At 42.2% G+C, this 144,179-nt stretch overlaps 1 protein-coding gene across 7 annotated transcripts; it reads right to left on the minus strand.

Moving 5' to 3' along the window:
* Positions 755-90,132, minus strand: SYBU (syntabulin). 7 transcript variants are annotated; one of them, XM_018058358.1, is made up of 9 exons: positions 89,996-90,132; positions 85,839-85,919; positions 83,898-84,099; positions 58,152-58,349; positions 55,600-55,659; positions 15,508-15,610; positions 7,395-7,598; positions 4,943-5,092; positions 755-2,629 (listed from the first exon to the last, which is right to left on the minus strand). In XM_018058358.1, the coding sequence occupies exons 2-9, from the start codon at positions 85,860-85,862 to the stop codon at positions 1,513-1,515; spliced, it is 2,058 nt and encodes a 685-aa protein (XP_017913847.1). In that variant the 5' UTR covers positions 85,863-85,919; positions 89,996-90,132; the 3' UTR covers positions 755-1,512. The 7 variants fall into 7 exon arrangements, with proteins under 7 accessions (XP_017913847.1, XP_013824721.2, XP_017913844.1 ...); XM_013969267.2 differs by having other exon boundaries at positions 83,898-84,102; XM_018058355.1 differs by lacking the exon at positions 89,996-90,132 and adding an exon at positions 86,442-86,665.

Below are 144,179 nucleotides of genomic sequence, written 5' to 3' on the forward strand. Positions count from 1 at the left end.
CCTAGCATGCTTTCAAACAAAATCAACCCAAATTCCTGAAAACACTCAGTATATCTGAATAAGTACAGGGTTGGCCAAAAGTTTGACTGGTTTCTTCTGTTATATCTTATGAAAAAACATGAACAACCTTGTGGCCAACCCAACATGGGGACAAACAAGTGTACGGATAACTGCAGAGCAAACAATCAAAGCTACTTTTACTCAGAAATAATGCTTCGTAAACACTTCTTCAATTTCAGTTTTTATTTATATTTTGGGCTGTGCTGGCTCTTCATTGCTTTATACACTTTCCCCCGGTGCGGCAAGCAGGGGCTGCTCTACAGTTGCACTGCAGTACTTGGGGTTCTTGCAGTGGCTTCTCTTGTTGCAGAGCATGGGACTCCAGGGCTCTCGAGCTTCGGTAGTTACGGGGCTTGGGCTCAGTAGTTGCAGTTTCCAGGCTCTAGTACAGGCTCAATAGTTGTGGCACAGGGACTTAGCTGCTTCACAGCATGTAGGATCTTTCCAGATCAGGGATCGAACCTGTGTCTCCTGCATTGGCAGGTAGATTCTTTACCACTGAGCCACCAGGGAAGCCCAGAAAATAATGCATTTTAAAAGATAGAGTGGGAAGTCCTCACATTTATTAAACAATTATTTTTCCCTTTTTATCATTTAATTCCATTTTTACAGCTCCTACTGTTAACGATGGAAGGGTGTGCCATCCATATAGTCTTTCTTATCATATGCAGAAGTAAAATCACAGAGATAGTTATTTTATAGGAGGATAGAACATTTATTTCAATGGAAACACTAATCTCTATTTTCATCATGCTGAAGTGTGTGGTTACAAATGATTTTCAACAAAACACTATATATAATAAGCAAAAAATAAGTTAATACAATGTAAACCTTACATACAGTTTCATCAATTACCAGGTTTAGGAACACACAAGCCATTTCAGACTCTGGAGCTACATTTAGTTAAAAAAAACTGCAAACACTCAAACCTTATCAACCCCAAGTAAGACACTAAAGAGCTATTCAAGACTTCTTCCAACCCATTACACAAATACATTTTTATTTTTGGTTACAGTCCCCTGCTATGCACAAGACCATTGGAATGCTGTTAACAATTACACATTTTTGAAAAACGGGACAAAGCAAAGCAAGGAGATAACATGCCAGCCTTACAGAAGCTGTCTTGAAAGTGCAAACTCTGCATTTTCTCTTCCTGAACCACTAGGATAATAAGCAGGGGTACCTCGGACGACAAGGGCAGGGTCACAAACATGCTTTCTCTATCACACCGGTGGGACATTGACTGGAACCAGGTCTCCATGCCTTTGAAGATACCTCCGGTTTTCAACAGGGAACAGGCTTTCAACTAAATATAGTGCAAATCAAATACCGAGGAGCAAAGAACGACAGAACCAGGCCCGCCACCGGTCGACCCTGCGGCTTCTCCACCGGGCACCGTGCCACACGGGGTGGGGGCAGGCGGGCCCACCCCACCGAAGCCACATCGTCTGTTTAGGTTTTGATGTGCTCGGTGGTGCGGCGGAGTGAGTGCAGGGCCACCAGGCAGCAGCCCCGTAGCAGGGCCCCGATGTTGTACAGGGGATCCGTGCCCCCCCTCTGAGTACTGAACGCCCACAGCACGGTGGGGACCACGGGGGCCCCCACGGCCAGCAGATCCACCAGGAAGCTGCGGCTCCAGTAGCGCCCGGCGATGCCCCCTGCGCGGGCCAGGGGGCCCGGGCCGTCCAGCCTCACCTCCTCCTCCTCCGCCGCCGCCTCCCAGCCGGCAAAGTCCAGCTCTCTCATGAGGCGGTTCCCACGCGCCACGGGACCCGCCGCGGGGGACGGGGTCTCCACGGGAGACAAAAGGATGGCCGAGTTTGGATTCCGGGGAGTTAAATCGACCACGAAGGCGGAGATGGGTTCCGGGAAGCTTTCGGTCGAGTCGTCCCCGGACTCCTCGTCGGGGGTCGCGGCGCTGGAGGAGGGCCAGGGATCCTGCAGCCGGAGCACGTGCCGGAGAAGCTCGGAGAAGGCCGGGCTGTAGGGCACCACGTCGGTCTGCACCGCCCGCTCCGCCACCGCGCGGCGCCCTCGGCGGCCCACCGCCGCCGCCTCGCCGCCCAGCGCCAGGACCTCGGCGCCCGGCAGCTCCGGCTCCGGGATGGCGCCTGTCACCAGCTCCTCCAACACATCCTCGCCGGGGGCCGCGCCGTCTGCCCCCAGCAACTCGCTGTCGGCCCCTTCTTCCGTGGCCGGCTCCTCTGGGGACAGAGCATCCTCCGACGGCCCCAAGGCCGCGCCGAGGACTAAGCCCTTCTCCGGGGACTCACAGGGGAAGTCGAGGCACAGCTCATCCCTCAGCGAGCCGCTGTGCGCCATCTCCATGCTCTGGAGGAGCGACTCCAGCTTCTTGTTCTGAATGTTGATGTCCACAAAATATTTCTGAATGCCTTTGTCTTTATCGGCCAGGCTGCTCCGCATCGTTTCGATGACCTGTTTGAGTTGCTTGATCTCCTTCCGGGCCTCCTTGAGGGCCAGCTGGGCCTCCACCCGATGGCACTCTTCCTCAATCCAGTCCTCACGCATTCGGGCCAGCTGGGACTTCAGCTCCACGATCTCACTCTCCCTAGAGCCAGAAAACAAGCGCCGCTCAGGAAAAAAAAAAAATGTCAATTCTGACACCCCGTCTGGAGCCCATGCTCTCCCACCGAAACATACAGGTTATGTAAGTTTCTGTTTTTTTTCTTTCTTTTGAAGGTATTAGCCCTGAACTGCCCCCACCTTTTAATTGTAAAATAGCTAAAATAAGAACAGTAACTAGAAGTAGAATAAAAATTTTGCTATGATTGTTTTTCTCTCCTTTTTCATAGTGTCCACTCTATGTCTGACATGACACTAAGTACTTTTCAAGCATCCTGCTTAGTCGCTCAGTTGTGTCGGACTCTTTGTGACCCCCACAGACTGTAGCTCACCAGGCTCCTCTATCCATGGGGATTCTCCAGGCAAGAATATTGGAGTGGGTTGCCATGCCCTCCTCCAGGAGAACTTACCAATCCAGGGATCAAACCCAGGTCTCCGGCATTGCAGGCATATTCTTTACGGTCTGAGCCATCTTTCAAGCATTATTCTCTGTTTAATACAGACTAGTTTTTATTGCACTTTGCCTTATCATGCTTTGTAGATACTATGTCTTTTACAAATTGAAGGTTTGTGGTAACCCTGCTTTGTCAGACACTGGTTAGCATTTTTTAGCAATTAGGATATTTTTAAATTAAGGTTTATACATTTTTTTAGGTATAATGCTGCTGCTGCTGCTGCTGCTAAGTCGCTTCAGTCGTGTCTGACTCTTTGCGACCCCAGAGACGGCAGCCCACCAGGTTCCCCCGTCCCTGGGATTCTCCAAGCAAGAACACTGGAGTGGGCTGCCATTTCCTTCTCCAATGCATGAAAGTGAAAAGTGAAAGGGAAGTCGCTCAGTCGTGTCCGACTCTTAGTGACCCCATGGACTGCAGCCTACCAGGCTCCTCCGTCCATAGGATTTTCCAGGCAAGAGTACTGGAGTGGGGTGCCATTGTCTTCTCCAGTAGGTATTTGCACACTTAATAGACTCCAGTGTAATAAAACAACTTTTATATGTGCTAAGAAGCGAAAAATTTCATATAACTCACTTTATTACAATTTGCTTTATTGCAGTGGTCTGGAACCAAACCTGCAATATCTCCGAGGCAGTCCTGTATTTAATATTGGAAATTATTTTATTAGAACACGTTAGAGTCTCTTAACCTGCTTTAATCTCCATAGCCTACTCTTTCATATGTCCACAAAACAATCTGTGGAAGGAAAGTCCATATCACTTTTAATTATGTGTCAAAGGCAGAAGACAGACTGATAAACTTTAGCACTGCAAAACAGTTCTGAGCATATTCCAATGATAACTTAAAAAATTTTTTTAAATCATAGAAAGTTACATGTTTCAAGGACTTTATGAAATGTTGATAATTCTATCTCTTCTCAGGCAAGATGATATTAGATCCATCCTACACTGAAGGGAATGGTTAGCTTCTTCACAGGACAGTATTTCTAGATATTTGTCAAAAATTTTTTTTTCTTACATATAATTTCTTCCTAGTCAATGTAAATGTATGTCCTCATTCTCAGTGAATATGACAGGACCACATAGTCAGGATTCTGACATATTTGAAGAGATGTTGTACATATTGCTTCAAGTTTAGGCTTGACTATTCTCTAGTTTCACTGCCTTTCCACACCTCCCTCCCAGAGATTCAAACTGTCCCAGAGAATCCTCAAAACATAAAACAAGACTTCCAGAAAGTATGATCTGACTCATGTCACCGTCAACCCTGGTCAGAGCTCTCAGAAAAACTACCAAGCAAAAATCTGGCCTGTCCCAAGACGTCAAAGGTCTTTTCTTTCTGAGATAAGATCTCTTAAGCTTGGGCTGTTGCTTTTCTTTTTTTTCAATTACCGTAACACTCTGCCAAGAATAATGAACCTTTTCCTTCAGCACAGAAATAGCTTGCAGGAATCACAATGCACACGGCCATCCACTCTCTGACCCAGATAAACAGGGCTTCATAGGGGCCGACTGTGTGTGACCCCTTCTACTGGAAGTACGGCATTGTTCCTGCAAGTGTTCTGTCCTTTAAAAATAGCTCTGCACACACCCAGCTCTTCACGTCAAAGCTAGACACACCCAGGAAAAGCAGAGGGTCCCTTCCAATCCAGGAGGGTTCTCTGAACTCCTGAAAGAGTCAAATCACTCAGGATTATCAAATGACTCTTCTGAGAGACTGATTTAAGAAATCCGACAAAAATTAAATGAAGTCATTTTTCTTCTTTTCTACAGCGTGGATTCACATTTCACTTTATGGAAAAAGAAAGCATTCTAAGCCACAGCGTGCAGGGAACGCGAATTCACCTCTCATGCAGACGGCGCTCAGACTCCTTGAGCTTGGTCTTCAGGTGTCTCACCGTAACCTCCTTCTGCTGCAGAGGAGTCAAGTACTGCTCAGGATTTGGGGGTTTGACACCATGGTTTTCACCACAGGACATGTACCTTCCAGACCGCCTGAAACAATCCAAGTAAATGAAATATTACTTTTTCTATTAAAAGGAAAGTTAAGGCACAGCTATAACAGCTTGAGAAGAAATGGCAGCTGTGTGCTGGGATCTTAAAGCCCAACAGTGAGTGGCCTAACTTTGATCCCTGGGTTGGGAACATCCCCTGGAGAAGGGATAGGCTACCCACTGGAGTCTTCTTGGGCTTCCCTGCTGGTTTAGACGATAAAGAATCCGCCTGCAATGCGGGAGAGACCTGGGTTCAATCCCTGGGTTGGGAAAATCCCCTGGAGAAGGGAACAGTATTCTTGCCTGGAAAATTCCATGGACAGAGGAGCCTGGCAGGCTACAGTCCTTGGGGTCGCAGAGTCAAACATGACTGAGCAACTTTCACTTCTCTTCACTTCAGAAGGGGGACAATCATCCACCTGCCACTCTTAGGACTGCGCATAACTGGGAAGATTGAGGGCGGGGCTTTGTCAAGGGGGTAGGGCCAGGAGAGGGAGATTTTCTGTGGCTTAGGGACGATCTCCTGTAAAATAATGCACAATTGTCCAGAGACCCGCCTGTCAGTTCAGAGTAGGAGGCTGTTATGTTAAAGGACAATGATCGGGGGCAGGAAGGGAGCGAGATGACCTCGCTTCCACACAATGTGCCAGTTGCCTAAAGATCTTGATTGTTGTTGGTTGAATTCAGATTGTTCTGATATCAGTCCCTGACGTGAGTGTGCTGATTTGGTGTAAAGTTTCCTTCTTTTGAAGGGAAAAGGACTGGTCTACTCGAACCAAATAGGGTTTGTAAGAGAGGCGTCCGGCACTATGAAGCTTCCTTCACTGGAGTCCTGGCCCCTGTCAGGCCTGGCTGAGAGCGGGGCATCCCTCCTGCTCTAAGAAAGCTGACTATGAGACCCGGATGCCTCGGAGGAGGAAGATGGAAGGAGGGCTGACAGCTTCTTCCCCAATTTAGGACCCGGGCCAAGCCACCGCATCCACCCTGCTGGCCCTGAGCCTGTGCTCCATCCAAGATGGCCCGTGCCCAGCATCCAGTTCCCAACTGGCCTGCTAGGGCCCATCTGGATGTGCAGTTCCTTTTTTCTGCAACCTTGTGCCTTCCAGGGACTAATTCATTCCTTGCTTGACCTTCAGATCTCATTTCAATTTCGCTTTTTCAGAAAGGCCTCCTTTGACCCCTCCAAATGGATCCCGTGTCCACCTTTTTTAAAGTTTTTTTTATGCATATCATTTTAAAAGTCGCTATTGAATTTATTACAGTATTGCTCTGTTTTTATATCTTGCCTGTGAGGCATGTGGGATCCTAGGTCCCTGACCAGGGACTGACCCTGCACTCCCGTGCACTGGAAGGCAAAGTCTTTAACCACTGGACCGCCAGGGAATTCCCCGTTCCCAGCTTTTACACAGAATGAGAGGCACTTGCAGAATAATCCTAACGCATTTCTGTCATTAGACGGCTACTGTTTTTCTTCTCCTCTGGGCATCAGCACGGGGACCTCTGTTGTTTATGTCTCTGTTCCCAGTGCTTCACACGGCACTGGACACAGTGTGGTACTCAGTAAACATCTGGTGTTTGAATGAACCGGCAAACACACGAACGACTCTTCCCCATTCGAAGGGAAATGCGTAGGACCGTCCTACTGCTGCTGTGCCATTTCTCCTGCCTAGCCAGTAATTCCTGGGACTGCTGAGCCTTGTTAGAAATTGTGGCTCCTGTCCTTTCTGCAGCAGCCCTTGAAGGATTGTTACTGAGTGCAGGAAAGTAAAGAGATGTGTCATGTTGCAGAACAAGGCAGGGGATTGAGAGTTGGATGCATGCTGGCTCAGGCTCTCAGTCGTGTCCGACTCTTTACGACCCCATGGACTGTAGTCCGCCAGGCTCCTCTGTCCTGGTGGATTCGCCAGGCAAGGTTACTGGAGTGCCATGCCATGCCTTCCTCCAGGGGATCTTCCCGACCCAGGAATCGAACCTGACTCTCCTACTTGGCAGGCAGAATTCTTTACCACTGAGCCACCAGGGAAGCCACCGCGAGTTTTATATGATGGACAGGGAGGCCTGGCGTGCTGCGATTCATGAGGTCGCAGAGTCGGACACGACTGAGCAACTGAACTAAACTGAACTGATATATATGTGTATATATATATTATATTTTAATATATATAATTAATATATTATAATAATAATATAATATAATATATATAATTATTTATTATATAATATACATATATTTTTTTTCTTAAAGAGAAGCTTACAAGTAGGACAAACTAAGAACCATGAGTCGGGAGACAGATGGCACTCACCTCATGACAGGGCTACAGTCGCTTCCTTTGTACGAGCCCGAGTTGCTGCTGCTCGGGGAAGAAGGCGCATAACTGGGGTGGATGTTAACCGGGCTCAGCTGGTTCCTGCAGAGCATGGCCAGAAGGTCTTTCTCCCGTGGGGAGGGTGGGCTGTTGCCAGACTTGTAGGACGAAGCTCCATTGCTCCGCCCATGGGGACCTCGACTGGGAGAGAAGCATGAAGCATGTTAGAGTGCCTGGGGCCGGGGATACCAAGTGTGAACGTTCTATTCCTTGTTAAACCTAGTCACCACCGAGGAAATCCAACCTATAGGGGTCAACCCTATAATGGTTAGAGCAATGTGGCTTTATGAGCGCCTTCTTCCCACCTGCCTGATATTTTCTTTCCTGTGTTAGCACAGGGCTCCCTCCCTCTGCTGTTCTTTCAAATAGTTTCTGACCATAAAGCTTGTTTTGGATTAAACCCAGCTGCCTGCTAAGAACACAAACCATGTAAAAGGTTGCTTTGGTTTAGTTTTGTTCCTGAGGCTGTTTTAAAGATGTGGCGTCTATTTCAGTATACCTGTTTCTTCTTTAAAATATTCGGGTTTTGTTCATGTTGGGTCAGAAAACTGGGGTGGATCATTTGGAGGAACAGGGAGAAGGAGTTTGCCCATAAGGAAGAAGGAAAAAACAGGACAGATAAATATAACCCACATAAATGCATCGTCTATAATTTTAACCACCTATATGTTTTCTTTTTCTTTCTACTCCCAATGACTTGTGGTTCTTTTAGTTGCTGAGTTGTGTCCAACCATTTTGGATGGTGTGGACTGAAGCCCACCAGGCTTCTCTGTCCATGGGATTTCCCAGCAAGAATACTAGAGTGGGTTGCTATTTCCTCCTCCAGGGGATCTTCCCAACCCAGGGATGGCACTGACATCTCCTGCATTGGCAGGTGGGTTCTTTACCACTGAGCCACCTGGGAAGCCCCCATTGACTTCACAAAACCTTTATCATTTGACTGCTGAAATATTGCCCCTTTTCTTTCCCTGCCTCTTGTCTTGCCCTCTCAGCAAGGAGGCTGTCCCTGTGGTGAAAGCAGCTTTTCCAACGCGCAATTTGAGTGTCATTGGCCTCCTCAAAGCCATTCAGCTTCCAGAATAAAATCCAGACTCCTTAATACAGTGCCCAAGGTCTGATCCCATCCCCACACCACCGCATTCAACCCATCCTCTCTCTGCCCCTCCTCCCCCCTTCCCCTGCATTCCAGACAATTTAATTTCCTGATGGTCCATGCTCTCCATCATCCTTTTAATTCTGAACTTATTTTCTCTGTCTAGAATGTTCTGCTCCCTACCCTGAGCCTCTGGATACCTCCTACTTTGAGACAGATGGGAACCTTCTCCAAGCAGCCTCCTCTTGACTCTTCCTTCTCTAGGCTGGTGTAGGTGCCGTCCCCTAGGGCTTCCCAACCTGCTGTGCAGACTTCACCATGGAACTTATCACACTGCGTCACCATGGCAGGCTTGTCTGTCTTTCCCACCAGACTAGGGCATCCTGAGGGCAGAAAGACAGCTTGTGCTCTTACATCCCCACTGCCCCCTAGCACAGGTAGGTTCTCCCTAAATGACTGCTAAGTGAATAAACTGGGTTGAAGTCCTGGCACTGCCACTTACTAGGAACTTAGCAAGTAAGCCACTTACTATTGGGGATATATGAAAACTTTCACAGAGGTGAGGGAAATAAAGAATGCATGTTGAATACAATGGATAAGCTGTTAAGGCCAATTCAACTGCAAGGTACTATTTTTGGATAATCTTGTTTGAACTTCTCTGTTAATCTAGTTCCACAGATTTGACACTCCCTAGTGTAAGGAATGGGGCTTCCCAGGTGGCACAGCGGTAAAGAATCTGCCTGCCAATGCAGGAGATGCAAGAGGTGCCGGTCCGATCCCTGGGTCGGGAAGATCCCCTGAAGGAGGAAGTGGCAACACACTCCAGTATTCATGCCTGGAGAATTCCATGGACAGAGGAGCCCAGTGGGCTACAGTCCATGGGGCTGCAAAGAGGTGGACACGACTGAGCACACATACACACAAAACAGTGTAAGGAATGGGCTTTCTTGGTGGCTCAGAAAAGTGGTAAAGAATCTGCCTGCCAATGCAGAAAACATGAGTTTGATCCCTGGGTCAGGAAGATCCCTTGGAGAAGGAAATGGCAACCCACTCCAGTATTCTTGCCTGGGAAATCCCATAGACAGAGGGGCCTGGTGGACTAGAGTCCATGGGGTCGCCAAGAGTTGGACACAATGACTAAACAGCAATGCAATGTAAGGAAGCATCTTAAGAATGTAGAAATTACTTAAATAGGATAGCACATCTATGTCAGGAATATATCATGATGACATTACAAGGAAGTAAAAGGGAAAACGATACTTTTCATACAGTAGGGCTGCTTTTTGACAGTCTCTGTTTGCAATTTTGATTGCAAGTGTATCCAACAGACACATCTCACTGAGAAACACCAGTGAATGTCAGTTTAAGTGTGTGTGCTTGGGTCTACTTGGCTCCAAAATTGCAATTACTTAAAATCTGATACAATTTGAACCAGCACTCAACCCAGTAAATCACATATAAATGAAACATCATGAAATTCTAAAGTTAAAAAGTTCTTTCCTTTTGAAATCATCCAAATGGACTCTGCCTTTTTTTTGTGAAAGGGGACACTTTATTTGGAACAGATGGGCTGATGGCTTTGTGACAAACCAACTTCAGCAACTCTGTGGTAGGGGCAGGGCAGGAAAGAACATGTTCTCTGGCTTGGGAGGTGCTTCTCTCTGCTTCACTTCTAAGTCTGGCACCAACTGGCCTGACTATTTCTTCATGTGGCTATGAGACATGTGGAGGGTTAACCATTACAAGTTAGGAGAAAAAGTAAAGCGCTACCCCTCATGTTGATCCAGGGAATTCTTCACCAAGAACCTTCTGCAACCCAGGCTCTGTTGTAAGGGCTTTACGAACATTGTTTCAGTTAACTTTGACCATCATGGCAATAAGATTTATGACAGTAAGGCTGGTCAGATGATCACTTTCCTTTTACATTACATGAAGTATGAGAAGTACTCAAGTTATGAGCAATAAATGAAGCTCAGTGGGGAGGAAAGGGCTTTCCAGGTGGTGCTAGTGGTAAAGAACCCACCTGCCAATGCATAAGATGAAAGAGACTCATGTGCTATCCCTAGGTTGACAGGATTCCCTGGGGAGGGCATAGCAACTCACTCCAGTATGCTTGCCTGGAGAATCCTATGGACAGAAGAGCCTGGCGGGCTACACTCTAAGGGGTCACAAAGAGTTGGACTCAGCTGAAGCAACTTAGCATGCACTCAGGCAGGGGAAAAAAGAAAAAAAAAAAAAAAAACTGGTCCAAGAGCTCACAACTCAACTGGGATTTAAATCCAGGTCTCTTAACTCTACAGATATGTCTCCATCTTTCCACAAATGGAATATATTGTTTGGGGCTTGTAAACAGGTATACTAGCTACTGGCGGGGTATGTGGTTATTAACCTGAAGAATTCACCACCAACTTTTTTAGTTTGGTGCTTGCACTAAGATGTATGATTAGTGACATACAAATTAAATGAGATGAGGATTTTGTAAGAATTCCTCTGCTATACAAAATAAAGCAAAAACTCTTCAAGCTATCAAACACTACTCAAGTACAATCGAGCCTTGAAATATATTTCAGGAAATGAGTTACTAGGCTGTTTGTAAGAGCTAACTTTTAAAAAAGAAACTGCATGCTTTAAATGATCAATTCTGTCCCTTACATTTAGTTTAGTTCAAACGCTAACTTATGTGGGTACAAACATGGGTACAAACATCGTGGATGATGATTAAAAAAAAAAAATTTCAATGGAGAAACAGGATTCCAGGCTTGTCAAGGCCATGCAAAGGCAAATTTGACACTGCCTTCCTAGTCCTCCCCAAGTCCATTGGACTGGTGGCTAAGACAAATGCAGTCCACACAGAGAGAGAATTCTGCTACGCTGTGCCCCTTCCTGCAAACCTGAACCAGTAACTGGAAATGAGAGAAACAGGGAGGTGAAGAAGGGATCCTCAGAAGCCACCCAGGGGAATCTCCCTTCAACAGCCCTTGCCCTTTCCTTCAGGCAACATCCTCACCCTTGCCCTCAGCATCTTCATCATCATCGTCACAGGCTGAACAATGTCCCCCTCCAATTCACAGGTGGAAGCTTTGACTCCCAGCACCTAGGAATGTGACTGTTTTTGCAAATAGGGCTTTAAAAGGGGTATTTCTGTTAAAACAATGTGCTAGGGTGGGCCTCAATCCAATATGACTAGTGTGCTTATAGGAAGAGAGAATTTGGACACAGACACAGAGGAAAGACCACGTGAGGGGAGAAGGACGAGATGGGCAAGGAGAGGGGCTGCCGCAGGAAGCCAGTCCTGCCAACGCCTTGGATTTCCAGCCTCCACAATGGTGGAAAGTGAATTTCTGCTGTTTAGAGCTCCCCAGTCTGTGTTTTTTTTTTGTTATAACAGCCGGAGCAAACTGATATGAAAATCACCATCGCCGCCGCCACCACCACCACCATTGGCCGCAGCAGCACCAGCATCTTGCCCATTCATTAGTATTATTTTTATCACTATTGACTAAAAATAACCATCTAATGACTCTTTTCCTGACTTCTGGGCACTGTGTTAAGGGGCTTCCCAGGTGGCGCTGGTGGTAAAGAACCTGCCTGCCAATACGGAAGACGTAAGAGACACAGGTTCAACCCCTGTGTCATGAAGATCCCTTAGAGAAGGGCATGGCATCCCAGTCCAGTATTCTTGCCTGGAGAATTCCCATGGACAGAGGAGCCTGGCGGGCTAGTCCATAGGGTAGCAAAGATTTCTCAGTTCATTTAAATCAGGAAGGTGAATGCCATTATTACCCCATTTTCCAGAACAGGAAACTGAGGCTGGGTACTCTGGGTCTTCCTTATACCTAATAAATGATAGATGCTCAAGTCAAACCCAGGTCCATCTGACTCCAAATCCTGAGGTTTTTTTTTTTTTTTTTTTTTCCTTTTCACTTCTAGCTGCCTCTAGTCAGATTAGAGTTTGGGTTTAAGAAAGAGAATTTCTCAGAAAGACCAGCGAGTTGGCCTTTTCTAAGAGGAGGTCTTTGGAAATCTTCCAAGTGTTGTTTGTGAAGTGAGAAAGTGTTAGTCCTTCAGTTGTGTGGCGACCCCATGGACTGCAGCCTGCCAGACTCCTCTGTGGGCTGCCATTTCCTTTGTTTGTGAAATCACCTGTCAAAAATACTCTCTTTAGGACTTCCCTGGTGGTTGAGATGCCACGATTCTAACGCAGGGGTGTGCTGTGTGCTAAGTCACTCTAGTTGTATCTGAATTTTTGCCACCCCATGGACTGTAGTCTACCAGGCTCCTCTGTCCATGGCATTCTCCAGGCAAGAATATGGAGTGGGTTGCCATGCTCTCCTCCAGGGGATCCTCACCCAGTGATGGCACCTGCTTCTCTTGGCAGGCGGGTTCTTTACCACTAGTGCCACCTGGGAAGCCCAAAAGGATCATAAGTTTAGTGTGGATACCAGGAAAGATTGAAGGTGGGTGGAGAAGGGGACGACAGAGGAGGAGATGGTTGGATGGCATCACCGACTCAATGGACATGAGTTTGAGTAAGCTCCGGGAGTTGGTGATGGACAGGAAGGCCTGGCGTGCTGCAGTCCATGGGGTCGCAAAGAGTCGGACACGACTGAGCAACTGAACTGAACCAGCCCATCCAGAGAAGCTGTCCTCAACATGTGGTCCTGCAGAACACACAGATTACGTGAAACACCCGCACCATTCCATCCCAGAAATCCACTGATGGTGCTCTGTCTGTGCCTGGGTCAGATTTTTAAAAAGTGAGCGTAATGGATAGAACACTTGCCTATTTCAATTTCCTGTCTATTAAGCATATATCTGATTTGCACATAATTATATTAAGCTATTTTATGTTTAAAACATCAACTTTCCATCACTGAGGGAATTCATGGGTTCCAGACTGCAATATTTTCTCTAAGTCAGTCAGTATACCTGACATAACCTTGGGATTTAACAACAGACTCAAATCCCTTTGAAATGCTTATTAAAATTGGTTTGCTCTTCAGGCCATTTCTTTTTTCTTTTGCTTCTCTGTTCTTTGATGCCTTGCACCACGGGTATGTGCTAATTCCTTGAATGGGTGAGGTAAATGGCTTATTCTTGGAGCAAGCCGTATCTGGTATGTACAGAGAATGTTTATAGTCTCATCCTGTGATCCCAGAGGCACTTTATTTCCAAAATACACGGTATTTGGAGATAGAACAATTGTTCTTCACTGCAGACTTCACTCTTTAGTTACAAGTTTGTCTGGCTTCAGCTTTGTTTTTAACAATAAAACTCTGCACTGTGGGCCTCAGATCCCTTTATAAATGTTAGCCACATCTTCTGCTCACCCAAGAGAAGTGGGAAACATTTGCTTGCTCAGTCCTGGAAATGCAAGCAGTTAGAAACTAAATAGTTTTTCTCCAGAAAAGGGACCTTCAGAATCATGTGGTCTAACCTCCTTTTTATACATTCAGACACTGTGGTCCAGGACAGTCAAGGAACCAATCACCCCCAGTGTCATGTGACTCACTCCATCGCTTTGTTCAGGTCCCTGCCCAGGGCTAACCTCATCACACAGTCTCCCAGAACCAGCCTATCCAGAATATACCACACACTGTGGGTCTCTGTATCCTTTTTCTGTACATTAAAAAATATACATTTATATTATTTACATGCATTCATGATCTTTCTCTCCTAGAACAAATATAGTTTTCCTAAGTTTTGTTTACTGCCATATCTCTAGAAACTGCTTCATAATAGATGCTCAATAAATTCTAACTGAATAAATGAAGCTACAGATGGCAGCAGAGTATCCTGGGGCTGACAACGTGTCCCACCAAATGTGAACGGTGGCCCCCTTTTTTCTCTTGGTCCTTCTCTCCCCCAATCCAAACAGCACCAATCATGTGCTGATGTTTACTGTGCTTCAAACACAGTAAACACACTTTACTCAATTAACTAATTTAACCCTAACTATAAACCCTACAGGGCTTCCCAGGTGGCTCAGCAGTAAAGAACCTGCTTGCTAAAGCAGGAGACGTGGGTTCAACACATATGTTCAATCCCTAGGATCAGAAAGATCCCTTGGAGAAGGAAATGGCAACCCACTCCAGTATTCAGAGACATGGATTCAATCCCTAGGGTCAAGAAAATCCCCTGGAGAAGGAAATGGCAACCCATTCCAATATTTTTGCCTGGGAAATCTCATGGACAGAGGATCCTGGCAGGCTCCAGTCCATGGGGTCACAAAAGAGTCAGACACAACTCAGCAACTAAACAACAACAAATAAACCCTATAAAGTGGGAATGACTATTACCCTACTTTTCCGATGAGGACGCTCAGGCATAGAGAAGCTGAACAACTTGCCAGGGGGCCCTGGGGTTGGTGGTGCTGGCATTCCAACCCAGAGCCCACAGAGGTCACTATTCTGTTAGACTTCTTTTGGGGGGTGGGGGGCACCCCGACCTATGAACTTTATACTTTCTTCACCTCTTCCCCAAGTGAATATTGGGGGTGGCCCAGAGGGTAACCATGCTTCTTTTATGCTTCTTTCACAAAAAGGAAGCTCAGCTAGAGGCAAGAAAAGGGTGAAGTCTGAGGCTTTACGGCCAAGAGGACAGATTCAAGAAGGTGGAGGCTGGGTGGGAAGTGGGGACGGGAAGACCTGATCCACAGGTGAGCACACAGGTGGGGGCCGGAGGAGCAGGGCTCCCCGAGCCGGGGACGGGATGAGGGGGGAGCCCCGCATGAGCACACACGGGGCCAACCACGTGACCACGGCAGGTAAGGCTGGGCAAAGTACCAATCGTGAATCACTGTAAAACGCCTCCAACCCCAAACCCATTCACTGGAGAATCACAAAATGGAAATGGACAGCAGTAAAGCTAGGTGTCTAGGAAAACAGGTTAAGGACAGGTAAGACACCCGTGCATCGCGTCTAACGAGGAAAGAGCCGGAGCTGGAGGCGGGCCTACTTGCGTGAGAAAGAGGACCGCTTGCTCCCGGTGGCAGACATGGGGACCTCAGGAGCCGAGATGCTGCCGGTGCTGCTCGAGGAGCTAAAATCGGCTTCACTACCTGAAAAAACAAAGGCGGGGGAGAAGCATGAAGGACGGGAGCCCGCTGGCCGATGCCCTGCCCTCTGAGGTCCCCGGCTCCCGCGTTTGCACACGGACGCAGCACGTGGCGGGGTTCCAGCGGTCGCAGGCTCCCAGCGTTTTCCTCAAAGCCGACGAGAGGAGGCGCAGGCAAGAGGACGGCGTCGCCTAAACACAGCCTGGAAGCACCGGGAGGCTGGTTTCCTAGATGCCGGGCTTCCCGCGGACGAGCCGCGGTCACCCAGTCCGGAGCCTCTCCCTCCCGGTTCCCCAGAACATGAACACGCCGACCCCAACGTTCGGCAGCATGAAAAGCATGCTTGTCAGCCCAGAGCGGTTTTTCCAAGAGAGTTTATCTTTCGGCTTTGCAGTCGGCTAGCCATACTTGAATTTGGCACGTTAGGGTCTGGAGATAATCAACCGGCTCGAAATAGGAGGAAAGCCTGCGCTCCAGATAACAGCTCCAAGCCCCGCTATCTGATCCTCCACTTCTCTGACCACAGCTGCAGCTTTTCTATGAAGAACACAACCTTAACAGAACAGCAGGAACTTAACATTTCCAGAGGGTTGTGAAAAAAGTTCCCAGTGGCCAGTGATGGAACTTGGGAATGATCATTGAAATTTGAAACCGCAGTTTTTGGGAGTGGGTAGAGGGGTTGTTTATTAGTTTACAAAGATCACAGTACATTTTAAGCACGGACTAGGGTTCAGTGTACAATTGAAAACATGCTGTGTTGTAGAATAATTAACATAAATTCATTTTTAACAAAACAAAGTTTTGAAATAGTAATAATGGAAACATTCCATGGATTGCCTGGAAGTTCAGGGGCGTGGAAGAGGTAACAGGACAACAGGAAGAAAGAGGATTTTTTTTTTTAAGATGAAATTCCAAATGCTTTTGCAAAAATCAATCGAGACACACGATTTTATTTGATCTTGTTTCTCAACTCCTGTGCCACAATTTGTGACTCTTCTGGCCTAGAACTCAGAACCAGATCACATTTCTGACTGAGGAAACTACGAATAATCTAAATCCCTTGAGTTTCTGATATGCAGTGACTAGTAATCATTATTATTTTGAATTTAATTTTTTTTTTTTTTTTTAGGCTGCGTTGTGTGCATGTAGGAGCTTAGTTCCCCTACCAGGGGTCAAACCCATGCCCCCTGCTTTGGATGCAGAGAACTTTAACCACTGAAGTCCTGATGATCGTGACTCTTTAATGAGAACCTACTAGGTTCCAGGCCCTTGTTCAAGATTCTTTCTATTCCTTGACCTATTAATCTTGACATCTTTGTAAGGCAGATATTAATCTTGTCTTCTACTGTTGAGGAAGCAAAAGCTGATTTATTTGCCTAAGGCTTGTGGGGGATGAATTCTGTCCAGGACCAAATCCCCATACTATCCCTGTGATAATATGTCCCAAGAAGACCGTAAAAGAAGCAGGAGCTGGGGAGGTTCCTGAGTCAACTACCATCTCCCCGACAGCCAAGATGAGCCACAAGGGCAAGAGGCGGCTAGATCGGCCCACTGGTGAACAGATGCTCTTACTGATGGCGTGTTTTGGTTTTGCTGAAGGGGGAAGCAAGCAAGGCAAAGAGAAAGATCCCTTGTCTGGTTTCTAGGACCTCTCGGGAAGGTCAGCTTCTTCCGGAAAAGAGATCAGGAAGGACCCCTTAGGGCAGATGACAGCTGTGAATCCCAGCTCCCAGCAGAATTATGGGAGGATTAAGGTAGCAATTTATCAGAACCGGACTGACTATTCCTTCTGGATTTGAGACTTTGTCTAAGGATGTAATGAGCTCCCAGAAGCTCCTTGAACTTAATTAGTTGCCTCTGAGTAATGTGTTGGCTAAACTATAGTATTTCGCAGTTTCAAGGACTCATGATTGGTAATGCTACCCAGGAACACAGTAGTCCTGACAGTCTACTCCAACTCTGTCTGCTAGCAAATTACCAGGTTGGTTATAAAATGATAAAGGTGAATGATTTTCAAAAATAGGTCCTGTGGTTGCAGCCATCAGGGTAAGATATTATTTTCTGATGTAAAATTATTACTCTGAGACACCCAATTTTCATTCTTTAAAAGGTATGCAAAGACCCATCAATATAATTTAACTGCCTGCATAAAAATGGAAATTCTAGAACAGAAACAGACGTTTGCTGAAAATCCATTGTTATTTAACGATGCCTCTGACCTGCAGTTATTGTGTGTGTGTGTGTGTGTGTGTGTGCATCCGCTAAGTTGCTTCAGTCGTGTCTGGTTCTTTGTAACCCTGGCCCCATGGACTGTAGTCTACCAGGCTCCTCCGTCCATGGGATCTCCGGGCAATAAAACTAGAGTGGGTTGTCATGCCCTCCTCCAGGGCATCTTCTCACCCCAGGATCGAACCCGCATCTCTTATGTCTCCTGCACTGCCAGGTGGGTTCTTCACCACTAGCACCACCGGGGAAGCTCCTCTGCAGTTATTACATACCCTGAACTGAAGGGACCACGTTGCTCTAAATTTATTGCTTCTGGCACTCAATATATTGACTTGTTAGTGTTTGCAGGGCCTAAGGGCACTTTGTTCCTGTGCTTTTCTAACTTACCTTGTGCATATCAGAAAGAGACTGATAAGACCCATCCAGGGTACAGCTATATTTAGGACTATCTGAGTAATATTATAGTGAAGAATGTAAATGCTACTTACCTATTTCTGTTGATGACTTTTAAAAATATAAACTATTTAGTTTGCTTATTGTTATGTAAAGTCAATGCACTCTTTAAAAAAGGGATATACAGAAAAGTCAATTTTACTATGGCATCTGAATATATTCTCCCCATTTACTAAACAGGGTAACTAAGAGGACAGCTGGAGACCTGAAAACCTCTTATATACCTATTAGCTGCAGCAAAGATACCAAGAAGGAGAGGCACTCTATGTATTCGCTTTAAAGAGTACATACAACTAGGTGATTGCAGTGGGTACTATATGTAGTTCAATGCTCTTGTGGGTTACTGCTACTGCTAAGTCGCTTCAGTCGTGTCCGACCCCATAGACTGCAGCCCACCAGGCTCCCCTGTCCCTGGGATTCTCCAGGCAAGAACACTGGAGTGGGTTGCCATTGCCTTCTCCAATGCATCAAGGTGAAAAGTGAAAGTGAAGTCTCTCAGTCATGTCCGACTCTTAGCGACCCCATGGACTGCAGCCTACCAGGCTCCTCTGTCCATGGGATTTTCCAGGCAAGAGTACTGGAGTGGGGTGCCACTGCCATACGAAGAGAGCCCAGGTTCAAATCCCACCTCTACTACTTATGAGATGGAAGACATAGTAGGCACATTACTTCAACTCACTCTGTCTTGATTTCTTAATCTGTACATGGAGATTGATAGTCATAGCACCCAACTCATGGGGTTATTGTAAGCACTGAGTATCTATCTCCTGTCTCAGAAAAACACCTGATCAGTTGTAAGCTCTCAAAATATGTTAGCTGTTATTATTACTCTGCAGGACTTGAAAAGGCAATTTTTATTATACTATGCATTTCTTTTGTGGAAGACTTAGAAAACAGCAATGATTCAGAGGGGAAAATAGAGCCTATAATTCCATCACCAAAAAATAACCTTTTGGTATATAGCTATTCAGCATTCATACTTAATACATTATTATGTAACCTAATTGTCTTTCTTTTAATAAATGAATAACTTTAAAACATTGCATATTTTGTTTTATTAAATCAATGAACATGTAGGCCACGTTCATTTTTCTATGATTAATAGCAAACATTATGTACCAGAAATCATTGTGAGCATCTTTTACATGTTAAGTCACTTATTTTTCATGACAGGACAGACTCTATGTGGTAGGGACAGCTATCAGACCATTTTAAAGATACGGAAGAGAAATTGAGTGACACACACCAGGTAACACAATAAGAAGTGGAGCCAAGAGGGAAACCAAGCCGTCTAACCCCAAAGTGCCTGCTCTTAAACCCACATGGGCTTAATGGATACCCTTGAGCATACAGATTTACATTCTTGTTTGATTATTTCCTCAGAATAAATTCCCAAAAGTAGAACATTTAAACCACAGTATATACTCATTTTAAGACTTTTAATATATATTCCATAGGGATTTTTTGGATGACACGAGCCTAAAGCAGTTTAGGGGGACAAGGAAGTATTTGCCCCCATCTGCCGGTATGTAGACACCTATTGGTAAATCTCTGATGTCACAGGGACTGCTTCAGCAAAGCACAGGGAAAAATATTTGGTCACTGAAGAGCTGTGCTTGAAAGGCTGAAGGGAATATTAAAATGTGCATATCCAAATCAATATCCTCATCAAACAGGTACTGGGGTAGGTGGAGCAGGATGACCTGTGAGATACCTTGCAATGCTGATGTCTGGTGATTACACACTCGGCAGCAGATAGCACCTTCCAGCCATAAAGGAGCTGTGCTTGCCGGCCTCCAGAAGCTCTGTGGGCTTTTGTTCAGTAGTGCTGCTGGATTCTCTTGAGAGGCCTTACTTTTATTCATAACCTTAGGGTAATGAGCATTCTGTGCATGTGATGGTAAGGCTGGGAATTAGAGAAGTAACGGAAAATGGAAACAAAAAACATGGGCAAAATTTACTGATAACTAGATGCATTTTTTTTAAAAACACTGTCTGCGATCCAGTCTCTTAGGACATTATTATTTTTGCCTGCTTTCAGGACACTGTGGATTCCTCATTCATCAGAATATCACACAGGCCTCTGAGAACAGAGAACTCCTAACGTCTACGAGGTCGTAATAAGCCATCCTAAACCACTGCTTCAAGCAACCCCAAACCTTCCTTTATCCTTTGTTACCACAAAACAATCAGATTAATTCAGATTGGCCATCTATATCTCCACCTCAAACAGAATCAGCAAATTAAAACACACACACACACACACAAAAAAAAACCCAGACCCCCATCAATTCATCTTCCCATCCCCCGTCCCCACACACAGTTACACAGATCTTCTATTTAAAGATCTCTAGGGAAGGGAGAGGAGCAGTTTTCACTAAGGCCAAGCAGCACTGTTAAGAAGCAGCTGGAGCAGTGGACATGTGTAATTACAGATGAAGCTACTCCAAGTCTACTCAGTAGCACTGTCTCTTAGCTGCAGAGCTTAGCAACGGGGGCCCAGCCAAGGAATCCAAAAAATGCTTCACAGCCGAAAGAGGATTTTTGTTTTACTTATTGTAAACTAATCCCAAAACTTCCATAGGTATTTTTGTCAGAAAGGGAATATCTGATCTAAAGATCAACAAATTGATTGAAATATATCTCTAAATATGTTATAAATATTTTCTTTCAGTTTATTATTTGCCTTTGAGTCTACTGTATTGTTATGTACTTACATTTTATGTTTATAGTTATGTATTTAGATTTATCAATACAAAATTATTCACTTCTACATACTTTAAATTTGAACTTCTATTTATAAATGTTTATATACGCTTTTAAATGTATGGCACTTCCATACGAACATCAATCAGAATGAAGATAAATCTTTTCTGAGATTATGATAAAATGGAAATGGTATTTACAACCTTTCAGGAAGACATGATCTGATATGTCTTGTATATATGTCTTGTATATCAGATCATGTCTGATGTAGAAGTGAATAATTTTGTATTGATAAATCTAAATACATAACTATAAACATAAATCTAATTACATAAAAATGAAATAGCAGAGTCAATGACAATAAACTGAACGAAAATATTTATAACATATTTATAGATAAAGGGCTAATTTCCTTAATTTACCAAAAGCTCAAACAAATTAGAAAAAAAAAAGAGAGAAAAAAAGAACAGGAAAATGGGCAAAGGACATGAACAGACAGATGGCAGACAAAGAGAGAAAAATAAACAACCTATATATCTGAAATGCCATACAATCTCACTTATAAAATTAAAAATGGAAATGAAAAAAGATTTTTTTCAACAGATCAGCAAAAAAAAAAAAGTCAGAGTTTGCTAACACTGGTTCTGTTAAGGGTTTTGGGGAAAAACACTAGTGTGACTTGGTGCAATGTGTATAAAAAAGAAAACTGTACTGCTGGGAACTTATCCTGCCCAGAAGCATCCAAAAAGACAAGTGAATTGTCCATCAGTATTGACAGCTTCGGGTGGTACAGCGAAATAAATGGATACTCTACAATCATGAAAAGGGGTGCCATGCACCTGTGTGTGCTGAGATGAAAAGACCTATTACTCCACCAGGAAAGCAAGTTACAGAAGAGCAGGTGTGGCATGCTTGCTTCTCTGTAAATAAATCTTTAAATCATAAACTGCTACATGTACAGAACATTTTTCTTGGGAACAAAAAGAGATCTGGTAATAATGGTTTCCCTTGAAAATAGGACAGTGAGGATTTAAAGAGACTCTTATTTTCATTTTATAACTTCCTGAGCCATCCAGCTTTTCTAACCAAGTGCATGTATTACCCTTGCTATAAAAATTATAAGTAGGGGAATAGTACAATTATGGAAAATTGATTTTTTCCTTGAAAGTCTAAGACTTTAAAGGAAAATCATCATATAATAAAAGTAATCACACCATATAATGCAGTATTATGAGGGTTTGGAAGTCAAGCCACTTGGGTTTGAATTATGGCTCTTCTGTTAACTCTGTGGAGCCTCGAGCGAGTAGTTTACTCTCTCTCTGCCTCAGTTTCCTCATCTGTAAAACAGGGATGAAAATATTAAGAGTAGGTAGTGCTAAGGGACTGTGGGGGTTAGGTGAAACTTGAAAAGAAATGAAGACAGTGCCTGGCACAAGCTATTATTATTTCTAAGTAGAATTATTATTTCTAGCTAGAAGTATTTCTAACTAGAATTACTGATACAGTGGCTTGAGGGCTGGAAGAGGGCTTTTTCAGGCATCGTTCCCTTAAAAAGCCCCACAACAGGAAATGCTTTATCTCACTTGAGTCAGGCATTTTTATAGTCACTCTTTACAAATGGTGGTCTTCCCTCAGTGGAGAGCATGTTTCTATTTTTAACTGTATGTGTGTGTACGTGTGTGTGTACACAATAGAGTATGTAATAAAGATCACAGTCCTGAGCTTCCCTGGTGGGCCAGTGGTTAAGAATCTGCCTCGAAATGCAAGGGACACTGGTTCGATCCCTGGTCCAGGAAGATCCCACATGTTGAGAAGAGAAGCAACTAAGTCGGTGCGTCACAACCATTGAGCCTGTGCTCCAGAGCCCATGTGCCACAGCAGCTGAAGCCCGGACCCCTGGAGCCTGTGCTCTGTAACAAAAGAAGCCACACAATGAGAACCCTGCGCCCAGCAACGAGGAGCAGCTCCCGCTCATTGCAACTAGAGAAAAGGCCCACACAGCAACGAAGACCCAGCACAGCCAAAAATAAATAAATAAATAAATCAGATTGTATTAAGAAAATATCCACGGTCCTAAAACAAACTCCACATGGACGGCCTCCAAAAATCTCTAGAGTTGCTCCTGCATTAGAAGCCTACTTTCAGAAAAGCCCAGGGAAAATGCCCACACCTTTACAACAGCTCAAGTCTTGGCAAGGGCCAGTCCCCTGAGAAAGGGAGGGAGGGAGAATGGGAGAGGAGGCATAGAGGGCCAACAGGTCAAGGATAACACCCTCAGGTTCGCTCCTTTATCTTGGCCTGGCTCAGCTACCTGTATTTGGCAGAAATACAATCTACCTGCCAACCAAGAAAAGTGGATGGAAGAAATGATAAGCAAAGAGCAGAGTATAAATAAACTACCTGAAGGGAAGAGAAAGTGAACATTTCTGACCAGGGCAAAAAGCTTATTAATCTCCCACAGGGCCTGAGGATATAACTAGCATCCTCTGCCTCACCCCCAAGGAAAATTAAGACTCTGCATTGGTTAACCTCAGCAGAGTACAGGGCAGGAGCATGGGTCCGTTTGGCTTCCTGAACAATCCTCCAAGTTCCCTGGGCCTGTTATCTTCATTACTAATAAATAAATGTGGTCCTGCCGATTTATCAGCGATGGCCAAGAGGTGAATGATAGAGATCAATCAGTTCAACCTAAGGCCAATCAGATGCCTCTGGGGTCCTCTGATACCATTGCCATGCGCAACTCAGCATCTCCAGAAGGGGGCGCCAGCCTGAAAGTTCACACACCAACAAGCTCTACCCAAAGGAGGCCCTACAAAGCCTGGCTCCACCTCTCACTAGCCATGTGTTCTTGGCCAAGCGTTTTTAACCTCTGTAAACCTTAGTTTCCTTATTTATGGAGTAAATCTGTGTGTCTGTGTGTATGCATATGGGCTTCATAGGTAGCTCTAGTGGTAAAGAACCTAAATGTAGGGTGTGACGTAACAGACTAGGGCTCGATGCCTGGGTTGGAAAGATCCCCTGGCGGAGGTATGGCTACCCACTCCAGTATTCTTGCCCGGAGAATCCCATGAACAGAGGAGCCTGGCAAGCTACAAGCCATATTGCAAAGACTCTGACATGATTGAAGTGACTTAGCAGGTAGGAAGCATATATATATATATATATATATATATATATGTAAAACATCTGTTGGCTCATCGAAAAAGCAAAAGAGTGCCAGAAACACATCTACTTCTGCTTTATTGACTATGCCAAAGCCTTTGACTGTGTGGATCACAACAAACTGTGGAAAATTCTTAAAGAGATGGGAATACCAGACCGCCTGACCTGCCTCCTGAGAAATCTACATGCAGGTCAAGAAGCAACAGTTAGAACTGGGCATGGAACGATGGACTGGTTTCAAATAGGGAAAGGAGTATGTCAAGGCTATATATCGTCACCCTGCTTATTTAACTTATATGCAGAGTACATCATGCAAAACGCGGGGCTGAATGAAGCACAAACTGGAAATCAAAACTGCCAGAAGAAATATCAATAACCTCAGATATGCAGATATGCCACCCTTATGGCAGAAAGTGAAGAAGAACTAAAGAGCCTCTTGATGAAACTGAAAGAGGAGAGTGAAAAAGTTGGCTTAGAACTCAACATTCAGAGAACTAAGATCATGGCATCTGGTCCCATCACTTCATGGCAAATAGATGGGGAAACAATGGAAACAGGTGAGAGACTTTATTTTATTGGGCTTCAAAATCACTGCAGATGGTGACTGCAGCCATGAAATTAAAAGACGATTGCTCCTTGGAAAAAAAGTTATGACCAACCTAGAGAGCATATTCAAAAGCAGAGACATTACTTTACCAACAAAGGTCCATCTAGTCAAAGCTATGGTTTTTTCAGTAGTCATGTATGGATGTGAAAGTTGGACTATAAAGTTGAGTGCTGAAAAATTGATGCTTTTGAACTGTGGTGTTGGAGAAGACTCTTGAGAGTCCCTTAGACTGCAGGAGATCCAACCAGTCCATCTTAAAGGAAATCAGTCCTGAATATTCATTGGAAGGACTGATGCTGAAGCTGAAACTCTAATACTTTGGCCCCCTGATGGGAAGAACTGACTCATTTGAAAAGACACTGACTCTGGGAAAGACTGAAGCCAGGAGAAGGGGACTACAGAGGATGAGATGGTTGGATGGCATCACTGACGAGATGGATGTGAGTTTGAGTAAGCTCCAGGAGCTGGTGATGGACAGGGAAGTCTGGCAAGCTGCAGTCCATGGGGTCGTGAAGAGTTGAGCATGACTGAGTGACTGAACTGAACTGAACTGATATATATATACACACGCACACATATATTTAAGGTTAACTTATTGTTTAATAAAAATGTATTGAGCATCTGCTGTGTGCCATGTGTCAGGCCCTGCTCTAGGTGGGTGATTTCTACCTTGTAGAGCTGTGGTGAAGTTGAAATGAATGGGAAGTGAAATGCATGGTAAGTGCTTGGCATGCTCATAAATATTAATCTGATAATAATGATTAATAATGCAATGGTTTCTAAAACTTACTGTGTATAAGTGTCACCTGGGAAGTGGAGATTTCTGGGCAACACTCATAGACATTCCTTTAGAAGGTTGGGAAGGGGGGGGGTGACCCAGGAATCAGCATTTTAAGTAATTACCATAGATGATTGTGCAGCAGATGGTTATGGACCACACTGTGAGGAGGAGAGCTCCAAAGATACGGAATGCAGGGAATCTCTCTCCAGTCCGGTCAAACTCAAGAGCTTTCTTCCATGGCAAGTGGAAGGCGAGTGAGCAGAAGTTAAGAGGGCTTCACTCGACGACAAGGCACACAGGAGAGAGGATTGTAACTTACAGAGTGATCTCTGCTCTCGCAGCCCTCCAGAAGCACGTTCCTGGGCTAGGTGCCTTCTCAGAGGATTGGAAGGAAAGGGAGAACATATAGAAGGTACCAGTTCCAGCCAAGCTCATGTGCACACATGTCAGTTTATAAAGCCAGTAGTACACTTAGCAGTTTATTCATGGTTTGAAGTCCTCATAATCCAGTTTTAAAGAGGAAGGGCTGAGCACTTTGGACTTGGGGGTATCAGCAATCATCCAACATTGATACAGCTCACAGCCCAGCCAGCTCTCCACTGGGTCATCCCATCAGCCCCAACCCTCTGGTAGGCTCGAGTTGTCCCTGGCTGACATGCCAAGTGAAACCAAGCAACCACACATGTGTGCAGAGCCTCCCACATTGAACCAGCATCTGGCACAGGCCCTTAAGAAGAGGGGCTTGAAGGGCAACCCTCAGCCACACGGTCTTCCGCGAAACAGATCTGGGAAGGGTGGCCTCCACAGTGGCCGTGAACTTCATCCACACTGATTATCTTGTGGGCCTGGTAATAACACAAGCCCATCCTCCTTGCAGAATTTTTTCACCCTTACATGTTCCTCATCTTTGACTTGTCAAGTTTATTCAACTGAGTTGCTGCCACTTAGGGAAAAAAAGCCAGCTGGTGAGCCGGCTGCTATTTAAGGAGACATGTTTATCCAGCGTTTACCAAAATGAGGTGCCTGCCCTCCGTGTCTGGCAGGAAAACCTAAATCAGAGAAAAAGCAGTACTCAAGGTGGGTTCGGAGCAGGGGTGTCACTGTGGGGACAGCTGACGGGGAGGAAGGGGGTGGTGAAGGGGTGGGGGGAGAACTGGGGACTGACGTGTCACTAAGACTACAGAGGCAGAGCAGGGCTCCGATTCTTGTCTGGGACTGCAGGATATAAGGGGGAAGGATTAGGGATGGGTCTTGTTCAAAGTCCCCTGACTTTCCATGCTTAGTGAGGCCCTGCTCTCTGCAAGCAGTTTGAGACCATGAATGGAACAAAATCACCCACTTGCTAAGGAAGAAGATGACATAATTTATAATTTGTTGCAGAGACACACAGCTGGGTTCTAAAACAACATTTCTTTCTTTCTTTCTTTCTAAACCTCTTTAAGCACAGTTTCTAAAATAGACTCCAAGACCGAACAGTCTCGACTGCCTCCCGGCATCTTCCTCACGGTCACCGCCTCGTGACCCGGGGCTCGCTCTCGGCTCCCAGGCTCCTGGAGGGCCGCCGCCCAGCACCCGCAGGGAAGCCGCGCCTCACCCTGCTGCGCTCTCCTGACTTTCGCAGCAGCCCCGACCTTCCTCTTCACTGCACTGAACCCATCTGCCTCCAACTACATCACTGGATCTTGTCAGCACTTGGCCTTGCTCCACTTCAATTATTTCGACATCCTCTCACCTGGATGTCTTCAGGATAAATTCCTGAAGAATCTATCCTCTCTCTCTCTCTAGCATTTCAATCCCCATGAAGTTGTTTCTCTTCACTTTTTATGTGGTAGTACATTTCAGTAGCCTCTGTTACTAGCTGTGTGACCCTAGGAATGGCACTCAGCCTCTCTGCGCCTTCTATGGACAGAGAATGCTAACAGCTGCTCTCTTACAGAGTTGTTCTAAGGGTTATGTAAACTAGTATAGGTAAAGCCTGTAGAAAGTAGGACCTGGCGCTTGGTAAGAACTTCAAAATACTGCTATTATTTTTATTTTTCTTCTCACGATCTCCCTCTCTGAATCATATCTGAGTCCCAATACACGATGGGCCCAGTCGGAGAGGACTTGGAGCAGGGAGCAGGAGTGAGGTGGGGAGCACGAAGCAGGAGAGAGGTGAGGAGCACAGAGCAGGAGTGGGGTGAGGAGCACAGAGCGGGAGCGGGGTGGGGAGCACAGAGCAGGAGAGAGGTGAGGAGCACTGAGCAGGAGTGGGGTGGGGAGCACAAATCGGGAGCAGGGTGGGGAGCACAGAGCGGGGGTGGGGAGCACAGAGCAGGAGTAAGGTAAGGCTGTAGTGTAGGGTGTAGTCATGAGCAAGGATTCAAAACAAGCAAGAAAATAAACAGAAGATTCTCCCAGAGGATGGTAAAGATTTTGCCTCCTCCCTTTAGATTCTAAATTGAGTAAATCCTCAGACCTGGAATGTATTGACTGAATCTTCCAATTTCACAGGAAAGCCTCAAGCACACTAAACAATAGAGAGCTAACCATCGAGGCTTCTCGCAGGGTCGGGGGTCACAAACACACACTCAGGATACAGCATCTCCACGCGGGGGAGATTTGGTCAGTTCCTTTGCGCACCTAGCAAACGTCATGTTGAGATGCTGAACCTGTTTCTTTAGAAAGAAGCAAACTTCCCAGGACGGAGATACATTAGGTGCTAAGAGAGGTCAACAAAGGAGAACACTGTTCCCTACTGGAAGGATTACGATTCCAGGAGATGCTCAGTGAACCAGCGAGCCCTGGAAACTATTCCCGACTATCCGAGATCGCGCCAGGAGGAGTGTACAGATGGGCGTCCAGGGTGAAGGGGCGGCAGGAGGAGACAGCAGCGCTGCGGTGGGAGCGGAAGCAGCATCGGAACGAGGACAGCAAGGTGGTTTAGACCCAGGTGAGTTCAAAAACCCTTCTAAGACACAGCCCCGAAGTTTGGTTGGATGCAGATCTTTCCATTTCTAGAACTCTGACCCTTGTTTCTCTGAGAAAACACAGAAATGTGACCTTTCTCAGGCAGGTGGATAGGAAAGAAAAGGAAACATCTATGTTTTTCCTACTCCAGGGACACCGTAGCCTTTAGTTTTGTCTGAAGTGACTCTACTGACAATCTTCGATGATCTGATCTCACTCCTCCTTAGTGATCCCCGTTGATAAGCTGCACCGACTGAGACAAGGTGAGAGGCAGTGGCCAAGACTTGAGGTTACAGTGCTGCGTGGACCCAAGCCTGGACCTTCAGAGTGGGGCTGCTTCATTTTCTCTGAAACCCAGAAAGCTATTTTCCCACCTGCTGTCCGCATTGAAATACGAGTCTCAGAGGCACAGAACTGGATTAATCAAATTCCTTGGTTCTTGACACATGCTCCTCTTTGACTCAGGCAAGACTACCTTTATTTTTATTTTCTAACTGGTTTCTTTATGTTTTTATTTCTTCACAGTTAATATTATAGTAAATGAAGAAACCACCCTCATCACAAACACTAGATGGTCGACACCAACTTACATCTACTTCTTCTTCCTATCGCCTGTTCACCATTTCCTGGTTTTCATTTTTACAAACAGCGATCACATCTATTTGAATTTCCAAATGGCAATTTTTTTCTTGTTTCATCTTTCACTTTTTAATAAACAGGTTATCATGATATGTATAGTATTTGGGAAAATTTTCACTCAAAATTATGTTGCTAAAATACTCCATATAGTTATAGTACATTCATTTGACAACTGTATAATAGTCCGCTGTATGACTTATTCCATCATTTAGGTCTTAATTCTTCTGATGATGAGAAAATTAGTTCGGTTAATTCCAGCTACTCATCTAGCTAGGTTTTCCATTCTGATAAAACATCCACTTGCATTTCCAGAGGCTCAAATCCTCCAAAGAAAACTATCAACTCAGTAAATCTACTTCTATGTTATATATTCCACGGACAAAAGAAAATGCTCTGTGGGTCACTTGTGCTTACACGTTTGTCATTATACCTCTTCCCTCTCATTGTTATGAAGAATCAAGAGTTAAACGTAAAACTAGACTCTGCTTTACCCTGTCCTAATTTTAGGATCCAACATGCCCAAGGTGATCCTTTCTAGCGTCATTCTGATGAGTAACCGTAAAATCTCAAGAATCACCTGATGTCCTACTGGGTTTAGCTTAGGTCTCTCCATGACCTTGCCCTTTAACTTAGACAACGAGACCAGTCCATGAATGTGAGAAACCAACCCGGAGTTTACTGGACTGTGCATACAACCTCATAGAGGGAGAAAGCCCTTGCCCCTCAAAGGGCAGAGGAGGGGGACATGTAATGGCTTAACACAGCCCAGAACTTATTAATAGTTAAGTACCTAGTTTTAAGACAAAATGCTGGGTTTGCATCACAGGTGAAGTTCTGAATATGTAAGTGAAGTGATGTCTCAATCGTGTCCGCCTCTTTGAGACCCCATGGACTGTAGCCTACCAGGCTCCTCTGTTCATGGGATTGTCCAGGAAAGAGTACTGGAGTGGGTTGCCATTTCCTTCTCCATCTGAATGCATAGCTGAGTCTTAAATCAGGCCCCACTGCTTTAGAGAAGGGAGAGCTACTATATAAAAGTCTCTACATTAGAAAGCAACTACCCTGCTCTAGAAATGTTAAAACCGAAGTAAAGATAATCATCTTCTGATTTCCATCTAAGCATCTACATGCTAGAGCTGACATTCTGTTGCTTCAGAACATCTTTGTGAATTTAAATAATTAGGTTGGTGAAACAGGTCTGGTGATTATAGGGTAGACTTTAAACGATCGTCTGCCCCTAAAGTCACCAACCGTCTTCCCATTCCTCTTAGACAGTGGTTTTCACAGTGTGGTTCCAAACCAGCAGCAGCAGCATCACCTGGGAACTTATCAGGCATGCAGATTCTCAGGCCCCACCCCAGACCTACAGAGTCAGCAGCTCAGAGGCAGGGGTGCATGCTCAGTTGCTTCAGTCGTGTCCAACTCTTTGCGACCGCATGGACCATAGCCAACCAGGCTCCACTGTTCATGGGATTCTCCAGGTAAGAATACTGGAGGGGGTTGCTGTGCCCTCCTCCCAGGGATCTTCCCGACCCAGGGATCGAACCCATGTCTCCTGTGTCTTTTCCATTGCAGGCACTCTTAACCTGCTGAGCCACCTGGGAAGCCCGTATTTTAATAAGCCCTTCAGGTCTCTGAACACTAAACTTGGGAATCATTCTAACACACGCTCTGGCTGAGATCACATGTATCGGCTTCCTGGACGGCTGCCTCTGAGAAACAGAGCAGCAGGCTTGCCTCTGATTTGAAATAGAGCTACACACCACAGCATACATTTTGGGAAAAACTTCTTACATATTTCACACTCAAAATGAGTCAATTTCTGAGTTTACTTGGCATAATACTGAGTGTTACTAACTGTGCTTCATGTAACTGATAGTATGTATTTAATATCTGTGGTTAAAAGCAGAGCCTAGCATTGGTGGGTTCTGAGAGAAGATATCTGATCTTTCATTTAATGCCAGTGTGACCTTCAGTTCAGTTCAGTTCAGTTCAGTTCAGTCGCTTAGTCGTGTCCGACTCTTTGTGACCCCATGAATCGCAGCACGCCAGGCCTCCCTGTCTATCACCAACTCCCAGAGTTCACTCAGACTCACGTCCATCGAGTCCGTGATGCCATCCAGCCATCTCATCCTCTGTCGTCCCCTTCTCCTCCTGCCCCTAATCCCTCCCAGCATCAGAGTCTTTTCCAATGAGTGACCTTGGTGATTGATTAATCTCTTTACAACTCAGTTTCCTCACTCTAAAAAGGGATCCCATGCTGGTTGTATGGGACTGTTGTAAGGGTTCAGTGACATAATGGGGACTGTGATAAGTGCATTAATATTACTATTCATGTATAGTATTCAGCATTATTACTTATTGGCTGACTTAACCCCATGTTTGGTATGTGTTGCTAAATATTAAGTTTCTCAAAGCATTCTTGCATAGGGACTCCATAAATGTGTTTTTCTAAAGCACCATGACGTAAATAAGAAGGTGAAGACTTTATTACATGATGAAACTCTAATTCAAGTGATGAGTTTATTACAGATCTCAGTAATGATTAGAAATGGCTTATTATGTTCACACGCTGTCAATGTGCTGTACATGTATTCTCATTTAATACATATCAAGTCTATGAGACAGGTACAATTTTACTCCCATTTTACAGATGACAGAAGGAGAGAACAGGTAACTTGCTCAAGATTACACAGCTTGTATATAGTGAAGCTGGGATTTGAAGGTGGACATTTAACCGTGAGAAATACCACAATAATACGCATCAAAATATGCCCCGAACACTAAGCATGCACACCTGCACTAAGAGCTGGGAGATTTTATTTTCCTCATAAGTGGTTGCTGGCTTGCTCAAGCAAAGAGCTTGCTGAAACCTTTGAAAATTCATTTACAAACCATCTGCTGTAGGAGTCTTAATAAGATTATCACCCTCTGTTCTGCCTCCCTTGTTTTAGTCACTAAATCATGTCTGGCTCTGCGACTCCACGAACTGTAGCCCACCACGCTCCTCTGTCCATGGGATTTCCCAGGCAGGAATAACGAAGTGGGTTGCCATTTGCTCCTCTGGGGATCTTCCCAACTCAGGGGTCAAACCCGCGTCTCCTGCATTGCAGGCGGATTCCTTACCATCAAGCCACCTGGGAAGCCCTGCATCCCTTACCAGAGAGCAAACAATTAGTGAACACAGACCACACTAGCCAGGAGACAGCTCTTTTAAAATTTTTTTAGCACCTAAACTCATCAAGCTGAGCCATTCACCTATTCTCAACAAAAATAATAGGACTTGGGCTTCCCTGATGGTGCAGTGGTAAAGCACCTGCCTGCCAATGCAGGAGACACGGGTTCCAGCCTTGATTCAGGAAGATCCCACATGCCGCAGAGCAGCTGAGCCTGTGCACCACAACTATGGAGCCTGTGCTTTAGCGCCCAGGACTGCAGTAACTCAAAGGGCCACAACTACTGAAGCCCCAGCACCCTAGAGCCTGTGCTCTACAAGAGAAGCCCCCACAATGAGAGGCCTGCTCACGGCAACCAGAGAAAAAGCCGGTGCGGCAAGCAAGGCCCAGCACAGCCAAAAATAAATAATTAAATGCATAAAATTTTAAAAATAGGATTGACACTTCATTCTTAAGTGAGAAGTTAACTATCATGGATACGCTTAAGAGACTGCCAGTTTAAAACCTCTCATAGAGAGGGGCTTTTGATAGTGTAGTCTGAGGCCCGTCTGCATCAGTGTCACCTGGACACTTGCTGAAAACACAGATTCTTGACTCACATCCCGAATCTGCCCACTGACATTTCCTCAAGTCATTTCTGTAAGACACATTTTTACAGATGCCCAGGCGATCTTCTATGCACGCTAAAGTCTGAGAACCACTGCAGTAAATGACTCTGGTTTTCAGTATTTAACTATAGATTGCAGCCATCTACTCGAATCTGTCTGTAGTAACTTCCGTGATCTGTCTGCTTCTTCCCATCCTGAATGCTCCACCCCAGGCCACGATCATTTCTTGCCAGAATTATGACACCACCACCCACTGTAATCCAGCTGCTTGTCGTGGCCCCAAGCACTCCATCTTCCAGGCTGCTCCAGAGCATAAATCTCATTAGGTGATTCCCCTGTTGAAACCCTTAATGGTGCTTGTGTCCTGAAGATAAAGTCCAATGCATAATCTACAAGCCGTCCACAGAATCTGTCCCAACTGCCACAAATGCACCCTGGTTGGTGGAACCATCGACATTTCTGGAAGGCAGCACAACCATCTCTGGTCTCCCAGTTTTCACAAAAGCTGTTCCCTCCACCTGGAAGGATGATTTTTCTTTCCCTCTGGGCCTGGCTAACTACTACCTGTTCTTCAGGTCTCAGCTTAGCCTTAACCTTTAACTCCTTCAGGAAGGAGATCAGAAGCCCTTCCTTTATGCTCTCACCCCACCCAGGATTTTAATGAGCATTCATTTCATTGCACTGCAACAGTCTGTAATTTCCCAGCCCATTGCCAGCTCCTTGAGGGCGCCTTTATGACTGCACCCGTGTCTAATGCAGCACTGAATACACTAGCTGCTATGGCCTTGAAAGATCTCATAACACTGAAAGTTCCTCCAAACTCAGTATTCAGCAAGGGCGCCTGGAAAAGCTCTCGACTGAGTTACCTTCCTCTTTCTCTCCTTTCATTTTGGGTTGACAGCCTGTTGTTCTTTACAGTTAGGATAAATATTCCCTCCAATCCTACCTACCAATAGGGCTTCCCAGGTGGTGGCAGTAGGAAAGAATCCACCTGCAATGCAGGAGACGTGGGTTTGATCCCTGGGTCAGGAAAATCCCCTGGAGGAGGGCATGGCAACCAACTTCAGTATTCTTGCCTGGAGAATCCCATGGACAGAGAAGCCTGGTGGGCTATGGTCTATAGGGTTGCGTAGCGTCAGATACGACTGAAGTAACTGAGTACACACGCATGCCTACCTACCCATGTGCCTAAACTTCTTAGAATTCAAGTTTTCAGCCCCAAATTTAGCATGCAAAAACCATGCCGTTTGGGAAGACCTCTGTCTTGTTCATCACTGTATCCCCCAAAACTAAACACTGTACCTGACAGAGGAGACTTGGAAGAATATTTACTGAGTGAAGGGAGGTACTAAAAGAACTTACAGATATGATCGTGGAAATACCTCCAATTTTGGGGAAATCAGAAAGGAAGAGATGTAGCTGGTTGGTGATGAACAAAAAGTACAGAGGTTGTCAAAGCAGAGAAAAGATAAATCCTGGAAATCACAAACTGCTACATTTGGTGTTGATCTCCAGTAAAACTGTAGGCAGGGTCCCTTCATAAGGTAAATAGAAGCCAGAAAGAGAAGTCATATGACTATAGTCATACAAAAAGTTTCATTCTTTTCCTGACGGAGTTATGATTTGGGGCGGCCACATAAATGGGTTACCTGGAATTCAGCAGGCAATTAGTCACAGCACTTCGGAAAGTCTTATGAACAAGGCTGCCGTGGGAGCTGGATGACAGCACAGTTCAGGACCCAAAGGATGCTGACTAATGGATTGCCTGCCAACCTCGAGGGAAATCTCTAGTAACGTGTCACCTGGCTTTGTATCTGCCCTTATCCTATTTAACATGCTTTATTAACGACGCAGATGAAAGCATGGACGGCCTGGTGCTGATGGCAGCCTAGAGATTTCCCGGGTGGCTCAGAGGTTAAAGCGTCTGCCTCCAATGTGGGAGACCAGGGTTCGATCCCTGGGTCGGAAGATCCCCTGGAGAAGGAAATGGCAATCCACTCCAGTATTCTTGCCTGGAGAATCCCATGGACGGAGAAGCCTAGTAGGTTACAGTCCACGGGGTCGCAAAGAGTTGGACACGACTGAGCGACTTCACCTTCACCTTAAGGGATAACTAATACAACAGATGACAGAGTCAGACACGAACGTTACTAACTGCTGTGTACTAAAAGCCTGCTTCACCTACCTCTGATATTTTCTTGAATCTACAGACATTTGTTCTAAAGACATACAAGGTGTAAAAGAAGAAACCGAGTTTCTGAGTGGTGATGGAACTTGCTCCAAGTCACAGAGCTGGTCACAGCAGAGCTGGTCAGTCTGACTCCAGAGTTGGCTTTCTTCTTTGTCTACGCTGCTTGGGACCTTGTCATCAGAATTCACAATGATCTAAGAACTGGAGACCAAAATGATAGCATTCAACTCAAATGTGTGTTGAGCTGTGCACAGGCACTCGGGGGAGGAAACAAGAAGTGTGGTTCCAGGGCTCAAAGCTCTTCTCAGGAGGAGATGAGCTTCAGAGACAAACAACTAGGAGATGAGAGGACATGCTGAGTGCAAGACAGAGAGAGGGCATTATGGGACCACAGAGGAGGAAGAAATCCTCTCGGCTGTGTGAGCAGAAGAGGGCAGGGACAATGTCAAGGGAGAGATGCCTTGAGCAGTCGGGAGAACATGATCAAGTGCTGGGGATACAGAAGGGAGCAGACTTTCGGTGAAGGGGGTGGTATGAACTGAAACCCAGAGGAAGGAAAACACAGGGCATATTTAGAATATATTGAACCCCTTCTTTGGCTGGGATACAGTGATCAGATGAGAAAATGCAGCCACACAGGTGAGTTGAAGAGAGTTGAAGACTGTAAAGCTATGCTAAGGGCCTATGCTGGGAAAGATTAAAGGCAAAAGGAAAAGAGGGAGGCAGAGGATGAGATGATTGGATGGCATCACTGACTCAATGGACATGAGTTTGAGCAAACTCTGGGAGATAGGGAAGGACAGGGAAGCCTGGCATGCTGCAGAAAGTTGGACATGACTTAGCGACTGAACAACAACAAGGACTTTTACTCTGAAGGCAAGAGGGAGCCATGGCGAGTTTCGAACAGGGCCTTATTATGAACAGACTGATGTTTTATGGAGATCTTGCAGCAGTGAAATCTGCAGGAGGGACTGGAAGAGGGAAGGCCAGGCAAGTGACTGTTACAGTTCAGAGCTGGGCTATCTAAGGGGGAAAGAACCCTGCCTACAGAGTTCCTCTCCACATAGCTCTTAGGTTCACAAAGTTAACTACATAGATTTAAAATCATTTAAAACCCCAGTTGTATAAAAGGATTTAAAACAGGAAAAGCACAGAGCAAGTTAAATATTAAGAGACACCTCATCTTACACTGGGCTTCCCTGGTGCCTCAGATGGTAAAGAATTTGCCTGCAATGCAGAAAACCCAGGTTTGACCCCTGGGTTGGGAAGATCCCCTGGAAAAGGGAATGGAAACCCACTCCAGTATTTTTGCCTAGAGAATTACGTGGACAGAGGAGTCTGGTGGGCTACAGTCCATGGGATTGCAAAGAGTCGGACACAACTGAGCGACTAACACATTCATGTTGATCTTATGTTACACACTTGACCGCAGTGCTACCCACACAAAAGAACAACTGAAATGGCCATATGTATGTTTTCCACACAATCAAAGAGAGGAAAAAAAACAGTAATTATCTCTGCCAAACGAAAGGAAAAAATGTTTCGCATATGGCCCGAGGACTATGTGAAAAATTGAATTCTCTAATCAGAATGGGTTGACCATGCTCCAAGATCAATGCTACCTTCACCACTGTGTAATATTTTCTGGAGAGTAGGCTGTAAGGGGGCTTCCCAGGTGGTGCAGTAGTAAAGAATCTACCTGTCAATGCAGGAGACCCGGGTTTGATCCCTGGGTCAGGAAGATCCCTTGGAGAAGGAAATGGCAACCCACTCCAGTATTCTTCCCTGGAAAATTCCACGGGCAGAGGAGCCTGGCAGGCTATAGTCCATGGGGTCACAAAGAATCAGACATGACTGAGCAAGTGAGCACGCAATCAATCTTTACCGCAAATATTTTTTATTTTCAAGCACAAATGTCAACAAAATAAAAACAAACAAGCTGGGTAAATTCTGGCAATTCCAGGCAGCTGTACAGAGTGTGAGAACAAAAGCAAGAAAATGGAGCAATGAAAGGTCTCACGGGGTTTGTTTAAATTCAGACTTGTGTTCAAGAAACTAAAGTGAGTATCGGGGAGAGAGGGAAAAATGAAGTCACATGGAAATGTTTCTAGCAAGGACCTGGCAACACAAAAGAGGATATCTGGATGAGCGGAGGGACGGGCTAGGAGGCAAGCAGGTGTGAGGTAGGTGAACTAGCTCTTGCACTCTCACCCTGGGACACCTGATCAAGGCCAGCAGAGCCGGGCACCTCTGGGGAGGGGACGCCATGCTCCCACTGCGCCTTCAGAGCTGGGTGCTCCCTGGGCAGAGGCCAGGCATTCTGCAAACAAGCTGAGCTCCCAGCAGCAAGCTCCAAAGGTCACCTCACCCCATTGTTTAACCCACTGAAAACTACTGAGACTCTCAAGCTTCTGAACAAAATGTTTTTGAATGTCCCTCTGAAAATGTTCTCTGCTGGTTCTTGTGTGGTGCCTGGCATTTAAGAAGAATGAAGCTCTCTCACCATCAGATTATGCTCTGCACACAAATTATGCTCTGCATTTCCATGGATTTGTTTAATGGAACCTTCCCCAGGCTCTCAACTCAAAGTGACATCTGGCACGAAGCACGCGTTCCCCGGCCAACCCTTTGCTTGCCTGGCTCCTCTGCCCCACCCCCCGATGCAAGTTAACTTTTAATTCAAGTGTACTCAGTGTTCCTTAGTCTCTCCACCTCTCTCCTCCCCATTCCACACTGTTCTAAGAAAAGCCACAATGGAATGGAAAGGCAAAGCAGATTATGAAAAAAACATTAAGGCCACTCTCTTTAGGACCACTGGACAGTTGTTTGCATGGCAGTGAAATGAAGAGGATAAGTAGGAAGTTGTTTGTTGTTTAGTTGCTAAGTCGTGTCTGACTCTTTGCTACCCCATGGCCTGCCAGGCTCCTCTGTCCATGAGATTTCCCAGGCAAGAATACTGGAGTGGGTTGCCACTTCCTTCTCTAGGGAATCTTCCTGACTCAGGGATCCAACCCACGTCTCCTGCATTAGCAGGTGGATTCTTTACCACTGAGCCACCAGGGAAGCCCAAGTAGGAAGTCTCCCCAAACAATTAAACAGTATGTGACTCATTTCTGTGACCTACATCCATAAGCATCCCAAAGGAACAAAACCTACAAGGCTCAAAAGGAACAAACTGGCTAAAACTGAATTCCAGTATCTCCTTGGTGTACAGCATCACAAAGGTATCTTCCAGGCTCTAGAAGGGCATGTCCATCTGTCCACAAACATCCAATGAGGACCTCTTAAGTTCTAGGTCCTGTGCAATTTAGGGAGAGCACAAAGGCAAATGGCTCCATGTTTGCATTTTACCCTTGGGCTCCAACATATTTGTAGGGGCAGATACCTAAGGTGGTAGAGATTATTTTTAAAATGAAAGGAACTGATAAAACATACATTTCAATGTAGTGATTACCTCTGGGGAAAGGCCGAGAATGGGATCTGGAAGAGCCTGTAGGCAGCTTCAGTATGGTAATTCTTACAGCGGACAGCGGGTCACAGTGCCTGCTTTATTATTATTCTCTCTAGCTTATATATGGCTTTTCCAAGTGGCACTAGCGGTAAAGAACCCACCTGCCAACACAGGAGATGTAAGAGATGTGGATTGGCTTCCTAGGTTGGGAAGATCCCCCGGAGGAGGGAACGGAAGTCCACTCCAGCATTCTTGCCGGGAGAATCCCATGGACAGAGGAGCCTGGTGGCTATAGTCCATGGGGTCACAAAGAGTCTGACACGACTGAGCAACTTAGCATGGCCAGTACAGCATAGCTTACATATGTTATATCTGTTCTTTATGGGCAGTATATTAAATACATAATATTTAAAAAGAAAGAAATAAGGCAGCATAAATAATTTAAAATAAAAAACAAAATGTGGGGGATGGAAAGAATGAAAGAAGGAAGAAAAGAAGGGGAAAAAAACATGGTCCACATCCTAAAGAGGCTCACATCCTAGTAGAGGAAAGAGTCATGTTAACTACAACATGGTAAGCATGACAACAGAACTTTTTAAAAACTCCAAAGAAGTACATGTGGCTTCCCTGGAGGCTCAGTGGTAAAGAATCCGCCTGCCAATGCAGGGGACTTGGGTTGGAGCCCTGGGTCAGGAAGATTCCCTGGAGAAGGAAATGGCAACCTACACCATTATTCTTGCTTGGGAAATTCCATGGACAGAGGAGCCTGGCGGGCTACAGTCGATGGGGGTCTTAAAAGAGTGAGAAATGACTTAGCAGGTAAAATATAACAAGGAAGTACACAGTACTAAAGTTAACAGCAATGGCATGTAAAATTCAGATCCCTGAGTGTCTTCACACTTAAAAACCTAGTTTTACCCTTTATAAGTGTCAATCTAGCATTACTTCCCCGAGACCCTTCCCAGAACCCCAAAGTCTGGGTTCCATGGTCCTCCTCGGTGTACTCAGGGGACTCAGCACTCTTCCCAGAAACACATCACATCACACACGTACGTGGTGCCCCTGGTTTACTGTTGTATTCTGGTGCCTGGCTCACTGGCTGCCACATCAATAAAGAGTTTCTGAAACAACCAATGAGGAGCATTACTGGGTTGCCTGGAGAATCCCATGGACAGAGGAGCCTGACAGGCTACAGCCCATGGGGCTGCAAAGAGTCAGACACAACTGAAGCAGCTTAGCACACATGCACAAACTGGGTTCACATCTGTGAAGTGGTAACTGAGACAGAAGAGAAAAGAAAGGATGGAAACGCAAAGCTGGAGAATCTCATCCCAGATTCAAGAAGGCCCCAGTTCCACACAGACAAAACCCCCCCACCACCCCTGGTAAGCCGGGCTCGGCCATATAGGAGACCACGGCACTGCCCACAGATCCTGAACTACTGCTCTCTATTGCACGAAGGAGATCAGCCCTGGGATTTCTTTGGAAGCAATGATGCTAAAGCTGAAGCTCCAGTACTTTGGCCACCTCATGCAAAGAGTTGACTCATTGCAAAAGACTCTGATGCTGGGAGGGATTGGAGGCAGGAGAAGAAGGGGACGACAGAGGATGAGATGGCTGGATGGCATCACTGACTCAATGGACGGGAGTCTGAGTGAACTTCGGGAGTTGGTGATGGACAGGGAGGCCTGGCGTACTGCGATTCATGGGGTCACAAAGAGTCGGATACGACTGAGCGACTGAACTGAACTGAACTGCACTAAGGAGGACCAAAGCCTCTCAGCCTGATCCTCTGCTTCCTCTGCAAACACCGGGGGGAAAGCACTGAAGTCAGATAGGAACCCAGGATCAGGTTCAGGCACAGCCTCCATCTCTCAATAACAGTCAGGCCCGCCAGTCGCTGGGGCAGAAATCAGATCTTCCTGGCAAAGGCTTGCAGAGCCTGCGTTATCTCAGCCACAGGGGTGAGCACAAGAGGCCAAAACTGCGGGAAGATCCAGTTTCCCTGAATAATGTTGCTGCCACACAGGACAAGGGAACACCCCTCCCTCTGAAACTGCTGTAAACTCCCTTGGATAAAAAAGGACTCAGCAAACAGAACTGCCAACTGAGACCTCAGAATGCTCCTCAGATGTCAACAGAAGGACGTGATCCCCAACTCATGACAGCAGCACCGGTCACCTAACAAACGCTTGACAAATTGTGCATCATCGGAACGTGTGCCTGTCTGACTAAAGACATTGGGAAAGGAAAGTGGGGCTTATGTTGGTCACAGACCAGTGTTATATCGATAAAAGGTCGCTGTGCTAGTGGGATGTTGCTATGGATTTGATTTTTGCCTTGAAATATTCCAAGAGAAGGCTTATTCTAGCTTCATTACCTGATACTGCATCTGAAATTAGGTTTAGCAAAATATATTTAGTTCTATGCTTGGACAGATAGCGAGTCCCAGGTCCCCAACCTCTAGAGACCTCTTATTAAATCACCTTCTACAAATGTCCGCCCCTTTTTTTCCATTCAAGCAAATTGGTATAGCCCTTATTCCACATGCCACGCTCTTTCCAGGGCAAACAGATGGAAGGAAGAGAACATGCCAGAAATAAGAAATGGAAAATGAAAATGACATTGTAATGAAAATAAAACTGCAAAATATTATCTGGGTCAACTCTTCATGCGTTTTAAAATCAGCACCAGCAGGCTCCGCACATATGGCGTTGGTTTTATTCTTTTTTTTGGTTCAGATGTCACAGAGGATTAGTGCAAAAGGAAAAACCCCAGCATGGGGCCTATTTTTGTACAGATTAATCAATCATTTCCCTTCCTTTCCTTTCCAATCACTCCCAAAACTCAACTTAATGAAACGGCTCTCATTCAAAATATGTCATTTATTGCACTCTGAATGGAAAACTTTTCAGGAAAGGAAGTGAGCTTAGAATCTGAACCTAAGTTTTTAAATGTCACATTTTTAATTCAAGGTATAACTATTCACTACACTTAGCTACAGCCCAGCCCCTTTTAGCTTACATATCTGCTGTGGACTCTTAGATATCCGTTAGTGGCAGCAGAATGAATTAGTAAACATTTCATTATGTAGATCTAGATACGGCCATTTGACAAAAACAGAAAGCCACACATTTGAAAAGAAAAAACTACTGCACATCTCACGTTTTGTTTTGTTGTCTACATTTTCAAGTACATTGAATGTCATAATTCCCATCAGAAAACCAAGAACCAAGCACATGGTTAGGTTCTTAGTATTTGCTAGGAAATTTGATAAGCTGAATGGAATCAAACCAAAGAACTGTTCAAGCTCGTCGATACACTCTCCCTTAACTACAAGCCACTGTAAAAATGATGATAACAACGCTTGCAGTAATCATAATACAACAGCAGTGACTATTTAGTATATGTCATGTGCTACTGATGATGTCACTGAATTATCAAAGTAGCCTTATGTCATAGGTATTATTATTAGTTTACTATATAGATGAGGGACAGGGAGGCCTGGTGTGCTGTGGTCATGGGGTCGAAAAGTGTCAGACACAACTGAGCGACTGAACTGAACTGATACAGATGAGGAAACAGAGGGCAAACTCCAGTATTTTGAGGCTGAAAAAATTCCCATACTCTGCTGGTTTGCCGAGATGGGTGGGAGAATTTGTCACAGACACACTGAAATGGAGCCCATAATACCAAAAGTGAAAGTGAAAGTGGCTCAGTCGTGTCCAACTGACTGAGTCGTGTCCAGCTGTTTGCAACCCCATGGACTGTACAGTCCACGGAATTCTCCAGGCCAGAATACTGGAGTGGGCAGCCCTTCCCTTCTCCAGGGGATCCTCCCAACTCAGGGATCAAACCCAGGTCTCTCGCATTGCAGGCAGATTCTTTACCAGCTGAGCCACAACTAATGAGGTGAAAAACTTTGCAGAAAGCATCATCGACATTGTTTCCATGTCTTTAAAGCCATGATCACTACAGAGTGTATCATGAACCTTTATTTGTCTGCTGTCCCTTTGATGAGTGGAAATTATATTTATAAAAATATTAAGACAGTGACCTAAAGCCTGACCTCAGTGACAAAATCAGAGCCAGAGGAGTCACCAGGACATTCACATCCTCAAAGGGTGGTAACTTTTCACCATTTGGGGCAATTAAAATTGAGCCATGACTAACAGCTGGAAGAGATGACATTACACCAGTTCTCCTCTGCATGAACGGTTAGTCATGAGTACAGAAAATAAGAGACATTTACAATCTAGTGTGACACTCTGTGCTCACTGTTGTATATAACTAAAAATGAATCACTCTTACACCAGTACAGCGTATATTCTGCTTTTTGTCTAGACCTGCTAGATGCCAGCTACCTATTGTGGACAGTCTGAAGATCTAATTTAATGTAATTTTAGAATTACTGAACTAAAGTTGGGGTAACCATACGTATAGTCTTTTGTTTCCACTCATTAATTTTAACACCGCAGGCATTAATCATTCACCCAGCAGATGAAAATTGCTCTAAGATGACTCATGTGTTTTACAACATTGCAAACCCAACCCTTATGCTCTTGGAAGGTACAATAAAGTGGAAGTGTTAGAGCAAATCATTAATAAACACAAAATTCTTCCCCATCCCAATTCCGTGGACCTGAAGAGTTTCTGAATTTTTCCTGAGCACTATATGAGAAAAATAAATTAAAACTGGTTAGAGAGATGGTCTCTGAATAATTTCCATGGTGAACTGGCAGAGATGAGCACATAAGCAAGATCACTCTTGATAATAAATACATAGAGTCTCAGCCTACACAGAGGCCCCATTGCACACTTTGTGCAGGGCCAATTAGCATTAATTGTGACTGTGCTCATCTATTCCCATAGCACGTCACTGAGTAAGGACAAGCTCTGCATTTACAAATGCAGCATGCAAGGCTAAGAGTTAGGAGAGCATTCTAAAATGTAATCATCCAGGTCCATCTTTTCCCCTTTGCCTCAAATGGCAGATTCACAAATGACAAGGGGTATTTAAAACAATATAGGTTTGTATTTTTCAAAGTTTAGTTTCAGACTCTGCATTCAGGATATCTGAAAGGGAGACAGAGTTGAAAATTTGTTTCCAGACTACATTTTTAGCCTACCACAAGTAACTTGACACACACATATACACAAAGAACATATCCTCTGGGATCCAATATAATTATTTACTTACTGTGACTAATATGACTTACTTAGAAGATAAGCTCCGTAGACTTTCATGGCAAACACTGCCTCTGCAAACAGCCTCCCACCACAGGCTGGGGTATGTCTTGTGCAGAAATACAGTATGTGCAGCTCAGCTCATCTCTCCGTGGAGTACAGTCTCAGAGTGGGGTATCCATGGAGACCGAGCCTCCTACTTGTACAGGGCAAGGAAGTTACTCTGCTGGGCACCATAGCAACAGGAGGCAGAGGGGAGGCTGGCCAATCAGGAGAGAGCACAAGAGCTTCTCCCTGGTGACTGCAGCATTTCAAATGAAACCATCGCCCTCATGAATGGACACAAAGCATTTAAGGAAACATCAGATTGTCAAACAGGTAAAGGCCTACAGGACAGTCAAGGCTAATCTTTGGCAATTATGGAGCAACACTTAAGAGTCTTTATATCCCAAAGAGCAAGGAAGAAATTACATCAAAATCCAACACATTCTTACATGTAATGGTAAGCACGTGACACTTCGAGGAAAATTTTCTGTGTACTTCCTGACTTCCAGCTATTTAAATATGCAAGGCACTTCACAGTTCTCTCCGGGAGGGAGGACCAGGAGACAATCCTTGGTCTGAAGGGAGAAAATGGAACTGATGGCTGTCTGAGACAACTGTTAGCACAGTGTTTCCAAACAGGAATTTGCTTAGAGCCAAGATGTTTATCAAACGTCCAGAAAAGCCCTTTATTATATTAGAATAATTCTTACTAACAAGGTAACTGTGATAAAATAGGACCAATGCAAACAAGATGGGAAGCGAGCATTCAAATACCTTAAAGTTGTGCTATTTGTAAACTTTGCTCATTTAATGACCGTGATGATCATTACTGAGCACACACTGCAGAACAGGAACACACGGTAACTACAAACACTTGCCAAACGCTGACACTGGTTCTTGCAAAGGTATAGGACATGCACGTTTACCTCTCAGCATTGTGCAGTATTTCCTGAATGCACATACAGGCATATCTCACCTTACTGTGTTTTGCTCTATTGTGTTTCGCAGATACTGCATTTTTCAAAAAATTGAAGGTATGTGGTACCATGAGTTGTCAGATGATGATCAGCATATGATAGCATAAAGTATTTTTAAATGTATATATTTTTAGACCTAATGCTATTGCACATTTCATATACTACAGTAGAGAGTAAATATAACTTTTATATACTTTAGGAAACCAAAAAAATTCATGTGACTCACTTCATTGCAATATTCACTGGACTGTAGTGGTCTGGAACCAGACCCACAAAATCTCTAAGGTAGGCCTGTACTCGGTTACATACATAACATGTTTTATGATTCTCTCAGCAACATGAGAAAGATAAGTATTAATTATGCCTCCATATGACAAAAGAGAAACCATTTCCTCATATTTACAAAAGAAATTATCTGGCAGGTGAACTCCCCTGCCTCCCACTGCTTGGCAAGTGACGTGGTGCACCCTATTCAATACCTAAATATAAGGTGAGGCACTCTCTTCCCACAGTTACCTCACACAAAAGAAAGCTCCTTATTTTATTTTTTTAATATAAATTTATTTATTTTAATTGGAGGTTAATTACTTTACAATATTGTATTGGTTTTGCCATACATCAACATGAATCTTTAAAGTCTTTCCAAAGCCTCTTATTATAGAGATCTCTCCTATAATTACCTTCTTTGAACAAAAAGTGTCTTTTGAAAAAGACACATGGGACTGAATCGACCTCAATCAGTATTGTTTTGAGCTGCCTTCAGGGGTCGACTGACAGGATTGTTTAAAATGAAGGGGGCCAAGAAATTCAAAAGCAGATTTTTTAATTATTCCTGTGGTATGACTGGTATGACTCTTCCAGCCTTTTTTAAAGATCAGTTTAAATAGCAGTGTTGTTCAGTCGCTAAGTCGTGTCTGACTCTTTGCAATCCCATGGACCGCAGCACGCCTGGTCTCCCCTATCCCTCACTGTCTCCCTGAGTCTGCCCAAGTTCATGTCCACTGAATCGGTGATGCCATCCAACAATCTCACGCTCTGCTGCCTCTGCTATTAAATAGCAATAGTCAAAGTTTAAGTTGTGGAGATTGGAAAAAAAAAAAGCATACTTTTTGCTAACTGGACTTAGTAACTGAATAGCTCTGGGTATTGACTGATACTGACATTGCATCTACAGGGGAACAGAAAAACCAGCTGCCCCCATGCTCTCCATGGGTGCTGTGATGGTCTGCGAGCTGTCCTCCAATGTCCATTCCCATTCTTTCTTTCTTCCATAATAAAAGATGCCCAGCTGACTAAGATGTCCTGGGATATAATTGGAAATGACATGTGCCACTTCTGTGCCCTGACCCTAAAATGATTGGGATCCCCTGGTCCCTCTCTCCCTCCTTCTTCCTGGAGGACAGCTGACCTGACACGCTGCCTACCAGCCTCAGTCCCCCAGACACCTAGGGACTGTTTTATGACGAAGATCAGCTTCTGTCTAGTTTTTAACCTCTGGATTTGGGAGCCTCTTTTTACATTAACTTAACAGCTACCCTCACAGTACTCGTAGGCTCGAAAATAATGTCCAATGAGAGCTCCAGATATAAATTCAAAATGGCTTTGTATCAAACAAATTGGGCAGAAGTGAAGATAACTTGCACTGGAAAAGACACCCGAGTTGAAAACTAGCTCCAGGGATGAGGAGGGCAATAACTTTTTTATATTAATGATGAATAACAAGATCCCTGCTTCTAAATAAATAACAGAGTATACATTTATGTGTTTAACTAAAAAATAAATTTAAAAAACCTACCAGCTATTGACTATTTCATCCATCTCTAAAGGTTTACTCGAGTTAGCAAATAAAATAAAATGTTTTTAATCTCATTAGGAAAATGCAGGACCTTGTATTCTCTCATATACACTGTCTCTTGCACTTGGCTCTGTTTTCACTGCCTCCTCCTTCATTAACCTGTTTCCAGTTTCATCTCTTGATAATGCAAGCTCCACAGAGCAACCAAAAGGGCCTTGAACATACACACTAAATTGTGCTGCGTTGAGAGCATGCTCAGTTGTGTCTGACTCTGCTCTATGGACTGTAGCCCACCAGGCTTCTCTGTCCAGGGAATTTTCCTGGCCTAGGGGTCGAACCTGCATCTCCTGTGACTCCTGCATTGGCAGGCAGACTCTTTATCACTGAGCCACCTGGGAAACCCATATATTAAATTATGTCTCTCTTAATACTGGCCAGTAGGTTCCCATTGCTTGATGCAGACTTCACCTGCAATTACTCTTTCTTCTTCCTAGCTCACTGCTTCACTCACTGTCCCCTCAAACCCTCCGCAAGTGCAAAGGAATATGACTAAGCTCTCAGCTCAAATGTCACCTCCCCAGACACTCCCTGCCCAATGCTCATCACCGGCTATAGCATTACCTTGTTTTACGTGTCACTATCTGAACTTACTTATCTTGTCTGTCTGCTTGTGTATCAGCCATCTCCCTATATCAGGCAGGTTCCAAGAGAACGGGCATCTTGTTTGTTTTTCCCCCTCCTCTGTCCTGAAAGCCTGGAACAATGGTGTCAGCACAGAATAAATGCTTTGTAAATACTTGCTGAGTAAATGAGTGAAAGCTGGTCAATCAGTGTACAGCCAGGATTCAAACTAAAGTTGAGCAGAACCCTTATAGGTGGTGAAGTGAGTGAGGATTGCTGTCTTCTAGGCTCCTACACAAAAATCACCTTCCTGCAAAGCCACAAACATTCTAGTCCATGTAACGGATTTGAATTCAAAACGGCTTGGATTGTAAGTCCACTGCGGCCAGTTTCCTGAAGCTCACCTCACTTAACTGTGGCCTGCAGCCACACTGCCTACTGCTGAAACTTGGCTGCTGTTAGACACAGGTTCAGGTGGAGAAGACCGTAACTCACTGAATTACCCCAACGAACTTACATAAGTTTGGTTCACACATAACTTCCATCAGTAGCCCAGTCCACCCAAACGCCACCCACCTAATTATACAGACAAAGAAGACAGAGAAGTCAGGGTACTTTTCCCTCCACCTCCTTTCTTGTTAGGTGCATTGTTTTGCTGGGTTTCCCTAGTGGCTCAGATGGTAAAGAATCTGCCCGCAATGCAGGAGACCCAGGTTTGATCCCTGGGTTGGGAAGATTCCCTGGAGGGGTCATGGCAACCCACTCCAGTAATCTTGCCTGGAAAATCCCATGGACAGAGGGGCCTAGTAGACTACAGTCCAGTCACTCAGTTCAGTCATGTCTGACTCTTTTTGACCCTGTGGACTGCAGCTTGCCGTGGACTACAGTCCATGGGGTTGCAAAGAGTCAGACACGACTGAGCGGCCAACACTTTGCTACCAAAGTGCAGGGTTCCCTCACATGCAGCCTGGGAATTCCCTGGCTCTGGGTTCTGGTTCCTTGACCTTTCTCTGGCCTCTTCACGACGGGAAAGGGCTCCAAGCTGTTGCCATCCCCATACTGGTTGTGCTATGTGCTAAGTTGCTTCAGTTGTGTCTGACTCTTTGCAACCCTATGGACTATAACCCTCCAGGCTCCCCTGTCCCTGGGATTCTCCAGGCAAGAATACTGGAGTGGGTTGTCATGCCCTTCTCCAGGGGATCTTACCAACCCAGGGATTGAACCCATGTCTCTTATGTCTCCTGCATTGGAAGGTGGGTTCTTTACCACTAGCTCCACTTGGGAAGCCCCATACTGGCTGGGTTTCCTTAATTAAGCCCATTAATTATGCAGTCTCCTCAATAAACTCTTCTTAGTTGGCTGGGGCTTGGGGGGGAAGCCCAATCTAAAGCATATATCTGCATGATTTATAATTCTTCGTTTATAGGTTTGTGTGTAAAAGAAATTTTCAGGTTTATTTCTCTTGGGCTGGTAGTTGATAAACATCTTTAATGGTGGGTGTGTGGTCTGTTGGGATATCTGCTATGTGTGAGATACCACTAACGCTTTGTTCTCAGCACATTAGAGCACTTAGGAAGCATCTGGCGAGCCCTCAAATCGGTAGCTATAACACTGTAGGTGCAATAAATCCCAGTAGACCTGGGATATGGACAGCAGTCACCTCTGAGAAGAAGAGGATTATAACTCACTATTCTTATGGGAAAACCATTAGCAGACCATTTGGCCCCATCACATTGATTGGGTGCACCGTCAGAGGCACAGATGGGAGAGAGGCATGAGAGTAAATATGTAAGTGACCCTGCCATAAAGATAAACACCCAGGGCTCCTCATCGCTTTCAGCTTTCTGGTCTCTGCTGGGGAGAAGAGGCAGCCTATACAGCAGCTCATCATAAAACATTCTGTGCTGATTCCTGTGGGGACATTTTTTCTCTCAGAGTGGAAGTTTCAGAGATCCACTTCAGTGTCAGTGCAAAAGCTCCTGCTTAAGTTGACAAAACCTACTGATCATTGTTTATGAAACTATTAATGACAGACAGGGCGGCACATAAAACACTGTGACAAGGTAGAGAAAGAAGTAGATTTGATCGAGTGGAAAACTCTGAAGACCTTAACATTCTTTGATGTTGACATCTTCATGGTTTATTTTCCTGATCTGCATCCAAATAGCCTCCTGTGTTCAATTTTCTGTATTTCATTGAAGTTACATTGAGGTTCATCGATTTGGTTAGCAGCAGCCAGCATAATAAGTATATGGACTGTATCAGATAATCTATAGGGCTCCACAGATATTTTTTTTTAATCCCTATCTTATATCAACACATCTTTCTCAATTGTCATACTTCCCTGTTACAATTAAAATTTTTCCTTTGAAGATGGACCTTACAACCAGTGTGGTAGTTAAGAGTCAAAAGCAAAACTACACTGTTTAGAATCCATTTACAGACTGTGACCTTGCATGAATGAGCTTCTCTCTGCCAGTTTCTCCATCTGTAAAAGAGGGGACAATGATACCCCCTTCTCACACTGATACTAGGATTAAATGAGTAAAGTCCTTGGAATTTTGCCTGGGACAGTCAAGGCTCAATAAATATGAGCTACAACAATTTTTAATCAAAATTCAGAGTCATGCAAGCCCATGATTACATCTAATACAGTCTTTCAGATATGTTTAGCATCTGAAACGGACTAAAGACTTTATTTGAGATTGGGCTTTGCTGCTGAAAGAACTTTGATTGAAACTATAAGCTATTAGAAAAGCACTGCCTGACAGAGAATGCAGAATGTTTTCATATAACCCAAATCTCTTTTAGCATTAAAATTTTAATTTTTCCATTCTGTGAAAATATTTCCAAAATGCTTCAGGAATTTTCCTGCCTTCATACACATCACTTTCTGCCAACTGCACCATCACAATGACTCAGCCTGTTTCTAGAACATTAACTATTGCCTTAAGTGCTATAAGAAGCCTCTCATGTAGTGCTAGGGATAAAGCATGTGCCTGCCAATGCAGGAGATGCAAGAGATGCGGGGTCAGGAAGATTCCCTGGAGTAGGGAATGGCAACTCACTTCAGTATTCTTGCCTGGGAAATCCCACAGACAGAGGAGCCTGGCAGGCAACAGCCCATGGGGTCACAAAGAGTCAGATACAACTGAGCACACACACACACACACACACACACACTAACACACAAGTGCTACAAACAGTTAATAGGCCATTGTGCTAGTGGTCTTTTGTTTGCTTTTTTCATATTTTCCCTTTCATATTTTCTCTTTCCTCATTGTCAAACCATCATCTGTCAGTCAACTCATGCTCTCTCCAGTGTCCTCCAATAGCAAACACTCCTCCTGTTTTATGTGAACTGGGAGAACATGACATGCTAGAATTTTGTTTTAATAAACATAAGTTCTGTGTGATAGTTTCAAGGATTTTCCTGTAAACAAAGTGCAAGGAATCTCTGATAACTATTTTAAGAGCAATGAATGACTGTTATTAACATTTACTAAGGAATTGTTTTGTGCCAGATGGAACGCTGGGCATTTTACATTCTTTAATCTGTTTAATGGACACAATAACCCATTCTAAAGATGCCAAACACAAAGTTTCTGGAAGATAACAAGTGGCTGAAGAGTGCACAGTTAAAGAGGTGGTATGAAACTGTGAGCCTGGTATACTGGACTCCTGAGTCTGGTGGTTAGTAAGGTATCCCCGCAGCCCCACCCCACCCATCCATTCACACTTTTCCCCCCCAAGAAACCACAAGCTGGGTAATCTGTGGAGAACTGTGAGCTAAGTTCTTGAGTCTCCTCTTTGTAGTCAAGTTATTGTAAGAACACATGCCCCGCTTGCACCCCACCCTGTACATTGTCCCTTTTATTTGACAGGACTAACTTTGAAGTGAAAGGGACGATGCCCCTGATAAGCACGGGAACACCTGCGGGCCATTGCCTGTGTGCGAAAGAGCCTCTGTCTCCTTAAACCAGTGTTGATTAATCACTAATCCAGTTGGTGCCTTCTGAGTTTTCTAGCAAATGCCTCTGAAAGTGGGAAATCATCTTTTTAAAGTCACCCATCCTCTGTTACTGTGGTGAGGTTATCACAGTTCATCTGGCCAGGTTTCTGATTTCAGTAGCCTGGGTGGTGTCTGATGACAGGGGAATACTAACTTAGTCTGAATGCTGATGGTGGCGGTGACATCTTTCCAAGGTAGATTGTAACATTTCGGTTTCTAAATGTGGATTTCTTTTCAATTATAGTGACCCTAACCGTTTGCTCTTGATCTACCTCCTTAATCGGCAGGTGTTTTTTTCCCCTCCCTTTCACTTTTTCTAATTATTTGTTCAAATTGTGTAGTTGTTTCCCTAGCTCTCCCACAAGCCTTGGGTAGGAAGGATTTAGGACTTGCATTTGTAGAACACTGATACTGGTTCTTTTTCTCCTTTGGGTTAAGATGCTCCCCAGGTAGACAATCAAGTATTAAAGGCGGCCCAGGAAAATCATTTAATGTTCTAGCGCAGAAATCCAATTAAAACTTTCCTTTCTGGGTGACAACAATCTCATCAGGAAAACTGACTGTGGACTAAAATCAGGATAAGCATCTGAGAGAAGGAATGCTAACAATGTAGATCTCTCAAAAGGTGATGGGATTGGCATATATACACTACTATTACATGCTGTGTGCTAAGCTGCTTCAGTCAGGTCCTACTCTTTGTGACCCTATGGACTGTAGCCTGCCAGGCTCCTCTGTCCATAGGATTCTCCAGGCAAGAATACCGGAGCTGATTGCCATTTCCTACTCCAGGCGATCTTCCAGACCCAGGGATGGAACCCACGTCTCTTATGTCTCCTGCATTGGCAGGCAGATTCCTTACCACTAACGCCACCTGGGAAACCCATACACTACTATTAATACACATAAAATAGATGAATAAACAGGACCTACCTACTCTACAGCACAGGGAACTTTACTCAGTACACTGTAATGACCTATATGGGAAAAGAATCTAAAAAGAGAGAATATCTGTATATGTATGGGCTTCCCAGGTGGCACCAGTGGTAAAGAACCTGCCTGCCAATGCAGGAGACATAAGAGACGCAGGTTCGACCCCTGGGTCAGGGAGATCCCCTGGAGGAGGGCATGGCAACCCACTCCAGTATTCCTGCCTGGAGAATCCCATGGACAGAGAAGCCAGTGGGGCAGGGGGTGGCGAATAGTCCATAGGGTTGCAGAGTCGGACACGATTGAAGCAACTTGGCATACCACAGCATGTATATGTGCAACTAATTCACTCTGCTGTATAGCAGAAGATAGCACAACATTGTAAATCAACTATATTCCAATAAAAATGAATTATTATGAAAAGGTCCCTATCAGCATGCCTCCATTGCCTTCCTTTTAATCTGTACTATAGCCCAGCTTTATCGTACAGTTTTCTGTCTTGAATGATAAGGTTCCCAAGAGCAAGGATGATGCTGAGGTCATCTCTGCCTATCTTTCCCACACTCCTCCCACACTAAACATCATTTCATTCTCATTGAAGGATTTACTGCACACCTGTGTCATGACAGACATTGTATTAGGCTCTAGAGACACAGTCTTGAACGTCTGCTGAGTTGACTCATGAAAACATGAAAAAGGCAAAGCCATTATCCAACTGACTACAGGGTTGTTTTCTTTCATTCTTTGGTGGCAATTTTTAATTAAATCTGAATAGGCATTAAGTGATAGAAACCAAAATGAGAGAAGGTGCACTGCCTCCGAGAAGTTCCAGCACGAGCCCTGCCTGGAAGAAGGCAAGGCTTCCATGCTGTGAGTGCCACGGTGCCCTGCTGGGGAGTGCGGGCGTGCTCAGCTTGCCTTTCTAAGCCCTTCCTGGCATCCTATGACACAGTTGCCCTCTCCTTCTGCATTAGGTACCCAGCCAACATTACTATGGAGCTTCCCAACTGGCTCCGTGGTAAAGAATCTGCCTGTCAATGCAGGACATGCGGGTTCAGTCCCTGGGTTGGGATGATCCCTGGAGGAGGGAATGGCAACCCACTCCAGTATTCTTGCCTGGAGAATCACTATGGACAGAGGAGCTTGGTGGGCTACAGTCCATGGAGTTGCAAAGAGTTGGACATGACTGAGTGACTGAGCACACACACACACATACAAAATTATTAGTTCTTTATCTGAACGACCAAAGGGGCATTTCAATAACTCCCTTCCAAGGTGAACAGCAGTTTCCAGAATCTAGAACAACAGACCTAAAATTAAATGGGCCCAGGTTAATGTTAAAGGGCCCTGGAGCATCTGTGTAAGAGACACTAATTGCTTGCTATTTTAATAAACTGGTATTGGTTCTAATGAGTTATTTTAAAAAAGTAGAGCGTACATCAAGAGTGGAAGATGAGTTTAGGCTGAGGGGAGATAGTCACCTGGGGCTGCAGAGGAGGTGGAACATTTTAATAACCGGCGAGCGGTATCATCTTGTGGTTTAAAGACACATTCTCTGCATTTTATAAAGTTTGGAGTAACCCAAGGCCCTTGTGTCCAGAATTTTCTCTCTTCTTAGTTGTGAGACTGACAGGTTTATTCTGCTGAAAGTTCAGAAAGCTATAGGTCCCGGTGCAGACTGTTTTAAATACAAAGAGCTTACTGTACAGACTGAGGAAGGAAATGGCAACCCATTCCAGTATTCTTGCCTGAAGTATCCCATGGACAGAGGAGCCTGGCAGGCTACAGTCCATGGGGTCGCAAGAGTCGGACATGACTTAGCGACTAAACCACCACCACCACTGTGGACCAGTGGGTCCCTACAGATAGGGATCCATTCAAAAGCTCAAGCTACGCCTTTTAGTGATGACATGAAGAATCTCAGGCAACTAAAAAATACACTTTAGGGACCCTTGTGACCTTGACCAAATGCAAATAAATCAAAAGATCGTGAGGTCAGCACTGCTTAGGTGATTAAATCAGAAGCAGTTGACAAAGGTGCTATTTCAGGCTCTGCCTCTGGGCAAGGGTTATTAACTAGGAGTTAAAAATCCTAATAAAGGGGGCCCATAAAACCTCAGAAAATAGTATGTGATATTTTGCGCATATTTTTCTGGAATATGGGTCCATGGCCTTCAGGATTCTCAAAGGATCCATTATTATCAAAACAGCATGAAGAACAACTCGTGTTTCCTTTCTTTCCTCCTTCCTTCTTTTCCTCCCTCCGTCTCTGCTCCTTTTTAGTCTTTTTGTCTGTACTTTCTACTTAAACATCCTCAGCAAGACAAGTAGCTGATCTTCAACAAGTATCTTCTATAGGAACCAAGACTTGCTCAGGGTGAATTCTGCGCATACACATAAGGTTTTTAACCTTACATTAAGATATGATTATTCTTATGATGATTATTGAAACAAGGCTTCCCCTGGGCCTTAGCGGGGAAGAATCCGCCTGCAGTACAGGAGACACGGGTTCTACCCCTCGATCGGGAAGATCCCCTGGAGGATATGGCAGCCCACTCCAGCATTCTTGCTTGGAGAATCCCATAGCCGGAGAAGCCTGGAGGACTGCAGTGCATATGGTCACAAAGAGTCAGACACGACTGAGTGACTGAGCAGGTGATGATTACTGAGACAAGGAAGGGCACGGGCAATCTTGAAGTGAAAGTGAAAGTGTCAGTCACTCAGTCGTGTCCGACTCTTTGTGACCCCGTGCATTGTAGTCTGCCAGGCTCCTCTGTCCTTGGGACTCTCCAGGCAAGAATAATGGAGTGGGTTACCGTGCCCTCCACCAGGGGATCTTCCCAACCCAGGGATCGAACCCAGGTCTCCCACATTACAGGCAGATTCTTTACCATCTGAGCCACCAGGGAAGGCCAGGGATAATCTTAACGGCCATTTAACTTAGTTTGTTTGCTGCACCACACTCGTGTCTTGTTTCACTGTTTATTTGTATAGTCCCCACTGTAAAATGTTTTGAGGATGAGGTGGGGATCGGGGGAGGTGCTGCTGCTGCTGCTGCTAAGTCATTTCAGTCGTGTCCGACTCTGTGCGACCCCAGAGACGGCAGCCCACCAGGCTCCACTGTCCCTGGGATTCTCCAGGCAAGAACACTGGCGTGGGTTGCCATTTCCTTCTCCAATGCATGAAAGGGAAAAGTGAAAGTGAAGTCGCTCAGTCGTGTCCGACTCATAGCGACCCCATGGACTGCAGCCCACCAGGCTCCTCCATTCATGGGATTTTCCAGGCAAGAGTACTGGAGTGAGGTGCCATTGCCTTCTCTGTTGGGGGAGGTGGTGGGTGGTGAATAACAGAAATGAAATAGTTTCAGGTTGCATTCAAATCCTACAATATCTTCACAATAAAAATCTATTTTTTCTTTGCAACCCCTGAAGCCGACACTCTTTCCTGCAGCATTTTACATTCTCAATGCCATAGCCTACCTTTGCTGTTGAGGTCAACCAATGTCGACTGTGCCCTCGATACACACCGGACCCTGTGTGCTAGGAATACAAAAAGAGGATGACAGGGCTTCTGCTCTTAAACTCACATCCTGTATGCCGTAGAAGCAGAATCTATTGGTGACTGCTCCCAACTGGCTAAAAGAAAATTGAAAACATTTCTCCAAGGAAGATACAAGAACAGCCAATATGCACATGAAAAGGCGCTCGTCATCTTTAGCCATCAGGGAAATGGAAATCAAAAGCACAATGAAATACTGCTTCACAGTCACTAGAGTAAGTATAACCAAAAGGATAGACAATAACAACTGCTGATAAGGATGTTGAGAAACTGAAACCCTTAGACCTTGCTGGTGGTATGTAAAGTGGTACAGCCATTAGGGAAAAAAGTTTGGCAGTTCCTCAAAGGGTTAAACGTAGAGTTACCATATGACTTAGACATTTCAGTCTTAGGTATACACCCAAGAGAACTGAAAGTCTGTACGAAAACTTGTATGTGACTGTTCATGGCACCATTATTCACAATAGGTCAAAAGCGGAAGCAACCCAAATGTCCATCAACTGTGATCAGATAAGCAAAGTGTGGTGTGACACCACACTAAGCCAAGATGTTAAAAACAGAAGAAGCTGGAGGTAGTGCTATGAGATATGAGATTTGGTAGGGGATATGAGAACCCTGTACTGGGTGCTCAATTTTTCTGTACACCCGAAATTGCTCACCAAAAGTCTACTTTAAAAAGTGGTATATTCATACAATAGAATATTACTGAGCCATAAAAAGAACGACGGGCTAGTGCATGGACTTGAAAACATCATGCTAAGCAAAAGAAGCCAAACACAAAAGGCCATAGATTATACGATGCCATTATACGTGATGTCCAGAACAGGCAGATCAGACAAAGGGCATGTAAGTGGTTGCCAGGGGCTGGGAGAAAGGAAGAGTGGACAGTGATGTCTCATGGGTATGGGGCTTCTTTGGAGGGATATAAAAATGCCCTGAAATTGGACAGTGGTGATGTCTGTACAATCTTTTGAATATACTAAATACCATGGAAATGTACACTTTAAAGGGGTGAATTTTATAGTATGTGAATTATATCTTAATTTTTTAAAAGGAGAGCTGAGCTGGGGAAGAGAGGAAGGACATTCTAGTTTCTGAATACACAAGGTAATGGTTTATTTCTTGACTATAATTACATTCGGACACAACTTAGCGACTCAATAACAACAATGCAATAATCACATGACATTCTTGAACACACTGTCTCTGTCTTAAGTATATAAAAGAGCATAAAAAGCATAAAAAGGGGTACCCAACACCTCTTTTATAATATCCATCTTTCTCCTATGCTGTCTTCTCCACTGTGTATCATTTTCTTTATTTTCATATTATACCAAAGCAAAAGACAACAAATTCATCTTGACTGACATTTACCAGGAACCAATAGGAAATAAAGGATTTCTTCCTCACACAGTTTAAATTTTGCTCTCAGACTGAACGACATTTTCCCTGATTGACCAAAAGCAAGACGAAGAATAATTCATTAAGATATGCTCTGCATATCAATTATTCACAAAGAACAAAAGCGGAGAGAGATGGAAGTGGATGTTGGACCTTCCAATGGAAGCAGACAAGGACCAAGCTTTGGCTCCATTGAAATAAAGCCACCCACAGCTCTTTGCACAATAATGTCATCACCAAGCAAAAATCAGAAGACAAATGTAAGGAATGGAACTCATGCAAGCCATTAATCTGTCTTTTCAGGCTCATTAATATGTATAGCACAACTGGTGATATTGAAGAAAATAAGGCAACACAGGGGTTGTCTCTCAATGCCAATATTCAGGTCCTTTTACTTTCAAGTTACAGCTTTAGTTTCACTAAAACTGCTCATACACTGTATATATTTTTGAGATGTAAAATACTTATTGTTATATTGCAAATTCTGAGAACTGTTCTGATGTTCATGGCATCTTATTCACTGTAATAATGATCTCCATTTCATCTCAAAGCTTTTACTATTTTGTCATTATTGAATATTCTATATATATACATATACACACATATAGCAGCATACTCACATTTCAGTCTTAAAAAAGCAAATAAAATAGCTGGGTTAGAAAGCACTCCCAGCCTTACAGATCTGCCTCAAGATAACCTGTTCTTTTCTCAATCTGTGCGTACTTTAGATGCTACCGAGTAATTTCTTAGTATAATTTATGCTAGACTTAATTATATAGTTTAAATGTCTGTTAGACCATTCAGTTAACATTTCTTCAAATTTCCTCCCTTTTTAACATGTCTTTATAATAGACCCATATGTCACTATGCATTCTCAATTAACAACTAGTATAGAAAACATTCCACTCTCTGCTCTACCTCTTTCTTAAAAAAAGAGAGAGAGAGATTTCTGGGTACTAGGTACTGCATTAGTGTTCCTCATCCTGATATCCAGGGGCTTCACGTCAAATTTCACTTGAAATCACTCCAGTCGTATTGCTCTGATAAGAACATGAAGAGCAAGGTCACTTACCTGGCTTTACAAGGCCTGACTTCGGTTCCTTCTTGTGTCGCACTGATTGGAGGCTTCCCTCACCAACCATTCCAATTGTGCATTTCTTTCTGGTAAAGTCTTCATCACTTCCAGGGCAAAAGCCAATGGGGCTGTTCCCAGCATCCGAGGGCGTCTTCACAGGCGATACTGACTGGCTACTAGGGCAGCCTGTGTCATCTGGAAGACAGGAATCGACGAGTGTTTAATGAGGAGGAGGAAATCAATGATGGTGCAGGGGAGCCAGGCAGTGAGCCGTGCCCACGCACGCTCACACGCACATACTCTGCTCAGGAGGTGCAGGCTAACTCCTGTGGATGACTTGCCTTTTATTTGCCATATTCTGGCCAATCACATTAACAAAGGAAATATCAACGATCAAAGAACAGATTCTAAGGCAAAACCCTGTAAGACTTTTGGATCACAAATATTTCTGTACCATTCCTGTTGTCCAAACCTAAATTATGCCTGTCTGTTTTAAGGCTTTAGGTAGTATACTTCTGGTTCATATTCACCCACAGATTTCTGATGGGGTTAGTAATAAAACATTTGTCAGAACAACTCAGAATTATTGATATGAATTCTTCAGGGTTGTCTGTATTAGGAAAAAGTTGCTTGAATGTTATTGACCACACCCAGATTTCAATTACTGAACCCATCAGTTGTTTGCCAGAGTTTGAAAGAGAAGACAGCTGACTTCAGGAGTTCAAGGAAGCAGAAGACAGTGATCCTGTTTTATCGTCGAATGCACCTATCCAAACCAAAAGGACATCAATCAGATATTTTGCTGTCTGGGGTAAATGGGTAAAATAAAAATAATATTCAAATTAGAAATGTTCCCTTAACTTTCAAGCTATATATTAACTACCATAGTCATTACTGTAAGTTAATATGCATAATATGCACTGACCTTGTAAATGCTTATTAAGCAAACAAGAAAGCTACATTGCTGATTCCTTTAAGGTATTTCCATATCTACTAAATGTTTATAATGGTTGATTAATTCATTTATACTGTGTTGAGGAGAAGTGTATGGAATTTAAAGCCAATCAGCACTACTTAAAAGTATGTCTACTCAAAATAATCAATTAGTGGTAAATTTTCATTGCTGAAAAATTCTTTATTATATGGAAATATTTTGACAACAGAGCTATTTTAGTGACTAAGTAGGCAAAAAAATGAATAGTACTAATGAATGCTACTAAATGAATTTGGTACTAATAACTTTTAGGACTATTATACTTTTACAAATATTAAAGGAACTAAAATAATTTGCCATCTATCAAAGACTATCATAAAACTTCATGGCTTGAATGAAGACAGAAACAGAACTAGGACTGAATAAAATATACTGGTTGCCTGAATTAAGATGACTAGAGAATCCATCTAAAAAGTAATTGCCATTGCTTCATTTTTGGCCTTTATTTCAATTTTTGTTATGAAATATCCCAGCTTCTAGAACAACGTGAACTTGGCATTAGTAAAATGATGCATCCTTTCAGACTTTTGGACATAATAGTCTGTATCAGATCTCAGTGGTCCATTTCTGGAAGTAAATGGTTTTCAGTGCACAGATCATACCTTCTGTCTTTGCTGCTCTGTTCAATGTGCTATGTTCTTCTTGAACTGAAGAAACTGTGGCTCTGAATCACAAAGCGATGAGAATCCTCTTGGCTGCTACAGCTCAGCTATTTCACTATTGTCCCTGGCTTCTTACTTTTGCCCGTCCCATGCTTTAATCCAAAGAAATCTGAGCTCCTTTCTTAAGGTGCAAAGACAGATTCCAGTACTTTTTCAAGGCTTAACAAGTCTGCCCATGGCCTCAAGAGAGCCTGGTTCCTGATTCCTATCCCAAAGCAGATAAACCCAAACGAATGAAGTCTAATCATCCAAAATTACCTGTTGTCTTTAAAAGTATTTCCTTATGAGTCAGTTCCATAAGTAACTCCTTTTGAAAGAGAGATGGCCCAAATTAACAAAAAGTCATGCTTCAGATAATCTACCCTCGAAAGCAATTTTTCTTGAGAACTCTGACTCCAAGGGACAAAATTAAACAATTTCCAGTACTGAGAAACACTGTCAAAACTGTAATTTAAATAGGTAGAAAACAAACGTGCTTTGTTTGGCTCTACTACCATTGAGCCAGAGTTAAACAAGAAGGAATGCGTGCACGCCACGTTTTCAGTACTAGTCATTGCAAGGGCTACTGGTCTGATTGAAAATTGGGGGCCAAAATTATTCAGAACCGTAGCAGTTTACGGAAGGCAGTAGCAATTTTTCACCTGGCATGTATGTCTCACCTGTCATCAAAATATACAGCCGTTATCTCCAGGGCAGGGATTGAGAAGATGAATACTTAAATAAATCTTTAACTTCAGGTACCTCATACAGCATTTGAATCACCACCTAGTAAACTAGTATTCATTTATCATCTCTTAACTGTCTGGCATTACACTTCATTTTGAGGGGGAAATGATGGGAATATGAGACATCGTCTTTCATTAGTTAAATATATATCGAGTCTTGGCACTGAATCAGCCACAGGAATGTACCCAGCCCCCATACTGATGGAGCTTATAAGCAAGTAAAGGGAGTTGGTAAGTATCACTCCTAGTGCACAGTTCTTGTAAACTGATAAGCCTGTTAAGGCATATCCATACCCCAGAAAAACTGAGTTATGAGAGAAGCTTGGGGTATTTGCCTGTCTAACAGAACCAACACTGACAAAGGAATCTCGTTTTGAAAGGGTGGGGCCATGAATTTTCCTACTGCAGAGACTACACTTTAAGTTATGCAAACTAAGACCTGAGCAAAAACAACAGAAATTCAGTACCAGAGGGTCGACTGGTTAACTGTGGCACCTGAGGTGTTTTCCTCTGCACAGCACTGAAGAAGTGGTTCTTTTTTCCAACAGGTCTTGTTTAGGGCCCTTTCTTTCCTCCCTTTCCCAATCCCTCCTCTTCCTCTCTTCCTGTTTAACTTCATGATCATAGCTGGAAGCAGACCACCAGTCCAGATGAAGATAATATTCCTTTCCAAAATTCTATGTAAAATAGTCTTAGTTCACATTTATTCCAAGATTCTAACAACAGTCAAGCTGATGTTCTTTGGTTGTTCAAGTCTAATCTCGCTACGTGCCAAACTCCATGTAGATACAGCACATGATAGATTTATTTATTAGACCTGCTTCAGTGAAATACTTCATGCCTTCTGTTCCCTGCTGCTATTTTGACTGCTAAATCTGTCTTGTAGAATTACAGCTCTCATTACTTATGTTAGTATAAAGGAATTATCAGTGAAAGAAATTTCTAAGAGGATACCACAAAGAAACTGTTTCTGGGTAGGAAATGGCAGAAATCCTGAATGATTTACCCAGAAAAGTGTGTGTTGTTTTAAATTTCCAGAATGTCTGGGAAAAGTGAGAACATTTCAACGTGCTTCTAAGGAAAACTTAGCTCCAAGGCTTTAGAAAGAGAGTGGAGGAGATTGTCACTTCTACTGAAAAGGGGTTTTTCTCTTAAAACACGCTTAAACACATACCCACACTAGCTCTTACACAGTTGAGCTTTTACGTTTCTTTCTCATGGTATTATTCATGGTAAGTATAATTTCATTTTAAGAATATACATGAAATAGGAGCACTTTCCATGTTTTACAGCGTGATCCATTTGAGATGATTTCCTTCCAGGGTCAACAATTTAAAATTCCACTTACATGAGTCCAGGATGGCCCCTGGTGGATCTCAGGGTAAAGTGACCCTCATCAAGGCCAAATGATTACCATTTGCAGTGAAGGAGACTAATTTACATGCCCCCTTTCACTTATTTTTGCTGCTTTGGTTGTATCCCTAAGTTGTATCCAACTCTTTGTGACCCCATGAACTGCAGCACACCAGGCTCCCTGGTCCTCTGCTATCTCCTGGAGATTGCTCAGATTCATCTCCATTGAGTTGGTGATGTTGTCCAACTATCTCAACCCCTGCCATCCCCTTCTCTTTTTGTCTTCAATCTTTCCCAGCATCAGGGTCTTTTCCAATGAGTTGGTTCTTCACTTCAGATGGCCAAAGTATTGAAACTTCAGGTTCAGCATCAGTCCTTCCAATGAATATTCACTTTTGTTTATACTGAGGAATAAGTCCTTTCATTGATTTGTTCCTGTTTATTTTGTTTGAATATGTCAACCCACAGGATTAAGGACAATAGAAAAACATTTACAGATCTAGGAACCTCCAGAAGTTGTGGCCCACCTCAAGTGCTGTAAGAAATATACTACTAACTCGTTTCCAAATTGATTTTAAGGGAAAAAAATTTAAGGTCGATAAAGACAGAGGGGAGAAACAAATATCTAATGTAGTTTTGGAGCTTGAAGGTTGTTAAAAAATGATTTTTTAATCTATTTTCTTCTCTCTTTATATTATAAGCTCTTTGAGAATATGGGATACAGCTAAAAATTGTACAACTACTCTACTTACAATTCCAAAGAAAGTGTGTAAAAGCACCTTTTAAAATAATTTGTATATTATTTTAAATGTACTAAAGAAACTTGTTAAGTTAAAGAAAATGTTCTGTTGGGTTTTTAAATTATAAAAGTAATACTCTTTAATGCAGAACATCTAGAGTACAGAAAAGTACAAAGAAGTAAAAAATAAAAAGATAATAGTTTCTTAGAATTGTACTGCCAACAGGAAATATTTAACTATTTGGTATAGTTCTTACTGATTTTTGTATCCATATTATTTACTTGCTTGCTTGTTTTCTGTTTTTTTAAACTTTCAACATACACTACAGTTTCTTTACGCTGTTACTGAAAAATTTTCCCTGGAATTTGTTAGGTTAGACAGAAAGAAGCTGTTAAGACTAGTAGGAACCAAAACAAAGGGGTCCCATTGGCCAAAGATGGAATAATTTGAGCATCAGAAATAATAATACATGCAAATGACTGATAATCATTGGATACATTTTTAAAATCTATAAGTTCATAATCTTACAAAATAAACCAAAAAAAAAAAAAAAAAAAAAAAGAAAGGCCATTTCAACACCCCCAAAATCCCAACCCACTGAAATCACTGGAAGTGACCAAGGAACCAATTTTTTTAATTGAAATTTGACAATTAAAAGGAAACCAAAAAATCCTGATTGTAAAAGCTGTTACTGGACAATCTGTATTTTAGAATAACTTAAATCACTCACTGATATTGGAAAGTTCTTTCTTACAGAAGCATTCTGGTTAATGAAAGTAAGATGGAATAATAGAAAGTTACTATGGTTGACCCTTGAACACATGGGTGGTTGGTGGTTGGGGGTGCTGACCCCATGCAGTAGAAAACCCAAGTAAAACGCAGCAGTTGATCCATTATATGCAGTTCTACATTCAAGGATTCAACAAACCTTAGCTCATAGTATATATTTATTTTAAAAAGTCTGAGTATCAAACTCTTCCAGAAAATTGCAGAGGAAGGTAAACTTCCAAACTCATTCCATGAGGCTACCATCACCCTAATACCAAAACCTGACAAAGATGCCACAAAAAAAGAAAACTACAGGCCAATATCACTGATGAACATAGATGCAAAAATCCTCAACAAAATTCTAGCAATCAGAATCCAACAACACATTAAAAAGATCATACACCATGACCAAGTGGGCTTTATCCCAGGGATGCAAGGATTCTTCAATATCCGCAAATCAATCAATGTAATTCACCACATTAACAAATTGAAAAATAAAAACCATATGATTATCTCAATAGATGCAGAGAAGGCCTTTGACAAAATTCAACATCCATTTATGATAAAAACTCTCCAGAAAGCAGGAATAGAAGGAACATACCTCAACATAATAAAAGCTATATATGACAAACCCACAGCAAACATTATCCTCAATGGTGAAAAATTGAAAGCATTTCCCCTAAAGTCAGGAGCAAGACAAGGGTGCCCACTTTCACCGCTACTATTCAACATAGTTCTGGAAGTTTTGGCCACAGCAATCAGAGCAGAAAAAGAAATAAAAGGAATCCAAATTGGAAAAGAAGAAGTAAAACTCTCACTGTTTGCAGATGACATGATCCTCTACATGGAAAACCCTAAAGACTCCACCAGAAAATTACTAGAGCTAATCAATGAATATAGTAAAGTTGCAGGATATAAAATCAACACACAGAAATCCCTTGCATTCCTATACACTAATAATGAGAAAGTAGAAAAAGAAATTAAGAAAACAATTCCATTCACCATTGCAACGAAAAGAATAAAATACTTAGGAATATATCTACCTAAAGAAACTAAAGACCTATATATAGAAAACTATAAAACACTGATGAAAGAAATCAAAGAGGACACTAATAGATGGAGAAATATACCATGTTCACGGATCGGAAGAATCAATATAATGAAAATGAGTATACTACCCAAAGCAATTTACAAATTCAATGCAATCCCTATCAAGCTACCAGCCATATTTTTCACAGAACTAGAACAAATAATTTCAAGATTTGTATGGAAATACAAAAAACCTCGAATAGCCAAAGCAATCTTGAGAAAGAAGAATGGAACTGGAGGAATCAACTTGCCTGACTTCAGGCTCTACTACAAAGCCACAGTCATCAAAACAGTATGGTACTGGCACAAAGACAGACATATAGATCAATGGAACAAAACAGAAAGCCCAGAGATAAATCCACACACATATGGACACCTTATCTTTGACAAAGGAGGCAAGAATATACAATGGAGTAAAGACAATCTCTTTAACAAGTGGTGCTGGGAAAACTGGGCAACCACTTGTAAAAGAATGAAACTAGATCACTTTCTAACACCGCACACAAAAATAAACTCAAAATGGATTAAAGATCTAAATGTAAGACCAGAAACTATAAAACTCCTAGAGGAGAACATAGGCAAAACACTCTCAGACATAAATCACAGCAGGATCCTCTATGATCCACCTCCCAGAATTCTGGAAATAAAAGCAAAAATAAACAAATGGGATCTAACTAAAATTAAAAGCTTCTGCACAACAAAGGAAAATATAAGCAAGGTGAAAAGACAGCCTTCTGAATGGGAGAAAATAATAGCAAATGGAGCAACTGACAAACAACTAATCTCAAAAATATACAAGCAACTTATGCAGCTCAATTCCAGAAAAATAAACGACCCAATCAAAACATGGGCCAAAGAACTAAATAGACATTTCTCCAAAGAAGACATAAGGATGGCTAACAAACACATGAAAAGATGCTCAACATCACTCATTATTAGAGAAATGCAAATCAAAACCACAATGAGGTACCACTTCACACCAGTCAGAATGTCTGCGATCCAAAAATCTGCAAGCAATAAATGCTGGAGAGGGTGTGGAAAAAAGGGAACCCTCCTACACTGTTGGTGGGAATGCAAACTAGTACAGCCGCTATGGAGAACAGTGTGGAGATTCCTTAAAAAATTGCAAATAGAACTACCTTAAGATCCAGCAATCCCACTGCTGGGCATACACACCGAGGAAACCAGAATTGAAAGAGACACATGTACCCCAATGTTCATCGCAGCACTGTTTATAATAGCCAGGACATGGAAACAACCTAGATGTCCATCAGCAGATGAATGGATAGGAAAGCTGTGGTACATATACACAATGGAGTATTACTCAGCCATTAAAAAGAATTCATTTGAATCAGTTCTGATGAGATGGATGAAACTGGAGCCGATTATACAGAGTGAAGTAAGCCAGAAAGAAAAACACCAATACAGTATACTAACACATATATATGGAATTTAGAAAGATGGCAATGATGACCCTGTATGCAAGACAGCAAAAGAGACACAGATGTGTAGAGTGGACTTTTGGACTCAGAGGGAGAGGGAGAGGGTGGGATGATTTGGGAGAATGGCATTCTAACATGTATACTATCATGTAAGAATCGAATCGCCAGTCTATGTCTGACGCAGGATACAGCATGCTTGGGGCTGGTGCATGGGGATGACCCACAGAGATGTTATGGGTAGGGAGGTGGGAGGGGGGTTCATGTTTGGGAACGCATGTAAGAATTAAAGATTTTAAAATTAAAAAAATAAAAAACTAAAAAAAAAAAAGTCTGAGTATAAGTGGGCTTATGCAGTTCAAACCCATGTTGCACAAGGGTCAACTTTGTAATTATTTCTAATGGAATAACAGATTTAGGCAACAAACACAATGGATGAAACCATTAGACAAAAGGCTGACAGAGAGTCAGTAGAGGGATCAAGCCTTACCCATTTGTACCCACTGAGAATCCTTAGCATGACTGACTGGGGCAAAGGACATTATGTACCTTCTGATGGGCTATGAGATGAAGCACACAGCATTCCCCATGAAGTATTCTTGCCAAAAAAAAACTGCCCCTAAATCTAATCAAGCTTTAAAGCTAATGTCCACCACACAATATGGAGAACAGGAATGAGTTAAATCAGGGGTTGGCAAACTGCAGCCTGAAGGCCAAATCCTGTTCGCTGCCTGCTTTTGTAAATCAAGTGTTACTGCAAAACAGCCCAATCCTTTATATGATGTGGACTGTGGCTTTCAAGCACAAAAGCAGAGGTGAATAATTACAACAGAGATCATCTTGCCAGCAAAGCTGAGATTATTTACTATCTGGTCCTTTTCAGAAAAGTTTGCTGGCCTCTGGTTTAAATAATACCATGAGGAAGAAAACACACTTTTGAGATGACTGGGGCTAGTTCAGTGTTCTCGATAGTACCAAGGAATTATGTTAATTGTGTTAGTAATGAAAATGGCACTAATTTTTGCAAGAAAATGTTCATTTTTTATAGAAATGAGTACTGAGGTATGGACATGAAATGGCATGATATCTGGATATAAGCTTTAAAATGCTTCAGCAAAGTAAAAAGGAGAGAAAAAGATAGATGCAGCAAATATGACAACATCTTGCTATTACTTAATCTTGATAGAATGGACAAGTAGCATATTAGGGTTTACTATAGTATTCATCTTTCTTTGGGTATGTTTTTAAAAGTTTCAAAGTATTTTATCTAATTTCTCAAAAATATTATTTTTAAATGAGTAACTGTTTAAAATAGGAACACAGTATTTCCAAAAATCAATTCCTTCTTGCAGGGTTTTTTAGGTTGTTTCCAATTTTCTATTATTGAAATTGCTTTAATAACACATTTTACAGATAAATCTCTGGTCACATTTTTTACTACCTCATAGAACGTATCTCTGAAAGTAAAATTACTAACACTTCTGAGAAATTTCAGGCAATTTATATTCCTGTTATTATCATATGAGACTACCCTACTTATTAAATTCATGCTAGTAATGAATACTAGTTTGTTTGCATTTTTGCCAAGTTATTATGAAAAATGTATTTCTGATGTTTTAGCTTGCATGTATTTAATTATCAGTGAGGCTTAATGTCTTTCATATGTTCGCTGGTCTTTTTTTAACTTATCCTATGTACTGTGCATGTTTTTGACAATTTTTCTATTAAGGTGTTAAGGAATTCTTATTGATCTGTAAGAAATTCTTACATATGGAAGGCACAGTCCTTCAGCATAGTTCACCAAATTTACTGTTGGCTTTTAGTTTAAAATGTTTTTGACAACCAACCTTTTCTATTTCTAGTTGTCAAATCTCTCCATATTTTCCTCTGTGATTTCTTTCAATGCTTTAATGCTTAGAATGTCATTCTTAACTCCAGGATCAATTAAATATTACCTATGCTTTCTTCCCCTGGAGAAGGGAAAGGCTACCCACTCCAGTATTGTGGCCTAGAGAATTCCATGGACTGTAGTCCACAGGGTCACAAAGAATCGGACTTTCACTTTCATACTTTCTTCTAGATTGATTGTTATAATTTCAGTTTTCATGTATATTAAATCCATCTGAAATTCATTTTAAAATGCAGTATAAGGTTAACTGTTATAAGGTTAACTGTTATTGTTTTCTTAATTTTTAGGAAATCTATTCTTTCCATATTACTTATTAATGCTTTTCTGGTGAAAATTTGAAAGCAATGAATATTTCCTGCAAAGTGAATATATGTGTGTGTGTGTGTGTGTGTGTGTGTGTGTGTGTGTGTGTGCTATATTACGTCCAACTCTTTGAGACCCTATGGACTGTAGCCTACCAGGCTCCTTTGTCTATGGGATTCCCCAGGCAAGAATACTGGAATGAGTTGCCATGGTCTCCTCTAGGGGATCTGCATCTGGGTTCAAACCTGCATCTGTCTCCGGCATTGGCAGGCAGGTTCTTTACCACTAGTACCATCTGGTAAGCCTCTATACATATATATGTGCTGTGCTGTGCTTAGTTGCTCAGTCATGTCCAACTCTTTGCCACTCCCTGGACTGTAACCCATCAAGATCCTTTGTCCGTGAGGATTCTCCAGGCAAGAATACTGAAGTGGATTGCCATGCCCTCGTTCAGGGGATCTTCCAAACCCAGCAATCGAACCCAGGTTGCCCACACTGCAGGCAGATTCTTTACTGTCTAAGCCACCAGGGAAGCCCATGAATACTGGAGTAGGTAGGCAATCCCTTCTGCAGGGGATCTTCCTGACCCAGAAATCAAACCTGGGTTTCCTGCATTGCAGGCAGATTCCTTACCAGCTCAGCTACCAGGGAAGCCCATATATACATATATTATATATATATATATATATATATATATATATATATATATATATATATACATACACACACATATATATGTATATATATATATTTAACCCACGTTTAAAAATATTAGGATTGCCCAAGTGTGTGTATATTTACTGATATTTAAGTGCCTAAATATCACCTTAAATACTCTTCCAGGTGTTCAAGCTGATTTTAGAAAAGGCAGAGGAACCAGAGATCAAATTGCAAACATCCGCTGGATCATGGAAAAAGCAAGAGAGTTCCAGAAAAACATCGATTTCTGCTTTATTGACCATGCTAAAGCCTCTGACTGTGTGCATCACAATAAACTGTGGAAAATTCTTCAAGAGACTGGGATACCAGATCACCTGACCTGCCTCTTGAGAAACCTATATGCAGGTCAGGAAGCAACAGTTAGAACTGGACATGGAACAACAGATTGGTTCCAAATAGGAAAAGGAGTACATCAAGGCTGTATATTGTTACCTTGCTTATTTAACTTATATGCAGAGTACATCATGAGAAACGCTGGGCTAGAAGAAGCACAAGCTGGAATCAAGATTGCTGAGAGAAATATCAATAACCTCAGATATGCAGATGACACCACCCTTATGGCAGAAAGTGAAGAGGAACTAAAAAGCCTCTTGATGAAAGTGAAAGAGGAGAGTGAAAAAGTTGGCTTAAAGCTCAACATTCAGAAAACGAAGATCATGGCATCTGGTCCCATCACTTCAGGGGAAATAGATGGGGAAACAGTGGAAACAGTATCAGACTTTATTTTGGGGGGCTCCAAAATCACTGCAGATGGTGACTGCAGCCATGAAATTAAAAGACGCTTACTCTTTGGAAGAAAAATTATGACCAACCTAGACAGCATATTGAAAAGCAGAGATATTACTTTGCTGACTAAGGTCCGTCTAGTCAAGGCTATGGTTTTTCCAGTAGTCATGTATGGATGTGAGAGTTAGACTGTGAAGAAAGCTGAGCGCTGAAGAATTGATGCTTTTGAACTGTGGTGTTGGAGAAGACTCTTGAGAGTCCCTTGGACTGCAAGGAGATCCAACCAGTCCATTCTGAAGGAGATCAGCCCTGGGATTTCTTTGGAAGGAATGATGCTAAAGGTGAAGCTCCAGTACTTTGGCTACCTCACGTGAAGAGTTGACTCACTGGAAAAGACTCTGATGCTGAGAGGGATTGAGGGCAGGAGGAGAAGGGGACAACAGAGGATGAGATGGCTGGATGGCATCACTGACTCGATGGACGTGAGTCTGAGTGAACTCGGTGAGTTGGTGATGGACAGGGAGGCCTGGCGTGCTGCGATTCATGGGGTCGCAAAGAGTCGGACACGACTGAGCGACTGAACTGAACTGAACTGAAGGTGCCTAACAACCAGTGCTATCCAACACATTCGGTGACAATTATGATGACCAAATCCCATGGACAGAGGAGCCTGGTAGGCTGTAGTCCATGGGGTCGCTAGGAGTCAGACACGACTGAGCGACTTCACTTTCACTTTTCACTTTCATGCATTGGAGAAGGACATGGTAACCCACTCCAGTGTTCTTGCCTGGAGAATCCCAGGGACAGGGGAGCCTGGTCAGCTGCCATCTATGGGGTCACACAGAGTCGGACACGACTGAAGTGACTTAGCAGCAGTAGCAGCAGCATGATAACCAAGTCCCAACTTCAAGTTCTTTGTAATCTAAAGATTACTGATAAAATATTTCTTCAAAGTCCAAGAAACATCTCTAAAACTTCTGGTTCATTTTTGAATTTAGATATCAGAGCTCATTGGTTTTCTATAATGCTGAACTAAACAATTCCAGAAGAACTTAAAAATAACAGCAGGCGGAGGAAAATGTGGTTTTGTGCCATAAGGTCTTGAAACATTCAGCTATGGTTTGATGCTGTTCAATGTTCAGTTGCATAATTTGGAGGAAGAATTATTTCCATTTTAAAGAAACATCAAACTATATAGAAATCTAGTTGATTCTCATGCATGACAAAGGCGTTTACAGATAACTTACTCATCTGCTCAACAAATATTTACTGAGGATCTACCATGTGCAAGACACTGTTATAGGTGTTACTGTTTACTGCTCAGGAAATATTTACTATTTACTGGTCAGGCAGGAGGAGAAGGGGGTGACACAGGATGAGATGGTTGGATGGCATCACTGGCTCAATAGATATGAATTTGAGCAAACTCCAGGAGATAATGGAGGACAGATGAGCCTGGCATGCTGCAGTCCATGGGGATGAAAAGAGACAGACATGACTGAGCAACTGAACAATAATTTACTGCTCCAGAATGACATTTCTGAAGATAGTCTGACGGGAGACAAGTAAAATGTCATAATTTAAACTCATGGTTAATCTGAACCCTGTGAAATTCTTACTAAAAACTATTCAAATGCTCTGAAAGGATGTAGGTAAGATAAAAGCAACATAGCTATCATGTCCAAGAATACTAGTTTTATCATATAATTTTAATAAATCTCATTTTTATAGACGGGAAAACTAAGGCTTGGACAGGGTAAGAAATCCAGTCACATAGCAAATAAGGGATGAATTCAAAGATTCAAACTCAGGTTTGTCTGACTCTCAAGTCCCTGTTTTTCTCACCACCATGAGCTGTTTTCTGAATTTTTCTACGTATGTTTGTTCCAAGAGGAAACAGCAGAAATGTGGGGAATGCTCAAATTAAAAACAGACAAAGGAAGCTGTTAGAAGTAAGCCATCTCATTATAAACAGACCACAAAATCTGAGGCAAGAGACTCTAGTTGTTTCTAGCATTTTGCTTCAACACAGTGACCGTTTAATGCATGCTGCTCAGATAATTTTGGACTGTAGGTTTTCAGTAGCAAAATTTGCAATTCTATTTCCTCACCTAATTTCAGCATCTTTTTGGAGTGAGAATTCACAAGTCTACAAGGCTCCACCCTAAATTTGCTTCAGCATTATACAATGTGACACTACACAATTGCCAATGTTGAAGTGTATGAAAGTCATTCATCCATCCATCCATCCATCCCACAAATGATTACTGATTTCCTATTGTGTGGCAGATAGTCCTCAAGATATTAAAAATGTAATGATGACTAAGACTCTAAGATCCTTGTCCTCAGGAGTTGACATTCTAGAGTTAGAGAGAGTTGATAAGCAAGAAGAAAAAAACACATAGGGAAGAAATTTTGATTGTGATGTACTGTTAACAAAAGAAACTGGGTGATATTAGAGTAGCTGAGTGGGAGGTGGGAAGGTATTTCATTAGACAGGTTGTCATGCAAGGTCCTAAAAAGGTAATTCGAACTGAGATGAAAAAAATGAGAAGAAGCCAATCACGGAAAAGGCAGGGGAGAGAAAACTCCAGGGAGAGGGAGCAGCAAGGAGTCTGGTACACGGAGGAAACTGAGAAGAGACCAGGAAAATGTGAGGGCAGAGGACTGACGATGAGGTTGAAGGAGGCGGAAGTCTGAGCACGCGCAGGACTATAGGCAAGAACCCTACGTTTATCTCAAGTGCAATGGAAGCTATCATGTGCATTAAGCAAGAAATGACAACCATTTGGCCTGTGGAGAACAGACTATATTAGTAATATTAGGTCTCACTAATATTTATTGAGTGCCTACTAAGCACCAGGCATGTTTAGAACACTAAACATTTAATACAATTTAATTAACTTAATCTAATATCCTCTTTGAGACAGGCACTAATAAGATGTACTGCAGTCCATGGGGCTGCAAAGAGTCAGACACGACTGAGCAATTGAACTGAACTGAATAAGACAGGCATACAAAACTAGCGCTACAAAGCCACCTCCCTGAGGCCACAGTAAGCTGCAGGTATGAACTCAAAGAGGTCAACTCCAGAGTCTCCTTCTGAACACCCATGCTGTGTAACCCCTTTAGGAATGAAGGCATGGAAGCAGTGAACCCACATGGAGACCACTGCATAATAGAAATGAGAGATGACAGTGGTTTGACTGAGGCGGTAGCAGTAAAAATTGAGAAAAGGAGATGGGTTGGGGATACATTAGTTATGACTATGAAAAGTAGGAGGTCAAGAATACTTCCAGGTTCTTTGCTTAAGCAACAGAGAATATGGTGGTCATTTCTGAGTTGGAGAAAAGTGGGTTTATGAGTTTACAGAGGGTGAAATTAAGAATTCTGGTTTCGATGGGACTTCCCTGATGGTCCAGTGGCTAGGAATATGCCTTCCAATGAAGGAGATGCAGGTTCCATCCCTAGTCAGGGAACTAAGATCCCACATGCTGTAGGGCAATTAAGCCCATGTGCCGCAAATAGAGAGTCCACGTATTACAACTATCTAACGTGTACCACAACTACTGAACATGCATGCCACGACGAAGAGGCGATGAAGGGCCCACACGCCACAAGGGAGACCCAGCTCGCCCTCCCCCCAAAAAGGAATTCTGCTTTTGATATATGTTAAATCTGAGGCACTGGAGATATCAAATAGGCAGCTGGCTATGTGAGCCTAAAGCTCAGAGGGGCCTTCCCTGGTGGCGCTAGCAGTGAAGAACACAGCTGCCAATGCAAGAGACTTAAGAGACGTGGGTTCAATCCCTGGGTGGGGAAAATCCCTTGGAGGAGGATGTCGCAACCCTCTCCAGTATTCTTGCCTGGAGAATCCCATGGCTAAAGAGCCTGGCGGGCTGCAGTCCATGGGGTCGCACAGAGTTGGACATGACTGAAGTGACTTTGTGCGCACACAAAGCTGAGAGGAGAGGTTGGATTGGAGAGCATCACCATCCTACAAGTGAGGGATTTAAAGATCTGAGCCCTTGGGGAGGGCAGGAAGAGAAGAGGACTGAGGCACGCACACATAGTGAGGTGGGAAGGGGCAGGACAGAGCCAACAGGAGCTCTCAAAGGGTGGACCAAAGGAGCCAAGGAGGAAAATCTTTCCCAAGAAAGAGGCTTGTTCAACTGTATTGAGTCATTCCGGGAAATCAAGGAAAATGACGGCAGACAAGAGAATGTCAGATCTGCTAATGTGGTCACTCCCGTGCTTGACAAGGACAGATTACGGAGACAGGATGTTGCTGAAGTTTTGCTCGTGAAGAGGAACAGGGAAGTAGAATGGCAGCTGCAAAGCGATGAGGGGGTCAAAGGGAGCTTATTTACTCTGAAGGATGTGTAAACACAAGCATATATATGTCCTGATGGAGGTGAACTTGTTAGAGCAATTGGAATGAAACACCTCCACTAAGACATGTAACCTAGGTCTATAAAAACCAAGCAGGAAACAGAGAAATTATTTAATGAAAGTTTCCCTGGTTTCTTAGAGACAAAACAATCATTTCCCATATAAACACTCCCGGGATTTCTGAGCTATTTCGGAGCCTCGAGTGCTCCCATAAAAGTCATTCTGGTGCAGCCCTGGGCAGCAAAACAGGCTATGTAGTGAGGCAAGGTGAGGCGAGTCGGTCTCTTCACGGGACCTGTGCTTTCTCTGAAATAAAGGCTTCAACTTGGTTTTCCACCAAGCGCCAAATTGTCTCGTTTGTAGGAGCAACCATAGGGGGAATTTAGAAGGGAAAACAAGTTGGTCCAAATAGTCAGCGTAGCATAATGACACATTTATCTAGGAGACTGGGTGAGGGAGCAACCGATGCTGAAACTGGGAACCAGGGTGGCTCAGTCACTGCCAGGAGACAGGTGAGCCCTGGGAGGTGGGTGGGGGAATTCTTCTGTCTCTCAAGCTTTTATTTCTCCTGCTCTTTCTTTCACAGGGTTATGAGCTTTCCAAAATAGGGATGTTACTAATGCTTCTGATCTTCCCTCTCCTTAGTGATATGAGTTTATTTGCAGCTTCTAAATCATGGGTTTATAAAGACTTTTTATTTTAAGGTTCCTTACTGGGAGAAGATAGCAGACAGGGAAAGGCATCGCAGGAGGGGAGCTGGCAGGTAGGAAGGAAAGAAGAGACACACAGAGAGTCAGACAGGGAAGCTATCTTTTGATCTCTTGAAAACCTTGCAACAAGGAAACCTGAACCCACTCTGAAGAAAGAAAGAAAGTGAAGTCGCTCAGTTTCTTTGAGACCCCATGGACTGTTACCTACCAGGCTCCTCTGTCCATGGGATTTTCCAGGCAAGAGTACTGGAGTGGGTTGCCATTTCCTCCTCCACGGGATCTTCCCAACCCAGGGATTGAACCCAGTCTCCTGTATTGCGGGCAGATACTTTACCATCTGAGCCACCAGGGAAACCACTCTTAGGACACCTGAATTACAGGGACCTCTCTTGTAGCAAACCCCTTTCCAGGTGGCACAAGTGGTAAGCAATCTGCCTGCCAATGCAGGAGACATAAGAGATGCAGGTTCAGGCCCTGGGTTGGGAAGATCCCCTGCAGAAGGAAATGGCAACCCACTCTAGTATTTCTTGCCTGGAAAACTTCCACGGACAGAGGCAGACACTCTTGTAGCAATGCAAATCTTTTCCCCTTCCTTTCTATTTTTTCTCACATTGCATTTGAAGATAGCGATGATCAAGATGCAGTAAAGCATTAAAATGGAGAAATGTCGAAGTACGTTAAGGAAAAAGCAATGCTTATTATACAGCCTAATTCCTACATCTTGATCTTTCTATTTGAAAAACAGACAAACAAAAAAAAGGAATTGTTTTAGAGAATATATGTGAATCAGGGTATTAGTTTTTTAAAAAAGACACAAACACAGAAATGAGACAGAGATGCTCAGGGATAAAGTTAATTTCAGTGACATTCAATAAATGAAATTCTGAATTTTGAAAAGGCAGCCTCAGAGATGAAATGTCCATCCACAGAAGAATGGCTGAATAAATGAAGCCCTCCATCCAGGGTTACCCGAGCTGTCAGTGCAGTGAATGGGGGCACCTCTATGTACTGACAAGCAGTGACAGGTACAGGTATCATCTAGAATACCCACTCCTGGAGGGCAGGAGTCCTGTCAGGGTTGCTCATCACTGTTGTTCAGCTCCTAGGATAGCACCTTGTCCACAATAGGTGTTTGATAAACATTTACGTAGAAAGGATCACGGGGCACTAAAGCAGGATCTCATGTTGGCAAAAAGCAATGTAAGTGTGATTACATCTACTCTGACATATGTGTTTGCACATGGATCTTAGTTTTGAATTGAAAACATATAACCATTAGCATTAAAGAAAAGATAACCCTCACACACACCTCAGGATAACTAGAAGGGCAGGTTAGGGTACACAGGGTCTCAAGAATTCTGAGGGCTGGGTCAACACCTAAAAGGAATCCTATCTTCAGGGACCCCCCCGGGCTAAAGAGAAGAGGATGAAGCAGGGCCAGCTGGGAAGGAGGAGGCGTGCTGGGAAGCTTCATGCTGAGCGTGAGAGCTGGGCGAGCCCCCATGATGAGCCCTGGGAAGTTTGGTTAGGGTTCTCTAAAAAGAGACAGCGGTCAGCCTGACATGACTGGCCTCCTGCAGCAGGAAGAGTATAACCCGGGCGATGAGAAGAGGGCAGGCACCTTGACCACCCAGCAGTGCATGCAGCAGCTGGGAAGGTCTCTGCTCCGGGAGACATGGGGCCCGACAGTGCCTCCAAAGCAGGAGATGCCACGAGCAGTCCAAGCCCAAGGGCAGCAGAGGTTTGGTGCAGAGGTTTGGTGGGTGCTAGCAAAGCCAGCTAACAGAACAGGCGCAGCCAGCAGTCTTGTCTCCCCTGGGGTTTTTCAGAGTAAAATCCACCACCAGGGTGGTGGGGCAGGGGGCTGGCCAGGGTCAAGTTGAGTCCTGGGAAATGTGGGTATGTGGCTTTGTCCTGAATTCCTCCTTAACTCTGAACTGGGGTGCTGTTATCTGGACGAAGTAGGTGCCATATACTGAGATGGGAATTCAGTGGGATGAAGAGGTGAAGACAGAGAATCCACCGTTAGGTTTGGTGGTGCGGTGAGGATCCTGAGAATTTCACAGGTGTCAATTAACGGGGAAAGGAGGAAAACCTGACTGGAGTCGCATGAACAGAGACCTTAGGCATCACCTCCTCCAGAATGCTTTGCTGATTCCCCACCCTTCCACCTCTCCTGCCTCCAGACACACAGATGTGTGCAGACCTTACACACTCATATAGATATATACACATACACACACCAATCACTACACACATGTACCTCACACACACTTCTCACACTTACATATACATACACAGTTACATAAAACATAAACTGGATGGCTATTTTTCCTTCCTGGCTTACAAGTACCAACTCCAGAGTGGGATATTTTCTGATTTTCTTAGCAAGAGAGCTCTCCTCTAGCTGTCACAGCACTGGGGGCCTGTTCCCTTACACCAATGACTCTTTCTGATAATTAGAGACACTGAACTCCTCTGGACAGGAATGTTTCTTTCATGTAATAAACCAATTATATCCCCTGGATGAGGGCATGGCAACCCACTCCAGTATTCTTGCCTGGAGAATTCCACAGACAGAGGAGCCCGGCAGGCTACAGTCCATGGGGTCACAGAGAGTCGGACAGGACTGAGTGACTAACAATTTCTATTACAGGACATGTTCGAAGGTGACTGCTTCTTTGCTTTATGCCATTTCTGTTCACAAAAGGTTCCACACGATGCTTTACTTTAAGATGGCAGGGAAACCTGTGTCAAGCCCCTTGACTGACTTCAGCTGCTAACATCTCTGACTTCACAGCTCCAGACCTTTATCTCAAGTGCAGCAAAGCCTAATCTGAGTTCATTCACCTGACTCATCCTCCTCCCCAGTCCTGCTACTTCATTTGGGTTCATCCGGTGGAAGTTTAGACCCATTCTGCTTGAAATTGGTGACTAAGACACATACCTTCTGGCTCCAGTCCTCACACTTATTATTTTATCTTTTTTAACTTAGACTGTCACCACAGTGGCCTTCCAACCAGGCAGGCTCTCACCGTCATTCTCTGTCTCCTCCTATCCAATCTTCCACATGTAATCAGAAAGATTTTTCTAAATTATAAATCTAGTCATAAACCAGAAAACCCTTCCCTGGGGAAAACCCTTCAGTGGCTCTGGAGGATGTTAAGGAATTGCAAAATGGCAGTCCAAGAGTCAAATCCAGCTACTTATGTATGTTATTTGACCCATATAGTGGGAAAAAAAAGCACTGAATTTTTAAAACTCTGACTATCTAGTGTCCAAACCTATTGTCATCTATCCAGGTGGCCGCACTCTTTACGTTGCTGGTTCACTTCCTGTATGGACCCTGGACCTCAGGGATCAAGTTTTTCACAAGGTGAACAAAGCCTTTCCTGCTCTGGTCCTGCTCACCTTTCTAATCTTATTTCATGCTTTTAACTCAGGTCTGTTGATGCCAAGGCTCATGTTTATCTACTACACCACACTAACAAATGCTACTTCGTTGAACCCTTGGGCTTATGAAATGTGAGAGGCCAGCGCAGATAATAAACAGAGCAACAAACTCAAATTATAGGGAAGGAGCGTTTGTGTGTCGAGTGGGCGTGGGTAAAAATGACCAGATACAAAATCACTGAGATAAAGGCAGTTGTGTGGGAAATGCCTCCACACATGTCATCCCATTTGTTGATATTTTATCAGGGTGAAGGCAGTAAAATACTTGATTTTTCCAATCCCTGTGTCTTATTCATCTTTGCACCCTTAGCCTGATCCTTAGCAGGCACTGAATAAATGCTCATTAGATTAATGTGTTTTTATGGAAGTTTGCAAAAAGCTGAATGTCTTGCTACTCCCAGGCCTCAGTTTGTTTTTTTTTTCCCATCTCTCTCAGTGAACCTCCTGGCTCTTTAGGGCACATTCATGTTGTACCCAGTACAACTACTTCCAATGTACCTCAAATCATCCTAATGCCAAAATAAGTAAATGCAAAAGAATCAAGTCTGGCCACAGATAGTATATCCAGAAAGACAGTTATCCAGGAAAACAGAGGAAGGACATGCTTTCTCCTCCCTTTAACTTCTCTACCATCTGAACACAAGTTAAGCCCACTATGTAGACATAAATAATACTATCGCTAAGACTAATGCTGTGGGAATTGTAAATACAGACTGAGAAGCTGTAATTTCCAGGAACTGTGGAATCATTTTCCTTGTCCCATGCCATGGTTTTAAACATCTTGGCTGGCCACCACTTCTGCCGTCTTTGATCCCTGTTCATCTTGGAATGCCACTGGGGCATACCCCTCACATCCCTCATACAAAATCCCTAAACACATGCAGACCACAAAATAGAGAGGCTCAGACTTCACTAGGTAAAAGTCATCCAGAAAGTCTATAAAATACAGATTCCTGGGCCCTTCCATCCTGGAATAACAAGCTAGGGCAGTGCCAAGGCATCTGCATTTTAAACTAGCTTTCCTGGGGATCTGACAGTAGACAAACACCACACTCTGAAGTGATAAACAGCGTCATAGACATGAGAATTCTACAGCATGAAAGATGTTCACAGTAAGTGCCACGATTTGCTCTCAGGCATGATCCAACTCCAACCTTTCAATATTCACACTAAGTAATTTTTTTTTATTAAATGGCAAAAAACTTTTGTTCTTGTCCCCCTAATTGCAGTTACCACATCCTCAAAGAAGCACTATCTATGTGCCCTTCATTTGTGACCTACTTCATTAGGTACTTACTTCTGACGCTGAGGCAGCTAAGCATCAGAAATATGTATCATGCAACAGAGCCTGGGTCCCATTCTCATTAAAATGATACTAAATTCTTAGGGTTTTAGTTGTTTTTTTTTTTTTTCTTCACAGCAGGTTGGCAGTCATTCAATTATAGTGTAATTCAGTACTGCAGCTCACTTCAGTTTAATCAGTTCATCTCAATTCTGATCACTATATTCAAAGGCTTACTCTATCCAGATGCCAAGTTTCCTCAACTGGACAAAAGCATAGCAGAAATATTTCTGTTTGGCAAGGCAAAGCAGATTTTTGAAGGCATTATCATGCCTCGGCAGGGCACTAGTCAGGTTGTAATTTGCTGTAATTGTTCTTCCCACAAACAGCCACAATGATTACCTCTAGGTCACTGCACCCAAAGACGGAGTTCTTCTCAGCCACTGTAACTACCAAAGTTACGTCTGCAAACACCTTACTCAGAATTAGACTGCAAAGAATCAGTTTCTCAGATGCTGACTGATGAGAAGTGATTGATCTGGTACATGCTTTTTAGTGGGTTAGGCCATACACTTGACTGTGTGTGCACATTAGAAACATGGAAATAACTCAGAGCAATCACTGGTCTCCCATAAAACCATCAGTGTACCGTATGCATCATTTCCCCCACCTGCTATGTTTACAAGGCACCCCAAGGATAACTAGCCTAAAGCCCAGCAATCCATCTGCCTCCCCATTCCATGGGGTAATTATTGCCTCAACTAAGCAAAGAACTGCGTGGCATGTTGCTGATCACGTCAGGTGACTGCTGTAAGTGACTGACTTACCCAGGTCATTAGAGTTCTTAATAGTGGCCGGAGTTGTGGTCACAATGACAAACACACAAACACAACGCCCTAACAACAACAACAAAAAGGTGGGGGTTGGGGGGGGAGAAAAATGGACAGAGACCTAGATTCAGTGGGCCACACCCAGAACACAAATCACAGATGAGGGTTTTTGTCCCTTCTCATGGACGTGTTCAAACAAGAAACAAGGAGAGAGGGGAGGGAGAGGGAAGGAAGACAGGACGATTTTATGAGAAAACATTGGTTAAAAAAACTGACAAAAAACAAGAGAGGACATGAAAGCAGGGTTGTTTGTTTGTTTTAACTTTGTAAACTGTACTTTGTTAGGTATTTCTTTTAAGAAAGCATTAGTCAACATTTTTTAAGAATGCACAGTTCTTTCTTTGCCATACACACAAAAGAGGGCCTGGCCTCCAACACAATACAAGCCTAACTGTGCCCACCTGAGGTCACAGTGACTAAGTTCAAATACAAACTGTAAGGAATAGACTCCTTTAACAGGAGGATGATGTCCACGTGCAAAAACACACATGCTGACGAAACGCACAAAGCATATGCATCTCTTCAGAGAAATTCTGCTAGTAAGAAGCTATTAAGAGAAGAGCTCTTTGGGGACACACCCCACATGAATTGCAAAAGGTCACATACAGCTTCTTCCCTCTGAAATGAGACACAGACAGCAGACAAATTAGCATACAGATACCAAATCATTAAATGTTCCTTGTCAAGGCTCCTGTGGGAAGGAAAGGGAGAAGGCAGTGGAGAAGGAGAAGGAAGAATGTAGGTAAAAAATGGACAGGTCACTCTGAAAATAGTGCTGGGCTTTTAATTTCATACATCAACAAAATTAAAGGAAAAACGTGAGGGTGGAAGTGGAGGACATTTCAATATGGAGTTGTAATTTATTTTGCTGAAGTATAACTCCAACCACTGTCAGGATTTTTTGTTATAATACAAATGATAGGAAAGCCAGACTCTCAAAATAAAGGAGAATCCTTTATAATAAGTAAATTGAACTTTATATAAACTCAGTGCACTATTCTTTAAAAAACTGAGTATCTTAGGATATATGATGCTCTCCATAATTTATACAGCCTTTGCTACAGATTTAGGGAGAGAATCTAGTTTGCAGTTTTAAAACTGTAATTTTCAAATTAAATTGCATTGTGATAGAGCAACAGCATTCTCTCTCATTTGACTAGAAGATTATAAGAATCCCTCTTTCTTGTTAGTGAAAGGTGATGATTTATAATAAAGAAAACAAACTAATGTAGAATGATCATAGTAAAGTTAGGAAGTGATGGTAGTAACAGATATTTCTATATTATTTGAGTTTCATTGTAGCAACGGATGGTATTTTTACAATTTGCATGTACTTTGGTCTCTCACTTCACTGCCATGATAACCAACATATTTTGTGGTTTCAGCATTAAAGTGGCTGGATTAAAACAAGCTATTTCCCCCTGCTGGTTGGACGTGTTTTACATTCTCAACTTCACTGCCTGCAGCTTTAATACTCCCCATAGTACTAAACCCATTTATTTCTCTTTCACCAACTGACCTCTGAAAGCATCATTAACACGCGCCCCCCCCGCCCCCCACCAAAGACCTTGCTCCTGTCAGTTTTAGTCAGCACAGCACTCAAAAGCCATCATGGGGTTTTACCAGGCTCTTAGGAGAGGAAAGTAAAGAATGACAAGGCACCAACCCAAACCTTGGGGAACTGCCAAGCAGGAAGATGAGACCCCAGAACAGAGAGAGTCTTATCTGGAGGCAGGATGCAAGACTGAAGATCAAAAGGTAGGTTTATAGACACCGGTCATTAGACGCTCGAGCCACTCAATTCTCAGCTAGTTAATGGCACAAGGATCAATATTTACTTTTGATTTTCATGTATAGCATTATGGCCTTAGTGGGAGACAGGACTCCTGGGAAGAAGGTTGATCCAGGAAATGGGTCTTGGAAAGAATGATTTATGGCTGAAATTAACAATTTTATCTGTTTGCCAAATATATTTTTTAAGATCTGTCTGGGGCTCTTTCTTTTGCTTTGACCAACTTTTTCTTTTTTGCTGGTAACACTGCTCATGCTAAAGTCAGTCAGAGAGAAGGTGATGATGTGGAGAGAATTTCAGGAATAAATGTGGAATTGAGTTACGCAAACAAAGCTGTGTCAGTATGAAATGATAGTCCCCTGGGTTCATCCACGTTCAGCAAGAGTGATTTCTGAGCTTGGAAAGGGAGTGAAAGTAAACAGAATTACATTCTGCAAACGCCACTTTGAGTTCCAGGAATCTTTACAGCTCCAGTAGTTTTCCTTTTGTTTTCTTCCTGGGAGAATGTCAAGCAAACCATCAGTGGGTCTCCATTTTACACTGGATTCAGCATAATTAGTTTTAAAATATAATATTTTGATATAATATTTTCAAAATCAAACAACCTGAGGCATTGTGGAGAAAAGGATTTAAAAATAGGCAGCACAGTATTTCTAATATACAACTTATGTACTAGGTAGAATTATTTTGTGAAAATATATAATAAATCTAAAGCTACACTTCTAAAATCCCTGAAAATGTAATCAGAGGTACTAACTACAATGGAATATTGTATTCTGCTTAATTAGGGCATTAATCATAGCACCTTGATTCATCTGTCCCTTTTCATGCATGTGTTAATCTTCAGATTACATTTTCCCTAAATAAATTCTAAGAATTACCCTTTGTGAAACATTCTTCATGAATCATAAGACAGTCACTCCTTTAAATTTTACTCCAATTCCTAATGCTTCTCAAAGAATATAAGTCCTTCTAGGTCACGTGCTTCAATTTGTATGATAGACTCTGTTGAGCGATAATTGCAGCCCCTCTAGGAGGTAGGCAGGGATCTGTGCCTTTACCAAATATGCTCACAGCTCTAAGGAAACTTCCTTAGACATGTATCAAATCTGATATATGTTCTTATATTAAGAACCATCATTTCTCAAGCACCTCTGCAGGGCAGGCCCTGTTATAGGAATACATTTAAATATGTAGTCTCTTTCAACCTCTCAGCTACTCTACAAGGTAGGTATTATCAACCCATTTTATGGATGTAACAACTGAGGCTTAAGGAGGTTAAGCAATTTACCCAAGGTCCAACACCTTGTAAGGGTTCGTAGAAACGCCAGGCCTGCAAGTTCAAAGCCTGTCTTCTTTCCCTCTAAAATACAAGGTCAAGCCAGTACTGGGATATAACCCACCTTGATCTTGACCTCATTCATTAGGACTTGCTTTATCTTTGGGAATTTCAGAAACAGAAGTACCTAGGCTTACAAAGATTGCTTGCATGAAATGTAAGCTACGTTTTCCAGATTTAACCAAGAAATATATTTTACAGTCATAGAAAAAAGAAGTTAAGATTTCACATAGAAAATTATCACCTAGAATAACATAAAAACAGGGATGAAATTCCATCGGGTTGAACCATTCGAAACTGCTGTATCCCTAGGTTAAGAGTCAAAAAGATGCAGCCTCGTACTATTCATCCTAATAACAGACATCTGCTCGGAGACTCTAAGGGGCCCGTTCCAGGTCCACTCACAACGCACCCGCAGTGTACTCACTTCCTGCCTTCGTTCCCGTGGGTATCGTACCTGAGCAGAAGCTGTTGCTGCTCACGGTCCTCGCTGAGCGCCCAGAGCTGCTGGGGTTGAACTCTCTGCTCTCTTCCTCCGAGAAAGGAGACTCAGAGGCTGGGGACACCTTGTGCTGTTGCTGAGGCAGATGGGGCCGAAGAATCAAGCGGGGAATCCGGCTTCGGGCAATCTCCTTCTCATGACGCTGGACTCTCAGCTCCTTCTCCAAATCGGACATCAGAGAGAAAACAAAAGGACACTTGTTGCCCCCTCTCAACTCCAGTCTGCTCCTTCTGGGCTCAGTGTCTGCGGAGCCACATTTCTGAATATTAAATCTTCACAGAGCAGTCCTTGTTTCAGTATCTAAAATGAGCTCCAAAACTCTCCTACTAAGCTAAGCTTTCTAATTTATTGAAGATCACACGCTGCAGCATGGATGTGTATACACACACACACACACACACACACACACTTTCAGCTGCTAGCAGGAAGGCTATTCCTTTCTCTCATGTCTAACTCACCTTGCCATTCTGGCTTTTCCTAGCACATTCAAGCTTTCAGCTCTCTCAAAGGCTCTTTATAACTCGCAGCACACTCTGATTATTACTTGATTTCCTCCAGACTTCCATTTTGCTTTCCCTGAATTAGCTGTGACAATCTGACTTCTGTTTTCCTGTCTCCTGACAAAGCAGACCCCCTATACCTGAAACAGTTTCCCTAGATAGATCATGCAGCCTTATCTTTCAAATGCACCTCCTCTTCCGGCCAGGATTTTAATTATTCATTAATATCCTGGTACACAAGGCTTGTTGCCAACAGAAAAGCAAACAAAAATTCAATACCGGGTAAGATGGCTCCGCCTTTCTCATCATGTTTAGCTTTTGTTTCTTTACAGGACACTCAAATGAAGACATTTTTTCTCCCTCTCTCTCTCCTTCAAAACACAGCATCAAGTGCAGAGGGCTTTGAAAATGCCCCAAAGCAGTATTTCAGTAATATTTTCCCATTTTTAAAGTGCTTTGCCAGCCATCATTTTGTTTAATTTTTCCGACAACAGAGGCCACGGAGAGAACACTAATTTGCGTCCCTATTTACAGATGAGGAAACTGAAGCTAAAAGAGGCAGAGATGCTCAGCCAAGACTGCTGCACATCACCTAGAAGCAAACGGGAGCCTGCAGTCAAGAGCTGGTCGGTCGGGGTCACCCCCACCCTTCCCTATTAAAATGGACTCCCAGGACCGGCTCTCTGCAGAAAAAAACCCACCGCTCCCTCCAACCTCTGCAACTGAAAAAGGGCTTTGGATTAGGTAACGAACACTGTGGAAACATGACCTCCTGCTCATTTCCACGAGGCTTACCAGGAAGGGTCGCTGCCAAAGTAAACACCTCTGAGAGGCCCTCACAGTGCAGGAATTGAAGGGAAAGTCCCAGCCGCGGGTAACTCCCGAGGTCGCTCAGGCACCCGCCCTATCCAGGGGTGAGAGCCGCACCCAGCCTGGAATCTGTGCTGTCACCCGGCAGGTATCACACGCCAGCCGCTCCGCTGGGCACCAGGCGGACCCAGAACCAATGCTGGAGTTCTTATTTCTCAGTCACCAGCATATCAAATCCTTTTTAGTCACATCACACACGGAGGACGACGATTGAGAGCTAGATCCCCAATCTCCAATTTCAGGGAATGGGATTAACCCTTCGGAGTCCATTTTTTTAATCCTCAGTGTCAACCCTCCAAACACCGTACTACCTCCCCATCTCCCGGGCCTCGGATCTCATCACCTGGGCGACAGTCCCCTGCTTTCTTATTGCGCCCGCCACCTCGGTGTCCCCGTCCACCGCAACCCTAAAGGTCATCCCTCCAGCTCTCACCTGATCCGCGTCCCTCCCCGCAGTGCCCACCTCTCCTCTCCCTCCGGCGCTCGCTGACACAGCCATCGAGCCCTCCGGACGTGCCCTCCTTACCTTGGTCTCCCGAAGGGGTCCCATCGCGCTGCCGCCTGCCGGCTCCTCGCGCCGCCGCTGCCGCCGTCCAGGAGGTGGCACCTGCGGGCACCGGGGGCGAGGAGACTACGCTGAGCCGGAGCGCGCCGCGGGCGGCCGCTGCTGCGGGGCCGACGCGCCGCCGCCGCCGCTGGCGCTGGGCTCCGAGGGCGCGCCCCGCCGCCCCGCCCCGGCCGGACACGTGGTGCCACCGCGGCTGCTGTCGCGCCGCCCTCTCCCCGGACCTCCCTCACCTGCCGGCCCCCGACAAGGCTCCTCGGCGCGCCCCGCCTGCCCGACTTGGCCGCGGGTTCTCCTCCCAGATCAGCGCGCCTCTCCCGCTCTGCCGAGCCGGACCATAAGAGGGGTCGCGGACAGAGGCTCGGAGCATCTTCAGCCCGGAGAAGCCCAACACCCCCCTTTGGGCACCTGGTATGGGGTTCGAAAGGGGTGCACGTGGGAGAGAAGAACCCAGAAGAGCTGTGACATCACGGAGAGCCAACCTGTACTAAGGGAAAGTTTTGCCTGGCGGCCCCTCCCTGCCCTCCAGGTTTTCTGTCCGTGTCCAGCTTCCCGCACAATTACCTCGCCGGAGAAAGGGGGTGGGCCGCCCTCCACCCGGACCCCTGGCAAGCCAGTGCTGCAGGCGTAACACAGCATCTGGGTTCCAGGATCTCGGAGGCTGCGCTCCTCCTCAGGGGGTTTGCATCAGAAGGGCCTGGCGTTGGCGGCGCGGCGCAGCCGCAGGGAGGGAACGGCTGGCTAGGGAAGCCGGGCTGCCCCCTCTTCAGCTCCGAACCACCGCCGCCCCCCCGCCGGGAGTCAGTGCCCGGCGCGCGGCTCTGGCGACGCCTCACTCGAACTCAGAAAACCGGTTCAGGGCGGCACGCCTCTCGCTTCTAGCGAAGTGCTTATATGCCTAAAGTTCTTGACCTCTCTGAACTAAAAGTTTATGCTCGTTAAATTTGAGGGATAATAATAATAACAGCCTCGTCAAGTGTAGCTGCTGCTGCTGCTGCTGCTACGTCGCTTCAGTCGTATCCGACTCTGTGCGACCCCACAGACGGCAGCCCACCAGGCTCCCGGTCCCTGGGATTCTCCAGGCAAGAACACCGGAGTGGATTGCCATTTCCTTCTCCAGTGCATGAAAGGGAAAAGTGAAAGTGAAGTCGCTCAGTCGTATCCGACTCTTCGCCACCCCATCGACTGCAGCCTACCAGGCTGCTCCGTCCATGGGATTTTCCAGGCAAGTGTAGCTAGGAGGATTAAAAAAAAAAACAAAACAGCTGTACCTACTGTCTGAACAGAACTTTCCAAAGGGCAGTGAGGTCTCCTCCAGCTCTTCCATTCAGTATTTGCCGCATCCTCTTACGTGATAGAAAAAGCATTTGAGAAAGACAAATATGTTCCAAAAAAAGCTCTAAAACCTGTCCAACTGAGGACTTCCAATAGGGATCATCCATCGTGTGGGCCTTAATTTATTACACTTCAGTTTTATCTGATAATGCGAGTCTGCATATAATAATTTAGAGGCCCTTTATTTCAGAATTGGAGAATATTATAAATAGCAATGTGGATAGAGAACAGTTTGATTGCTACACCCAGTGTTAGGGAGGACGGGAGGACGATGGTCCTTAAAGATGGTATCTGAACCTGAACCATCTTGTTTGTCCTCTAAAAAGCATTTTTTCTGAGTCTTCAACTTTCAAGTCCAGGAATGTACAGTGAGTCTAGAAAGAGCTTGAAATCAGAGGATTAGTGAAATCAATTTGCCTCCTCTATATCCATAAAGAAGTTTTATTACATACATCTTCGTGTCTTTTCAATCTACTTAGCTCTCTTAAGCAGTGAAGTTGATCTTAAGATTTTTTATTTTGTCACGGAGAGGTGATTAATTCATACTTTTATACAGCTCATAGCTGTCTCAGATATGGGCTTCAGGAAAGTGACATTCCAGAATTCCTACAATTATGAGCCTGAATTATGAGCCCAAGGACATACACTGTGAGATAGGATTGAACTGTTAAGGTGTTTCTGAGGTCCCTCTTGAGAATTAAATCTGGAAGTGTAAAAGCAGAAACACCTTCCACTGAGTTGTCCAAGTCAGAATTTCACATTCTTGACTTCTCCTTCCTATGGCCCCCAAATAGCAGAAACCACAAATGATCTTCATGCTACCCTAGAAATAATGTCTTGAAACTGATTACTTCTAGCCTCTGTTTGATCGCATTATCTTCACTTAGAGACTAAACCACAAATGTCCTGGATTATTACAATAGTGGTCTAACTGAAGTTGTTTTCCTTCCAACTTTGCCTCTCATTCCTCTCTTGCCAGTTTTGCAATTTTTCCACAAGGCCTTTCTAGCCATGCTTCTTCATTACAACTCATTACTGATTTCCCAGTTGTCCTCTAAGTAATACTCAAAGTCCTGAATGTGGCATAAAGGCCTTTCCTGGTCTGGCTTTGTGTACATCTCCCATCTCATTTCTCTCCACTGCTCTTCTGAGATCCCCCCTCCCCTCACCAATCCTCCCACTACCACCCCCTCCATCCACTGCCCCTGCCACTCCCCCTCCACATACAAATGGACACCCCTCAAATTGTAGCACTTGCAGTTCTCAGGAAGTATCGTGTTCTCTTTTCCCTCTAGACTACTGCATACAGTTGGTCCCTTTGTCTAGAGCATTTCTTGTACCCCACTACCCATCCTCCTCAACTCCTAAAGATCCATTAAGTTTCACTTTAGAAACACCTTCTTCCAGGAAACCTCCCTTGATCTCCCCAAAAGATAAGTCCTTACATATTTCCAGGACACCTGTATGCAATTCACCTGGGAAGAGCTGTTATGATTTTGTATCAGAATCCCCTACTTATTTGTCTGTCTTCACCAGGGATGTAGGCAGTGCCTAGTACAGGTCCTGACGCCATGAGTGACAGTCGCTCAGTTGTGTCTGATCCTTTGTGACCCCATGGACTCTTGCCTGCCAGGCTCCTCTGTGCATGGAATTCTCCAGGCAAGAATACTGGAGTGGGTTACCATCTCCTTCTCCACCCGACACCGTAGGCACTCCATATTTAACAGTCAAATGAATCATGAATGAATGAATTCTCTAACCCCTTAAGGGGCCCAACAGTACAAGATAAAGAACATAGATACAACTTCTGTTTAGAAAATGACTCAGATAAAGCTGCCTCCAGTATGTCTTTGTATTTGATGATGGGGTGTGTGCCTTAAAAAAATCCAACATGTGTTCAGTGAAAGCCTTTTACTGCAGAAGTGCGGGCCTTGAGAGGCTGTGCTGTAGCCCTGTTGTCACCATAGCAACCCTGCTAAGGGAAAGGCTGGTGATTTAGTGTTCAAACGCCTCTTAGCTCTGTACTTTTGGAACCCAAGCCTGTTTTTATGCTGTTCTAAAAGGCAAGTTTTACAAATGCTAGTATCTGTCTTGCCTTTAATTTCACTCAAGTGTTTCTCACGTCATTAAGAGAAGTGTCTTATAACACTAGGATCATACCATCAAAGAGAGATAATCTAATACAGTATAATATAGTCAGCTCTGATCTGCTCAAAAATATCCTCTACTTCAATACTTATTCTCTGGTTTTCGAATTTTGTGGCTTTTCCTTTAGAAATGACTAGAATGCTGATTTTTTTAGAAAGTAACTACTTCGAAGGTTGGAATTCTTCGAGATTATACATAATACCCCTGCCCAGACCTAGGAAGAACAGGGGAGATAGGGTACGGCAGATTGGGAGACAAGGGATGTGTTTATGTAATTATGTCCCCAAATCTGGGTTAAATTAATTGCTGCTTGGCTTATGTGAAATTTGTAATTAAATGATTCATACCTTTCATGTGCACACAACTTTCTATTTTCAGAGCTCTCACACATGTATAATCTTATTTGAGCCCCCCCCCCAAATCCTATGATGTGCATGTCGTCAATCCCTGAAACCAGATAAGTCATAAAGGACAGGTTTTTCTTGACAGGAAGCCCCCAGACTGCAAACTTCACAGAAAAGACCATACAAATATACAAATGCACGGCCACAGAGAGGAAAAAAAAGTCTGCACCATTCAACCGAGATACCTCCCAGTCCCCCACATTCATTCGCTCGGTCGGCCTCTCAGCTCACCTGCGTATGCTGGGGGCTCCCTCAGATTCAGTCAGGGCTGACAAAGCACCAGCTCCTAATCCTATCAGCGGTGTGAGCCAGTGCCGCCGTCTGTCTCAGTGACCCGATGTTGGGTGATCTGCACAGCAACAAGGAGCAGCTGACGTGCTTTACAACACGTCATGAAGAAAAGAAACTGCATTCTGGGGCATCCTGGGATTTTTCTCTTTTTTTTTTTTTTGTGGTGGGGTGGAGACCCATATTTTTCTTAACCAGGGAGAGAGCTGCCTGCTTTCCCATAAGAGCATGTGTGAGTGATTCAACCCCCCTCTTCTCCTGTGTGTTATTGTTTCTATACGGTTAAGGGATTTTGATATTGTAAAACTGTAATGGGTAGAATTCTGCAAGATTACTCCCTGAGGAGGGGGTCCAGAGAGTATCTGAAGCAATCGGGGGAGTGGGTACCTGAGGAAAGGCTGGCTGGAACATTCTTTGGGTTCAGAGCGTGTCAATTATCTCTGCCCTGCAAAGGAGTCTTCAGTCAGAGAGAGCTCTCAGATGAAGAACAGAGATGAAGGGAAAGTCCAGGTGGGGAGGCAGAGGTTGGGGGTTGGAGGCTCTGAAGGATGGCAAGGATACAGTCTTCTGCTTGCCTGATGGGACAGCAGACATGAGGTAATCCTCCCCAAAGCCATTTGCTGTTTGTGGCCTTTTGTCAATTTGTGAGAATCAGGGATGATATTAGCCAAAGACACAGGTATGGTGATTGTATCGAACAAACTGGGGAAACACAGATGGACAAGTATGCTTACTGGGACAGTAGATTAGAATGATGGAGATTAAGATGCCCAGAAAGTATGAGTGTCAAGGATGCCACTCAGGTGGGAGAAACTGAGCCTTGAGATGCTTCAAATGATGGGACAAGACAGGGAGATGTATGGATCTCCAGCCTTCCAGAAAAGGCAGAGGAAGTTTTCTGTGAGGTTGACATAGGAAGGCCTAAATCCAGAGGCTGAATTCTGGGTCTTTCTTTCCCAGGAGATCAAGGAAAACCAGAAGTGTGAGAAGGACTGGGCCTTTCAAAGCTGCCTGAACCCACTGGGATTAGCTAGCTACCTCCAGAGAGGTGTGAAGGCTGAGCTTCTCCTCAGACCTGGCAGGTGCAGAACAGGTCCCTCAGCTGAGAGGCTCTGACGGACTCATTCAGCATCCACAGCAGTCTAGGCTTAGAAAAAAATGTTATAATCTGGACTCTCAGAAAGCAGGTCTGTGGTTAGATTTGCTACATTAAGATAAAAGAATCTGTTCTCCCTTATATCATTTATTTCCATGAATTTGCTTTCCCTTCGGTTTTCTAGTAAATGTGCTTTTATATTTTTAACAGTAATTCTGCCTTTATTTCTGCTAAAAGACTGGGGGAAAAGAGGAGGATTTTGAGACTGTCTCCTGGAAGGCAGAGAGCGGTTTTGCAAAATGGAGAAGAGCGCCCCTAGAGGCCAACTACTATGATGGCAGCTACAGGAGCCCAGGGGGAACCTGGAAGCACTAGCCAGCTGCACTGCTGGTCCGGGGTGGAGGGATTACTTCTGCAGTTGTGCAGCTGAGGACACATTTGATTTCTGCTCTATTTCCACCTCCTAGGCCATTCCTGTGAACCATTTCCCTTTATCACCAGAAATCGTGATCTAGTGAATAAATTTAGTCCTTGCTATGTAGCTGCCCTGGTGGCTCAGTGGTAAGAACCTGCCTACAATGTAGGAGACCTGGGATGGACCCCTGGGTGGGGAAGATCCCCTGGAGAAGGAAATGGAAACCCACTCCAGTATTCTTGCCTGGAGAATTTCATGGACAGAGGAGCCTGGCGGGGTACAGTCGATGGGGTCGCAAAGAGTCAGACACAACGTAGTGACTGAACAACAGCAATGTAATTGCAGCTCTTTTCCAATCCACTGCAGAAAAGTCTGTAGGAAGATAAATCCAGAATTTGGGAATCTGGTCTATGTTGTTTCACCTGCCCATGTTTCATCTGTCCTCTCTAGCTCTTTCATCAGAGAGAAAAATGCTTTTAAAAAGATAAATTTTCATGTTTCATTTTTAAAGGTACTAAAACCACACTGTCAAAATTTTGACAAATAAAAGAAAAATATTACTCATCATCTCACTGCCCCAACATCAAGTATCCATATTCCTTCTGTTAGCATTTTCGTGTATTTGCTTTCAGGCTTATCTACCGTGCATCAAAAATAGCACTGTTAAAATGAGAATGTGATTCTAAGTGACATATGGCATTTTAGGCCTTCAACGCCATCATATCCGGCTATTTCTGGATGACTGTGGTAGGCTAATACCGACTGTTCTCTCATAAAATACCTTCTGTTCATCTTCTGATTGGGCATGAATCCTCTCAGATAGGATGCTCTCAGCTTGTTGACAAAACCTGGGACTGCTGCTGGAAGTTCAGAGCACAAGCCTGGCTTTCCAAGTCCCTGGTGTCAATTACACTAGCCAAAAGTTTCAGGAAGAGCTGGTGGGGGGAGAGTTAGCAAGTCCAGACTGGAGAAATGACTCCAGGTTGGTAGGTTGGTAGAAACACTGTGTCCCTTGCTATTCAAAAGTGTAGCTACTAGCTTGCCATAATGTGATGTTGATTGGAAGGAGAGCAGGAACATGAAATGAGGTTCCCAAAGTCTGAAAAAAGATTTGTAATGGAAAAATGCACTTTAATAAAGGACAAGAATTCTCAAGTCCTAGAGACCAGATTTGAGTCCTCTGCCTCTTTCTCACTGCATGACCTTAAATAAGTTTTTAACCCCTCTGGGACTCAGTGGGTAATAAACCTTTGTCTAATGTTAGTTAAAAAAAAGAAGGAAGGAAGGAAAGAAGAAAGATCAGGTTGCACCTGTTAGTGTTTCTGGACAAATTAACTTTTCTCATTCTCATTTTCTCACCTACAAGAGGACTTAATAACAATAATTTGTTCATACTACTGTTGTAAGGGTCAGATAAGAATCTATGCAAAGTCTATCGTTTATGTAGCACATGGTTGGACTTCATAGATAGCTTCTCTCCCTCAGGACCAAACCATTCCAACACTACTGTTGCCTCCTGCTTGATTTGCGTGCTCATCCTAATGACTTTTATTTTAATGTCATTAAAGGAAAATGATAAATTTTCCCTAGATGACTTATGAGATACAAAGTGAGAAACAACTTTTCATTAGAAAAGAAGATGACAGGACTTTTCTTCCCAAAGGTGGCTGGGAAAGGTTAGAGCAGATGGCACGATAAATCGCCAGATATCTATCATTCATATATTCATTCACCCATCGATGTTTATTTTATTCCTATTCTGTGTCAGACTAGTTTAGGCACTGGTTTGAGAGCATTCAAAAATGAACATGTTTCCTGTCCTCAAGTATCTCACAGTCTAGTTAACAGAGATATGGATACAGCCATCAGCTGCTACACTATTACTGTGTTAACACCATGAAAGATGACAGTCCCCCCAGCATGTGAATCAGACTGGACTCTAAGACTTCCAGGGGTGAATTTGGGGGGAATGAATAAGGACTATTGCAATTTTGGCTCCTTCAGAATTCCTTCCTCTTGCTCTCTCCTCTCTTCTTTCCATTCCCTACCCGTCCCTCACTTTGTCCACCTTCTACCTCCACCTTCTTTCCACTTTGAACGACTTCTGCCACCCTGTTAATCAAATTATTTTAAAATTCAAGAACACCATGTTATACTGCCACCTGTTGGTTCACTGGTAAATTTCTATTTTGATACCTCAAGTTTCTTTGGTTTAAAACAAACCTTCAGTTCAGTTCGGTTCAGTTCAGTTCACTTGCTCAGTCGTGTCCGACTCTTTGCAATCCCATGAATTGCAGCACGCCAGGCCTCCCTGTCCATCACCAGCTCCCGGAGTTCACTCAAACTCATGTCCATCGAGTCCGTGATGCCATCCAGCCATCTCATCCTCTGTCATCCCCTTCTCCTCCTGCCCCCAATCCCTCCCAGCATCAGGGTCTTTTCCAATGAGTTAACTCTTCGCATGAGGTGGCCAAAGTATCGGAGTTTCACCTTTAGCATCAGTCCTTCCAGTGAACATCCCAGGACTGATCTCCTTTAGGATGGACTGGTTAGTAGTATTGCCTTTATTGAAACTTTGAGCACTTTCAGAAAACTTTCATAGTTTAAGGCTACACGCAACTGAATGCCAATGAATAGAATCAATATTCAGTGGGTATAGGATAATACTCACTTTTGTGGTTCAAAAGACAATAGTTCTAAGCTCCTCTCATCTCCTTACCTGCTGAGTCATTGTAGACAAGCAAGGTAAGTCATAGGCAGTCATACGGTAAAATCATGTTCTGATAGTGCCTACCTTATATATTCCAAGGTGTATTTTTGAAATTAACAGACTTTTTGAGCAGTTTCTTAGTCTATAGAAAAACTAAGCAGAGGTGTAGTTGCCATATACCACTTTACCAAGATCTATTTTTTCTCCATTTTTATTTTTTAAATTATGAAAATATGATAACAGATTTACAGGAGACTTGGGAAAATACAAAGTTACATATATTTCCACTATATATTACAATTATTTTTAAGTAGATAAGATTTTTAGTTGGAGTCTCAATATAAAAACTCTCAGAAATTAATAGAATGAACAGACAGAAAAGCAGAAGAACACAGTAGACCTGAAAAGCACTATGAACCAATTCAACATCATTCAGATTTATACAATTTTCACAAACTAACAGGATACAAATTCTATTCAAGTTCCCACAGACTATAAACCAGGAGACACTGGAACCAATACAGGGACATAAAACAAGGTACAAAAATTTCATGGCCTAAATGTATTGAAATCATACAGAGTCTGTTCTCTTATCAATGTGTAGTTACATTTGAAGTCAGTATCAAATGATATTTGAAAATAACCCACATACTTTAAAGTGCAATGTGATAAGAGAGACAAGATCTATTCTTTAACTTTTTATATTTGGACACCATCCATCCCCTGTCTACCTGATTAATTAAGTATACTTTATACCCTCTTCTAAAGAAGGTTCAAGCAAGTCCCTATCAAATGGTTGGACACCTCTTACTCACCCCTGTCCTTCCCTATACCCCTGACCCATTTGGTTTACTTCTGAAGTCTTCTAAAATCTCCATGGCTGACTCAACACCAAGCCTTCTGGATCTTTCTTGGATGGTCTTAACAGAACTGCATTCCCTCTTATTCTTTGTAGGGTCTATGTGACATCTTTTTGGTGCTTCAAATCCACCAGTCTACCACTCCATCTCTTGCTGTACAAATACCCTTCCATCCTGGTTGACTGACAAATTAGAAGCTATTAAGAGAACTCTCTCAGTCTCCTGCTTCCAGACCTATAAATTCACCTGCCTCCACCCCATTCTTCCCATGTCTGGTTCTGTAGAATGCAAGTTGTCTCTCTTGTGTACAAGGGTAACTCCTTTACAGGGGCTTTTCCACCTCTTAAGCAAAATTATTCCATCAGTTAGTCCTTCTAACTCTCCAGGTTTCTATTTCCTTATCTACAAAATGGAATAATCACAGTACCTACTGGTGAGCATTAGGAGTTACTACACATGAAGAACTTGGAAGAGTGCCTAGTATACATTAAGCATTCAGTGAGTGTTAGCTGTTATTACTAGCAATTATACTTGTTTCTTTTTTTGGCTAACTTAACCTACTTTCCTGTCAGACACTTCACATCAGCATTTAAACATCCTGAAACCTTTCCCAAGGAAACAAATAACTCTCTGAACTTTTGTATCATTCTAGTATCACCCATTGCTTCTCCCTTCATCATAAAACTTCTTTAAAAAAGTTGATATTCCCAAGTCTCACACCTTTCTTGCTGCTTCACCCAACCCACTCATACACTTGTACCCACCATTCTAGCAAACAGCTCTTGCCCAAAGTCACAAATCATTTCTGTGTGGTTAATTCTAATGACTGGTTTTTACCTTAACCTTCATTCCTCATCAGTCTTTGGCACAATTAAACACTCCCGCATTTTTGAAACCCACTTTCCTTCCACAACAGAACCCTCCTGTTTTTACCTATTGACCCAATATCCTTTAAGTCTGTTTCTTAAATATTGATGTTCCTCAGTCTAGCCCTGATCCTCTTACACTTTCATCCTACTGTTCCCCCGGTAATAACTTTCTTTTCAATTGCTTCAATTACTATTTATACACAGATCTTCCATAAATTTAATAAATTTTCATTCCATAGCTTATCCCATAAGCCATCTGGATATCTCAGGGTCCAAAACTCACTGTAGTCCAAATTGAATCCATCATACTTCCTCTTAAGGTGGAACTTTTTTTCCTGAGTTCCTGAAATTAATAAATGATATCATTGTGCAGACTCAGGAAGCTGGACGAACTCTCAACTCTTCTCTCACCATCACCTTTACAATGAACTGGAACTTAACTCATATCTACTCTACCTCTTAATTATCCTTAAAACGTGTTCATTTTTCTACCATTTCTGATTGCCTGCATTCCTAGCCAAGTGCACAGACTTGTCCCTTTGGTCCCTTTTAAAATAGCCAGAATGATGTCTTTCGACAAATCCGATCAGCCCCTATCCTGTATCCCCCAGCTCCAGTTGAAACACTTCAGTGCTCATCACTGCCCTCGAAATAAAGTTCATACACTTACTTATGACTTATAAGCTCTCTCGTGATTTAATCCTTGCATTCTACCTTTGTCTTTCTCCAGTGTTGTTCCACGTACAACATTTCTCAATCTCTAACTTCATCTCTCCAACCACCATCCAGTTCCTATTGTCCTCCAGATGTATTCATTGAAAAATTTGCTTTGTTAGAGTCATGGAATTTCATCTTGGGTGTGAAATAGAACAAAATGATTTTTGGCTTTGAAGTATTTTCTGCTGGAACTATACGGGTGGAGAGTATTATGGAAAGATAAAGCCATATTAAAGATATGGTGAACACAGAAGCTGTGTTAGCTTTTGGGTTTGTAACATGAATTGAAGGGCAATTCAGAATAATTTAATGATCAAGTGAAATAGTGACTTCCAAACTGGTAGAACTTGAAAACTTCTGCCACAGAAAATACATATATTTTATCTTATTCATTATAAAATAATAAGCTTAGTTAGCTTCATTATTTTAACGAACTCACTTCTCTTGAGTAAGAATTCAAAGAAATGTCTTTGCAAAAGTATTCCCATGATTCTTTCTTACAGATTTCTCTTGATTTTCCCTACCACTTATTTGACCTTTATTATTAAAATTGAAAATAATTCTAGATTAGGATTTATTTTTTAAAAAAGACAGTGGCATTTATATTTCAAAATATTCATATGGTTGCATTGCTATATTTTTATTGTTACAATAAACTCAGGAAAATGCAACTTTTTCAAATAAATATAGGATTTTAGCAGATCTATTTTGGAACTTAGAAAGATTTTTAATAAATAGTTAATTGGGAAAAGAATATTAGAAAACTCCACATAATAAACCATTTTAAAACACAGTTGAGAGCAGCCAGTTTCCTAAGTATATAAAAATACTAAATATAGAAATACTAAGTATAGAAGTGTGAATTTGTTAAAAATAGTATGCATAAGCTGTTTACCATCTCCCATGGTAAACAACTGTTTTCTTCCATATAAATTGCTATTTTTTCCCTGCCTGCACTAATGTCAGTATCTCTCTCTACAGAGTTCTAAATTTAGAAGTATTCCTATAGAAAATGACTGTGAAATATTGCAAGTGGGGAATAAATATAGGCTTAAGAACCTTCTAGTTCTTATTTTTGGCTTTTCATTATGCAGTAATGGGTATCTGAAAAATATTGTTTTAAAATAAGAAAATTATTCATCACTAAATACAACGGAGCCAAAGAAAATAATAATTAGGCAGTTTCTGTAAGTCTGTCTAAAAATTGCCTTACAGGCTTTTACTTTGACTGCTGAGAATCCTATCCTGTGAATTCCAGACTTTTTATAAATAAGTGATTTTATTTATTCAATAAATATTCATTGAGCCTTTCTTGGCTATGTACCAAGAACTTCTGTAAATATTGGGAGAAATTTAAATAGTGTGCCTTTGTAGCAGGTGGGATTTTTTATTTCACTCTGCCCTTGCACACTGTCCTAAGCAGTGTTTAGACTGTTAGATGGCCATGGAGAATAAAGGTACAATGAAGAGCTCCGTTCAAATATTAAGCCACACTGCATCCTCTGGAGCAACTTTTAAACAGCAAAATAAAATATGATCATTTTAACACTTATAGGATAATAACATGACCTGCTTAATATTCATACTTCAATTTTTGGCTTTAAGCTATATTTTAAGATAGTGAAAAGTGAAGTTGCTCAGTCATGTCCGACTCTTTTCAACCGTGTGGACTACACAGTCCATGGAATTCTCCAGGCTAGAATACAGGAGTGGGTAGCCTTTCCCTTTTCCAGGGGATCTTCCCAAACCAGGGATCAAACCCAGGTCTCCTGCATTGCAGGCCGATTCTTTACCAGCTGAGCCACAAGGGAAGCCCATTTTAAGATAAATCAAGAAAAAAACAAAAACCGGGAAAAAAAAAAAAAGAATGCTACCTGTTGATATAGAACATACGCTGTATTTTTTCTTTAAGAAATACGGTCAAGTGAGAATCAACCAAGTCTTTTTTCCCTTGGTTGAATCCCTTGAATTACTTTTGCTATTTCTATAAGCATCACAAACTAAACGGACGCACAACAGCCGTGAATGGTGGGAAATGTACTCACTTCACTTTATTTTGCTATAGTAGTTCTATTATGACACTTCGCTGCAGAATAATCACTTATCCATCATTTACAAACATAGCCAGAGATCATGGTGATTTACAGAAGTGGTTTGAACAGAAAATCCTGTTTCTCTTTTTATCAGAAGGAATATGGTTCTCCTTCAAAACTGAGGTTTTCTGATGTTCTTTTGCCAAAGGGTAATGTGTTTGTTCAGGTGAGTTTAAAAAGAAAAGGTTGACAGCAGGTCTGCTGTTATATGCTCCTGGCATTGGGCCTTCTATAGAAACGTGCATCAGATATTCAAGCCCCTTCTCAAGCATTCTATTCCTATAACCTGACTTCATCTGCTCCTTTCCACTGTTGCCATTGAAACTGGAAATCACTGCAGAATATAAATCATATGATAAATATTGGGGAATATGTCTTTGCAGTTTTTCAGCACCAGTGCCAAACTTTCTTGCCTGGAGAGCTATGTGAGGCTTTTCAACCTGAAACCTTGGAGCAATTCCATTCTTTAGCCAACTGGGAAGCATCCGCAGGATTTTACTGCAGCAGCCCTCCAAAGGGATTAATAAACATTTCAGGTTCTTTGACTGCATATGCTTTTAAGGCATTCTCATTGTTGAGTCTATATTTATATCCAACAATTTTAAACTCTGGGATGCACCTTCTTTACGAATATCCCCAAATGTGATGTACGCAGTTTTAAATAACATTATTATTATAAACGAAAAGACTTTCTCTAAAATTTTCCATCACAATACTATCCCTCATTTTGTCTGATCCTACTGAAGGATGCTACCTTTGGGTTTCTTTCTGCACTCACCAGTAAGTCAGAGTGGAAGACAATGCCATTTGGAGAGTAGGTCTAACATCTCAATGATGAGTAGAGACGCAGGACATATTTAGGGCTAATGAACGCCTTCAGGTGGGCTTCCCAGGTGGCTCAGTGGTAAAGAACCCACCTGCCAATGCAGGAGACGTGTGTTCGATTCCTGGGTTGGGAAGATCCCCTGGAGAAGGAAACGGCAACCCGTTCCAGTATTTGCCTGGGAAACCCCATGCACAGAGGAGCCTGGCAGGCTACAGTCCATGGGGTTGCAAAAGAATGGGACATGACTAAGTGACTAAACAACAACATCTTCTCACCGATTCTCACCGATAGTTCTGAACCTGTGATTTTCTCACTGACCATGCTTTTAAACAGAGGCTCTCACACAGGTAATCTATGAAGGAGGGCCGTGTCTGCCCTATGCTCCAACCAGTGCATTCCATCTGCTTTCTTCAGTGTTATTAAGCAGTCTTCCACAAAATCTGCTGAAGTTTTTAATTCACAAAGACAAAGGGGGTTGTTTGATATATTATAAAGAGAGGTAAGTGTGGCAAAAATGTCAAAAAAGCCAGGGTTTTACGTGTGTTTGAAGCTGCTGGCTCTCTCAATGGTGACTAAGACAGAGGTACTGAAACTCAGAGGGGTATTTCCTGCTTGAGCAGATCAGGAACTTCTCTCTTCATTTGGAGATTAGTGCTAATACTATTATCCATTAAACCAATATGCTTGTTATTTACATCCACTCCAAGCTCATAGACGCTGTTAAGAACTGCATTTTCTTTGAACCTTGTATTACCTGCTTGGCCTCTTTAAACTCAACAATTTAACATTTGACAAAGGAGTCTTACCCACGTAGAATGTATAAGTCATTTTGTGGTCACCAAGCACTTGTGTTTTCAGGTCCATTTGTAAGGATGGAAAAGTACTGGGTTTACCAAACAGTGATCACTAGATCGTGTTTGCCAACTTTCACAATGGTGTGGGTGAGCCTTATGTTTACTTTCAGCAAGAGAGTATTGCTCAAGTCTACTCCACAGTGGACTTCCATTTGGGCATGAGAGGAAAGTAGCCAGGGGAATTTCCAGTTTGACCATTGTGTAGGCAATAACAAATAGCTTGACAATCAGCCGCTTCTTGCTTGCCCCAGCAGCTATAAGACTTCTAGTAATGACTGCAGTTTGAGGTTCTCCAGGGTAACAGCGGTAGAGGCTTTCAAATCAGATACCTCTTTGGTGCCTTTCACTGCCTACACGTTTATTTACATTGTCCTTTTTCAATGAGAAGCCCATATGGCCAATAAAAGCAGCACTGTATTTCATAATGGCCCATTTTGAATTTGCTCTTTTGTACACAGAGAACAATAAGTTTTACCAATCACAACCCCACTGTCAGATTCATAAGAGCTCTTTACCTCTGCCTGCATAAATATTTACAAATATCTATGATTCGTAAGATCCCCTAGAGAAGGGAATTGCCACCTACTCCAATACTCTTGCCTAGGGAATCCCATGGACAGAGGAGCCTGGTCAGCTAGTCCGTGGGGTCGCAATGTAAGCTAAAGCCAACAGTCTCCTACGTGGTCTTCCTTATGTAGCCTCTCCTCCACTCTAATCTATATTTGAGTCTACATAGGAATTTAATCCATATAGGACTCTAGAACAGGATTTTTTAGCATAGAATTCGTCCTGGAGATCCCCTCCTCAAGAATCTTCTTGGGCCCTTTGGTCTCTCGTGCCCCTGGCTTCGTTGCTGTCCTTTGGTCACTAAGTCATGTCAGATTCTTCTGCGACCCCACCAGGCTCCTCCTCTTTTCCAGGCAAGAATACTGGAGTAAGTTGCCATTTCCTTCTCCAGAGGATCTTCCCAACCCAGGGATAGAACTTGCATCTCCTGCACTGGCAGGCTGAAAGTGGACTTTACTTTCTGCCTGCAAAAATTTGCAAGCAAATTTTTTGTTACTTTGCAAAATTTCTTTGTATCCCAGCCTGCCTTCAGTTTCTCCTTTCTGAAGTATATGCTCCACAGAATTTAGCACCCATTCTGCCTTTGTTTTCTATTTATCTGTCTGTATTTTCCTCTCAATCCTAAAAGCAAAGAAATATGTATTTTACTTTCTTTTTACCCTTCCAAAGCACCTGGCACCAAACATAGTAAACAGATTATTAATACACACTTGTTGATAAAAACTGATTAAGACATCTGGCATACAGAAAAGTCATGGATGACATTTATCAGGGGTTATTAAGGACAATATGGATCCTGAGATACTCTTGATTTTTTAGAGGAAACCAAGCAAATAGCTACCCTCTTCTTCAAGACGATGCATAAGGCCACTGTCAGGGAGTCCACAAACAGAAATGAATTAGGCCAGGCACCAGAAATATAAACAGGCAAAAACAAAGTCCCTTCTCAGTCTCCCTCATTCATATTCTACCTGGGGGTGGGAAGGTCAAGTTCATAAATATATATGAATGAAACAAGGACATTAGGACAGAGATAGGAACAATAAAGGACAGAATCGGATAGAAAAGTCTCTGGATCACACCTAATGTGACATTTATTAGGTATCCCATTTAACTCTAATGACTGGCTTAAAATATTATAATTTTATTAGTCAACATGTATGTATATAATTGTAATGAATCAATTAGGCTTTTAAATTTGGTCACTGAGGGCATATTTTTGAAAAAATGAGTCACAGTTAACATAAGGCAAACCAACATCTGATGGAGGTACTTTTTACATCACAATTAAAATATTTCTGTATTGTAGTAGTGTAATGTTAATCGCTCAGTCCTATCCGACTCTTTGTGACCCCACAGACTGTAGCCCTGTAGCCTGCCAGGCTCCTCTGTCCATGGGATTCTCCAGGCAAGAATACTAGAGTGGGTTGCCATTCCCTTCTTCTGAGGATCTTTCTGACCCAGGGATCGAATCAGGGTCTCCTGCATTGCAGACAGATTCTTTATCATCTGAGCTACAGGGAAGTCCGAAAATATTTCTGGTGATACTTTATTATTCATCTTTGTCTTTCCTTCACCATAGTTCGTTTTGTTTACTTCAAATTCCCTTTTTTGCTCCCATTTTCTAGTCTTTGATTTGACTCCCAGATCATACTCTCAAGATTCTTTTGTCCTCAAATAAATACTGCATGTATTTATTGGCTTTGTTTCGTGTTGCTGATGCTTTTCCACACTGAACAGATTAGACTGTCCTGCACCACTACTTACCAGTTTAAATTTGAAAGTAATGTGCAAATATTGTGCAAAGTAAGTATTAAGTATGATCACTTAATATATTAAGCTAAATCAACAATTATTGAAGTAATTCAGTAATTTTGCAAAGGGCTAACCAAGATTATTTCTGGCTTCAGTGAGTCACATACAGTATATGTTAGGAAACAACAAATAAAAATTTGAAAATTTAAAGGCACACAATGTACGTAATGGCTGGAATCAAGAAAGGAAAAAAAGCCACAGTAGAATATGTGCTGATTGGTGGTACATGAATTACTTCTAAAAATGTGTTGTTAGTAACTCAGTCCTATAAAATTCTTGGTGAAAAAAATATAGTCCATCGTCAACAAGGACTAGGAAATGCTATATACCAAGTGGCTCTTTAAAAATTCTCAATACATATTAAGCCATTAAGGGCCCTGAGAAATCCTGCAGTAAAAGACACTAATTGACTTCATTTAAGTCAGCGTTTCCCTAACTCATTTAACCATGGAACGTTTTTCTTAGAAAACATAATTGGCAGTTTCAGTGTTAGAAGAAGCATACTTTGAGGAAGGCTGGTACAGATTAGATGTTGAAGAGTTCAGAAATGGAGAAGGCCACCTGCATTTGGGGAAAACCACCTATGAAGAAGGAGTGTTTTTGAGTTAGATCTTGAAGAATGAGGTAAAGATGAGGCAGGGGAGGCATCTCAGACAAAGGGAACCTTGTGGGCTGAAAAACGGAGAGAGCACTAGGTGTAGGAAAGAAGGTTGGGAAGAGCCTGTCTGGTGAAAGCAGAAGGTTCCTGTAGGCTGCAAATGGGCGTTAACACTAGAAAAATGGTACTGCATAGTAGAATGATTAGCAATCCACGTATTCTTATGCAGTTCCCTCTCATATAGTCATAATTTCTTATATGCTCATTTAATCATGAAGTGTTAGTTGCTCAGTTATGTCCGACTCTTTGTGACCTCCTGGACTATAGCCCACCAGGCTCCCCTGTTCATGGAATTCTCCAGGCAAGAACACTGGAGTTGGTTACCATTTCCTTCTCCAGGGGATCTCCCCTGACCCAGGCATCACACCCAGGTCTCCCACATTGCAGGTATATTCTTTATAGTCTGAGCCACCAGGGAAGCTCAAGTGATTACTCAGTTAAAACCTGAATGGTCTAGGCCAGCAGTGTTCAATAAAAATAATCAGTATCATAAATGTACTTTTAAATCCTCTAGCAGCAACATTAAAAAAATAGATTAATTTAACTTTAAAATATATTTTATTCAACACAGCATATCCAAAATATTGTCACATCAACATGTCAGGAATTCCCTGGAATCCAGTGGTTTAGGACTCTGAGCTTTCACTGTTGAGGGCCCAGGTTCAGTCCCTGGACAGAGAACTAACAGCAAGCCGTGTAGCATCGACAAAACCCCCCAAAAAACATGTCATCTGTATAAAAATTTTTAACAAAATGTTTCTCTTTTGGACAAGTTTTCAAATTCCAGTTTGTACTTTACAATTACAACAGATCTCAATTCAGCCGAGCCACACTTCAAGGGCTCCATCATAACCACATGGTTAATACTACCATATTGGACAGGACAGGCCTCTGCTGCTGCTGCTGCTGCTGCTGCTGCTAAGTCGCTTCAGTCGTGTCCGACTCTGTGCAATCCCATAGACGGCAGCCAACCAGGCTCCTCTGTCCACAGGATTCTCCAGGCAAGAGTACTGGAGTGGGTTGCCATTTCCTTCTCCAGGACAGGCCTCTACATCAGCATAAATTAGCTGGAAAAAGCATTCAATCTGGACAGTTTCCTAGTAAATGTAATTACAATTGAAAGTTTTCAAGTCTTGAAGATTCAATTGGGAAGACAGATTTGCTTTACCAGTTTTTGAAATTTATGTTTTATTTTTTGGTTGAACTGGAAATAGGCAAGTCAAGTGTAATTATAATTTAAAAGTGAGAACTTCCATTTTTCCTCCAAATCAGCTCAATAATGTAGATAAATTACCTTCTTCCTCTCCTATGGCTCCCCTTTAGCTACTAATAAGAAGTCAGTGGATTTGTGACAATTAAACTCGAAGTCTCTCCTACATATGCCAGCTGATTTGTAGCCACATACATGCTCTATGAAACTATTTTTGAGATTTTTAAAAATTTAAATGATTCCTCCTGCTGGTGCAGTTTCTTCACACTTCATCACATTTCTAAATAAGTGATCGTGTAACTGAAGACTTCATGTCCCGAAGGCATTATACCAATACTTCCAAATGCTCCTACTTAAAACACAAAGCAGCTTTATTCACACTTGCCTTTTTTGATTGCATTAAAGCCATTTTGGGGGGAAGAAAAGCTAGACACCTGCTCTCCTGTTTTTGTTTTCTGCTAATTGTCTTTACTGAGAGCTTGTAAGTTTCCAAAGCACATTTAATACCCATCATAAACTGAGTGAAAATGGCACAGTCTTTAAATGGAAATGTTCGAAAATCTGCTGCTTTAAAAATGGAAGATGAAGGCCAAGCCAACTGCTGTGCTTCTCAGTAGAGAGCTCTTCTCGACACTACCAGTGTGGACTTGGGATAGAAATGGAAAACATCCAGTGATGCACCGAGTCTGAAAGTCCATGGCTTTATTCCAGGGTTTCTGAACAGCAGCACCATGAACATACTTGTCATGATAATTCTTCGTTGTGGGGGCCTGTCCTTTCATTGTATGACATTTGGCAGCGTCTCCATCCTCTACTCACTAGATTCTAGTAGCATCACTCCCACGACTGTTCTTATCCACGTTTTGACAAGTCAAAAATGTCTCCAGACATTCCCAAATGCCCCCTGGAACACAAAGTTGTCCCTGATTGAGAACCATTGCTCTATTCAAAGTCTGAACATTATATGTTTACAAATATAGCATGAACTCTAGTTTTGGGTACAAACCCACTAATATTATTATCTACATTTTTTATGAACTTGTAACCTTTGGAAAATAGATTCACCTCTTCTGAGGTCAGCTGTGTCCAAATCTTTGTGACTCCAAAGAGTGGACTTTGGGGACTGGAAACCACCAGGCTCCTCTGTCCATGAGATCTTTAAGGCAAGAATACTGGAGTGGATTGCCATTTCCTCCTCCAGGGGATCTTTCCAATCCAAGGATCGAACCCATGTCTCTTGTATCTGCTGCATTGCAGGTGGATTCTTTATTGCTGAACCAGATAGATTAGAATCACATCATAATCTCTTGTGTTCCAGCTCCTCAATCTCAATGATCTTGTTTTAACTTATTGTCTATAAAATTTTTTTGAGGGGGCCGTACCAGAGGATCTTAGTTCCCTCTCCAGGGATCAAACCCATGCTCCCAGCAGTGGAAGAGCAGAGTCCTAACTACTGGACCATCAGGGAATTTCTGGCTTACTCTCTAAGTTACACATCCCAGTTCATTTTTACCCAGAATTCATACGCTATAATGATAATGTTGACTTTCATACACAATCCTTGCATAAAAAAGAATGAAAAGATGTAGCAGCTTGAAACTCCTTATATATATTTCAAGTGTGCTTATTTAAATTGTTTTTACAATGGCACACAGGAGGAAATGGCAACTCACTCCAGTATTATTGACCGGAGAATCCCATGGAGAGAGGAGCCTAGTGGGTTACAGTCCCTGCGACTGCAAAGAGTCAGACTGACTGAGCAACTGAGCGGGCATGCGTAATGACCTGCACTCCCTAAATACAGAAGAAAGTCACTGAAACTTCACTACCATCAGTTAGGTATCTTTTGGTAGTATCATAAAGAAGATGCATCAATTTGTGTATTACATAGAACCTGAAATATTTCCAACCACTCAAAACACTATGTAGGCTTCCCTGGTGGCTCAGACTGTAAAGAATCTGCCTGCAATGCAGGAGACCCAGGTTCTATCCCTGGGTAAGGAAGATGCCTTGGGGAAGGAAATGGCAACCCACTCCAGTATTCTTGTCTAGAAAATCCCATGGACAGAGAAGCCTGGCAGGCTACAGCTCATGGGGTCGGAAAGAATCAGACACAACTAAGCGACTAACAGTGTCAGTTTCAAACACTGTGCATGAATAAAACACTTCAAAGCAAAATTTATATTTCTCTTTCTCCTTTAGTTCAGGAATAAAGCAATTCATACTCAGTAGAGCCTATTCCCTGCCATATGTAAAATCTGGGTATTTAAGAATGCTGCTGCTGCTGCTAAGTCGCTTTAGTCGTGTCCGACTCTGTGCGACCCCATAGACGGCAGCCCACCAGGCTCCCCCGTCCCTGGGATTCTCCAGGCAAGAACACTGGAGTGGGTTGCCATTTCCTTCTCCAATGCATGAAAGTGAAAAGTGAAAGTGAAGTCGCTCAGTTGTGTCCGACCCTTAGTGACCCCATGGACTGCAGCCTACCAGGCTCCTCCGTCCATGGGATTTTCCAGGCAAGAGTACTGGAGTGAGGTGCCATCACCTTCTCCGGGGTATTTAAGAATAGTGAAAGCTTATTCCATGTTTTTAGAACAGGTTGTTGTATTGTTTAGTCACTAAGTCATGTCTGATTCTTTGTGACCCCATGGGCTGTAGCCCGCCAGGCTTCTCTGTCCACAGGGTTTTCCTGGCAAGAACTTGCCAGGAATGGGGTGTCATTTCCTTCTCCAGGTGATCCTCCCCACTCAGGGATCAAACCTGCGTCTCCTGCCTGGCCGGTGGCTTCTTTACCACTGAGTCACCTGGGAAACCCTATAGAACATGTAGATAGATGTAATATGAGGACAAGTGAAAGTGAGGGTGAAGTCGCTCAGTCGTGTCTGACTCTTTGCGACCCCATGAACGGTAGCCTACCAGGCTCCACCGTCCATGGGATTTTCCAGGCAAGAGTACTGGAGTGGGCTGCCAATATGAGGACAAGCTCATGGTAATTTCACAGAGACAGCACCTGAAACAATGTATACAAACTATCTGTTCTCTACTACCCTCTGGTGGTTTGTTTAAAAAAAGGTAACAGCTTAAACAAACAAACAAACAAACAAACAAAACAGCCTTAAGGGATCCTTATTCTTATCCCCTGATAATAACAATAGCTAATATTTATGGTACACACTACAGTACACTTATTAAAAATTCTCTCATTTAACCCTAAACAGATGCTTCAAGTGGGTATTATAATTCATACTTGAAAATTAAGAAAACTGAAGCTCAAAGTGTTAAAGTTATCTTGTCCAAATTGACGTATCTGGTAGAAATGGCACTCCAGCTCATATCTTTTTTATGCCAAGGCTCAAGTTCATTGCCTGTGTTAATGCTTCCCAGGCAACCCTTAAGTGAGAGTTTGTCTGACACCATGAGCTCTGTAATCCTAAGAGGCTAATGGACTTTTTGGCAAAAGAACCCTGTCTTGTCACATTCTCATTTAAATCAATCAAATTCAGCTATTCAATTTGAGAAAGAGGGAGAGAAAGTTTTAATAGTGTAGGCATTTTCCAGCTTAGGCCTAGGAGTTAAAGTGAAATGGGAGATGTGAATTTGTTATTCTTTAGTTCTCACAACTCACCGAATCATGTGTGTTTCTAGGGTCTGAAGACACAAATATTTTTATACAAAGGTTCTAAGTATAAACCAAGAAGTTCATCTGCCATTTAACTAATTATAAAAAAACACGACCTGTTCTGATGTTAGAAGGAAACTGGCTAAATGGAGAACCTACAGCCATTTTAAAGAATTTTCAAAGATAATCTGAGCTTTATTATTATTGTTGTTGTTTACCCTGCATCTGTTCAGATCAGTTCAGTCGCTCAGTCACGTCTGACTCTTTGCGATCCCATGGACTGCAGCACACCAGGCTTCCCTGCCCATCACCAGCTCCCAGAGTTTACTCAGACTCACATCCATTGAGTTGGTGATGCCATCCAACCATCTCATCCACTGTCGTCCCCTTCTTCTGCCTTCAATTATTCCCAGCATGAGGGTCTCTTCAAATGAGTCAGTTCCTTGCATCAGGTGGCCTAAGTATTGGAGTTTCAGCTTCAGCATCAGTCCTTCCAATGAATATTCAGGACTGATTTCCTTTAGGATGGACTGGTTGGATCTCCTTGCAGTCCAAGGGATTCTCAATAGTCTTCTCCAACACCACAGTTCAAAAGCATCAATTCCTCGGTGCTCAGCTTTCTTTATACTCCAACTCTCACATCCATATATGATTACTGGAAAAATCATAGCTTTGACTAGACGAACCTTTGTTTTCAAAGTAATGTCTCTGCTTTTTAATATGCTCTCTAGGTTGGTTATAACTTTTCTTCCAATAAGCAAGTGTCTTTTAATTTCATGGCTGCAATCACCATCTGCAATGATTTTGGAGACCAAAAATATAAAGTTTCTCACTGTTTCCCAATTTATTTGCCACAAAGTGATGGGACCAGATGTCATGATCTTAGTTTTCTGAATGTTGAGCTTTAAGCCAACTTTTTCACTCTCCTCTTTCACTTTCATCAAGAGGCTCTTCAGTTCTTCTTCACTTTCTGCCATAAGGGTGGTGTCATCTGCATATCTGAGGTTATTTATATTTCTCCTGGCAATCTTGATTCCAGCTTGTGCTTCTTCTAGCCCAGCGTTTCTCATGATGTACTCTGCATATAAGTTAAATAAGCAGGGTGACAATATACAGCCTTGACATACTCCTTTTCCTATTTGGAACCAGTCTGATGTTCCATGTCCAGTTCTAACTGTTCTTCCTGACCTGCATAGAGATTTCTCAAGAGGTAGGTCAGGTGACCACCTGTTACTTTACTAGCATGTGAGATGAGTGCAACTGTGCAGTAGTTCAAGTATTCTTTGGCATTGGAATGAAAACTGACCTTTTCCAGTCCTGTGGCCACTGGTGAGTTTTTCAAATTTGCTGGCATATTGAGTGCATCATTTTCACAGCATCATCTTTCAGGATTTGAAACAGCTCAACTGGAATTCCATCACCTCCACTAGCTTTGTTTGTAGTGATGCTTCCTAAGGCCCACTTGACTTCCCATTCCGGATGCCTGGCTCTGGGTGCATACTATTACTCCACATAAAGTATTACTCTGCATACTTGCTTGAAAACCTCAACCCAGCATACAGCGTGATTCTACCACCTCTGCATGTGTGTATATGTGCTAGGAGAATAGGGGCTCAGAGGTGGTTTTGGGGGTGATGTCACTCCACAATTTTCCAACAAGAAAAATGAAGCCAAAATTATAGACTTCATGGAATTATTTAAAATGGCAAGAATATCCTGGTCTTTCAGACCACTGCTGCCAAAGATGAATATGTTTTAGAGATTCTCAAGATGTATACAGTTCACTGCCCAGCTCAGACTGCACTAGGGCAACACTGAATGGTAAATGTTTTATTTTCAAATTGGACAGTCCTTTGAAAAAGTTACAGTGAAAAGGAATGTGCTGATAACTCAAGCTCAGTAACTTCTAACTTGAAATCTTCCTTAATTTTTATTATGTGCATTTTGTGAACGTAGGAAATGTGTACATTTAATTCAGTTACGTTAGATTTTAGGTATAGATGGACTGAAATTCATCCACATGACAAATATTTGAGTGCCTAGGAAAGGGGAGACATTGTAAACAGAGCAAAAGTTTTATGAGGTAGTGGAAATGCATTAATTCCCTGACTTACTTAATTACTCTATGAAGCAACTGATCTATGAGACTGAAGATATTTATTGGTCCTGGCATAAACACTTATAAAATCTGATTAAGTAGATTACATTCATGCAGCAGTATTCTATAAAACACAGCAATGTGTTGAATTTTTAATTGGAAAACACTGTCATTTCTGATTTAATACAATATGATGTTTTATTCAAACACCATATATTTTGATTTCTGGAGTGCAAGTTAGAGATTCTACCAGCAGAAAGCTTCTTTGGGTTGGTTCCTTTTCCTGGTTCTCTTTCCCAACCCGTCCAAGAAAATAAAAGGCAGCCAGAGGCTATTACTGACTCAGGAGAAGGGCATATCCATTGATTTTACAGTTTCTATATAAAGAACATTAGTCTAAATAAGTGTATATGCCTTGATTACCACTGTCTTTGTGTAAGTACTGTTGAATGAGCCTGGATCCTAAATACAGGTTTAAAATATGGGAAATCCATATAAGCTTATGCAAAGACTTTAATTAATCCTTCAATAGATGATGAATATTTATCAAAAGTACATCTCTTTTCAGTATAAACATAGAGGATTAGGCCAAATGAAAGAAAAATTAGTAATAGTAACAGAATTATGAACAGAACTCTAATAAATAAATAAAATTCTGCATCATAGAAACATGATGTAAAAGTAACTTCTGTTATTGGCTACTACCAACATCTATATGTATACACCAATAATAATTACACTAATTATTGAACTGAACATTAAAAGGTAAGATTCTATTTTAAAGAAATTTAAAAAGTCAGACTTTTCACATTTACAAAATGAAAATTCCAGGAAAAGATAACTAGAATAACATTAGCATATAAATTTTAGTTTTACAAATCATTTTCATGTTTATTAGCTCATTTAATTTCTAAACACCTATTGAACCTTAGTATGATTTTTTCCCATAATACTATTTTTAATGAGGCTATTGTAAAATTATTTTTGGTTATGTGAGTACTATTGAGTGAACGTAAAAATGGTGATTCACTTCTATCATTGGTGTTTAAGTAGACCATCTCTAAATGAAATTTTAAATTAAAGAACATTTGCCCTATCTCTGCCAGGATATCAGTTTTTAGCAAACACCTTGTTTCCTTGTTTTCTTCCTTTGTCTCCCTCCCTCTTTTCCTTTCATATATAATATCATTCTAGGTATCATGCAATTATTTCTATTTTTCTCTAAAAAGAGCAAGTGAGAATTTCTTTACTTTATGTAGGTATCAAAGGGAATCTTAATATAGAATTTCTCCTTTTTATGCTCTGAGGGATAAATGAATCTACAGGTTCCTTTTAAAGAACTGAATGAGGTAACACCTCCCAAATTATAAATCTTCTGAATGAAGCTACTAGCTTTTTGCAATTTATAGCATAGTAATTAAGTATGAAAATATTGACTTCAAATGTAATGTTGGTTTTTCCCTTCACAATTATTCCTTTTGATATAGTGAACTCAAATTCATAGGCAGAAAACCATTCTTTATTGCAAAGTCATATTAAGTTCAAAACAAATTTTATTTCAAATTTCTCAGGTTTTCTTTTTATCAGGGGTGTGGCAGAGTTGTTTTTTTTTTTTTTTTAGAAAAGAGAGGAAAGCTATGTGAGTGCATATTTCATAAGCTTCTTATTCATTATTCATACCATTAGAGATAGAAGGAACATGTACACACAGAGCATTTTCTTAGATGTGTCCTCTGAGAAGTACACTCAGCCTGAACCTCAAAGAATCTCCTTTCCTGGGGGCTGGAGGGAAGCTCAATGACGATGGCAGATGGCCTTCCTCAGACATATTCTTATAGCAATGCTCCAGTGGGTAAGTTCCAGTGGAATTTACTTTTTGGCCACATGAATTAGGCCAACTGCACTTTACCCTAAAACAACCGAAGAGTAATTACAACACTTGGAAAGTTTCCAACTAGTTTTGCACATTTCAGAAATATTATTTTCTGAAACATGAAAACAAAACCTTCTCTAATTCAGTTTAGGGAGAGTTCATGTCACATTTATTTACTTATATAAATTAGTTTATGCTTCTTGCATGAAGAGGCTGATTTAGGCTTATGAGTTAATATGCATTCAAGATGCTGTGGAGACTTTATTAATATTTAATTTTTTAAATGAGCATAGTATATTCCTCCCCTACTTGAATTATTAATAAAAAGGAGCCATTAGTGTAAACCTTTTTGAAAAACTCATTGATCAAGTCAAAATAAACTAATAAATTGAGTGTTAAAATGTACTATATAAGAATAGGAATGAAAACTTTTTTTTAATATCAGATTGTACTTTTCTCCTGCACCATCTATTTAATATCAGTCCTGAATGAAATATTAAAAGTAAAACAAAGAAACAAAAATAAATTTTAGAAGTAACCTCTTCCTGTATCCACTTCTGCGTATGTCTGAGATAGATTCATAATCAGTTATCTCAGGACAACAGTTACATTAACAAATTAAGTTTTCCTGCAGTTGGGTATGATTATGAGAATAGATATCAAGAATTGTCTGTCAGTTCAAGGTTGCTGTACATTTAATAAACTGTAGTTGAGCAATTTAGATTCTGGATTCTCTGTCTCAACAACAGCTAACTCCAATTTCACAATAATAATGTAATGTAATATTAGTTGCTCAGTCATGTCTGACTCTTTGCAACCCCATGGACTGTATGCAGTCTGCCAGGCTCCTCTGTCCATGGAATTCCCCAGGTAAGAATACTGGAGTGGGTGGCCATTTCCTTCTCCACCAATTTCACAGTACAGTCAGGTTTTTGATATACAAATTTGAGAATGCAACTGAAATTGAAAAAGCAATTTCTGTATTAAGATTTACAGCCTGATGTCTAGAAATCATATGATTAAAAATGACAAATATTTCCTTAAGAAACTGAGCTGTATACAAGGTGCCCAAGATAGAATGAGATTTTCTGTGTAATTAAGAGCATGTCAGGTTGGCACTGAGTGGATTGCTTTGGCAGCAGGCCGTTGCTTTCAACATTTAAATTGACTGAGATCTCAGAGCATACGTTGTAGGGAAATCTCTCTCTGTTCCCCTCTCTACTACAGAAGATAAAGGAAAACAGAGCTAAAATGTGTATTTGATTGGATCCAGGCAAGTGGTGTACACATGACTTAAGATTTGAGTGGGAAGCCCTTTAAAGAACTTGCGTCAATAAATGACAAGGGTTGTTCACAAAACTAAAAGAATTCATGACACTTAAAAAGAAAAAAAGAAAACAATATACACAAATTAATCCCCAGAACCTTTTCAACAACAACAAAAATGAGAGCACTCACACATTTGCAGATTATAAAACAAATAGCAGCATGTTTGCCATTTTATCAAAATAAGGTGAATTTTAATCACTTCCTTTTCCTTCTTTCAATAACATTTGGGCAAATTAATAAACCTTGCATTTTCTGCATGCTGCTGCTGCTGCTGCTGCTAAGTCGCTTCAGTCATGTCTGACTCTGTGCGACCCCGTAGACAGCAGCCCACCAGGCTCCACCATCCCTGGGATTCTCCAGGCAAGAACATTGGAGTGAGTTGCTATTTCCTTCTCCAATGCATGAAAGTGAAAAGTGAAAGTGAAGTCACTCAGTTGAGCCCGACTCTTAGGGACCCCATGGACTGCAGCCCACCAGGCTCCTCTGTCCATGACTTCTTAGCTACTCTGAATTCTTTTGTTTATTATAAAATAAATTATAAACAAATATACATCCTATTCCAGGCAAAGCTTTGAATTAACCCACTTAAAAACACACACACACACACACTGAGGAATTAACCTACTATAGGGGACATAATAGTTTTTCCATAGTTATTGCCTAAAGGTTAATCTGGATATTTTAATGTTAATATTAATAATCTGAAGAAGGAAGGGGAAAACTAATTTAGATTAAGCATTCGCTGTGTGTCAGGCACCTTACTAGACATTTTAACACGCACTACCTCTTGAACTCTTTCAGTTGCCCTCTAGACATTTGTTCTAGATATGGAAACTGGCTTGGGTGTTTCCAAACTACAGACTGAAGTGGGTCTCAGAGATAAAAGTGTGATTAATGCTACTGAACAACTCAAAACACTGTTTTGTATACTTCATTATGGATATGGACATGGAAAAATAAAATTGAATACTTTAAAATTTTACTTTTCCACATCTGACTTCAAAGACACCAGCATTTAGATAAAACATCTTACTCTGCATTCTCAAAGCTAAATACATTTACAGCCTTATGAACTTAAATTTGACATGCTCTGAACTCAAGATTATTAGATTAAATTTGATAATCCCCTGCCCTCCTCACTCCTCAAAACTATATAAATCACTTTGGTATCTGCTGCTGCCTAGGGTAGATGGGAGACCTTTTTCAAAAGATTTTTTAAAATTATGCAGGAAGATAATTCTTTTCAAAGTGGTGGTTCTCAACCTTGACTACATCTTTGAATTACTTGAGAAACTTAAAACAAAAAAAAAATGCCAGGGGCTGACCATATGATTCTACTATGCAGCTAAGGTTGGAAAACATTTAGTTTGTTTCTATCCACAGCAAGGGCATTACTCTTTTGCAGTTGCATTGTATTACAGCCACATAACTTCACACAGAAGAGGGCATGGCAACCCACTCCAGTATTCTTGCCTGGAGAATCCCCATGGACAGAAGAGCCTGGTGGGCTACAGTCCATGGGATCACAAAGTCAGACACGACTGACCAACTAAGCACACACACACACACATGCATGCGCACACACAGCTTCAAATAAGAGGAAGTTTGGGGTACCGGATGAGTGTGAAGAATTAGGCACAGCACAAGTAGGACCGTGGTTTACGTCATTAGCAATGAGATAATTCAGATAGTAACAATCATCATCATCTTTGTGACAGATTTCTTAACTTCTGCAAAAACAGGGTAGGTCTTACTGGAAAGAAAGCTGCCTTATTTCAGCAGGAAATAACTCTCTCTTTCTTGCTGAGATGGGCTTTCCTGATGGCTCAGTTGGTAAAGAATGCGCCTGCAATGCAGGAGACCTGGGTTCCATCCCTGGGTTGGGATGACCCCTTGGAGAAGGGAACGGCTACCCACTCCAGTATTCTGGCCTGGAGAATCTCACGGACTGCATAGTCCATGGGGCGGCAAAGAGTTGGACCCCACTCAGCGACTTTCACTTTCACTTTCCTTGCTGAGTTGGGAGCTCAACTGACATTCACTTAGTCAGCTGGGACTGGAGCCTATAACAAAATAGCTATATTTAAATTCACATTTCACTTGCAAAAGTCTCCATCAACTTGTAAATCAGATTATTAAATTCATGGTCATTATTTTTTTTAATCTGCATACTAGAGAGTCTAGCAACAAATAATATAGAATTTCTACTTAACAGCAGAAAGACACTTCAGCCATAATCTCTGACAGCTCCCAGTCAGGACAGCATGTGTAAACTCTCATATGCTACAGAAGCATTCAATGTGTATAACCTCAGAGCAACTAACATATCACATTCAAAATAATTTAGTTAAAATGCTTCTAGATCAAGAGCATTATTACTCAGTTACATTCTAAACCAAAGCCTGCAGGATAAAATTACGGAGTCTGTAATAAACTCTGGATAGAAACTCTCTGAAACTCAATCACTCAACTGCTATCTATTTGGCAATTGTAGGAATGACAATATGCTACCATCATTAGCAGTTCTCTCCTGTCAACAGACCAGAGACACTCATGATGAAGAACACAGGAAGTTATTTTATATGGCTTGATAAAAAGAAAGCTACCTTCTACCGAAGTGACAAACAAGGGTTAATATTTTTATAAGACATTTGTAATTTCTTGCAAGAATCATAAATCAGACAGGGTAAATTCCTCACTTGGAATCTTAGAATTTCTTCAGGTTCCTTACAACTCTAAAACTAGGCTTCTCTGGAAAAATCACCAACATTTTATAAAATGTGGTTAAGTTAACCACACCTTCCTTAAAACTTTTAAGACAAATCTTTGGCCCAAAATATAACTCCCTAGCAAAACCAATATTCCTCCTTCATCACCACAAGGAAACTTACCTATTGGTAAGGAGAAATAATCAAAAGCACTGGCTCAGGCAAATTTAAAGAGCTCTGTGAGCCTTCAGTTCTGGAGCCAAGGGTTGGAGACGTGTTTAAATGAACCCAAGAGTTAGATGGCCATGGCTACCACCCTTTCTACAGAAACCAGAAGAATCTGCACTGGGGTGTAGGGCTTTCAGGCGCCTCCCTTTGTTCTAAGTAGAATGCTAATGCTAAAAGCGCAGTTTGCATTCTGGCTAGCTCTAGAAAACACTGATGCATTCTGACAAAGCTTAAAATATCCTGATAGGAAAAAAAATAAGTCCCAGAGATGGGACCTCTCTTGTGTACCAGTAAAACAAGCCACAAGGTGAATGTGTAAATTTGAACAGTTCAAAATTTGTGGTCACATTAATGCTATTTCTTCACCTTTGAAAGATATATTAGAGGCATTGCGAAAAGAAAATTTCCACTTCTTGTGAATGTCCATTAAGGAAGTCAAGGATATGTCTTTGAATTTTTTCCACCTCTTTCTTCTCCCTAGTGTGCAGAATTTTCACTGGCAGATGAAAGCAGGAAGGCAAAAAGAGAAAGAAATTCCTTAGGGCAGTGAAATATAGATCAAGGCAGAGAGAGCATAATGGGATGAAAAATGCAATGAAGTTAAGGACATGAAGAGGAAAAAACCTAACAATGTAACTTATTCATATATATGTTAGCATATGTTTTAAATTATAGGAGAAATTTAATTTCAAATTATTTTTAATGCTGATTTTCATTATACAGGAGATGATTTTTCATTATAAAGCAGATGATTACTATTTAATCTTAATTTTTTTAAAAATAATCTAAAAATGTCTCATGCTATCTCATCACTATCTATGCAGTTGATGAAGTTTGTTTTCCTCAAACTTTATGACGAAGTTTTCTTTCCTCTTTATATCGGAAAATTATATAACAGATTACATAGTTCAGTGAATGACTGGGGCCAAAAGCTTTAGAGCAGTGATCAACCCTTCATATCTTTAATTTACAAGTCTCTGTAGATATTTACTGATGAGCATATAAATAATATATCAGTCACTTCACCTAACACATAACTTTTATCATTATTTCAGCAAGGAAAATCAGATAATCAGACTGCTTTTGCCTTTTCCAATGAGGAAAATAAATGTTTATGTATTGCCAGGAAATGGAATGTTTTCAGCTCTACTGGGTTTCATTTATTTTTCATTTTAAAGTTTCTCAGCTGGATATCAGAATGCAAATTTATGAATGGTAAGAATTGTATGTGCTTAACACAATCACTCTACCAGATCTATTTTCCTAGTACTCTTCTATGGAATGTGACCAATACGATGACTTTTTAATCATGTTCAAGATTATTGATGAATTTTATGGACAAAATTCAGTATTGATCAGTGGTGACAGCTAAACAATAGGTGATGGATTTATAAGCTTTTTATCTTAAAAATGCAACATAAATACAAGAAATATCCGATTGGGAAACAGTGTGAGAAAGTGACCTAGAGATTTCTTAAAGAAACTTCTACAAATAAGTCTAATATGATAGCATGAAAAAGAACTGGTCTACACCCTCAATTTGATATTGGTCTTGTTGGGGGAAAAAATGTCGCTCTGTCTGGAACATTTTTCCTCAAGACTTTGGCTGAAACTCATGCCACAGCTACTTCACTCCAAAAAGAAGAGAGAACAAATCAACAGCCCGAAAAGTATTATTGCTCTGCAGCCACCCCCCTGTAATTCACACCCCCGCCCCCTGCCCCCCGCCCCCACCCCCCTACCTCCCCCTACCGCCCCCACCCCCAAATTCTCAACTGGGAGCCTAACTATTCTTTTTCAACTGCGCCACTTCTTTCTCTACTTCCATATAAACTCAAAGGACTCCTCTGGGTCCGGGCTTTTGTGCTCTTCACTATAAATAAACCTTCCTTTTGCAGCCATAAAGAGGGGAACAAGTGATTTCTTTACTGCTAGCTAAAGAAGGAAGGTTATGAAGGTAAGAAACCGTTCATAAACAGGTCAAGAGAAAGATTTCCCAAGAGCTAGAATCTGTATGATGACATGGAATTTACAAAGGTACCAGAATGCTCAAAAATATGTTGGGGTTTTGGTAAAATCATGGCTAAGAGTTCAGGCATAGTTCTGAGTTTAGATTCTGCATTACTCTTGCCTGGATTACTTAAAGTCATTTAACTTTCCTCATTTATAAAAAGACAATTAGAATAATTGTAGTGAAGTAACACAGATAAACACTAAAAATGCCTCATATTTAAAATAATGTTAGCCATTAATTTTACTCTTGGTAATTTAGTGCACCGAGAAAAACAGACAAATGTATATCAATTTCTATAACTTGGTAACTGGAGCATGCATGCCTCCTCTAAAGAAAGTAACTGTAAATCAATGACATTTGAATGGTGCCACCAATTCTAGCTGTCTTTGCACTTAATCATTCATTCATATTCTAATCCATTTAACAAAGTAGTGAAAAGCAAACCCAGTCCCTCAATGAGCTTAAATTTTAAAGATATATACTGCTTGTGTTATTTTACAAGTACACATAATAATTATTCAATTATAGGTTTTCAGGGTCAGAGGCATATATCTGAATTTTTTGTTGGAGGAAGAAGAAGAGGGTGATAGAGGATGAGATGGTTGGATGGCATTACCGATTCAATGGACATGAACTTGGGCAAACTCCAGTAGATCGTGAGGGACAGGGAAGCCTGGTGTGTCCATGGGGTCACAGAGAGTCAGACACGACTTGGGGACTGAACAACAATAACATTCACTGACTTAAATTGTAACTGATAATAAGTGTTCTCTATACCTACAATTCAAATACTGGCCCATTCAAATATTGGTCTGCTATTTGAAGATGTGTGGCTTTTCCTGTGATTTATAATTATATGTGAGTGCATGCTCAGTTGCTTCAGTCACGTCCAACTCTTTGCAATCCTATGGACTGTAGCCTGCCACTCTCCTCTGTCCATGGGATTCTCCAGGCAAGAATACTGGAGTAGGTTGCTATGCCCTCCTCCAGGGGATCTTCCCAATCCAGAGAGTGAACCCAGGTCTCCCTCATTGCAGGCATATTCTTTACCTCTGAGCCACCAGGGAAGCCCTTAAAGTTACAGGAAGAATGCCCAAAGTGTTTACTGTAATAAAAGTCACAGAGAGAAAACAATATTATGGGCTTATGAGAATCCAAAATTAAGAGTTTTGTAAAAAAAAACAGAGATGGGCAAAAGTTAAATATTATTGCTATAGGTGTACTTTAATGAATAAAAGAAGTGTAGAAAAATACTTCAAATAAGTTAAAAACAAATATTTGCCAATTCAGCCTTCATTTTGCACACTATTCAAATACATAAACCTGTAAAGATGTGCAAATTTTCTTGCTATGTTGATTATAAAGTTGAACAATGGGTTCATTTCTAAGTCAATATTTTTATTCTTATAAGTCTTATAAGTTAACTGGAAGAAATGTCAATCCCTTTTTTCCCCCCTTTCTATCTTATCCTGTGGTAAGGCCCCTAAGGTACAGCCAGTTTCAGCACCATGGACAAAGCACCGAAAGCGCTCAGCCTTTTGAGAGGTACAGGAACATCCCCCTTAGGCTGAAATGTAAGAAATAACTTAATGGAGCGATCTTCCATTTTAATATGTTTTAAGGATCAAATGAATACTCTGCACAAATGTTCAGCTGGATAAAATAAAGTTTACACTTTCAAACCCCTTCTATCTTACGGAAAAACATAATGGCCCTTTTAAAGACATGCATCACTGTGATAAATGCATTTAAGTGTCATTAGGTTTAATGGTTCCTACTCATTCACACTATTATATCCTACCTTTTAAAGTTAATTTAGTGCGTATTAATGGTATGAAATTGATGAAATTATGAATTGAGTTTCCCTGGGCACAGGTTAAATCAAGAAAGAAGGGAGAGGACAGGTTAATATTACCTTTCACCCCATTCTTCATTTGTTCTACAAAAGATGTCAGCTCTGCCCTTGGGAAGGAAATGCTCAGTGTTAGTAAGTTGAACTTAAATTGATTTTTATGGTTTTAAACTCAGGTAACTGACTGTGGTTGGGTTACCAAAGGTTTGCAGTTTTCTTCAGGGAATAAGAAAATATGTGCACTTCTGAGAGTAAGTTCATATTTTATTTCATAGTTTCAGAGAATTGAATAACTTGTCACCCCCTTTCCTTCCTGTATTCATCTTACAGATTCAATTCAGAGGGTCACTCAGGATATTATTTTGTAATCTCTCCCTTACATCATCACCATGTATCAGATAAAATGGCTCAGTTTAAAATCTGAGCTAAATATTATGATAATACATATTATTATTATTATATAAAAAATTGAAAAATCCAAGGGTATGCTCCCAGGAACACTTGTACAGCAATACTTTAGTTCATAGTATCAGGAAGTGTGCTAAATCACTTCAGTTGTCTGACTCGTTGCAACCCCAAGGACTGTAGTCCACCAGGCTGCTCTGTTCATGGGATTTTCCCAGCAGGAATACTGGAGTAGGTTGCCATTTCCTCCTTTAAGTAACAGGAAGACTGGACTCTAATTTTGAACTGTGACTTGCAAAAAATATTAAGAATGAGAATACTATTCGTTTCAATTATGTCGGAAGGGAGAAGAGAAAGAAAAATGTACAGCCACTACTTGTTACAGTTCTTTTAATATTGGTGGATGATGGATGGCTATGAGAAGATGAAGTTTATAGCTACTCTTTAGCTTTCCTGTCAAGTAAAATGATCTCCAAACTAAAAAGCATAGAATAAAATTTGAAGAGGATACTAAAGGTCAAGCAAATTAATGCTACTAGCTTCTCATAAGGCATTTAGTTCATTTGACAGACTATGTCCTGGGCATTATAATCTCAGCTTTTACAAACAGGATTATAACATTGTTAGTGTCACTGAAGAATCTGGAGATGAAGAGAGATGCCAAGAGGGTAAAAATCTAGAAATAAAGTACACTGTTTTGATTTTCACAAATTAGAAGGAACAGTCTCTAAAACCAACAAAAAATATTAGGCAATATTCTAAAACAAATTAATAAAAAGATGGCTTCTGAGTACTTGAAATAGAAAAGAATATTCAGAAATTAGCTTGGTCTCCAAAGAATAACTTAGCAAGCCTAGTCTTTTTTTTTTTTTTTTTTTTTTTACAAATAGGGTTAAAATCAGTAAATCTGAGAAATGGTCAGATGTTGCAAATACAGAAGTTTACTTAGACCAGGCAATTAACACAAATAAGCCAAATGGCCCAGTATACTATCAAATGGAATGGTAATGGGCACTGTGAATAGAGAAGGTTGTGCCCCAGCTGCCATTTCTCAGCTGTAAATGATGTCATTTTCCCAGGGAAGTCAGTAATCTGGGATTTTTATGTGAATCATTATGACTTTAAAAAATTCAACTGCAACTTTTTATTAATGAATACTCTCCTGGGTTGAAATGGCAACCCACTCCAGTATTCTTGCCTGGAAAATCCCATGGATGGAGGAGCCTGGTTACAGTCTACAGACCCCAGTCTATGGGGTCGCAAAGAGTTGGACACGACTGAGCAACTTCACTTTCTTTCTTTTCTCCTGGGTTGAAGATAGCTCAGTGGTAAAGAATCTACCTGCCAATGCAGGAGACACAGGAGACTCGGGTTTGCTCCCTGGGTCAAGAAGATTCCCTGGAGGAGGAAATGGCAACCCACTCCAGTATTCTTGCCTGGAAAATTCTATGGTCAGCAGAGCCTAGCGGGCTACAGCCCATGGGGTCGCAAAGAGTCAGACATGACTGAGCACATACACACACATTCCTAATTTTAAAACAAAACAAAATACATTTGTAGAATGAATCTGACCCACTGGGTGCCAGCTTTGGACATGTGACCTTGGGTGAGGCATCTGACAAGGTTTCACATATCACTGCTGAGAATTTCTGGCTAGGTGACAGTCAGACATTACAATTTGAGTTCAAATTTAATCTCAATATAAGGAAAATTCCAACGAAGGCATGGGCATCCCTTATACTAGAAGTACTCACCTTAACCACAATCTGGCAATTCAAAAGACAATATGGGGAAATAACCTGGAGCTGAATTTTGAAATTATTGTTAATACAAAAATGTGAATACACTTATATGTATACATACATGTCTTTTATCATTTACTCATTCATTTGAAAACATTTCTTAGAAACATGCTATTGCCAAGCACTGTTCTAGGTGCTGGGAGTACAACAGGAACAAAAATCTTTGCTGTTACAGAGTTTACACACTACATTTATCCTATTTGGACATTAAGTTTTAGGGGCACTTTATAAATGCGTATTTTTGTGTGCTAAATGCATTCTTAAGTTTTGCTCTGCATTCAGCATAGGACATGAAATTCTCAGTGAAAAATACATTACACTGTGACACATGGGTGTTGTTAGCTAACAGTTTTAATTATTCTTTTAAATTTTCTTTTTAAAATGTTTATTATGCACCTGCCATGCTGCTAGGGCCAAGTACTGAACTAAATATGACCTGGAGTCAACGAGTATAGGCTGGGATATGATCACACTCCAGATAGACCAACATATTGAATACTTTGGTATTCAAATAAGCCAGATATGCTGCCTTATCTTTAATCAACTTTCCACAAACTAAAGAAATTAGAGATGAGGATGAAATCATCGCACACCTGGCAGTGATTGTTCCAACATCAGTATAGAAGGAAAAACACCTCATCTTTGTTTTTAAATCCCATCATGCTGTGGCAAGCTAAGCTAAGTCGCTTCAGTTGTGTCCGACTCTGGGCGACTCCAGAGACAGCAGCCCACCAGGCTCCCCCATCCCTGAGATTCTCCAGGCAAGAACACTGGAGTGGGTTGCCATTTCCTTCTCCATGAAAATATCCCATTAATGAATTTCAGTAACTCTTAAACATTCCACAAAATTTCCTAAGAACCTGTGAGAATATAATACCCGGCAATCCTCTCTAAAACAGAAATTCACCTATCTGCTACATTACTGCTGATGATCTGAAATGTGCATGATCTCTAAAAAATAACAGTACTGAATAAAACTGAAAGGATGATCCAAGTTCCTACATAATACCAAAGTATTTATCCAGGATTACTGAATAAATCATAGCAATTTGGTATCCTTTTCAGAAGAAAAATCTCAGAACTTACAAGCATGTGGCATTTCACACTGTACCAACTGAGTAACAGTAAATGAAGGTATAACCACTACAACTTCTTTACCAACTTTTGTGTCCTGAAATATGATGTCTGCCCCCGGCAGCTACCATTCCAGTCCCACAGGGTATTTTCCAGTCAGACAAGCTGTACAATGATCCTTCTTGCTGTGGCAAACTAATTCTAAAATGAGGCGGCAAGCATGGTGAAGTCTAGTATAGACCTATGAATGAATCTATTCTAATACAATTTCTGGCTTTTCTATCCATAATGGTGGAGGGGTAAGAAAAATGACTTTGGAAAATTACCATATATTCAAAATAATCCCATCTGATTTTGTAGGTAATAAGTAATTAACCTCCAATTAAAATAAATTTATATTTAAAAAATTTTTTTAAACAAAGGGTCAGAAATAACTGGGGGAGTCAGGCTATGACTGAGTTTATTTCTCCTTATGTTGATTCAGTCACAGTCAAAGAATCAATATTCCTTCCTCTCAAATCTGGAAGTTGTTGGCTGGAAGGTTTAGGAAGATATTTTTCAGTTGTCCAAGAGATATGCCTATGTTTCTTAAGAAGCAACGTTGAGAACAAGGCAATAGATCATTTTAATGTTTGAAGACAGATTATTTAAATTTAAAAAATCATGGCCCTGAAGAATGCTTTTGTTAAAAGAAAATGCTTTCTTTCTTTCTTCTTTTTTTTTTTTTTCTCCTTCCTGATGAACATTCTCACTGAATGATCACCAAAGTTCATTTTGGAGAAGGGCATGGCAACCCTCTTTGGTACTCTTGCCTGGAAAATCCCATGAACAGAGGAGCCTGGCTGGCTAAAATCCATGGGGTTGGAAGGAGTCAGACACAACTGAAGTGACTTAGCATGAAGTTCATTTTAGAATTAGCACACTTGACTAATTCTTCCACACTTAACTACCTATCTTTTTTCATAGCATTTAAAAAAATTCACTTTGAGTATGCCAAGGTTTTCTTATCCATGGGTTGTTTTCAAAGAGACCTCTATAGCAAACCAAAGGCCACAGAGTTTAAGCAAATAGTTAATATGCTCTGAAAAGAGAGACAGAAAAATCCCTCATACCAATGACTTGGTGATTAAGCCTGGGAGACAACTTGAATAATTATTTTCATAAATTATAGAAATAAAAACCAAATATAGCTTCTAACGGCTATATTCTTGCTGAGCTGCTCCACTCTGGTAAAGACTTGAAGTTATTTTAGGAATATTTTATAATTTAAAAAGCTTAATGAAAACTGTCTTTTTCTAGAAGGAATGAAAAGCCATTCTCAAATGGATGTGGGGTGACCTAGTTCTCTCTCCCTCTGCAGCACCGATCATGAGCTGTTCTGCAGAGCTGGGCTTGCCTCCCTCATCACTCCCTGGAACACTTCTCAAAGCCTTGCCATTACACAGCATTCCCAGGGTGGTGGTGATTTAGGTGGATAAGTCTCTTTAAAGTTATATTTCTATTTTTACATATTTTGGGACATGTAACATAACACCCAACCTGATATTACATGGCTATTACTCCTCAGATGAAGGCTTAAGTAAAACAAAAAAAAAAAAGTATGTCAATTTAAATGATAGTATTAAGAGAATTACAATTTGTATTTAGAGATAATAAACATTGTCAAGGACACCAGAGTAACTGAAATTCTGGAAATAATGCCTTCTCCCATGGAGAAACATGCTTTGGAATTTGATGTCCTTACAAATGACTTTTAAAAAATGCTTTTATTTTGAAATATGATAGATTCATAAGATGTTGTAAAGATAGTACAGAGAATTCCTATATACCTTTTGTCCAGTTTCCCCCAGTGAGTCTATCTTACATAGTACAGTACAATATCAAAAGTAGGAGACTGAGTTAGTGCAATGTGTGTTCACAGCTCTATGACACTTTATCCTATATACATATGGGATAAAGTTTCATATATATAGGCTTCCCTGGTGGCTCAGACAAAAAAGAATCTGCTTGCAATGCAGGAGACCCAGGTTTGATCCCTGGGTCGGGAAGATTCCCCTAGAGAAGGGAATGGCTACCGACTCCAGTATTCTTGTCTGAAGAATTCCATGGACAGAAGAGCTTGGTGGGTCCCAAAGAGTCAGACATGACTGAGTGACTAATACTTTCACTTTCATATATATATATATATATATACATATACACACACACACACACACACAGACATACACACATATACATAACCATGGTTATATAACCATCATCACAATCAAGATACATAACCTTTCCATCATGACAAAGATTTCCTTCCTGCTACCTAGTAATAGTCACAGACCCTTTCAACCCCATCTCTAAGTGCTGCCCATCAGGCCAATTGTAAGGTTACTCTTTTAAGCTTATCTCTTAAACACTTTTACTAAAATGTGAGAAAACCACAGGACTGGGTGTTAGGAGATGGCTGGTTCTAAGTTTGCCAGTGACTAATTCATGTTCTTGGACTACTTACTCTCTGCCAGACTCAGCAGCTCATCTATAAAAGTGAAGATCCGAATTATTTTTTAGGACACCAGCATTTAAGTTTTCATATAATTATTTGGACTCAATTATGATGCCACTTTAAAGACTACTGCATGCAAATCAAGTTAATAAAATTTGATTTAAATATGTGGAGATCAACAAGGATTGAATGGTTTGTTATAAATGTATTTTGCATCAAAATAGTGTCATTGTCACATAAGTTAGGAAACCAAAGTTGCATTATGATAATATATTGCTGCTGTAAAATCTGAAACAAGTAAAAAACATGATTTCCCCCATCTCTCAAGGGGACAAATGTTGCTGCTCTCCCAAAAGCACAAGTGGAGAAAACTTGGCACTGTGATGACCTGACTTCCTTTGCCTCTAAAACATCTTTTGAAGAAGAAGAAACAATCATCTGTAATATATGCCCAGCCAAGTGCTGCAGCAGAAACTTAAAGCTGAAAATTTTGAACTGTGGTGTTCAAATTTGGCTCTTTTCTGAGAAGCAAGACTCAGGGCCCTGAAGCTGCTCTTTGCTTCTGCTGCCCAGGGTCTGGGGTCAGAACCATAGGTCGTTCCAGGAACCTAGCAGTAGCCTTTCCTGCTTTCCCTGATGTCACTACTTGCTCAACACTGGAGAACCAGCGAAAGACAATAGGAAAGCGGTTTACACCAAGTGGCTTCTTCCACTTAAAGCTTTAAGATTCTCCCACGCACCAATTCAACCTTCCAGCTCTCTACGATTCACTCCTATTTTAAATTCACCCAGCAAGATGACATCCAGTATGAGGATGTTTGGAGATCATCAACTGAGCCCTTCTAACACACTGATGAAAAATGTCCTCCCTCCTCACCAAATAATCTGGTGAAAAAACCCCAAGGGAGGAGAAACTTGACAAGTGTGCTCTGGGGACTCTGTACGCACCCGTGCCACTGAAGAGATCGCCTGAGGCTTTCTTTCTGGATACCATCAATTCTTTACTGAACCTTCTTTATCAAAAGGCACCCTTTCCAAGCCCCACTTCCGCCAATAATTACTAAAGGGAGACGCCCCCAACCGACGGCCTGGTCAGCCTTGCCTGTTGCAACAAGCCCAGCTCAATCATCTCAAAACCCAATCAAACAGGGACACTGTCCCCGCTGCCTTCCTCTGCCCAAAGTCCCCATTTTCCATCACCCTCTTCTGCGGGTGCCCGAGCACCCTGGATACCACCCCTCCCCGCCCCCCACCACTGGAAGGGGCGGTGCCGGGTCCCGAGCATCCATCTCCGCCCTCACTGGACCACAGAGCATCCGTCGCGCTCCGGCGCCGGTGGGCACTGCCCGCGGAGCCCTCACAGATGCCCATTCTTACCCTTTCTCTCCCAGAAAGGCCCCATCGCGCCGTCCAGGAGGAGGCATCCGCACGCGCCCGGGAGACCGGGGCGCGGCTGGGCCGGCGTCGGGTGCGGATGGGACCCGGCGCCGCCGCGGGTGTGCGCTCGGGCTCTGGGAGCCGGGCACGGCCCGCTCCGCCCGCGCCTGCCCGGGCCGGACACGTGGTGCCTTCGCCGCCCGCGCGCTGGGATCCGGGCTGCGGCCCCTCGGCCTCTGCAGCCGCCGGGCCGCGAACCGCGTGGGGAGAAGGGCGGGGACCAGGGGGCCGGGGGCCAGTAGGCGAGGCGCGGCGGCGGGCTCCTGCTCCGGGGACGGCCGACCCGCAGGCTCGGGCTCGGTCGCCCAGGCCCCCAGCCGCCTTCGCAGCGGGCTCGTTTCCCGAAGCCGCTCGGGGTGGGGGCGGCGCACTGCGGAGGCTGCGGCTGCCCGCCCGCGGAGGGAGGCCGGGCCAAGGGCGGGAAGGTGTGCGCTGCGCGACCTCCTTCTCGCGCGCGTGCGGATGCCCGGGGTCACTGAGGGTGGAGTCCGCCTCGCGCTCTTCACTCACCGGGTGAAGCAATACCCCGTCCCCGCGCGGGAGATGCAAACCCCTGAACCCCGCGGCGTGGCCCTGAGGTGCCTTTGAGGATGGCCTCTCCCGGGGAAAATTTCCTCTCGCGACCGCAGCCTGTGGGAGGCAGCTAAGGAAACACTGCCCAAAATTCAGGGCCAAGACTTACCTGCAGCCTCTCCTCGACCTTGGGCGCCTGGTCTAAACAAGGTGTTAGTGTCCGAATTTCCTGACCCCGAGGATAAACGTGGTCAATCACTTTCTACCTCTCAGGAGATAATAGCGATTGGGCTTTGAAAACCAAGTAAAATACCCCAGCGGCAGCAGTGCAATAGAGATAAAATTCGCACTGATTTTAGGTAAGGGTGGAGGAAACTTCTGGAGAAGGAAATGGCAATCCACTCCAGTACTCTTGCCTGGAGAATCCCATGGAGGGAGGAGCCTGGTAGGCTACAGTCCATGGGGTCGCAAAGAGTCGGACATGACTGAGCGACTTCACTTTCACTTAAACGTCGGCACAGGGAAGAAAGGCGTTCCAATTCGTGGGTCGGTCCAAATGCAAAACTAATCCATCAGCCCCACTACCTGCTTTCCTGGGAAGGTGGGATTTGGCAGCGACTGGTGGGCAGGTACTCTTCCTGCGACATTCCAAGAGCCCCATGCAGCCCCATCAAGAACGTTCAGCTGTACTAAAGATCTTCACCATGGAACTGTTACATTTTTCTGAGGCAGAGGCAGATGGGCCCCCAGGGTAAAGTGATTGGAGATTCATTCTTTGGGGATCCAAAGAATACAATAAATACCTCTAGATGAACATCAAAGCACAAACCCCTGAACTCACACTTCCTTGGACATATTGCAAGAATACAGTGTAATTATAGAAACTGTTGTAGAATTCGTTTTCGAAGAAACCTCCTGGACGTTTATAGAATCGTGGAGATGGAAAGGACTTTAAAATATCTTCTACTCCAGCCTTTGAGATGTCAGTCATGCTTCCTCGGTTCTTGTTTTGTTGTTTTTTTTCTTTTTAGTCTTTCTCCTTTGCCTACTTGTTTCTTCCTAGTTTCTATATTAAATAGAGACCACGAGTTGACTCATTGGAAAAGACTCTGATGCTGGGAGGGATTGGGGGCAGGAGGAAAAGGGGACAGCAGAGGATGAGATGGTTGGATGGCATCACCAACTCGATGGACGTGAGTCTGAGTGAACTCCGGAAGATGGTGATAGACAGGGAGGCCTGGCGTGCTGCGATTCATGGGGTCGCAAACAGTCGGACAGGACTGAGTGACTGAACTGAACTGAACTGAGGGCATCCGGGCAGGTGCTAAACTAAAAAAAAAATTCTTGTTTGGTTTCTCTAGACTTGAGAATAATGAAAAATAACCAGTTCACAAGTTGGGAAGTTTCAAATGATGCACAGAAGCCACATGGTCCTTTCAGGAACCTAGAATTAAAGGAAAACAAATTCAGTTAAGGTGATTGCAAAGAAATGCCAGCTTCTCTTTTATGGAGGTAAACTGTAATTGTCCTGTGCTAAGAATATCTGAAGTTCAGTTCTTCACTGCCTTAAATATATAGAGTTAGAACTTGATTGATAAATGAATTTATTTATTCATTGAGCAGCATTTACTCAGTACCACATTCCAGACTTAATTTGCTTTGCCTTTTCCTCTTTCCATTTCCTTAAGGCTTGTTTGTTAAAATTTCATTAGGTTGCTGTTACTCCTTTAAGTTACTGGAACGGGGAGGAACTCACTTTTGCTATGTACCAGACACCAGTTTATGTCATCTAATATAATTGTAACATTTTACTTAAGCTGTCACACCTTACTGATGAAGAAAAGAAAGTCCATGACTTGTTTACAATAACAACACTAGTAAATGGTGGAGTGAGGATTTGGACCCAAGTATTTCTGATTATTCTGTGTTCCTATTCACTGCTGGGACTTTCTGGAGGCAATGCCTTTATTCAAAGAAATAGTCAAATGGGAGAAATATTAGATGCTATGGTAAGGTAGACAGGGAGTGGATCTGCTCAACTTTTGTCACTCAACTCAAACATATCAGTAGCTTTGTCTTGTAGAAAGCCTAATCAAAATCCTTGGGAAGACTGGAAACCTGTGTTAGAGTCCCTTAAACCACATACATGATGATGAATATTTATTTAAAATATTTGAAGAAAAATTATTTATTATAATTCCTAGATCTACAGTGTGACTATAGAATGTTTAAAGTCTTAGCCAAGCCAGCAACTTTTATTCACAACAGATCGGTTTAATGAGAAGGGATGCATGAGTTTGAACAACTTGTATACCATCTCCGAGCCTGCAGTTCTTCACTGGTTAAACATAAGTAGTAAGTATAGTGCTCCAGGAGTCTGAGGTGTCAAAGGAAATATTGGAAACAAAAGTGCTTTGAGAACTATGAGTACATATAGTCTTATATATGACAGCAAGAAGGAGCTAAGTGGAAATCAATACTGAATTGAGTGGAAGAGGAATAGTTTATAACTCATGTAAGCTTGAATCACAGTTATGAAGTTTTAGCATAAATGGAAATGTGCAGGTTATTTAATACCCTTCATCTTATAAATGAAGAAACAAATGGCCAGGGGAAGTAAGTAGTCTACAATCACATCACATTCTTCAGAATATTGTTGAAAATTCTAAAATGAGAATCTGATACCACAGGATGAGACAGGATCACTAACTTTTCTTTGAGTACCTACTGTATATCAGGCACTGTTTTAGGTGCTAGAAATATAGTGGTGAACGAAACAGTTTTCATTTCTACTGTGCAAAATCTGATATTCTAATGGGGTCAGGGGCTTTCTGGGTAGCTCAGCTGGTAAAGAATCCGCCTGCGATGCAGGAAACCCTGATTCGATTCCTGGGTCAGGAAGAGAACCTCAAGAAGGGATAGGCTACCCACTTCAGTATTCTTGGGCTTCCCTGGTGGCTCAGACTGTAAAGAATCCTCCTGCAATGAGGGAAACCTGGGTTCACTCCCTGGTTTGGGAAGATACTCTGGAGGAGGGCATGGCAACCCACTCCAGTATTCTTGCCTGGAGAATCCCATGGACAGAGGTACCTGCTGGGCTACATACAGTCCATGGAGTCCCAAAGAGTGGTACTGAGTGACTAAGCACCAGCACAGCAATGTGGTCAGATAAAGAGATATATAAACAAACAAATCATTCAGGTACTAAGTGTTTTAGAGAAGGTAAAATAGGCAATGTGGTGATGATGCCAAGGTTTTTGATCTGAATAACTGAGTGAATAGGGGTATAATTTTCTTTGATGGGTCAAGATGTGATTGTGATGGTTGGGATGAGAATGGGAAGAAATGATTTGTTCCTGTTTTGGTCATGTGAAATGTTAAATAATAATCAGGCATCTAAATGGTGCTATGGAGTGGAAGTTTGAAGGTTAGAGGTTGGAGGTAAACATTTGAGAGTTTTCATCACATAGACAGATTCCAAGCCATGGAGGTTTTTTTGTTAAGAAATGGACAATTTGTTCTTAAATGTAAAGGGTTTTCTTTAGTCAGGTTGCTCTGTGAGGAAAGTGGTTCAAACATGTCTTAGCTTGTCCCCACAAATTAAAGCCATCTGAAGATGCTCAGCCATAGGCCAGCAAACCATCACATAGCAACAGTGTCTTGTCAAAGGGGATAGGTAATCTCTTTTCATTTTGAGGCTTCAGTCATGTCTACCAGTTTAATATGAAGGTCCTTATGACCACACTGTTATTCCTTTTGCTGTGTGCTGTGCTAAGTCACTTCTAATCGTGTCTGACTTTTTGCGACCCTATGGACTGTAACCCAGAAGGCTCCTCTGTCCATGGGATTCTTCAGGCAAGAGCACTGGAGTGGGTTGCCATGCCCTCCTCCAGGGGATCTTCCCAATCCAGGGAGTAAACCCAAGTATCCCTCATTGCAGGAGGATTCTTACAGTCTGAGCCACCAGGGAAGTCCGAGAATATTGGAGTAGGTGGCCAATCCCTTCTCCAGGGGATCTTCTGACCCCACATCTCCTACATCTCCTGCATTGGCAGGCGGTTCTTCAGCACTAGAGCCGCCTGAAAATGAAAGTCAAAGTCGCTCAGTTGTGTCCATCTCTTTCCGACCCAGGAATTTATACAGTCCTTGGAATTCTCCAGGCCAGATACTGGCGTGGGTAGCATTTCCCTTCTTCAGGGGATCTTCCCAACACAGAGATAGAACGTTATTACTTTTATTAAGGCCCAAATGTGCGCCTCAAATCCATTCAATAACCCTTGCAGTGAGAAGGGCCTAGTGGCCTCTTTGCAGAAATGGGTTTTCATTAATGCATGATGTGTCCAAATACTCCCAACTTCCAGTTGAACTTAGATGATAGTGGCTTCTTAATTCTATTTCAGTTGTGTAAAGCCATCATTCAGTTTAGATTTTCTTATCAAAATTATCTTGAGAGCCTATTTTTGTGTATCTTTTAATTTTTGTGTTTTAGAAAATTTGTTTGTATTGCTTTCCCAATAATCTTTATTTAGTACTCTGGGAGCAACTACTATATCTTTCCCAAAGGAATTTGTTCTTAGACTAAAAATTATTTTAATTTAGAGGAAGAAATAGTGAGGCCAGAGATTACTGACTTCAGGTACTCAAAGTGAAGTCTGTGTGTGCCCTAAAAGCTCTTAATGCCCCCAAATACCCAGGCTTTACAATGTTTTAATGTTCTACCTTTGGAGAATAATTTGTTAGTCCAATGCTGGGTTTTCCTTGTAATTCTTTTTTATTTTATCCTTCATTTTTTATTTTATTCTTTATAGTAAAAACATACAAACATATTATAGAAAATTTAAAAATACAGAAAAGCACCAAGGAGAAAAAAAATTTGTTTGTAATCTCTCACTCAAAGATAAGTAACATTCATGTGTATATTTGTCTTATGTAACTTTTGAAATAAAATAAAGCTACTGAATATACTGTCTTCTTAAATAGTACCTTTTTCTGATCACAAATATATTACAGAAAATTTAGAAAATACAAGTGCAAAAAAAAAAAAAACCCAGAAAAATTAAAATTACTTGTATTCCATTCTCTGAGGTGATGATTATTATAAATTTTACTACACTTTTTAATGAATGTCTGTATTATATATGTTTACATCTGTATGTTATATGGTTTGTGGCTTTTTTTTTTTTTTTGGCCTTATCACGAGAGATGTGGGACATTAGTTCTCTGGTGAGATAAAGGATCGGACTCAATGTCCCCTGCAGTGGGAATGCAGAATCTTAACCATGGGAAGCCACCAGTCCAGTGAAGTTGCTCAGTTGTGTCCAGGTCTTTGCGATTCCGTGGACTGTAGCCTACCAGTCTCCTCCACCCATGGAATTTTCCAGGCAAGAGTACTGGAGTGGGTTGCCATTTCCATGGAAGTCCCTAATTATGCAATTTTTGTTAAAGCTTTGCAATTTGATTTTTCCACAGAACTTCATTTTGAAAGGTTACTGCTGCGAGCCATGTGTTACGCTGGGAATTGTGACCTCTGGAGGAGAGAATTTCGATCCGGGGTTAGAGATGAGGCTTGAGTACTTGGAGCTTTTTGTGTAGCAAAGTATTATTAAAGTATAATAGAGATAGGGAAAGCTTCTGACATCAGGAGGGGACAGAAAAAGTGCCCCCTTGCTAATTTTTAGCAAGGCATTTTATGTCAATTGTGGATGCGTACCAAGTTGCTTCAGTCATGTCCGACTCTTTGCGACCCCATGGATTGTAGCCCAGCAGGCTCCTCTGTCCATGGGATTCTCCAGGCAAGAATACTGGAATGGGTTGCCATTCCCTTCTCCAGGGGATCTTCCTGACCCATGGATCAAACCTGTCTCCTGTAGCTCCTGCGCTACAGGAAGATTCCTTTTGTCTGTTAGCAAGCTGCTAATCAGATAAGAGAGGCACCTCAAGGGTAAGGGAGTTTCACCAGGCCCCTCTCCCACAATATGCATTTTTGAGATAGATTGGCACAAGGTATGTCACCCCCAAACATAAAACAATTGACATGAATGCTGGTCTGTTGAGCAATTATCCGCACAAAGTTTAAGAGAAAAAAAAAGGCTAGACTTAGGCAGAACCGGTTTAGTCAAGAGAGAAGGGGAAAAAAATGTCTGCCGCTTGCAATTTATTTCCTCCTGCTTCTTGCAGACCTCTGGCCTTCCTACCTGTTACCCTCTCATTATGTGATTTTATCTGTTGTTGATTATTCTGCTACACAATTATTTTAACAGCTTTGTGGCATTACATCACATGGCTGCAATATGCAGTTGTCTGCTAAGATGTCAGTACTAATGTGCAGTGCATCAGTTCAGTTCAGTCTCTAAGTCATGTCCGACTCTTTGTGACCCCATGAATCGTAGCACACTAAGCCTCCCTGTCCATCACCAACTCCCGGAGTTCACTCAGACTCACGTCCATCGAGTCAGTGATGCCATCCAGCCATCGCATCCTCTGTCATCCCCTTCTCCTCCTGCCAGACCCTCCCGGCATCAGAGTCTTTTCCAATGAGTCAACTCTTCACATAAGGTGGCCAAAGTACTGGAGTTTCAGCTTCAGCATCATTCCCTCCAAAGAAATCCCAGGGCTGATCTTCAGAATGGAATGGTGGATTTCCTTATAGTCCAAGGGACTCTCAAGCGTCTTCTCCAACACCACAGTTCAAAAGCATGGATTCTGTGGCACTCAGCTTTCTTCACAGTCCAACTCTCACATCCATACATGACTACTGGAAAAACCATAGCCTTGACTAGATGGACCTTTGTTGGCAAAGTATTGTCTCTGCTTTTGAATATGCTCTCTAGGTTGGTCACAACGTTCCTTCCAAGGAGTAAGCGTCTTTTAATTTTATGGCTGCAGTCACCATCTGCAGTGATTTTGGAGCCCCCAAAATAAAGTCTGACACTGTTTCCACTGTTTCCCCATCTATTTCCCATGAAGTGATGGGACCGGATGCCATGATCTTCATTTTCTGAATGTTGAGCTTTAAGCCAACTTTTGCGCTTTCCTCTTTCACTTTCATCAAGAGGCTTTTTAGTTCCTCTTCACTTTCTGCCATAAGGGTGGTGTCATCTGCTTATCTCAGGTTATTGATATTTCTCCCGGCAATCTTGATTCCAGCTTGTGCTTCTTCTAGCCCAGCGTTTCTCATGACGTACTCTACATATAAGTTAAATAAGCAGGGTGACAATATATAGCCTTGACATACTCCTTTTCCTATTTGGAACCAGTCTGTTGTTCCATGTCCAGTTCTAACTGTTGTTTTCTGACCTGCATATCAGTTTCTCAAGAGGCAGGTTAGGTTGTCTGGTATTCCCATCTCTTGAAGAATTTTCCACAGTTTATTGTGATCCACACAGTCAAAGGCTTTGGCATAGTCAATAAAGCAGAAGTCGATGTTTTTCTAGAACTCTCTTGCTTTTTCCATGATCCAGCGGATGTTTGCAATTTGATCTCTGGTTCCTCTGCCTTTTCTAAAACCAGCTTGAACATCAGGAAGTTCACGGTTCACATGTTGCTGAAGCCTGGCTTGGAGAATTTTGAGCATTACTTTACTAGCATGTGAGATGAGTGCAATTGTGCCGTAGTTTGAGCATTCTTTGGCGTTGCCTTTCTTTGGGATTGGAATGAAAACTGACCTGTTCCAGTCCTGTGGCCACTGTTGAGTTTTCCAAATTTGCTGGCATGTTGAGTGCAACACTTTCACAGCATCATCTTTCAGGATTTGAAATAGCTCAACTGGAATTCCATCACCTCCACTAGCTTTGTTTGTAGTGATGCTTTCTGAGGCCCACTTGACTTCACATTCCAGGATGTCTGGCTCTAGGTGAGTGATCATACCATTGTGAACATCTGGGTCGTGAAGATCTTTTTTGTACAGTTCTTCCGTGTATTTTTGCCACCTCTTCTTAATATCTTCTGCTTCTGTTAGGTCCATACCATTTCTGTCCTTTATCGAGCCCATCTTTGCATGAAATGTTCCCTTGGTTTCTCTAATTTTCTTGAAGAGATCTCTAGTCTTTTCCATTCTGTTCTTTTCCTCTATTTCTTTGCATTGATCACTGAGGAAGGCTTTCTTATCTCTTCTTGCTATTCTTTGGAACTCTGCACTCAGATGCTGATATCTTTCCTTTTCTCCTTTGCTTTTCTCTTCTCTTCTTTTCACAGCTATTTTTTTTTAAATTTTATTTTTTATTTTTTAAATTTTAAAATCGTTAATTCTTACATGCGTTCCCAAACATGAACCCCCCTCCCACCTCCCTCCCCACAACATCTCTCTGGGTCATCCCCATGCACCAGCCCCAAGCATGCTGCACCCTGCGTCAGACATGGACTGGCGATTGAATTCTTACATGATAGTATTTATGTTAGAATTCCCATTCTCCCAAATCATCCCACCCTCTCCCTCTCCCTCTGAGTCCAAAAGTCCATTATACACATCTGTGTCTTTTTTCCTGTCTTGCATACTGGGTCGTCATTGCCATCTTCCTAAATTCCATATATATGTGTTAGTATACTGTATTGGTGTTTTTCTTTCTGGCTTACTTCACTCTGTATAATTGGCTCCAGTTTCATCCATCTCATCAGAACTGATTCAAATGAATTCTTTTTAACGGCTGAGTAATACTCCATTGTGTATATGTACCACAGCTTTCTTATCCATTCATCTGCTGATGGACATCTAGGTTGTTTCCATGTCCTGGCTATTGTAAACAGTGCTGCGATGAAAGCCTCCCCAGACAGCCATTTTGCTCTTTTGCATTTCTTTTCCATGGGGATGGTCTTAATCCCTGTCTCCTGTACAATGTCACGAACTTCATTCCATAGTTCATCAGGCACTCTATCTATCAGATATAGTCCCTTAAATCTATTTCTCCCTTCCACTGTATAATCATAAGGGATTTGATTTAGGTCATACCTGAATGGTCTAGTGGTTTTCCCCCCTTTATTCAATTTACGTCTGAATTTGGTAATAAGGAGTTCATGATCTGAGCCACAGTTGGCTCCTGGTCTTGTTTTTGCTGACTGTATAGAGCTTCTCCATCTTTGGCTGCAAAGAATATAATCAATCTGATTTTGGGGTTGACCATCTGGTGATGTCCATGTGTAGAGTCTTCTCTTGTGTTGTTGGAAGAGGGTGCTGACCAGTGCGTTCTCTTGGCAAAACTCTATTAGTATTTGCCCTGCTTCATTCTGTATTCCAAGGCCAGATTTGCTTGTTACCCCAGGTGTCTCTTGACTTCCTACTTTTGCATTCCAGTCCCCTCTAATGAAAAGGACATATTTTTTGGGTGTTAGTTCTAGCAGGTCTTGTAAGTCTTCATAGAACTGTTCAACTTCAGCTTCTTCAGCGTTACTGGTTGGGGCATAGACTTAGATTACTGTGATATTGAATGGTTTGCCTTGGAAACGAACACAGATCATTCTGTCGTTTTTGAGACTGCATCCAAGTACTTCATTTTGGACTCTTTTGTTGACCATGATGGCTACTCCATTTCTTCTGAGGGATTCCTGCCCACAGTAGTAGATACAATGCAATAGTACAGTGCATGGTTTCATGAAAAGACCCTTTTAATTTCACATGAAATTAAAATGATTATCTTTAAAAATTTCATGCAAAGTAAATCAATAAGATAAGGCTATCAAGGCCATTGTTAAAGGGAAAATAAGTAGGAAAACAACAAGTTTTTAAGATACAGTTGTGAAAGGATTAGAGCAGTTCCCAAGACTGTTGATTATGCATATGTGAGCATAAGAGTGTGATCAAGGCATTATATTTAGAGATTATTCTAGAAGTATTGAAAAATGTGAAAGCACTGTGTATTTTGTACCATATGGTTTTACACACATATTTATTGATACATATTAGAACAGAGACAGGTATAGATAAAGACCATCATCACCAAATGTTTAAGGTTTATGGAGTTCATACTTTCAGTGTACAGACTATTTCAAACTGGCACTGATCACAGAGGCCTGAATGGAAGAGCACCCTAGGTATTCATTCTTTTTGGAGACTAGCACACTGGAAACCAGCAAGCCAGGGTCCTACATTTTATACAACAGTATGGTTCTTTGAGAGGGTTAATAATGCCTTTTTCATAGTAAAGTTCGTGGATCAGTACCACCTGCCATAGGGATATTTTGGGACTTGTTAAAACTTTGGGTTTCTGGAGCCCATCCTAAATCAAATAACTCAAATTCTCAGGTGTAACACAATGCCCAGGTGATGTATATGGAAGTCAAAGTAGTATCAGAATGACTGGGAATTAAGCAAATGAAGAAAAAAATGCCTTTGAGCATTAGGGTTTTTTTGTTTTTTTCTTATTTGTATCTCTGGCACCTAGAACAGTGCCCATGCGAGGTGATATTTAAATGTTTATTACATTGACTGTTTAAACAAACACTTGTAATAAGTTCTTGCCTTATACTATAATGTGTTTCTCCAAACCATCTTGTAACAACTTTTCAAACAAATTCTCATAATCTCTGTGATCATGCCTTGCATACAGTAGGAACTTGATGAATGTTGACTATGCAAATGAGTAAAATAATGCGTAGTTACACCTAATCACTCTTAACTTCAGAATAGTGGGTACCACCAATAACCCAGTATGGTACCCTTTGTCCCTAAAAGTGTTAAAACTGGGAGTCAGACTCCCTACATTTAATATATGTCAAAATTTCCACATGGCCAAGAGTGAACCACTGCTTAGCCCTACTGACTTCAGCTTTGAAATCTATAAAGTAAAGGAAATCGTGAGATTCAGTGAGATAATATCCACGAAGTTACTTTGGAATCAATTAAGTACTTTGCAATGACCAGTCCATTTTCTTGGCAAAACTCTATTAGTATTTGCCCTGCTTCATTCCGTATTCCAAGGCCAAATTTGCCTGTTACCCCAGGTGTTTCCTGACTTCCTACTTTTGCATTCCAATCCCCTATAATGAAAAGGACATCTGTTTTGGGTGTTAGTTCTAGCAGGTCTTGTAGGTCTTCATAGAACCATTCAACTTCAGCTTCTTCAGTGTTACTGTCTGGGGCATAGACTTGGATTACTGTGATATTGAATGGTTTGCCTTGGAAATGAACAGAGATCATTCTGTCGTTTTTGAGATTGCATCCAAGTACTGCATTCTGGGCTCTTTTGTTGACCATGATGGCTACTCCATTTCTTCTAAGGGATTCCTGCCTGCAGTAGTAGATATAATGGTCATCTGAGTTAAATTCACCCATTCCAGTCCATTTTAGTTCGCTGATTCCTAGAATGTCGACGTTCACTCTTGCCATCTCCTGTTTGACCACTTCCAATTTGCCTTGATTCATGGACCTGACATTCCAGGTTCCTATGCAATATTGCTCTTTACAGCATCGGACCTTGCTTCTATCACCAGTCACATCCACAGCTGGGCATTGTTTTCTCTTTGGCTCCATCCCTTCATTCTTTCTGGAGTTATTTCTCCACTGATCTCTAGTAGCATATTGGGCACCTACTGACCTGGGGAGTTCCTCTTTCAGTATCCTATCATTTTGCCTTTTCATACTGTTCATGGGGTTCTCAAGGCAAGAATCCTGAAGTGGTTTGCCATTCCGTTCTCCAGTGGACCACATTCTGTCAGACCTCTCCACCATGCCCACCCATCTTGGGTGGCCCCACAGGGCATGGCTTAGTTTCACTGAGTTAGACAAGGCTGTGGCCCTAGTGTGATTAGATTGACTAGTTTTCTGTAATTACGGTTTCAGTGTCTGCCCTCTTGCAACACCTAAGGTCTTACTTGGGTTTCTCTTACCTTGGACGTGGGGTATCTCTTCATGGCTGCTCCAGCAAAGCGCAGCTGCTGCTCCTTACCTTGGACGAGGGCTAGCTCCTCACCGCCGCCCCTCCTGACCTTGAACATGGAATAGCTCCTTGTTCAACACCGAAATCAGATTGATTATATTCTTTGCAGCCAAAGATGGAGAAGCTCTATACCGTCAAAAATACAAGACCAGGAGCTGACTGTGGCTCAGATGATGAACTCCTTATTGCCAAATTCAGACTTAAATTGAAGAAATCAAATCCGAAAAATCAAATCCCTTATGATTATACAATAGAAGTGAGAAATAGATTTAAGAGCCTAGATTTGATAGATAGATTGCCTGATGAACTATGGAATGAGGTTCGTGACGTTGTACAGGAGACAGGGATTAAGACCATCCCCATGGAAAAGAAATGCAAAAAAGCAAATGGCTGTCTGGGAAGGCTTTACAAATAGCTGTGAAAAGAAGAGAAGAGAAAACAAAGGAGGAAGGGAAAGTTATAAGCATCTGAATGCAGAGTTCCAAAGAATAGCAAGAAGAGATAAGAAAGCCTTCCTCAGTGATCAATGCAAAGAAATAGAGGAAAACAACAGAATGGGAAAGACTAGAGATCTCTTCAAGAAAATTAGAGAAACCAAGGGAACATTTCATGCAAAGATGGGCTCGATAAAGGACAGAAATCATATGGACCTAACAGAAGCAGAAGATATTAAGAAGAGGCGGCAAGAATACACGGAAGGACTGGACAAAAAAGATCTTCAAGACCAAGATAATCATGATGGTATGATCACTCACCTAGAGCCAGACATCCTGGAATGTGAAGTCAAGTGGGCCTCAGAAAGTGTCACTACAAACAAAGCTAGTGGAGGTGATGGAATTCCAGTTGAGCTATTTCAAATCCTGAAAGATGATGCTGTGAAAGTGCTGCACTCAATATGCCAGCAAATTTGGAAAACTCAACAGTGGCCACAGGACTGGAACAGGTCAGTTTTCATTCCAATCCCAAAGAAAGGCAATGCCAAAGAATGCTCAAACTACGGCACAATTGCACTCATCTCACATGCTAGTAAAGTAATGCTCAAAACTCTCCAAGCCAGGCTTCAGCAATACATGAACCATGAACTTCCTGATGTTCAAGCTGGTTTTAGAAAAGGCAGAGGAACCAGAGGTCAAATTGCAAACATCCGCTGGATCATGGAAAAAGCAAGAGAGTTCCAGAAAAACATCGATTTCTGCTTTATTAGCCTTTGACTGTGTGGATCACAATAAACTGTGGAAAATTCTTTAAGAGATGGGAATACCAGACCACCTAACCTGCCTCTTGAGAAACCGATATGCAGGTCAGAAAACAACAGTTAGACCTGGACATGGAACAACAGACTGATTCCAAATAGGAAAAGGAGTATGTCAAGGCTGTATATTATCACCCTGCTTATTTATCTTTTATAAAGAGTACATCATGAGAAACGCTGGGCTAGAAGAAGCACAAGCTGGAATCAAGATTGCCGGGAAAAGTAATCAATAACCTGAGATATGGAGATGACACCACCCTTATGGCAGAAAGTGAAGAGGAACTAAAAAGCCTCTTGATGAAAGTGAAAGAGAAGAGTGAAAACGGCTAAAGCTCAACATTCAGAAAACAAAGATCATGGCATCCGGTCTCATCACTTCACGGAAATAGATGGGGAAACAGTGGAAGCAGTGTCAGAATTTATTTTTGGGGGCTCCAAAATCACTGCAGATGGTGACTGCAGCCATAAAATTAAAAGACATTTACTCCTTGGAAGGAAAGTTATGACCAACCTAGAGAGCATATTCAAAAGCAGAGACAATACTTTGCCAACAAAGGTCCGTCTAGTCAAGGCTATGGTTTTTCCAGTGGTCACGTATGGATGTGAGAGTTGGACTGTGAAGAAGGCTGAGCACTGAAGAGTTGATGCTTTTGAACTGTGGTGTTAGAGAAGACTCTTGAGAGTCCCTTGGACTGCAAGGAGATCCAACCAGTCCATTCTGAAGGAGACCAGCCCTGGGATTTCTTTGGAGGGAATGATGCTGAAGCTGAAACTCCAGTACTTTGGCCACCTCATGTGAAGAGTTCACTCATTGGAAAAGACTCTGATGCTGGGAGGGACTGGGGGCAGGAGGAGAAGGGGATGACCAAGGATGAGATGGCTGGATGGCATCACTGACTCGATGGACATGAGTCTGAGTGAACTCGGGGAGATGGTGATGGACAGGGAGGCCTGGTGTGCTGCGATTCATGGGATCACAAAGAGTCTGACACGACTGAACGACTGAACTGAACTGAAGTACTTTGCAAATATTAAGTTATCATTCTTATCTTCTCCACCAAGGTTGTCCCCAACAAGAACTTTTTCACCTGCTTCAGTTCTTGGGAGAGCAAGCCACTGCTCATTTCCCTGTGGCTAGCTTGAGCAGGATTGCATTTTAACAAATTTATGAATGTTTGAAATTTTTTTTTATAGTTTTCTTTATTTGTTTTTTTGGGTGTGCTGGGTCTTTATTGCTGTGCAAGATGTTCTCTGCTTGCAGTGAGTGGAGGCTACGCTCTACTTGCGGTGCACAGGTTTCCCTGAGGTTGCTGTGGTTACTCTTCTCTTGTTGTGGAGCGTGGGCTCTAGGACATGGGCTTCAGTGGTTGTGCCATGTGGCTCCCAGGCACTAGAGCACATGCTCAACTGTGGTGCATGGACTTAGTTGCTCCGAGGCATGTGGGATCTTCCCGGACCTGGCATCCAACCTGTGTCTCCTACATTGATAGGCAGATTCTTTACTACTGAGCCACCAGGGAAGCTCCTGTTTGAAATTCTTAAGGGACAGGGATGGAAAATAAGTAGACCCATGTTCACATTTCACCTCTGGTATCCAAGGTCAACATCACTAAAGGATTATTATTCTCTAGTTCTTATGTGCTCAAAGGTCACTTTACAAGATTCTCAGCACAGTATCACAGCAGCCCTTCAGTAGAACCTATTCATCCTCTCTGATACAGGATAAATCTATATAAAATTTGTACTATTAGATTTGAATATGAACATATTTCTTAAAGATATGAGATTATCTTGTAGAAAGTAGGATATAGACAACATACATCGTATATTGTGTGTATATAGCATATATATATATAGATGTATGTATCATATGTGAGATAATACTGTGTATAACATAGGAGTGTGTGTGTGTGTGTAAAATAAAGACCAAGAGGCTATTAAGGTCATGTTTTTAGGTTAGGCTTTGAAAAAATCACAATAAAATCTTCTGAAAGGAATTGAAAGAAGAGTAAAAATTTTATGTAGGTGTCTCAGTTCTCAGCAAATGTTATAATTAAAGTTTCAGTCTCAGTATGTAAACCAGAGTTTCTGTTTTATTGGGGAGACCCTAGCTGGAGTCTTACCTCTTTGGAACAGGATACAAGTCTGAAAGACTTGGATAATTGAGCTTTGTAGTCAGCTGGATGTAGTGATTAAATGAGATCTTAATTTAGTTCCCTTATGGTGGAAATACAGCAGTCTTTTGGAATGCTGTCTCAACCATATCCCTTAGTATCCTACTTGAATATTTCATGTCCTAAATGATTTCTTCCCTTCAAAACAAAACAAAACAAAACTGGTCCGCTATTAATTTGCTAACTGGTGTTAGATCTTATATATGCAGAATCCCTGATCTCCCAAACTTCACATAAGTGTTTCTCCGAGATGCTCCCATAGTACACTTAATTTACACTATTAAAATACATATCACATTGTGCTATACTTAATGTATCTCCAACCGAAGTACAGACTCCCATGGGACAAGGCTGATTAAGTATAAAATCTCTGTTGATTAAACCAGAGGTTGTCAGACTTTTTCTAATTTGGGTCAGATTGAAAAATACTAGGATCTGATGATCATACAGTTTCTGTTTCAACTGCTCAACTTGCCGATGGAGTGTGAAAGCCGCTGATTGGGTATGACTGTGTTCTTGAAAACAGGAGATGGGTTGAAATTTGCCCACTATTGTTTGGCATATGGTCAGTCCTCAACAGATTTTTATTAGTAGTAGTTCAGTTCAGTTCAGTCGCTCAGTCGTGTCCGACTCTTTGCGACCCCATGAATTGTAGCACACCAGGGCTCTCTGCCATCACCATCTCCCGGAGTTCACTCAGA

The sequence above is a fragment of the Capra hircus genome, chromosome 14, assembly GCF_001704415.2.
Source record: "Capra hircus breed San Clemente chromosome 14, ASM170441v1, whole genome shotgun sequence".
NCBI lineage: Eukaryota > Metazoa > Chordata > Mammalia > Artiodactyla > Bovidae > Capra > Capra hircus.

Excerpts from the sequence above, each read along its gene's own strand:
- SYBU (XM_018058354.1), bottom strand. The coding sequence starts at position 86,516 with ATGCTGTGTTACGCCTGCAGCACTGGCTTGCCAGGGGTCCGGGTGGAG. Across the intron at positions 85,920-86,441 it reads CACCCCCTTTCTCCGGCGAG|GTGCCACCTCCTGGACGGCG; the intron begins GTAATTGTGCGG and ends CGGTGCCCGCAG. Across the intron at positions 7,599-15,507 it reads CGGTCCTCTTTCTCACGCAA|TCGAGGTCCCCATGGGCGGA; the intron begins GTAGGCCCGCCT and ends CTTCTCTCCCAG.